This window comes from Meles meles, chromosome 5, assembly GCF_922984935.1.
Source record: "Meles meles chromosome 5, mMelMel3.1 paternal haplotype, whole genome shotgun sequence".
In the NCBI taxonomy this organism is placed as follows: Eukaryota; Metazoa; Chordata; class Mammalia; order Carnivora; family Mustelidae; genus Meles; species Meles meles.
Window position 1 is genome coordinate 153766546 of NC_060070.1, and position 142377 is coordinate 153908922.

At 48.4% G+C, this 142377-nt stretch overlaps 1 long non-coding RNA gene and 21 other non-coding genes across 22 annotated transcripts; 9 read left to right on the top strand and 13 right to left on the bottom strand.

The window, feature by feature from the left end:
• Nucleotides 1-8748: 8748 nt before the first annotated feature.
• On the bottom strand, nucleotides 8749-8820 carry TRNAA-CGC. Its single transcript has one exon. It is a non-coding gene; the product is annotated as a tRNA-Ala (tRNA).
• Nucleotides 8821-28600: 19780 nt separating this feature from the next.
• Nucleotides 28601-28673, bottom strand: TRNAK-UUU. Its single transcript has one exon. It is a non-coding gene; the product is annotated as a tRNA-Lys (tRNA).
• A 4632-nt stretch (nucleotides 28674-33305) lies between these two features.
• TRNAA-CGC lies at nucleotides 33306-33377 on the bottom strand. Its single transcript has one exon. It is a non-coding gene; the product is annotated as a tRNA-Ala (tRNA).
• A 6682-nt stretch (nucleotides 33378-40059) lies between these two features.
• TRNAA-AGC lies at nucleotides 40060-40131 on the top strand. Its single transcript has one exon. It is a non-coding gene; the product is annotated as a tRNA-Ala (tRNA).
• Nucleotides 40132-40551: 420 nt separating this feature from the next.
• On the bottom strand, nucleotides 40552-40623 carry TRNAA-AGC. Its single transcript has one exon. It is a non-coding gene; the product is annotated as a tRNA-Ala (tRNA).
• A 1519-nt stretch (nucleotides 40624-42142) lies between these two features.
• TRNAA-AGC lies at nucleotides 42143-42214 on the top strand. Its single transcript has one exon. It is a non-coding gene; the product is annotated as a tRNA-Ala (tRNA).
• Nucleotides 42215-53582: 11368 nt separating this feature from the next.
• On the top strand, nucleotides 53583-53655 carry TRNAF-GAA. The gene has a single exon. It is a non-coding gene; the product is annotated as a tRNA-Phe (tRNA).
• A 537-nt stretch (nucleotides 53656-54192) lies between these two features.
• On the bottom strand, nucleotides 54193-54265 carry TRNAF-GAA. Its single transcript has one exon. It is a non-coding gene; the product is annotated as a tRNA-Phe (tRNA).
• A 1231-nt stretch (nucleotides 54266-55496) lies between these two features.
• TRNAT-AGU lies at nucleotides 55497-55570 on the top strand. Its single transcript has one exon. It is a non-coding gene; the product is annotated as a tRNA-Thr (tRNA).
• A 1472-nt stretch (nucleotides 55571-57042) lies between these two features.
• On the bottom strand, nucleotides 57043-57115 carry TRNAF-GAA. The gene has a single exon. It is a non-coding gene; the product is annotated as a tRNA-Phe (tRNA).
• A 2174-nt stretch (nucleotides 57116-59289) lies between these two features.
• Nucleotides 59290-59361, top strand: TRNAA-UGC. Its single transcript has one exon. It is a non-coding gene; the product is annotated as a tRNA-Ala (tRNA).
• A 2528-nt stretch (nucleotides 59362-61889) lies between these two features.
• On the top strand, nucleotides 61890-61961 carry TRNAA-CGC. The gene has a single exon. It is a non-coding gene; the product is annotated as a tRNA-Ala (tRNA).
• Nucleotides 61962-65088: 3127 nt separating this feature from the next.
• On the bottom strand, nucleotides 65089-65160 carry TRNAA-AGC. Its single transcript has one exon. It is a non-coding gene; the product is annotated as a tRNA-Ala (tRNA).
• A 19479-nt stretch (nucleotides 65161-84639) lies between these two features.
• TRNAR-CCG lies at nucleotides 84640-84712 on the bottom strand. The gene has a single exon. It is a non-coding gene; the product is annotated as a tRNA-Arg (tRNA).
• A 3478-nt stretch (nucleotides 84713-88190) lies between these two features.
• Nucleotides 88191-88263, top strand: TRNAK-UUU. Its single transcript has one exon. It is a non-coding gene; the product is annotated as a tRNA-Lys (tRNA).
• A 7126-nt stretch (nucleotides 88264-95389) lies between these two features.
• On the bottom strand, nucleotides 95390-95461 carry TRNAA-UGC. Its single transcript has one exon. It is a non-coding gene; the product is annotated as a tRNA-Ala (tRNA).
• A 6554-nt stretch (nucleotides 95462-102015) lies between these two features.
• Nucleotides 102016-107195, top strand: LOC123941504. Its single transcript, XR_006818297.1, has 2 exons — nucleotides 102016-102150; nucleotides 107133-107195. It is a non-coding gene; the product is annotated as an uncharacterized LOC123941504 (long non-coding RNA).
• A 2360-nt stretch (nucleotides 107196-109555) lies between these two features.
• TRNAA-AGC lies at nucleotides 109556-109627 on the bottom strand. Its single transcript has one exon. It is a non-coding gene; the product is annotated as a tRNA-Ala (tRNA).
• A 1180-nt stretch (nucleotides 109628-110807) lies between these two features.
• TRNAA-AGC lies at nucleotides 110808-110879 on the bottom strand. The gene has a single exon. It is a non-coding gene; the product is annotated as a tRNA-Ala (tRNA).
• Nucleotides 110880-115921: 5042 nt separating this feature from the next.
• TRNAA-AGC lies at nucleotides 115922-115993 on the bottom strand. The gene has a single exon. It is a non-coding gene; the product is annotated as a tRNA-Ala (tRNA).
• Nucleotides 115994-124230: 8237 nt separating this feature from the next.
• On the bottom strand, nucleotides 124231-124302 carry TRNAA-AGC. Its single transcript has one exon. It is a non-coding gene; the product is annotated as a tRNA-Ala (tRNA).
• Nucleotides 124303-134522: 10220 nt separating this feature from the next.
• On the top strand, nucleotides 134523-134595 carry TRNAR-CCG. The gene has a single exon. It is a non-coding gene; the product is annotated as a tRNA-Arg (tRNA).
• Nucleotides 134596-142377: the final 7782 nt, after the last annotated feature.

Below are 142377 nucleotides of genomic sequence, written 5' to 3' on the forward strand. Positions count from 1 at the left end.
CAGAGCTCCTAAAGCCTGTAGAATTTCCTACATCAAACAGCAACAAAGGTGACTTTTGTTAATAGTGGCTGCACCTAGAGTTGGAGGCTGGTTGCCAGGAGACCAGCTCTGAGATTAAAGGTTGGAACTCTCAGTCTTACCTCTCTGACCTTCACGGAGAGAAGGGCGGGAGGATCAATCGTCAGTGGGCAATGATTTAATCAATCGTGCCATACCTAGGCATGGAGACTTCTCCGCATAAAAACCTCAGAGAAGAGGACTTGGAGGGCTTCTGGGTTTGCGATCACGTAGAGATCTGATGTGAGCGGTGCACTTGGTGCGCACAGAAGCGCCATGCCCTTTTCCTGAGCATCTCTGCCATCCGGCTGTTTCTGAAATATATCCTTTTAACTGAGTAAGTAGAATGTTTCTCTGAGTAATGTGAGCTGTTCTAGCAAATTTATCAAACCCAAGAAGAGTGGGTCATGGAAACCTCTGATTTCTAGCCAGTCAGTGAGAAGTACAGTGCTGGTGTCTGAAGCAGGGACAGCGAGTGGGAGGGGAAGCTGTTCTTTGCTGGATCGAGCCCTTAATCTATGGGATCTCATTAGGCCTCCAGAAAATAGTGTCAGAATTGAGCCGAATGACTGGACACTCGGCTGATATACAGAGCGTTGCTTACTGGTGTGGGAAAGCTGCCTGCGCACACACAGTGGAATCTGGTGACCAGAACCACCCGTCAATACTCAAAGGAAAGTAAAGCAGATATCAGAGAGACACCCACACTCCCACATTCACTGCAGCATTGATCACAGTAGCAACACATGAAAACAACCTAGGCGTCCATCAAGAGATGAACGGACCAAGGAGATGTGGTCTATATATTCAATGCAATGTTACCACCAGAGCAGGAAGGAGACACTGCCATTTGTGACAACATCCAAGGACCTTCAGGGCATTGTGCTAAGTGAAGTAAGTCAGAGAAAGACAAACCCTGCCCGGTACCACTTCCATGGGGGCGGGGGTGGGGGCGCGCAAAAAGTCAAACTCATAAAAACAGAAAGCAGAAAAGTGGTTACCAGAGGTGGAAAGTGCGGAAATAGAGGGGTGATAAGAGGGCACAAACCTTCACCTCTGAGATGAGCAGGGTCTGAGGACCTCACGTAAAACATGGGGACTGTAGCTGGTTACAATGGACTGTGTAACAGATCTGCTAAGAGAGCAGAACTTACATGTCCACACACACAAGATAAATAAAGAAAATGATGGATGGGGGCGCCTGGTGGCTCAGTCAGTTAAGCGTCCAGCTCTTGATTTTGGCTCAGGTCATGAACTCAGGGTCCTGAGAATGAATTCCTGCTCAGTGGGGAGTCTGCTGGCCATTCTCCCCCTCTCCATCTACCCCTCCCCCTGCTTGTGAGCACTCTCCCTCTTTCTAAAATAAACTTTAAAAGAGGTGATGGCTGTATTAATTAACTAGATGGGGAAATCCTTTCCGTGTGTGTGTGTGTGTGTGTGTGTGTGTGTGCATATCAAATCACCCACAGTGTGCCCTATAAATATTTTAAGTTTTATGTTAATTACATCTTTTGTGATCTATGCCTGACCCACACTACTTGCCCAAAAAACATTTCTGGCAGAAGTTCCTGAGATATGTAGAAATTGCCGAGGAATCCGCCTCAGTAGCCCACAGTTCAAAAGGAAACAAAAGAGTATAAGACACCCCCTATCAGACCAGGAGATTACCCAATCCCATCAGACGGCTAACCCTCCCAACACCGATTCCAAAGTAAAGACTGTCCAAAGCACTTTGCAGGACCCAACCCTCTTTGAGCCTCAGACACACTAGATCAACTCAAGAGAGTTGATGCTGCTGACCCCTGCTGGCCCGGGACTTGGACCTGGACCCTGTCACCTGAAAATTACTTCTGCCCCAGTTCCAAGCTGAATTCCTCATTGCAAAAGCCCCTTCATGAATACGTATGCATTCCTAGGTTAAAACTTCCCAGTTTTGTTGTTGTGGAGACACTGCTTTGGGAAATACCCCTGGTTTTTCTCCTTTGCTTGTTGCAAATAAAACCATCCCTTTTCTATTCCTTGGCTCGGTTGTGTCTTTTGGCTGGACACCCCCCTCCCCAAGAGGCAAACCCAGTTTTAAGCAACAGTATGAGTCTGATGTGTTTTCTTCCCCAACACCACCAAGCAATTCTCCAATTACCGGCAGATACCGACCGGCGTCCTTCGGATCTAATTCCGACCTGACCCTGTGTACGTGGAGACCGTGTCAGATCCCACAGGCTAAGGGCCCAGTCCCACAAGATGTGGCCCTGTCAGATGCCGGGGTGTTGCCTTGCTGCTCCCTGACTGGATATAAACTAGAGGTTCACAAGCCTGCCTCCTCAGATTCAACTGATTTGCGAAACTAGCTCACAGATCTCCCCGCCAGGTTGTGGATACCAGGTTACCCACCTGGCTGAGCTATTATAAAGTATGTAATAAAAGACACAGGTGAGCAGTCAGAGGAAAAGTTCCACGCGCTGAGCTCTTGAAGGATCCTGAGCACAGGCGCTCCTGTCCGTGTGGCCCTGGGGGCGCCACCGTCCTCCCAGCATGAGAATGCATCACACCCTCTTGCCCCTGAGCTTTCAGAGAGCTTTCTCTTTAGACGCTAACTTCCTGGAGGCCATTGACTGAGGCTGAAAGTTGCAACACTGTAACAGCTCAGTCTTTCTGTGATCAGCCCAGGGAAGGCTCTGTAGGGCCCCACTCTAAGTCGCCTCATTAGCATCAAGTCATGGGTGCTCAAACAGAGCTCCTCGTGGGTCACAAAAGACATTCCTATCTTTTAGGAAAGTAAAGTGTTTTGAGAGCTCTATGCTAGGAGCTGGGTCAAAGACAATATATTTATTATGTCACAATGAAAAAAATGATGATTAAGAGAGAGAAGGCAAATCACTAGGGAACAGTATTGGGATTTCCAGGCAGCACTGTCTACCCACTTAACACTTGTCGTTGTGATTTTAAAATGAATCCCATGAGCAGGGTGACTGTTTTTCTTTGGAAAATCTGGGCTTCCCAGGCACTGGCACAGTTAGTTTCAACCTTGATTAAGGACCTTGCCCATAAGTGCAGTGCAAGAAGAGAAGAGAAGTTGACTCATGGGTATTTATGAGTGTAAAGAAGGGCTGGAGACGCATACCAGAGCGGGTAAGTAGGAAAGTGGTGTACGGTTTTGAGAGGCGATGGAGAGTATCACTGGGTGATTGATTAGATTGGGGGGGCAGGGCAGAGGCACCCATGGAACAGCAAGGTGGCGATGTGCCCCAGGCTACAGGGCTCTGACTCCTGGAAGGGACTAAAGATGTGTTTTGTGATGTATCCGCTTCCGGAGCGCATTCAGAGCAGTTTAGCACACAGGAGTGCTTAGGAAGAATGCGGACCGCATGAAGAAAGATCATCTAGGTCCGAACTTTGAAAAACACCAACATTTACCAAAGTATGTTATTAGATTCAGAGACAAAGGACTCCTTGGTGATTCTGATAACCAGTTCACTAAAGCTCTGGGACTCAAGGCCATATTCAGAGAGCTGAGAAGAGAGAGTGAGATGGGGAATGGAGGCACAGGGTAGAAATAGGCATTTCGAGAACTATGGCTGCGATCTGGAAGAGAGGAAGAGAGTGGTGACTGTAAGAGAATGTGCAGCCAGGGAGAAATTGAGCCACTGCAGATAACAATGAGAAGAAGCCAGAAGAGAGGGAGAGGCGGACGTCGGAAGAGTTGGGAGAGCAGGGTCACTGTGAATGCAGGACACGATGGCTTGAGCACTAGAGGACTAGTCCTGGGAGGGGGGTTAAGTTCTTGCCACGAGAAGTGTCCTGTGGAGCCCAGCAGCACTGACATCGCCTGGGAGCTGGTTATAAAACAGAATCTCGGGCCTCGCCCAGACCCACGGAAGGTTCATTTTAGCAAAATTCCCAGGGGATTTTGTATGGACGTTCCAGCCATTGTAGCACTGAGACAAGGACGTTTGTTTCATTTTAGCAGACAGCAATGCACACACACATCGGCACACTGTTTAAGCAGGCACGACACACAGAGAAGGAAGTGATTGCATTTTCATCTGATTGCATCTTATGTCTAAAGTAGGAAGCAAAGTTAGCCAAAGAGACAAAGTAGGATTAGACATTTCAAATAAGCGAAGAGTTCTTTATGTAGTTCCTGTAAACCTTGTTAGGGCAACAGAGGGAGAGTGGTATCAGCAAAGGTTAATGGAGAACTCGGCAGCCTCTCTGCTTCTTCTCTTGCCTGGAAGATGAACTTTGGACTGAAGTTGCCTGAAGTCCTATTCAGACGCACAGGGACAAAAGTCGTAATGACGCCGCTGGTCTTGCTCATTCTCTCATCTCTGAAGCGACACTAACTTGAATCCCAACACAGGAGACAGAGACAGGCCAGGTCTCCTTGCTCTTACTCCAAGTGGGTGAGGGGGGATGCGCAGCCCCGAGCATCCCGGACCTCAGGCTGGGTGGGGACACGGAAGACCAGCGTGAAGGCCGGCTCACTTCTCGGCAGCTGGCAGTGGGGTATTCTCCGACAGGACGCAGCAGTCTTTGTGCGGCCAATTCGAAGGGGCATTTGGAACCACCTACAGCCAGACGTTTGAGGGAGCCTGCTCAGTATGAAGGGAGCCTGCGGACATTGTCAAAATGTGGTCGAAGGGAAGGATCAAGGAATCTGAGCTGGACCTGTGGTGTGGCGTGTACTGGCTGCTCTAACAATGCCACAGACCCGCTGCTTTACAAACAACGGAAATGTATTTCTCATTGTCCTAGAGGCTGGCACGTCCAAGGTCAGCACACAGGCAGATCTGGTGTCTCATGAGAACAGGCTTCCTGAACCACGTGTGTCCTCACAGTGGGGAAGGGACATGAGTGCTCTCTGAGGTCTCCTTTCTTTACTTTTTTGAGATTTATTCAGTTCTGTTTGAGAGAGAGAGCTCATACAAGCGGGTGGGTGGCGGGGGAGAGGGAGACAAGTAGACTCCCTGCTGAGCAGGGAGCCCGCGGTGGGGCTGGCTCTCACTCACAGACCTGAGATCATGACCTGAGCCAAGACCAAGAGTCAGACGCTCAACCGACTGGACCACCCGGGTGCCCCCGAATCCCCCTTTATAAGGGCATTAATCCTATCACGAAGACCCCACCGTCATGACCTACTCACCTCCCAAAGGCCCACCTCCAAACACTATCACACTGAGGATTAGGTTTCCATCTATGAATTTTGGGAGGTCACAAACATTCAGTCTACAGCAATATGGAAAGAAGAATGTGGAGGAACGGAAGAGTCACAGGGAGAAAAATTCAGCAGAAAAACAGAAGTTGTGGAAGTACCTGGATGAAACTGCCGGGAGAGACAGATTAGAATTGGTGTGGTTCATAGGATAATGGCCCCCAAGGACATCCATGTCCTAATTCCCAAGCCTGCAAATGTTACCTTATGCAGTAATTGGGGTTTAGAAGATCAACAAACTTGAAAATCTTGAGATGGAGAGATTACTCTGGATTATTCATGTGAGCCCAGTGTAATCCCAAGGGTCCTTGTAAAGCAAAGAGTGAGCAAAAGAAGCCAATCAGAGAAAGACAAATACCATATGATTTCATTCACACGTGGAATTTAAGAAATAAAACATGAACACAGGGGAAGGGAAGGAAAAATAAAATAATATGAAAACAGAAGGAGACAAACCATAGGAGACTCTTAACGATAAGAAAAAAAAAAGAGTTGCTGGAAGGGAGGTGGGTAGGGCAATGGGTACTGGGTGATGGGCATTAAGGAGGGCACCTGATGTGAGGAGCAATGCGTGTTCTATGAGACTGATGAATCACTCAGTTCTAACCCCGAAACTAATACACTGTAAGTTAACTAAATTAAATTTAAATTTAAAAAATTTAAATCACTGTATATCACATGGACTTAATATTTCAGCATAATACAGATGCATGCTAATATGGAGAAGATGGTCACGGATGTGAGCAGCTAAACCAGCATGGAAGTGAGGGTTTGGGGGAAACAGAGATTGGAGCAGCCAGAGGCTGAGGTCCTGGGTGACCTGTCTACATGCGTGCTGATGCCACCAAACTGGGTTCAGGAAGAGAGACTCCAGTCTCCACTCATCTGGGAAGAAGCCTCTTTCTTTCCTTTTCTTTTATTTCCTTTTCTTTCTTTTTAAGACTTTATTTATTTTTTTTTTTTGGCGAGAGAGAGAGATCACAAGTAGGCAGAGCAGCAGGCAGAGGGAAAGGGAGAATCGGGCTCCCCCCTGAGCAGAGAGCCCTATGCTGGACCTCATCCCAGGACCGTGACCTGACCCAGGACCGTGACCTGACCCAGGATCATGACCTGAGCCAAAGGCAGTTGCTAAACCAGCTGAGCCACCCAGGCGCCCCTCATTTTTTTTTTTAAATGCAGATACAAATTAATGGTTTGGAAATTGGAATGTGGTCTCATGAAGGTGCCAACCCACCTCCTGACTCCAAGACTGAAGACTGTGCTGATTCAACTTGAAACAGGCATGTTACTAGGAAGAGGCAGTTGAAGTTAAAGCAGGAGAGTTGGTCTAGGAGGTCTGTCAAACACAGAACTGTGAATTACAGAGAGTGGAGCTGAAGCACCCGGGGGAGACGGAAAGCACCTCTAAGGCCTGAAAATGGAATGACAGGGGGCGTGTCCATCTTGCAAGGTACCAGACAGGGTAGAGCACTGCAGGGCTCACGTCTGCAGTGGTGAACTGGGATAGTAAGAACGAGAAACAGAGGGCTTAGCTAGCCAAATGGTTTCCCAGTAAATTAACCATCCTCTGTAGCCCAAAAGATCACAATGGAAGTGGAAAAATGGGTGCGAAGGAGTGATTAAGAAATTAAAAGACTGAAATGCTCTCAGAATTTAGCTATATCCCAGAGATGGATCCTCTGTTGGACCTTAATCTCTTCAAAAAAAAAAAAAAAAAGAGCCCTGCCTATTGTGCAGATCCTTGGGAGCACTCAAGCCTCTGACTCCCTTACTTTGGGGTTCGTAAGGAATGGTCTTAGCACAGGTCTTGATGTCCTGACGCTCACTCCTCGGAGAAGGTCCCCACCACAGCTCCTGGGACTCCTGCAGTAACGACCAAATACATCTTGTTTTCGTCTTCTTTTACCACCATTCCTAATCCATTTCTCACACTGTTTGCAGAATAATCTGACTATAGCAATGTGTTGTCTATAATGCTTCAGTGTCTTCTCGCTGCTGACAGGGTTCTCTGGGAAAGCAGCCACAGGGACACTGTATCAGAAATGTGTGTGTGTGTGTGTGTGTGTGTGTGTGTGTGTGTGTGTGTGTGTGTGTTCCTTTATTATGTTTAGGGAATCTGACAGTTTCAGAGCCAGATGCTTACTGTCAAGGCTACTAGCATTGATCTAAACCTGGCCAAGCAGATATTCTTTTCCACTTAAGTTAACCATACTCAGTGTTTGCTTTTTGCAACCAAGAACACTGATAGAGCCCAAAATCCTTGAGAAACCATACAGTCCTACGTCTCCTACATTTCCCTACAGCATCCTGTGATCCAGGCATGTGTAACGATCTAAATTTTCCGATGTTCTGTGTCATGTCTTCATGCCATGTCCATGACTCCTGTGACCAGAATCACACCATGACCCTCACTTCCAGCTGCAAACCTCCCACTTACTCACTGGTATCTTTGTGAAGATCTTCCTGACCTACCTCCTCAAGAACGGATCCTACCCTGCTCTGTCCCAGCGTATCTCCTACAAACCTCTAATATGCTAATTACAACCGAGATGCAAATATGGTTTATAAATTGCCTCTCCTCCTTTCAGTTGTTTTCTCCCGATTTACCACAGTTACACAGTAATCTTGAAAAACCACCCAACAAAGGTTTATTAATTATTGGATTTCCTTTTAATAAGGGCAGACAAATACATGGTGCCATTTTACTGTGTTTTTAAATGTGAACAGAAACAACAGTAAATTATTGTTATTGCACTATCACTATTTCAAAGCACTGAGCTGGATCAAGGCATGAATGTACCTGCAGTCAGACACCATCTGACGAGAGGTGGCCAGAATGCAGCCTCATTAGGATTAGGATCTCCAGTGTTGTCCCACCGTCGCCTGCCGATTTCTAACGGACTGTACTTTCCACTTCCATGAGCTATTTCTAACCTTTTCCCAGACCTCCTGCGCTGGACAGGACCAGCTCTCCTGCGTGGAATCCTAAGTAAAGCCAAAGAGGCAGTGAGAAATGAAATGGGAACTACGTTAAATAACTATGGTCTAGGAAGAAATTTCCCTAATGGTCTTAGGGTGGACCCTTGAATATTGATACGCAACTCCTACCTCAATACCAAAATCCTATCCTACCAGCCCCTAAAAAACTACTAAAAGGTATTTTACTTTCACTGATTATTTTCCAGCGGGAAGTGAGAATGGATGGAACCTCACTTAACGGAGCTAAATCATTCTGTGATACGCAGCTGCACTCCCTCTTCCTGGATGCTTTCACAGGAGGAAACACCCCAGGGAAATTTCCAGAGAGCAGCGAATATGCGATGGTTAGTGAAATGTTACAGAGGGAAACATACCGACGGGCAATAGCTCTATTTAAAGGGGACGATAATGGTTAAAGGTGAGAAAGGGCTAAAGCGTTTCATCTGGAACTTTTAGGGCAGAGGCCCAACCAGCTGGCAAAGGGAATAAAAGAGCGGGCGTGGAGATGCCGGGGATCGAACCCGGGGCCTCATACATGCGAAGCATGCGCTCTACCACTGAGCTACATCCCCTGGCAAGGGGCGCCGGCCGGGCAGCCTTCCTGTCCTGTTAAACGCGCGCGACGCCTCGGCGCTGTTTGCTCTCCGACCCGAGCGTGGCGGTGCGGGAGGGACAACCCCGCGGCCTCGTCGGTCGCGCCCGCGCCGCCCCCGTCCCGAGCCGGCCAGGGCAGGGCACGACGCGCAGGGCAGAGCGCCACGGCCGTCCCGGCGTGGCGACCCGCAGGAAGCGCGCAGGGGCCTTCCAGGACGCTCGGAGGCACGTCCTGCCGCGGGAGGCTCCCGGAAAATGCCCGCCCGGGCCGGCCGCCCAGTCGGCTGAGAGCCGCGCGGATCTCGGGGGCGCCCGGCGCGACCCCGCTCGGGAACAACCTGCGCGGACCCGCGGACCCGCGCAAGTCCTGCGCGCTCGTGGGTCCCCGAGGCACCGGCTCGGACGCACTGACCTCCGCCCGCGGACCCTGGCGCGCCCACCCGGGAACCCGGGCTCCGGGAGGGATCAAGAAGCCCGAGATTCCTTCTGTCCCGCTCTCCTCCAGCCACGTGCCGGCTTCTCTTCGCTCGCGACCGCCCGACCCCCGCGAGGCCGCCCCCCGGGAAGCCCGCACCGCCCACCCGAGCCCCCCGACAGCCGCCATCCACCAAAAGGCCCCTGGGACTCCCCCGCCCCCGGTTTTCTCTCCCTTACGAAGTCATACAGGAGAGAATAGAGACTGTTCAAAAGTAAAAATGAGATTAAAAAAAAAAAAGTCATTGGGAAGTGGAACTTCATTAAAATTAAAAACTTCTGCTCTGAGAAAGACACTCTCAAGACAAGAAGCGGACAAGCCATAGACTGGGAGAAATACTTGAAAGACACAAACATGGTACCAGAGTGGTATCCAAAATATAAAAAGAACTCTTAAACCTCAACAACAAGGAAAAAACTGATTTTGGAAACAGACAGAATACCTTAACAGACTCTCACCAAAGATATACAGATGCCAAACAGGCATATGGAAAGATGGACCACACCAAAAGTCATCAGGGAAATGCAAATTAAAACAATAATGAGGTATGGGGCGCCTGGGTGGCTCAGTGGGTTAAAGCCTCTGCCTTCCGCTCAGGTCATGACCCCAGGGGCCTGCTTCCTTCTCTCTCTGCCTGCCTCTCTGCCTACTTGTGATCTCTGTCAAATAAATAAATAAAATCTTAAAAATTAAAAAAAAAACCAATAATGAGGTACCAGGACACACCTATTGGGACGGCCAAAACCCACCACACCAAGCGCACCAAGTGGTGGGGAGGGTGTGGAACTATGGCAACTGGTTTGTTGCTGGCGATAAGCCACAAGCTGTGATACTGTTAATGGTGGACCCATGCCTTGATACATTTGTCAGAACCCACAGAATGTGCAACACTGAAGCGAACGTAAGGTAGCCCATGACCTCTGTGTGATGAGCTATCCATGCAGCTGTTCATTCTTCCTGTGTACCTGGATCTCTCCCTCTTGTCTTATTACATCAGCTAGCACTTCCAATGATGTGGAGAAAGTAATGGGAAGGGACATCCTTGCTTTACTCCTGGTCTTAGCTAGAAGCTTTCCATTTCTCACCACTAGCTGTCAGCTGGAGGATTTTTGTAGATACGTATTCTTTATCAAGCTGAGGACATTCCCTTCTATTCTGAGTTTGCTGAGAGTTTTTATCAAAAACAAGAGGTAGATTTTGTTAAATGCTTTCTGCATCTACTGATATGGTCATATGATTTCTCGTTAGCCTATTGATATGATGGATCACATCAACTGAGTTTCAGATGTTGAACTACCCTCGCATACCTGCAGTAAATCCTACTTGGGCATAATGTAGAGTGGTTTTTTTTTTAATACATTGTTGGATTTGATTTGCTATGTTTTGAGGATTTTTGCATTTATGTTCATGAGAGATATTGGTCTCTAGTTTCCTTTATTGGGAACGTCTTTGGTTTTGGTGTTAGGATAAAGCTGGCCTCATACAATGATTAAGTAAGTATTCCTGATGTTTCTTTCTACTGGAATAGACCGTTGAGAATTGGTATAGTTTCTTCCTTAAATGTTTGGTAGATTCCCCAGCGAGTGCATCTGGTCTCGGTGCTGTTTCAGAAGGTTATTGCTTATTGATTCAATTTCTTTAACATATGTAGATTTATTCAGATTTTTTATTTTTTTGTGTGAATTAATCAGTGTAATTTTTCCTTTTCTTTTTTTATTACAGAACATCTTAACATACATGAGAACAAAAAAGAATATTGTAATGAATTTCCACATATCCTCAGTTTTATTAATTACCAACTCATAACCAATTTGCCTCATAATCAGAGTAGCTTTGATGTTCGATTCTGTTCCTATGAATGAGTTCCAGCATCTTTTCATATATTTCATATATTTAAGATCCGTTTTTTTAGGACTCATTTCTATTTTCCTTCTGTGAACAATCTTCATATTCTTTGCCAAATTTTCTGATAAATCTTTGATATTTTTCTGATTGATTTGTAGGCTCCTTTTATATGTAGAGGAGCACAGTAATTGGTATTTCCCAAATATATCCCTTCTCCATTTCTGGATACATGTTCTGAACATGCTTTTCTGCTCCCTTGAAGTTAGGTGTGACCATTTTTTTCCACCCCAAAGACTTGTGGCTTCTCACTTAAACTTTAAAAGGCGAATGAGAAACAGATGCAAAAAAGAAGCTTTCCCAGAACTCCAAGTAAAAACAGAAACTTCTGAGAAATGAGGACTGTCACAAATTCCCTCTCCTGGGGAGCTTTTATGGCCATGAAAAAGTGGAAAGTTGGTGCTGAGATGGATTCCCCCCGACAAGTCTCACTCCACTGGCTTCTCCTCTAGATTTGCCTTCCCACAGTTTGCTGCCCTTCAAAGTCCAAAGCCCTTGTCCTTTGTCACTTCTCTACAAATGTATTGTTCTTTGTTAAGATGCTCTATAAGCCCAAGTTTGAGCGACCCCTCTTAGTTACTCATCACGAAGAACTCCCATGTGACACAGGCTGCATGTATCATGAAACCTGTGTTCAGTTTCTGCCTGTTAATCTGGTTTTTGTCAGTTTAATTTGCAGGGCCCCAGGCAATGAATTGAAACTGGATAGTAGAATTAGATTTTTTTTCCTCCTCTACACCACTTTATCATCATAAATCCCAGATTGAGCATACAGGCAGGAAAGCCATCAGCCAACCAATGAGGAAAAAAATATCATATGCTAAGAATAAGCTTTTATTATTAAGTCGCTGAGATCTTGTGGCTAGTTTCCTCTTACACTCTAACAAGCCTACGCTGAGTGACACGGGGAATCCTTTTGGTGATATGAATAGCAATTCTGTTTTCCTAGCTTAAGATTTCTCTTTGAATTTGCTTGTGGATTTTTACTCTGTCATACAGGATGTTTTGTTTTGTTTTATTCCACAATTATTCTAATAATACATATTTATTGCACAAAATTTGGGAAGTAGGAGAAGGGTAAATATATTAAAGAAAAATTCACTATACTCTTACCACTCTTTCAGAAACTCTCTGGAAGTAAAATTTGTCAGTATTTTCCTTCAAATAATCTTGGAGTTTTAAAAAGATTTTATTTATTAGAGAGAGAGAGCGTGCGCAAGCAGGGGGAGGGCCAGTGGGAGAGGGAAAATCCCAAGTAGAGTTTGGAGTCCTATCATGGGGCTCGATCCCAAGACCCTGAGATCATTATGTGAACTAAAATCAAGAGTCAGACTCAAGCACCCCTAGTCTTGAATTTTTGAATTCACAGTTGGAAACACCATCTGGAATTCAACCTGCTTTATATTGTGGAATATGGAACCAATTTTTTCTTCCTAGATAACTACCCAGATTTTGCTACATCAATTAGTAAACAGCCTATCTTTACCCAGAATGGAAGACTGTAACTCACTAGACTTGTAGTTATAAATCTAGCAGACAGAAATAAAGTATGGATATAGAATAGTTGAGCCTAGTTAACTAGTTAACGACAATTAGCTAGTTTGATTAACAGATATATATATAGAACTCCTGAGAACAAAGTTCTCTCAAGATCAAAATAACCTTATACCAATACAGAGTCTAAAGCCCAACTAAAAATTATTTGTTTTACTTCCTTACCTCGTTTTCTTCCCCTGAAAGATACCGTGACTTGCTATTTTTTCAAATATTACCTGAGGTTCCTTTCAGATGTGAATTTTACCTTGTTTAGGACAATTTCCTTTGTTGCAAATATGTGTATCTGAATCTCTTTTCAAATATACATCTTAGCTTTTTACCATTACACATTCTGTTTTTAAAGATATACACACTTGAATAGCTTTACAAGTATATTATCAACATTTTTAAGGTGATTTTTTGTGTGTGAGCACAAGAATTTCTCTCGCCAGTGGATCACAAAGTAATTTCTGGAACATCAAGGGATTCCGAGGGCTGTGGAAAAAGTACCACAGACTTGGAAAATTTAAATATGGCTTTCTGCCTGCAGGAAGTAATGGAGGGAATATCCACGGACAGAGAGTCAGATGGCTCTTTTGTTCCAGATCCATTCATTTTGTGAATCCATTTTGTGAATGAATAATCTGGTTAGAAGACAGTCTTCCGTCATTCACAGAAAAAATATATTAGTCTTTAGGTACCAGAAAGAAGAAAGGTGGTAAAAGAATATGAAATGTGAAGCACTTTATCAGGAAGAATTCAGATAACTTATTTTTTCCCCCAGGATTTTGTCTACTTATTTGTCAGAGAGAGAGCGCGCGCACAAAAGTAGGGGGAACTGCAGAGAGAGGGAGAAGCAGGGTCCCCTTCAAGCAAGGAACCTGATACAGGGCTTGAAACCAGGACTCTGGGACCACAGCCGGAGCAGAAAGCAGACACCAAACCGACTGAGCCACCCAGGTGTCCCAGATAGCTCTGAACAGTGGCAATTTACCCAGTGCCTCAGGATCGCCTCACAAAAATGAATGAGGATTTGCATACAGATTTTGAATGTGAGTTATGGGACGGCTTTCAAGTGTGAGCACTTTGCACGTTCTATATATTTTATTCTGTCTGTTCAAATGTTAGTTCTCAGAACTCTGCTGTCCAATATGATAGCCTGGCACAGGGAATTTTTGGCCCCTTGAAACATGGCTAGTCTGACTTGAGATGTCTTGTCAGCAGAAAATACAGACCAGTTTCAGACTTAGTATGAAAAAAAGAATGTAAAACAAATAGCTAGGCAATATGTTTATATGGATTACTTATTGAAAAGATATTTTGTATATACTGAACTAAATAAAATGTTCATTTCACCTGTTTTTCCTCTTTTCAGTGTGACTACTAGAAAATTTTAAATTCTAGGGGACAGGGTCAAGATGGAGAAGTAGCGACTGAGACGACATGAGGTCGCAGGAGATCAGCTAGACAGTCATCAAACCACTCCCAACACCTACAAACCAATAGGAGATGGAAGAGCAGAAGAGCAGCAATTCTAGAAACAGAAAATCGACCACTTTCTGAAAGGTAGGACCGCGGAGACGTGAATCCAAAGCATGGGAAGATGGACTGCAGGGAGGGGCCGGCTCCCAGCAAGCAGCAGAGCACAAAGTCTGAACTTGTAGAGTCTGCTCCACGGAGGGACGTCACTCCAGAGGCTAAGTGGGGGTGGAGCCCTTGCGGGGACAGTGTGGTCTCAGGTCCCACGGGGTCACAGAACAATGGGGCGTCTGAGTGTCGCAGAGCTCCCAAGTATTAGAGCGGGGAAGCCGGCTACAGAGACGGAGCTGAGGACTGAGCTCTCAGCTGGGGGTTACCGTAAACTGCGATCCCTGGCACAGGCCACTGCTCTTTGAGCCGGGACCCCACAAGGGCAGATCCGGGGAGACCGCCCTGGAAGAGCGGCAGGGATCTGCAGAGTTTGGAGACTCCAGGCAGGGCGTGTGCCAGAGACAGAGACACTGGGTCACAGGCCAGGTGAGCCTGAGTGCAGCCGGAGACAGGGAGACGGGAGGGATTGGGCGCTTTTCTCTGGGGGCGCACTGAGGAGTGGGCCCGAGCTTTCAGCTCCTCCGCCGGAGACTGGCGGCCGTCATGCTCAATCCCGTCCTCTGGACTCTAGGAAAGCGCTCAGGGACAAAAGCTCCCGAGAGCCACCGGAGTGGATGACTTAGCGGGCCCCTGGCAAGGGCAGTGCAGTTCTGCCTCGGGGAGACACTTGAGAATCAGGGCAACAGGCCCCTCCCCCAGAAGATCAGCAAGAAATCCAGCCAAGACCAAACTCACTGATCAAGGAGAACAGCAGAACTCCAGAGGAGGAGAAAGAGAAGCATGGACTACATGGCTTTCTCCCCATGATTCTTTAGTCGGGCAAAGTTGATTTTTTAAATTTTTTTTCTTATTCTAATTTTTTAACTTTTGCTCCTTCTTTTAATGTTTTTTAACTAGTTTATCTTAACAATACCTTTCATAAAAAAATCTTTTTGAACCTTCATTATTATAGTCACATTTTATCCTTCATTGTATCTAATTTTATTTTTTGTATACACATAGGATTTTTTCCTTCTAAAAAGTTTGGGGGAGCACCTGGGTGGCTCAGTGGGTTAAGCCTCTGCCTTTGGCTCAGGTCATGGACTCAGGGTCCTGGGAGCGAGCCGCATCGGGCTCTCTGCTCAAGCAGGGAGCCTGCTTCCCCGCGCCCCCCACCCCCCCGCCTTTCTGCCTACTTGTGATCTCTCTCTCTCTCTGTCAAATAAATAAATAAAATTTTAAAAAAATTTTGGGGGAATTCTTCTAATAGATCAAAACACACCCTAAATCTAGCACAGGGCTTTGTTCTAGTCTCCAGCCTGAGCAAATTCTCTCCACTTTCTTTTTCTTTCTTTTCCCCACCAACTTATCAACTTCTTTTTTAGAATTGTTTTTTATTTTATTTTTTTTTAAAGATTTTATTTATTTCTTAGAGAGAGAGATCACAAGTAGGCAGAGAGGTAGGCAGAGAGGCAGGCAGAGAGAAGAGGAAGCAGGCTCCCTGTGGAGCAGAGAGCCCGATGCGGGGCTCGATCCCAGGACCCTGAGATCATGACCTGTCATGACCTGAGCCGAAGGCAGCAGCTTAATCCACTGAGCCACCCAGGCGCCCCTAGAATTGTTTTTTAAATTATCATCTTTACTGTCATATTCCATCCCTCCATTGTGTTTATCCTTATTTGTGTGTGTGTGTGTGTGTGTGTGTGTGTGTGTGTGTGTGTATATAAGTTTTTCTTTCTTTAAAATTTTGGGAGGTAGTTTCTTCTAAGAGACCAAAATACTCCCAAAATTAAATGGGTGGCTCTGTTCTATTCACCAGTCTAATATATATATTTTCTTTAAAAATTTTTTTTAACTTCTTTTTACCCTTCTTCTTCCCCCCACGATTTGGGGTCTCTTCTGATCTGGTTAATGCACATTTTTCTGGGGTCTTTGCCATGCTTTTAGTATTTTATTCTCTCCTTCATATTCTTATTGGGATAAAATGACAAGGTGGAAAAACTCACCACAAAAAAAAGAACAAGAAGCAGTACTGAAGGCTAGGGACTTAATCAATATGGACATTGGTAATATGTCAGATCTAGAGTTCAGAATGAGGATTCTCAAGGTGCTAGCTGGGCTCGAAAAAGGCATGGATTATACTAGAGAAACCCTATCTGGAGAAATAAAAGCCCTTTCAGGAGAAATGAAAGAACTAAAATCTAACCAAGCTGAAATTTTTAAAAAGCTATTAATGGGGTGCAATAAAAAAATGGAGGCTCTTACTGCTAGGATAAATGAGGCAGAAGAGAGAATTAGGGATATAGAAGAACAAATGACAGAGAATAAAGAAGCTGAGCAAAAGAGAGACAAGCAACTACTGGACCATGGGGGCAGAATTTGAGATAAGGGATACCATAAGACGAAACAACGTTAGAATAATTGGGGTTCCATGGGGCGCCTGGGTGGCTCAGTGGGTTAAAGCCTCTGCTTTCGGCTCAGGTCATGATCTCAGGGTCCTGGGATTGAGCCCCGTATCGGGCTCTCTGCTCAGTGGGGAGCCTGCTTCCTCCTCTCTCTCTCTGCCTGCTTTTCTACCTACATGTGACCTCTGTCTGTCAAATAAATAAATAAATAATCTTAAAAAAAAAAAAAAAGAATAATTGGGATTCCAGAAGAAGAAAGAGAGAGGAGGGCAGAAGGTATATTAGAGCAAATTATTGTAGAGAATTTCCCTAATATGGCAAAGGGTACAAGCATCAAAATCCAGGAGGTGCAGAGAACCCACCTGAATAATAAGAATAGGTCTCGACCCCGTCATCTAATAAAGTCTTAGTGACAAAGAGAAAATCCTGAAGGCAGCCCGGGACAATAAGTCTGTAACATACAATGGTAAAAATAATAGATTGGCAGCAGACTTATCCACAAAGACCTGGAAGGCCAGAAAGAACTGCCATGATATATTCAGAGCACTAAATGAGAAAAACATGCAGCCAAGAATACTATATCCCAATAGGCTATCATTGAAAATAGAAGGAGAGGTTAAAAAGCTTCCAGGACAGGGGTGCCCCAGTGGCTCAGTGGGTTAAAGCCTATACCTTTGGCTCAGGCCATGATACCAGGGCCCTGGGATTGAGCCCCACATCTGGCTCTCTGCTCAGTAGGGAGCCTGCTTCCCCGCACCCTCTCTCCCTGCCTCTCTGCCTACTTGTGATCTCTGTCAAATAAATAAAATCTTAAAAAAAAAAAAGCTTCCAGGACAAACAAAAACTAAAAGAATTTGTAAACACCAAACCAGCTCTAAGCTGGGTCCTCTAAGCAAAGAGAGAGCCTAAAAGTAGTAGACCAGAAAGGAACAGAGACAATATACAGCAACAGTCACCTTACAGGCAATACAATGGCACTAAATTCATCTCTCTCAATAGTTACCCTGAATGTAAGTGAGCTAAATGGCCCCAATTAAAAGACACAGGGTATCAGAATGGATGAAAAAACAAAACCCATCAATATGCTGTCTGCAAGACACTCATTTTAGACCCAAAGACACCTCCAGATTTAAGGTGAGGTGGTGGAAAACAATTTGCCATGCTAATGGACATCAAAAGAAAGCTGGGGTGGCAATCTTTATATCAGATCAATTAGATTTTAAGCCAAAGACTATAATAAGAGATGAGGAAGGACACTATATCATACTCAAAGGGTCTGTCCAACAAGAAGATCTAACAATTTTAAATATCTATGCCCCTAATATGGGAGCAGCCAACTATATAAACCAATGAATAACAAAATCAAAGAAACACATCGACAATAATACAATAATAGTAGGGGACTTTAACACTCCCCTCACCGAAATGGACAGATCATCCAAGCAAAAGATCAACAAGGAAATAAAGGCCTTAAATGACACACTGGACCAGATGGACATCACAGATATATTCAGAACATTTCATCCCAAAGCAACAGAATACACATTCTTCTCTAGTGCACATGAAACATTCTCCAGAATAGATCACATCCTGGGTCACAAATCAGGTCTGAACTGTGATCATTCCCTGCATATTTTCAGACCACAATGCTCTGAAGCTAGAACTCAGTCACAAGAGGAAAGTTGGAAAGAACTCAAATATATGGAGGCTAAAGAGCATCCTACTAAAGAATGAATGGTCAACCAGGAAATTAAAGGAGAATTGAAAAAAATCATGGAAACAAATGAAAATGAAAACACAACTGTTCAAATCTTTGGGAAACAGCAAAGGCAGTCCTGAGAGGAAAGTTTATAGCAGCACAAACCTTTCTCAAGAAACAAGAAAGGTCTCAAGTTCACACCTAACCCTACACCTAAAGGAGCTGGAGAAACAACAAGAAAGAAACCCTAAACCCAGCAGGAGAAGAGAAATTATAAAGTTCAGAGGAGAAATCAATGAAAAAGAAACAAAAACAAAACAAAACAAAAAAAACAACAGTAGAACAAATCAATGAAACTAGGAGCTTGTTCTCTGAAAGAATTGATTAACCCCTAGCCAGACTTATCAAAGAGAAAAGAAAAAGGACCCAAATAAATAAAATCATGAATGAAAGAGGAGAGATCACAACCAACACCAAAGAAATACAAACAATTATAAGAACATTTATGAGCAACTATATGCCAGCAAATTTGACAATCTGGAAGAAGTGGATGCATTCCTAGAGACATATAAACTACCACAACTGAACTAGGAAGAAAGAGAAACCTGAGCAGACCCATAACCAGTGAGGAGATTGAAGCAGTCATCAAAAATCTCCCAACAAACAAGAGCCCAGGGCCAGATTGCTTCCCAGGAGAATTCTATCAAGCCTTTAAAGAAGAATTAATTCTCCTGAAACTGTTCCAAGAAATAGAAATGGGAGGGAAACTTCCAAACTCATTTTATGAGGGCAGCATTACCTTGATCCTAAAGCCAGACAAAGATCCCATCAATAAAGAGAATTACAGACCAATATCCTTGATGAACACAGATGCAAAAATTCTCACCAAAATACTAGCCAATAGGATTCAACAGTACATTAAAAGGATTATTCACCATGACCAAGTGGGATTTATTCCAGGGCTGCAAGTTTGGTTCAACATCCACAAATCAATCAATGTGATAGAACACATTAAAAAAAGAAAGAACAAGAACCATATGATATTCTCAACAGTTGCTGAAAAAGCATTTGGCAAAGTACAACATCCCTTCCTGATCAAAACTCTTCAAAGTGTAGGGATAGAAGGTACATACCTCAAGATCATCAAAGCCAACTATGGGAAACCCACTGCAAATATCATTCTCAATGGAGAAAAACTGAGAGCTTTTCTGCTAGGGTCAGGAACACGGCAGGGATGTCCATTACCACCACTGCTCTTCACCATAGTACTAGAAGTCCTAGCCTCAGCAATCAGACAACAAAAGGAAATTAAAGGCATCCAAATTGGCCAAGTAGAAGTTAAACTATCACTCTTTGCAGATGATATGATACTTCATGGGGAAAACACAAAAGACTCCATTCCAAACCTGCTAGAATCTGTACAGGAATTCAGTAAAGTGTCAGGATATAAAATCAATGCACAGAAATCAGTTGCATTTCTGTATACCAACAACAAGACACAAGAAAGAGAAACTAAGGAGTCAATCCCATTTATAATTGTACCCCAAACCATAAGATACCTAGGAATAAACCTAACCAAAGAGACAATGAATATGTATTCAGAAAACTATAAAGTACTCATGAAAGAAATTGAGGAAGACACAAAGAAATGGAAAAATGTCCCATGCTCATGGATCGGAAGAATAAATATTGTGAAAATGTCTATGCTACCTAAAGCAATCTACGTGTTTAATGCAATCCCTATCAAAATACCATCCATTTTTTTCAAAGAAATGGAACAAATAATCCTAAAATTTATATGGAACCAGAAAAGACCTCGAATAGCCAAAGGAATATTGAAAAAGAAAGCCAAAGTTGGTGGCATCACAATTCCAGACTTAAAGCTCTATTACAAAGTTGTCATCATCAAGAGAGTATGGTATTGGCACAAAAACAGACACATAGATCAATGGAACAGAATAGAAAGCCCAGAAATAGACCCTCAGCTCTATGGTCAACTAATCTTTGACAAAGCAGGAAAGAATGTCCAATGGAATAATGACAGTCCCTTCAATAAATGATGTTGGGAAAATTGGACAGCCACATGTAAAAGAATGAAACTGGACCATTTCCTTATACCATACACAAAAATAGACTCAAAATGGATGAAAGACCTCAATGTGAGACAGGAATCCATCAAAATCCTTGAGGAGAACACAGGCAGGAACCTCTTCGACCTCAGCCACAGCAACTTCTTTCTAGGAACATCACCAAAGGCAAGGGAAGCAAGGGCAAAAATGAACTATTAGCACTTCATCAAGATCACACAGCAAAGGAAACAGTCAACAAAACCAAAAGACAACTGACAGAATGGGAGAGATATCTGCAAACAACATATCAGATAAAGGGCTAGTATCCAAAATCTATAAAGAACTTATCAAATTTAATACCCAAAGAATGAATAATCCAACCAAGAAATGGGCAGAAGGCATGAACAGACACTTTGGCAAAGAAGATATCCAGATGGCGAATAGACACATGAAAAAGTAATTAACATCACTCAGCATCAGGGAAATACAAATCAAACCACAGTGAGATACCACCTCACACCAGTAAGAATGGCTAAAATTAACAAGTCAGGAAATGACAGATGCTGGCAAGGATGCAGAGAAAGGGAGACCCCCCCTACACTGTTGGTGGGAATGCAAGTTGGTGCAGCCATTCTGGAAAACAGCATGGAGGTTCTTCAAAAAGTTGAAAATAGAGCTACCCTACAACTCAACAATCACACTACTGGGTATTTACCCTAAAGATACAAATGTAGGGATCCGAAGGGGTATGTGCACCCGAATGTTTATAGCAGTAATGTCCACAATAGCCAAACTATGGGAAGAATCTAGATGTCCATCAACAGATGAATGGATAAAGACAATGTGGTATATATACACAATGGAATACTACGCAGCCATCAAAAGAAATGAAATCTTGCCTTTTGCGATGACGTGGATGGAACTATAGGGTATCATGCTTAGTGAAATAAGTCAATCGGAGAAAGACAATTATCATATGATCTCCCTGATATAAGGAAGTTGAGAGGCAACATGGGGAGTTGAGGGGTAGGAAAAAAATAAATGAAACAAGATGGGATCAGGAGGGAGACAAACGGTAAGAGACTCTTAATCTCACAAAACAAACTGAGGGTTGCTGGGGGGAGGTGGGGTTGGGAGAGGGGGAGGGGGTTATGGACACTGGGGAGGGTATGTGCTATGTGAGTGCTGTGAAGTGTGTAAACCTGGCGATTCACAGACCTGTACCCCTGGGTCTAACAGTACATTATATGTTAATAAAACAAAATTTTTAATTAAAAAAAACAAAAAAATTTAAATTCTATATGTGGTTGGCATTTGTGGCCCATTGTACTGGGCAGTGCCTCCCAAGAACACTACCATGCTTTTGCTTAATGTATTTCCAAGGTGACAGAGCAAGGTATGTTTTATAATCTTTAACATTCGATTCTGCAAATCAGTGATTAATCACATGATCTCTAGGAGACACCGAATTCTCCAGACTGCCCCCTCTTAGCCCTGCTCTGGGCCTGTCACGCTGTGCTGTGAGACTTAGTTTCCTGTTTCTTTGCTTCCAGAAGACTAACTCCTTGTAGTGACTGGCAAGGGACCAAACAAATTTTGTGAGTTCTAGAAAGATTTAATTTCAGGATAACTTTTACAGTTTTTTTCCCCCCTATTTTAGAAGAATTGCATGTTCTTTGCAAAAAATATGGGAAAATGCAGATAAGCAAGAAGGTTGAAATAAAAATCAGGACAGATTCCACTAGTTCCAATTCAAATCTGTTAGCATTTTATGTGATTCCAGTATTTTCCCGTTCTGTTCTAGTTTTGTTATAAGCTGGAAATATACTGTCATATATATTTTCAAATGTATCTAGGTAGGGCGCCTGGGTGGCTCAGTTGGTTAAGGGACTGCCTTTGGCTCAGGTCAGGATCGAGTCCCAGGTCTGGCTCCCTGCTCAGTGGGAGTCTGCTTTTCCCTCCCACCCTCCCCTCTCTCGTGCTCTCTCTCTCAAATAAATAAAATGTTTTTTAAAAAGTGTATCTAGGTACAGCCCCACAAACCTGTGGGTTCCTTCATGCTGGGAACTGTATCTTTTTCATCTCTGTATCTTCGATGTCTACAGTGTCATTTTTAGTAGTTGTATATTATATTAATGTACTAAAATTTATCTCTCTCATAGTAAACAAATGCAGTAGGAGTACAATTCAGCAAAATAAAAGCAAGAGGTTTAAATGACTGGGGAAAAAAAAACCCCAAAATAGTCATTGTTTATAGACAAAAGCAGCCAAGGGGAATAAACTCAAAAGACCCCCAGTGAACAAGGAAAACAACGTGAATGATCACTATCACTGGAAAATCTTTGAATAGGAATTTTCCTTAAGAAACACAACTGAATGACTGTCTCCACCGTCCCTGTTTCACAGTGCAAGCTGGTGTGCACATCCTTGCCACAAAGGGCCACACTGCCTCCCAAGAATTAAAATTTTCATTTGAAACACTTGGCGCTACAAAACTTGCACAGTGACAACTGCTATCTTTTCATACTGATTGAATGGAATCCTGAAACACAGCGCAGCTGCCGGGACCACCAGTGTGAGGACAGGAGACCTCACAGTGTGGTAGAGAGCTGCCCAGAGTCCAGTAAGAGAGTTTGATGGCGGGTCTTCGAACTTTCACAGTTCCAACTCACGATGAATATAAACCACATCTGTGATTTCTCTTGACTACAAAACCACAGATGCTGCCACAGATGCTGAGGCTTGCTGCCTGTACTCGGTAAAGGAATAATAAATTATTGTTAGAGGTGGGTAAACATAAATTTGTAATTTCTCCCCTTCCAAGTTCTTAAACCCCTGAAATCTATCCATAGACTCCACTGGGGATCATTGGACTCTGGGTTTAGAATCTTTGTATTATTTTATCCTTATATTATCTTATTTAACCTTCATAAAGTTCTTGTGCAGTAGATAACTATTATTATCCTGCCCAGAAAATGAGAGATCAAATATTTCCTCTGAAGTCATATGACTAGTAAACGACAGAGCTGGGATTTCAACCCAAGATAATGGACTTCAGCATGTATGTTGTATTTTTTTATTTTGTTTTTAAAAAAATATTTTATTTATTTGAGAAAGAGCAGAGCGAGAGAGAGCATGAGTTGGTTGGGGGGAGGGAGAGGGACAGGGTGAAGCAGGCTCCCTACTGAGCAGGGAGACCTCACTGGCAATCCTTATTTTTTATTTTAAACCTCTTAAGAGTTTATGTATATTTAGTCCTATTAAATGTAATGGGACTAGGGGCACCTGAGTGGCTCAGTGGGTTAAAGCCTCTGCCTTCGGCTCAGGTCATGATCTTAGGGTCCTGGGATCGAGTCCTGCATCGGGCTCTCTGCTCAGCAGGGAGCCTGCTTCCCTCTATCTCTCTCTCTGCCTGCCTCTCTGCCTACTTGTGGTCTCTCTCTGTCAAATAAATAAATAAAATCTTAAAAAAAAAAAGTAATGGCACTAAATATACATACATATATATACAAAATGGACTCATTTCCATTTTGGTTTAATTACTGTAGATTTATAATATGTTTTATATCTGCTAAGACAAACCTTCTCTTGCCATTCTGAGATTTTTTTTAAAGATTTTTAAATTTATTTATTTGACAGAGATCACAAGTAGGCAGAGAGGCAGGCAGAGAGAGGAAGGGAAGAAGGCTCCTTGCTGAGCAGAGAGCCCGATGGGGGGCTCGATCCCAGACCCTGGGATCATGACCTGAGCCGAAGGCAGAGGCTTTAACCCACTGAGTCACCCAGACGCCCCACCATTCTGAGATTTTTTTCAATATCGAAACTAATTTACATCTGAATTTTAAGGAAGAATTTTTTCATTTATACGCTAATATGGGGAGAATTGATATTTGAAAATACTAAGCATTCTGAACCAGGAACAGGATATTCTCTCCATGCACTAGAATAGATATATAAGCCCCTCATTAAGATAATGTTGCTTTGGGGGGGGGGGGCGCCTGGGTGGCTCAGTCAGTTTAGCGTCTTTTTTTTTTTTAAGATTATTTATTTATTTATTTGACAGAGAGAGAGAGAGAGAGAGCGAGAGCGCGCCACAGAGGGAACACAAGCCAGGGGAGAGGGAGGAGGAGAAGCGGGCTTCCCACCACCCAGCAGGGAGGCTGATGCAGGGCTGGATCCCAGGACCCTGGGATCATGACCTGAGCTGAAGGCAGATGCTTAATGACTGAGCCACCCAGGGGCCCCTAAGCTTCTGACTCTTGATTTCAGCTCAGGTTGTGATCTCAGGGTCCTGGGATGGAGCCCCACTGGGTGTGGAGCCTGCTTAAGATTCTATCTGCCCCTCTCCTTCTTCCTCCACTTAAAAAAAAAAAAAAGATTTTTTTCTTTACATAGTTGATGTACTTTTAGCTTAATTTGTTATGAGTTTACATTTTATTACAATTAAAAATATCTATCTCCCCTATATGTCCTTCTAATTGATTACTGCCTGTCATGGTGTTTTAAGAATGTATATAAAATAGGGGCACCTGGGTTGCTCAGTGGGTTAAAGTCACTGCTTTGGCTCAGGTCATGATCCCATGGTCCTGGGATCAAGCCCTGCTTGGGGGAGGGGGTGTCTCTGCTCAGCAGGGAGCCTGCTTCCCCCTTTCTCTCTGCCTGCCTCTCTGCCTGCTTGTGATCTCTGTCTGATAACTCCTCTCTTCAAGAAGAGGAAACTAATTTCCCTTCCCTTGAATATAGACTGGACCTAATGACTCTTTTCTAATGACTAGAATGAGGCAGAAGAATTGCACAATTTGAGGGACCAATCATAAAAGATGGGGTAATTTCTTATGCAACAACAGGTAACTAATACACTGGTAGATATTTATTTCCTGCTTAGCCTTTGTATGAACTTTCTCTTATATGGGTTTTTAGCTGCTTCTTTTTTTTTTAAGATTTTATTTATTTATTTGACAAAGAGAGAGGTCACAAGTAGGCAGAGAGGCAGGCAGAGAGGGAGGGAAGCAGGCTCCCCACTGAGCAGAGAGCCCGATGCTATGGATGCTATGCGGGGCTCCATCCTGAGGTCAGGAGATCAGGAGATCATGACCTGAGCCTAAGGTAGAGGCTTAACCCACTGAGCCACCCAGGCGCCCCTGCTTCTGTCTTTTGATAGAGCAAACTGTATTATCAGAACATAAGTGTAACATAAATGTAATTGTATTATCAGAACATGATGTTGTAAGTTTTAAAAAAGATTTTATTTTTTTATTTGACAGGGAGAGATTACAAGTAGGCATAGAGAGAGGAGGAAGCAGACTCCCTGCTGAGCAGAGAGCCCAATTCGGGGCTCAATCCCAGGACCCTGAGATCATGACCTGAGCCAAAGGCAGAGGCTTAACCCAGTGAGCCACCCAGGCGCCCAGCAATGGAATATTTTTTGATATGATGCCTCTTTTTCTTCTCATGTCATTCCTGTTGCTCCTGACTTTAGCCAGACAAATGATTCTTTCAAGTAAGAATGACTATGGCTTTTATGTATTTATTTTTTTATGGCTATGGTTTTTAATGCATGTAATTTACCTCACTAAAAATTTTTCCTCCCTTGCTATTTTTCTATGACGGCATGTGTAACAACAGCAATGAAGCTCAATTTCAAGAAGTGAATTTCAGCTTCCAGGATAGCATTATAAAGTACTGGATAACGTAGTCTGTAAAGCAAAACAAAATCTTATTTCAATCGTGAGTTCAGCATTTACTGCGGACCACTGTTAGAATCAGGTACTCCACGGACGGCAGCCTGCGAATGAGCGGTGGGCGAGCACGCGTGCATGTGTGTGTGCAGACCCCCTATAACATGTGATGTGATATACGTCCTTTCCTCTGACTGGGAAGTAAGGAGGAGCAAATTCTTAAGTGTTTTCCTAAATGAGTCCACTGCGAAGTAATCCTTGAGTTAATGCCTACGAGGAAGACAAGTATGACTTCTCATGACACACTGAGTTCCTCCCTCAGGGTTCCCCACTCCCAGCCTCATCTTCACAACCACTGACGTTGGTCACAGCAACCTGAAGAACCGCATCACCTTCTGGCCTCTCCCAGGTTACTTGTATGAACTAGTTTCCAGGTTTCCCCTGTATTTCCTTCTAACTATTAAAGTGTTTTATTTCAGGGCACCTGGACGGCTCAGTAGGTTGGGCCTCTTGCCTTCAGCTCAGGTCATGATCATGATCTCAGGGTCCTGGGAAGGAGGGAGCCCGGAGTCTGCTTCCCCTTCTCTCTCTGCCTGCTGCTCTGCATAGTTGTGATCTCTCTCTATCAAATAAATAAACAAAAATCTTTAAAGTGTTTTAGTTCTTCCTTTAATATTGAAAATGTTTTATATCCTCCCTTTAATATTGCTGTATTATAAGGGATCCCTGAGAAAACTGGATTGGATAGGCAAGTAACAGAGTTCTTCTTCCATTCCCCTGCCATAAAAGGGAAGTAAGAACTTTCTGGCACAGGACGACCACATGTCCTAACTGAAAAGGCCTTGTATTCCTCTAAATCCATCCCTCATGATTACTCTGTTCTGTTCTTTCTGGTACTTCCTTACTCCAAATTGCAGACATGAAAAAAATCACTTGATGTAAGTTCTGACAACTGACCTATGATGTCATTGTGGGGATTTGCCAAAGATCCTAATGGAAAGCGGGAGCATCATTAAACAAACATTTGAATGCCTTCAATGGGCCTGGAGTCCTTCCAAAAAGGCACAGAAGGCTTCTGTTTTCCCTCAGGGCATAGATGGGTTAGACATACACTTCATGTTTGGGGGTTTTCTTTTTGAAGACTTTATTTATTTTAGAGAAAGACGCAAGAACAGGAGGGGCAGAAGGAGACGGAGAGAGACAAGCTCAAGAAGACTCCACGCTGAGCACAGAGCCCAATGTGGGGCTCAATGCCAAGACCGTAGGATCGTGACCAGACCTGAAACCAAGAGTTAGACACTTCATGGGCTGCCCCACCTCAGGGGCCCACATTTGGGCATTTTCTGCAGAGAGTATATTGGTCATGGGTGTGTTCTGTCTACTGATTAAAATGAGTTCCTCAGTTTGTCAAAAAATTCTGTAACTTCAGAGTTAATCCCACAGCCTTCCTTTGAACAGACGTTTCAGTAACATTGGCAAAGAATGACTGGCCACAAAAATTCAGGGCAAATTTTGGAGGTGTAGCTGCAAGTGAATGGAAAAGAACCCCTCCATGTCAGGAATGCACAACAGCCCACTTGGGGACCAGCCTGCTCCTGTTGCGGTGCAGTGATGACTTACAGGAGCGCTGGGCATAAGCCTCGCTGCAGTCTGCGCCAGGACACAGAGCCAAGTTAGAACAGCCCGTTTCCCCAGCTCACACCCCTCTCTTCCTCAGTCTCGCAGCGGAATGACACAACTGAGAGACAGCTCTGCAGACAAAACAAAATCCTGGGAAGTTCACAATCGATGGCAGGGGATTTCTGGGAACAAGAACAAGAGCCTCTTGCAGAAGGCAAAGAGGAGATAGCAATAACCTCGCCTCAATTTCTAAGCACTTCCTGGGATTTCTAAGGAAGTTCCAGAAGCATTATGCTATCTGGAATGAATCCAGAGCCCAAGATCACTCTGGGTCTCTATATGGTTTTCCATGAATACCATCAATGCGTTCCCAATCTTCAAATCAGCATGAACCCTTCTCAATTCTCACTCTATGTACTGTCCTTCTCCTCTGTAGCTACATAATAATAATAATTTTTAAAGAAAATCTTAGAGATTCCTACAGAATAGCAGTTTTCAGGGATTGCTGTGGTTGTCAAATATTTTCACAAGACTGTACCTTAAATATGTAGGTATCTTAAATTAATCAGGTTCAAATCCAAGTTCCTCTCCCCTTCTGGAGGAAACAGAGCGACCTTATCAATAACCAGGACAGGACTTTTCATATAGCTTGATAAAGACTCCTCCCGCTCCCCAAGCAAAGACAGAGTACCCGCTCCCCAAGCCAGGATCCAGTCCCCTCGACCAGGGACGGAGGTACCCCTAACACTTCTTTGGAAGTGAGAATACACGGAAAAAAAAAAAAAAAAAAAAGAGCGACCCTTACCGCCCGAACAGGGACTTGAACCCTGGACCCTCAGATTAAAAGTCTGATGCTCTGCCAACTGAGCTATCCGGGCTCATGCGCCCCACGTCTTCCGCCAGCCTAGTAAAGGTAAGGTGTTGGCCTCCCGGGGACTTTGGTCCACCTGCTCGCACGCTTGAAAGCAACCATGTGCGCACGGAGCTCCCACACCCAGAGCAGCCGGCGCCCCCCGCACTAAGTGCCCCACGCAGCGGGCTCCGGCCCGGAACAGCCGGTCTTCCCTCCAGAAACGCAGGCAGAGGCCGTGCTCCGAAGGGCTCAAGTCTGCAGAGCCCCCGCGACGCTCTCGAGTGCCACCGTTTGGGTAACAGTGAGTGGACCTTCTCGTGGGACAGAGGTCTTCGTGTCACCTCCCTGAAAACTCGGAGACTCCGGCGGTTCCCTGCACGCGGAGGACGCAGAGAGCAGGCGCGAGCGGACGCGTCCTCCCACCCATCCACCCACACCCTCTTCGCGTTTAAAGATCCACATTCAGCCCTCGGCGCCCTACGTCGTTAGTGGAGTCCGAGCAGGCAGTCACTGCGGCAGGCCCGGAGGCCAGCAAGGAGGCGGCCACGGCCGGCCGTGGGGAAGGTCGGGGCCCGTCCGGGCAGCGTCCGCCAGAAGCCGGACCCCACCAGGCAGGCCCGAGATGGCGGCGCCACGACCCGAAACCCCTGGACCGGTGAGGAGACCCTGCTTCAGGGCCCGAGCAGTGACTACTCCCGCCGTGCAGCGAACAACCGTCCGTCAGACAGAAACCGAATCCCCAGGGCGCGTCTCCGCGTCTCTCTCCCCTGCTCTCGGGCGACGAGGTGTCCTGTCCCGCGCGCGTCGCTCCCCCGGCGCTGCCGTCTGTTCCTGAATTCCTTCCGCCGAGACGCAGACCCTTCCCCGACATCTCTGGGTTGGGCTGGGGAGGCCCCAGGGCCAGGGTCTTCCCGGTTCGCCCGGCGGCAGCCCCAGCTGGCCCCCTCGCTCGCCCCATCCACCCACGCCTCATCCCGCCGCCTCCTACAGGAGGCCTTCCCAGCTACGCGGTCCAAACTACCAGGTTCTGCGTTCCCAGCTCTCGAGGTCTGGGCTTCCGGGACCTGCCAGACTTTCAATCCGGGGAGCCTCTCAGCAGTACAAATTTCTGCGCAGCCCCGCGTGAGTGCGACGCAAGGTGGCCGGAGGCGGAGCGCACGGCCGTCGGCGCCCCGGGTCTGGCTGCAGACGCGCTCCGGACGCCCGGCGCACCCGGCGGCCGACGGGGAACGGGGCGCCCGGCGGACGGGGAACGGGGCGGCCGGCGCACCTGAATGCGGACGCGGTACGGGCCCGCCCGGCGTCCTCGCGCGCTCCTCACTCCGGACAGTCCCCTCCGAAAGCCGTTCTGGGTCCGACGCGAGCGCTCTTCTCCACCGTCCCCCTCCGTCCGCCCGAGCAGACGCGCCGCGGGCCGGGGTCCGCGTGGGCACTCACCGTCGCGCCGTCCGTCCCGCCAGGTCCCGCGACGTCCACCGCGCCGCCGCGTCCGCGTAAGGACCGGAGTCCGGGCCTCGGCGCACCGCACAGGCCTCGTCTCCGTATCCTTCCGCAGGACCCCCGCGGCCCTTTCCGAGGCTCGAAGGCAGAGAAGTCCGGGGAGAGGAGGAGTTCGAAGACACAAGGTAAACGTCCCCGTGCTGAGACTTGTCCCGGATGCGATGGAAATGCTTTCCCGAGAATGAGCGGAGGACCGGGACCTTGGAGCAAGCTGAGAGGAGCAGGAAGATCCCTGAAGCACAGAGGACGAAGCCCAGGGTCCAAAATCAGTCTCAAGCCAGCCTTTCCTTTGTTTTCCAGAAATACGAACCGAGGATTCCTAACTCTCCTTTTCCAAAGGGTCTCTCTGGGCCCTCAAAAGGTCACAAGACCATCTTCTCTCTGATGACCACGTAAAATTCCAGGTCCCGGAGGCAAGCTCTCTGCAGAGTTCGCTCGGGGTGACCGAGCTGGCCAGACATTGTCACCGTCCTCAGGAAGATGTTTCATTGACGTTCAAATTCATTCTGTCCGGACAGTGCCCGAACAGTGATCGGAGCGGACTCTTCCCCTTTCCTTGAGTAGCTGAAGATTTTCTGTCTTCCCTTTCCATCTGGCCCTATGATTTCCAGAGACAACTTTCTGAGTGTTGTCTTTTCTTTGTGCCCACTCCTCTGCATTTGCCGACAGGTCTCTGGTACCGAGGAGCAGTGGACCCTGCGGTGATGGTGTGGGAAACCCATGCCACCACGGAGATTGGCCAGACAAGGACAGATCTGCAGGTCCAAGCTCAGGGCCACTTGACCCCTGTGGCCATGTGGGGCCAAAGGTGAGGTTTTGATGCCTTGTGTACAGTAGCTGTTTCCCTTCCCTCGAAAGGGTGCTCAGCATCTAGATTCCCCAGGAGACCACAGCGGCCAGACTCCCAGTGTGCACTCCAGACCTTCTTTCATGGTCCTGCCCCACTGCCGTACTTGAGGCCATGGAGAAGCTTCGTGTTTAATCCAGTGAGAATAAGAAGAGGAAGACAAAAAGGACACTGTTGCTCCTGGAAGGGAAAACTATCAAGCACAACCTTTTGCTCTCTGCCTAGAGTTACCAGAAGGAAAATTCGAGAGAACAGCTAATTCACCCAAAAAGGAATTTAAAAGCAGTGTTTACTTGGCATCTGCCCTGAAATAGCCATGGATTCCTAAAAGCGGTTCTTAGCCTGGAGAGTCCAAAAGCAACACCCCCGGACGCGGGTGCGTTGGGTGGTCACAGCGCAGGCTGTATAAATGGCATCCTGCGTGGAGTCTGGAGTCTTGCCTGTTCCATTTTCCTGCGTGAATGGCCGATCCCACCCTTTCTGGCCCAATTGCCTTTGAGGGAGCTCTTCTGTGTGCACACGACTCAAGCCTTGCTCTGTCTCTTGAAACTCAGCATTTACAGTTTCTGCTGTTTCTTTCTGTTGATACACAAACTGGCATCCAAAAGGAAATGAAAATAGAACTCGTTTTGATACATACACCCAGCCTAGACTCATCCTTAAAAGATTTTTTTTAATTTATTTGACAGAGATCACAAGTAGGCAGAGAGGCAGAGGAAGCAGGCTCCCTGCCAAGCAGAGAGCCCCATGCGGGGCTCGATCCCATGACCCTGAGATCATGACCTGAGCTGCAGGCAGCAGCTTAATCCCATGACCCTGAGATCATGACCTGAGCTGCAGGCAGCAGCTTAATCCACTGAGTCACCCAGGTGCCCCTAGACTGGTCTTTAGAAAAAAGCAGTCCTATAGTGTTCTGGCTCCTTCTGTGTAGGACAGTGTTTGTTTTAGGAAACACAAGAAACTCACACATCTGTCTGCCCTTACTCTTCCCCCTACCCCCACAACCACACACACACACACAGCCTCTGGGTTGCATCTCTCTCTGGGATCTCTGGTGTGGCGATAACTCAGGGATTCCACTTTATGACTTTCCTTAAAGTTCTAAAAACAAGTGTTAAAAATGATTGCAGAAGACAGTTGAGGTGATGCAGACTTTCTTTAACACTTCATGATGTGGACAGTAAGAGAACTGCAAAATGGGGTAGAAGGCAGGAATCTTTTATAGGAGAAAGAATTTTTAAAAAGAAGAAGAAAGGACAAGGAAGTGACAAACAGAAGATTTCTGATTCAGCCTTGTTTAGGGCAGGGAGGCCCGGAGCTAGCCGGGCGTTTGGGGAATGGGCGGGTATTCTGCAGGTCTGGCCAAGCAGGTCATCCACAGGGTCGTGGAAACCTAAGTCTAGGTTTGCTGACGTGGCACCCCTCCCCCCCCCCCCCCCCCGAAGCGGCTCCATCTTGGGCCTGGAAAATATTTCAAACACAAGAAACTAGAATTCAGTGCGCAGAGTAAGACGTGTGGGAGGGAAAGAACTCTGCTCCTCACGACCTTATCTCAGCTGCGTGTGTGCACAGATTTGGATGTTTTCTGCCACGTGGCAGGTGGAAATCTCCGGTGAGACTCAATTGGCCATCTACAAGAACAACCATTCTCCCCAAATCCGGCGTCGAGCAAAATGCCTTTAATACCTTACGCCTAATTTCCCAAATCAAGCTTTTCCTGTGGTCTGAGAGCCTCCAGCCTCGAAGCTTCCAATTGTCTTTTCAACGTTCGCGCTGGCAGCGTCCACGGTCCCGAAGCGCCGCTGTTTGGGGTGGAACAGTCGCTTATGCGCACAATCGCTCAGTGGAAGGCTTGGGATCCCCCGGGTTCCCCGCCCCCGCACCTCAGCTGCGCGCGCGGTGATTGGCGGTGGTTGCGCGCACAGGGCACGCGCGCGGGGCGAGTGGAGAGGGGACCAGACCCCCAGACCTTGGGAGAACAGCTGTCCTCCTCCTGCCAGACACCCAGGTCGGATGAGCACAGCTGACCGCTCAGAGAACCGACACTGAGGGAGGGTGTAGATTTCTGTTTGCCTCCAGTCTGTCCTGTTTCTGTCCTGCCCTTTATGGTTGGACCCAATAAAACGTACTTAGAACCTGCGGGTGGGAATGGCTTCGGAAGGAGGAGCTTCTGGTGGGCTTGGTCCCTTCTTTCGAGCTTCCTCCCATTTGTCTTCTGTGTGCAGCTGCGGGTGCCGGGAGCCGGAGCCGGAGCCGTAAGCCGCAGGGAAGAAACGCGAAAACAAGAAAAGTCGTGGAGAAAACGGGCAGTGGAGGTGCCGGGGATTGAACCCGGGGCCTCGTACATGCGAAGCACGCGCTCTCCCACTGAGCTACACCCCCTCACTTCCCTCTGTCTCTCCTGTTTGGTAAAATATTACTTCCGTTTTCCCATTTTTCAGACTATTAGAATTGGCCTGCAGAGTGTCTACCGGGTTGAATGTTGCTCTTTGTGAAATTACTACACTGGGTAGTAAGTAATCGCCGGGTAACCAGATTGTAAACCGGATCTCAGGCGTCCGCACTCGGGTGACCCGCTCCAGGGCCCGCTCACGAGCAGAGTGCTGGGGGACAGCTACTTGCCTCCACCAGGGAAGCTCCAAGAACATCTCCTGCGCAGACCGCAGCGGTAACGGTTCAGCTCCACGCGCCTCTGGACCCCAGCCAGCCCGGCCTCAGGGGGACCAGTCACTAAACTTGGCACCTGCTGGCTCTGGCGTCCCCCTCTCAGCGCCGGGCCTCAGTCTGTTTCCACTCTCCCTCTCTGTCCCTCTCTGGACAATTATGTCCACAAAGGGTTTTACAAACAACAGCCACTTCAACTCTCTCGAAGTGACTCCCCCCACCCCCACCCCTCGCCCGGGCCCGGGACTGGAGGAATGAACAGGGGCGGGGCGAGAGCGAGGGCAGGTGCAGGGCAGCGAGCAAAGCTGGGCCACCCAGCGAGGCTGGCAAACTCCCTTAGCTCCGAACCCGCTGACACAGCGAGAAAGCCGCGATGGATGCGGATACTCGAAAGAATGAAGTCGAAGAGCCTGGACGCCTCCACCTGGTGTCGGCGTGGGCTGGAAAACTCGGAAGTCCCGACACCTCGAAGCAAGTAGGAATGGCTGGTCTGGGAAAGACAGAGGAAAAGCCATTTGTTCTGGAAAGCTGGCTTTCAGCTCAGCGTGTCATCAAACATCTCACTGACTTCAAGACCTAAGGCTCTTCATCTAAGAGCCTCCTGTAATACTGACGAACATGTTTCCAGCGGGTTTTCATTTAAAGACTTGAAAGCGTTAAGCGTTTGCTAGCGAAGGCGGGGAAGACGGAAGGCGGCCAGTTCTGATTCTCCTCCCCGGGTCCTCTGGCAGATTTACTGGGGACCGTGATAGCAGAGGAGGTTTGCTGTCAGCTGACATGCTATGGGAAGAATTCCTTGACGGCACGTGTGAACCTTCCAAACTGGGGATCTGGGACTGGTGGACCTTTTAGTCCACGGCTTTCCTGGCTTGTTTCCACCACACCTCGGACTTCAGACACTTATCGTTTCCCCAGAGTTCGGTTCAGAAAGCACCGCATTCCTGGAGAAGGGTCTTTCCCCTGCTTCCTCCCTCGGAAGTTGGGATTGACATCCTGACACATTTGGTGATTATTCTGGCTTACTGAAGTGTCTGTCTGTCTGTCTCTCCCTGTGTGTGTGTGTGTGTAAGGAAAATGAGGGCAGAGAAAAATCAATGGTTTTCTGCTCCTCAGCCTTCACACACGTTCAACTGAGGATACAAAAAAGAACATCTAACAGACATTGCACAGTGGCCTGCTTTTCTTTCCTTTACCCTTTCATTTCTTTCTTTTTAAAAAAGATATTATTTTTAAGTAATCTGCCCCCCCCCCCAGCCGCCATGTGGAGCTGGAACACACAACTCCAAGAGCAAGAGCTGCATGGTTCACGGCCGGCCGGAGCCAGCCAGCTGCCCCTCCTCTTTCTTTCCCGGTCCTGTTCCTCAGTGAACTGTGACACGGCAGAAAGCAGCAGGAGCTTATTCATGTGGCCATACACGCTTATTGGTCTCCTTCCAGAGATCCTAAGTGAGCGCGATCTTTCGTTCTCTCTCGCTCCTTCTTGTCTTCCTTGTGCCGATGAAACTCAGATGTGTACAGCTTGGAAGGGGAGAGAGAAAGGCTGTATTGAAGGAACCCATGCCTAAACCTGGTCTCCCTGCACGAGCTGCACACCTGCATAGACCCTAGACTACAGGAAATCCCAACGACGGAGGCTTGCACTGATTTCTGCACCGTTACAGGATCAAACAGTTGGTAGAACAAGGCTTACTGCATTTAACATCCCTATTCCACAAAATCCTAGCCCGAAACTTTTTTATGTCGTAAGAAGGGTATCTGAATGCTAGACCAAAGAGCATTTCTGCCACTAAGAGGCCCCGTCTGCTCACCAGAAGTCTACAAGAGCACCAGCTCTAGTTCTGCACCACAGAGCATCCCAGCTGGGATGTGCACGTCTGACTCCAATTTCCTTTTCTCTCAACTTCTGTTGTGACTACAAGGCAAGGAAGACCCTGTTAAAATTAAGTACAAAACCCAGACCAGACGGGAAAATTGCCTGAGCAGACAAAACAATCTCAGCCACATAAGCCAAACTAAATCTAGCTTATCACATGAACACAAGGGAAACTTAGGTTACTTTATGTAAACGCCTCTGATAATCATAAAAGAAATAAGCCATCTTCCTAAAACCAGTGTAAAATAATCACCCTTAAGCAATCCCTTGCCATCTGGAACCCCCCACTGCAATAACCAATTACCATAAGAACTAAACAGCTTCCTCCTTTTCACATTATAAGCCAAATCCCGTGCTGTCATGCCCTGAGCTTCACATTGGCTTTAAATGTGAAATCTCCCAGTTCATAGCTGTTATTATATACACAATAAACGCTTACTAGCTACTATTTTATTGATTACGTGGTTTTAATTTTGCTATTCTGATTTTTGATAACCCATAAGATCGTGCAAATATATAGAAGGTTAGCAGCGCATCACCTCGGGGAACTTCGGTCCAGGTGGGAGAAAAAGGAAAGAAGTGGAATAAAGTAATAATGTTGGTGAGAAAGAAGACACAGTCAGATGGGTGACATGGTGCTGGTCTCAAATTTTAAGCTAAGGGAGGGGGGATTCAACAGAAGAGGAATGAACTGATTGCAAAACTTGGTCACGAATGAAACACGGGGTGTTTTACCATCACTGCTCTGGTAATCCCTGGTGTAGCCCCAGCTAGCGGATGCTTCCGCTCTGGGCTCCGGAGACCCTTACAAAGAAGAGGGAGAAGAAAAGGAAGGAAAAGCTACAGTTCATTATAGAGCTTTGTTCGGACAGAATCCTCCCTTAAAGAAAGAAAGATCAAAGAGGAAATACGTGAGCTGGGACACTAGGTTTTGTAAAGCCTTCACAAAGATCTAAGACCTTACAAAACCTCTGCAGGCCTAGAGAAGTCCTGAACTGTGTCATGTAAGACGCAAAGAGTAGCTTTGAGTCTGGCCAATGTTTTGTGGGACAGTCAACTCCCACAGGAACCTTGTTATTGTTGTTTTTAAGGTTTTTTTGAGAGGAAAGGGAGTGGTGAAGTGGGGATCAGGGAGGGACGGAGAAAGACTCCAGCAGACTTGCTACTGAGTGCAGAGCCCCACGTTGGGTGCTCAAGACAGGGTTCCCAGCAGGGCTCCAACCCACGACCTTGAGATCATGACCTGAGCCGAAATCCAGAGAAGAATCAGTCAATAATTTCTATGATTTAAAATCTCCCAGGTGGTTCTGTTAATCAACCACTCTGAGAGCCACTAGCCTGGAAAAACCAAGCACCCTAAGACTGGAGTGATTATTGGCAGGATTTCACCCAAAAGGAGATATATCTACTTTTGATACAGATAACTACTGTATCGTTCTCCCCATCTTCTGAACACACACACCACACACACAATGGACAAGGTCCCCCTTCTTGAGAAAGAGAAGGCCCTGAAGACCTTTGTCCCACAGGAAGATCGGACATGCCTAGTCCGCAGCTGCCCTGCTGCTCTCCGTGCTGCTGGCACACGAGGTGAACACGAGCGGGGGGTCTGGGCCCCTGTGAACAGGCAGCTCCCGCACAAACCCGGGAAGCCAAGTCTTCTGAAACCCCGTGTGTAGTTATGTCAGAGCAGCGATGATTCTGGTTTGATCATCTCAGGTACAAGTGGGAGCCAAGTCGGTGTGGAAACCTGGAATAAGGAGAAAGTACGAGGCAAAAGTCCACTCGGTTAGATTTCCACGATGTCTTTGCCTATGGAGCGGCATAGCCCAGTGGGTGAGGGTTTCCTCTCCCAGCGTGAGGTTTCAGAACTCCAGCCGCTGTTATAGCCAGGCTTTCCTTTCCCCCGAGTATTCCTCGTTCTTAGACGGAGGCTAACCAAGCCGGGCTTTCTCTTACAGGTGCGTCTCCTCCCACACAGCTTCCTGTCCCCGAAGCCAAGACTCTGAGGGAGCAAGGCCAGAGCCGCAGGGAGCGAGAGAACTGTGGGTGGAGCACGGGCAACCCAGCGAGTCTTGGATCCAGCCCCCCCACCCCACCCCTCGCAGGCGGGAAGCAATTTCAGAGACCCTTAGGAGGCTGAGGCGGGTGAACACATGAAAATGGAAAGACAGATTTGAGGATACAAGAAAATGTAGATTGACACAAAATTTGGAGCCACGTTTGGATGTGGGAGTGAGGGACAGGGAAGGACAGGATTTCTTCTGGGTTTTTGTTGTTTTTAGGTCAATTTACTTCTGTATTAGAAGCAAGGAACAGAAAATTCCTGCCACCATTGTGTGATTTTAGGCTCTGTGTTAGCATTGAGAACACCTGCACATGAATTAACAATGCAGGTTAATACAATAACAATAAAACATCTCATTCCCAGCCGGAAGATTAAAAGCTCACAATTAAACATCGTAAAACCTCCTTATCTTCTGATATCAATGGGCAATTTTGAGCCCTTCCCACTACCCATTCTCCAAGCCCCTCCTCTTCCTAGCCTCATGAAAATGCAAAACTGAGGATAACGCTTCCTGACTCAGAGTTTGGAGCTTTCTGAAACCTCTCTACATTGTTTCTTAGATGGAATAGACTAAAATGAAAGGAAGCGTCATAGTTCCTGCTGGTAATGCCCACCGAGGTCACAAACTAGCTCGGAACACCAGTCCTGACGGCTGGACTTGGGGTAGAGAAAAAGTCTGCAACGAAGGTCACACAGACTAAAACAGAGAGTAACAGCAAGGACAGAAAGGGACTTCAGAAGTGGGCGGCATATGTCTTTGCATGGGCTTCTTTTTTTTTCTTTTTCTCATTTTCACCTTCCTTTCTCCTCAATAATATTGCAAAGTGGTAGCTTGGGTGAAAAAGCTGATGAATCCAGGGGCTACTTGTGGCTCATTTCTCTCTGACGTGGTCCCAATCACCCTGGGTAGGACGGTCCACTGTTGTCAAGGAGCAGAAAATAGCAAGAAGAAAGGGGGTGAAGGGAGACAATTCCGTATCACCAGAGTCACGGGAAGACCAAGGAACCGAACCGTCTTGCACAGCCTCCAGCACTACAATAACGTCCGTCGCTAGCACGATCGTCATCAAGAATGCCATAGACCACTGCGCCCCTTAACTGAGTAACTATACCCCCCCCCCCCCCCCCCCGCCCCGGCCAGGCAGAAACCTCAGGGTCAGCTTCTGCACCAGAGTCTGCCTTCTCCCCTGGCGCCAGCCTCCTGAATAAAGGTCATATCTCTTTCCAGTCACAACTCATCTGTCGAGTACTGGCCTTTCATGAGACCGGCCGCTGACCTGGGTGGCTCAGTGGGTTAAGCCGCTGCCTTCAGCTCAGGTCATGATATCAGGGTCCTGGGATCGAGTCCCGCATGGGGCTCTCTGCTCAGCAGGGAGCCTGCTTCTCTCTCTCTCTCTCTCTCTCTCTCTCTCTCTCTCTCTCTCTGCCTGCCTCTCTCCCTACTTGTGATCTCCGTCTGTCAGATAAATAAATAAAATCTTTAAAAAAAAAAAAGAGACCGGCCGCTGAACTTGGGTTTCAGCAATGCTCTCTCCGAAGCTTCTCGGTGCTTTAATCTCTGTGTCCCTCCAACACTGGTGCTGACGGGGGGTTTGTTGGGGTTTTGTTCTGCTTTGGTATCATTAAGTTTTGGTGAGGGTCAGCCCTGTTTCGTAAATAATGTTGCAGCTTCCCTGGCACCTCACAAGCCTCTTTAAGTCGTATTTAACTTCCCTGTTACTCAAATTCGGAGACAGACAGAAAACCACGATGAACACATCTCATGCTGTAGGGTAGCTGTGCGGGGTGGATGGCGCCCTCCCTCCAAAGTCATGGGCTTCCCGGAACCTCAGAATATCACTTGATTTGGAAATAGGGTCTTTGCTGGTGTCATCTAGCCCAGATGAGGTCCTGAGGGCAGGTCCTAACGCAGGCCGACTGGTGTCCTTACGGGGAGAGGGAATTTGGGCAGACACACACAGGAGACGGCGCGCGAGCACAGACGCAGGGTCTGGAGTCGTGCAGCTGCAAACCCAGGAAGCCGAGAGAGGCGGGCGCCCAGCTCTCAAGAACCTGAGTCTGCCGGGACCGGCCTTTACAGCGCTCCGCCCGGCCGGCGTTCCACATCCCCGTCCCATCATCAAACCCTGCGGCCGGCAGGTTCTTACCTGGCCGGGGGAGTCAGACCTTCCCTGCCGGGAGTCTGGTCTGCGGAGCGGGTCATGATACTTCTCAATGACTTTCATCGCATACCAGAGATTGTGAAAGGCGTCCCTCCCCCGCCCCGCCCCCCCGGAATCTCCTTGAGTTCCGCATATTCCTTTGTAACCCGGTCGCACAGGAATGCAACGTCTCTTCTCTGGAGGGTTTCCCAACAGTGGGGTTGCACGGGGCGGACCCTGACCCTTTCGCTCCAGTCTCGTGCACCTGGAGATGATCCCCGCAACCAGCAGGGTGGGGCCCGCAGGCACCGCACCGGAGGGGGTGTAGCTCAGTGGTAGAGTGCGTGCTTAGCATGCACGAGGCCCCGGGTTCAATCCCCGGCACCTCCAGTGGGGGGCCCTGGGGACCTCTTCATTTTTACAGGAACTCGGTGGCTTTGACTCCTTTCGCCCTGGCAGGACCTGGCTGTCTGGGCACAAGCAAGTCGGGAGGAGATCTGAGTGCCTCGGGTACTGTCGCTGCGGCGTTCGGAATTGCAATGAATGAGCGTTAAGTTTGCAGGAACAGGAAAGACAAAGGGCAATGGAAAGACAAAAAGACTGAAACGTCCTCGGACAAAATCCGCTGGACCTCTTCCTTTTTCTCGCGCTATTTTGTCAATAGAGAAGAAAACTTGCACTTTCTTTCCCTACTCTCTGCTCTTCCCTATCCGCCCACACATGCCTGGCAAGAAAAGAGAACACCGTCTTGAAGCAGCCACGTCGGGAAGGGCCCAGCCCACGGAGCTCGCAAGGAAACCCGGGCAATCGTGGAGGTGCCGGGGATCGAACCCGGGGCCTCGTGCATGCTAAGCACGCGCTCTACCACTGAGCTACACCCCCGCCCGCGCACCGCCTGCGGGCCCCACCCCGCTGGCTGCGGCGAGCGTCCGCAGGTGCGGGACTCTGCGGAAGGGCCAGGGTCCGCTCGGCGCGACGCTCCTGCTTCGGGAACGCTCCCGGGAAGAGACGGGTGTTCCGAGCTGCAGCCGCTGCGCTCCCTGCTCGCCGCCCACCGCCTGCCCCTCCGCCCCAGGGCGGTCTCAGGACCGAGTGTTCTCCTGGTCCTCCGCGTCCTTCTCCGATCTGCGGCGCCCTTAGAAATCTGTGAGAGGCGGCGCAGGCCGTGCAAAGACCCGCACCTGCACAGGATCAGAGGAAGGGGTGGGGGACTGAGGGAGGAGGGCGGGAGGGAGGGAGGCGGGCGCCAGCAGCGGTGCCCAGGAAATCCCGGGCCTGGTGCGGAGGTGAGGCTGCGGTGAACCTACTCCACAGGACCGGTGTGAGATGAGGGGCAAGGAGTGCGTCAGTCCCTCCTCTCCGAAACCGCTGCGCCCCGCGTCTTTGGAGAGGGGCGTCCTCACGGCCCCGCGCGCGCTTCTCGGGTCCTGAGCGCCCCAGGGCCGGAGGCGGGGAGGGGATTAGGAAACAAGCGCCTGTGGACAGTGCACCTCTTCCAGAAGTCATTTCCGAGGGGAACTTGAAGGAAGGGAAAGAAACGCATCTGTTCTTTGTAAGCCCATTCCTCGCGCAACACACTAAAAATCAGTCCCTCCCAACCGCAACGAGGTAGGCGTAGGTGCATCTTTGTTTTGAACTCAGGTTCCCTCCACCGAAGACGAGACTCGGTGGTCCAACACTTACTAACGCGCAGACCGTTGCAAAGAAAACTTCTCCCTCCTCAGAGGACTCAGACGTTCAGTTCGTGCGTTTATTTCTGTTCGAGGGAGCCCCCCCTCCACCCAGCGCGGGGCTCGGGCTCGCGGCCGGGATCCAGCGCCGTATGCTGAACCGACTGAGCCACCCAGGCGCCCCTGTCTCTTGGTTAATGTTAACGCTCAGTGCTTCCAAGATTCGTGTAGTGGCTCGTGCGTCCTTAAGCGAACCTTCACCTGCCGAGCACTTGGTTACCTTCGGGCAGGGAGAGACAGTCCAGGCTCCTCTTGTGATTTCCCTGCTCCAACCCGGGAGACTGCAAGTTCTTTGCGCAGCCTTGGTTCCTTGTGGGGATCCGTATTAGGAAATTAAGGAGGGGACTAGCTGTCTCACACTGTTTCCACACTCCTCCAACAGAGCTGGGACCCGGCTCTTCTCTTAAAGCTTTGCGTGGCCCCCGTTTCAGGGTGGGCTGACCAGCATGAATGGGTCTCGGGCAGGTGCCTTTCTGTCCAGCGTCATTGCCTTCCTCTTCATGCAGCTGGAAAGAGAATGCAATCTAGGGGCTTCCGAAATAAGGGAGCTGTATATAAAGAGTCTTTTTGTTAGCAGCTTCAGGTCCTCGGGACTCCAGGGGAGGTAGATGACTGTGATTAAAACGCTTTTGAAAAAAAGGAAAAAACAGAAAAAGGGAGAAAGCGTGTGGGGGGGTGTAGCTCAGTGGTAGAGCGCGTGCTTAGCATGCACGAGGCCCTGGGTTCGATCCCCAGCACCTCCATTTCCTGGTTTCCCCAGCATCTCCTAGGGCAGACACCTTTTGATCTTTGAGTGAAAAAACTCCAGGTTTCTGTCTACAGTTTCCTGTTGTTGCGAGGGAGATGCTCTCTCGGCGAACTCCCTAGATAGGCATTTTGGAATACAAAGTAGTAGTTGAAGCTCATTTGCTCAAAGTCGGTGTTTTTGTTTTCCATCCACCCGGAGCAAGCGCTGCTGTGTCTGTAAAGTCTCACACTCCACAAAAACCGCGCTGTGGGGAAAATGTGCGTTCCGAGAGCCAGAACCCCTCTGACCTGGGAGGGCAGCTCCTGACACAGTCCACCCACACCCACCTCGCCTTCCGGGCACCCCAAACTAGCATCCGGAACCAGGTCAAGAGGGTCTCTCCTGGAGGTGAGGGAAAGTTTAAAATTAAAGGCCTAGGAAATCTGGAAACGTCAGCCTGCTCGAGCGCTTCCTGGGAGGACGGTTTCTCCTCTGGAACGGAGAACACACGATTGCCCAGCAATGAGCAGCGGCACTAATAATTTGCTGGTCCTGAGCCCTGTGAATGGCGCAGGTGACCGCCCCCTCGTGACAGGTCTGGTGACAGGTCTGTCAGGTCGGGGACAATCCGTCCCAGCCAAAGAAGCAGGCCGCCCTCTGTCCCTTCACCGTCTCTGGGAGGACTGAGAGGTGCTCAAGGTGGGTGCGAGCTGAGAAGGCGGACCTGCTCCCTGCCACGCGGCCCTGTTTTGGACTCCAAAATCAAAGAAGTGACTAGAGTGCAGGAAAAGTTCCCCATCCCACTGGCCCTGAGCTCAGACTCTGGTGGTGTTGTCAGAGCACCGCCTCTTGGAAAGGCCACAAAAGATGCAGAGCAGGTGTTCTAGGAACTTAGGGGAGAGTCAAAGAACGCAGAGGCACCTTGTCCCCGACGTGGGCAATCGCTTTGTGCTTGTGGGACAATCCTACCTTCTTCCCCAGGGAGTTTTAAATCCACAGTCCCCATAACAATGATAACTTTGATGAGTCCTCCTGAATTTGATCATGGCACCCAGTTCGTCAGGTAAAATAGTTGTGACGGCTGACCTAAGCCAGAAGGAAATATTGCACAGGGAGACCTCAGGGCAAAGCAAGAGATCTGAGTGAAGGAGAATGGCTATTCTCCATCACAAAAGAGGTGACTGGTTTGGTTTGTGTTAATTCAGTGTTTGTGGCAAATAACGCACCCCTTTCAGGAAACCAGACTGCCGTGTTAATCAAGAGGCACTGTGAAAGTTTTACTTCAGGAGTTTCGGAACCGTGCATCTCTCCCATCCCGTAAATGTGGGCAACATTGGAAGTCCTGCCCAATCACCAGTTGTCCCGGGAATTGCCTTACAAACTCTAGGGGGTGCGCTCCACCCCAAGTAAATGTTCCTTTCCAAGCAATTCCCCGCCTCTGGGTTTCACACAGCGACAGGCCCAGGAAGACACACCTTCCACTCTCCCCTATCCCCTGGTGATTCTGCCAAACATGTTCCAAGAAGATCACACTCTTTCATTTTTCCTCCAAATATCTTCACTCCTTAATTTGAATTCTATACATATTGTAAATACGTAGTTATTCATAAGAGAGAAATGTTTTCATGTCACACTACAACCTGTAAACAGTGTGGGTTTTTCAATTTGTTAGGAGTGTTAGGAGGAATCCTAAAGAAAATTCTACGTGACTCACAGCTTCATATCTATTGCAGAGTCCTGAGAAGATAATTTCCTGAGGGCAGTGATTCCTCAACTTTGGTAAGATCATGTTCTTGAAATCCACACTACACCCGGATTGTAGGAAAGACGGTTTTCTCTTCTAAGGAAGATGTCGGTTGATCAGTTACCACTTGTAGGTTCTTTCTGGAGCATTGTTCCTCAGACACTCCCATCTTCCCAATATCCCATCCCTGGCTCGCTCCCCCATCCTGTCCTCTCTTGTGGCGTTTTGTCTGCCTTCGTGGCCAAAGTCAGCCTCTGGCTCAGGCTTCTCCACGCCAGACGCTTGAGCGTGTACTGCACACGTAACCATAATCACGGGAGTACCTCAAAACCAACTGGTCTTTCTGATTTGTAATCTATCCCCCTTTCTGATAAAGAGCTTGGTACCAAAACTGCACAATCCAAACGGGACTATCATACATCCATCAACTGCGCTAGCCAATCTATTCTGGTCGTGAGTCCATTTAAAATTTAAAAAATAAAATCTAAAGGTTTTTAAAAAGATTTTATTTATTTCTTGTTTATTTGTCTATTTATTTGAGAGAGCACGCGCAAGCACACGAGTGCGCATATGCACGAGGTGGAGGGGGGAGCCCAGGGAGAGGGAGAGAGAATCTCAAGCAGACTCTGAGCTGTGTGCAGAGCCCAAGCTGGGGCTCGATCTTATGACCCTGAGCTCATGACCTGAGCCAAAACCAGGAATCAGACACCCAACTGAATGAACCACCCAGGTTCCCCTAAAAATCTAAAGTTTAATTGGAAAAATGTAAAAAAGTTGGAGAGCAAGAATTCCAATATGCTACTCAGCAACACACTTTTTTTTTTTTAAGATTACTTTATCTGTCAGAGAAAGAGAAAGAGCACAAGCAGGGAGCAGCAGGCAGAGGGAGAAGCAGGGTCCGCGCTGAGCAAGGACCCTGATGCGGGACAGGACTCTGGGATCATGACCCGAGCCAAAAGTAGACACTTAACTGACTGAGCCACCCAGGCATTCCTGCAACTCACTTTTTAATTCATTTCTACCTTGAGGTTTTGTCTGTGTGTGCATGCAGGGTGAGGGTCAGTCAAAAGACACCGTGAAATGGCCCATAAAAGAGTCTCTATTGTGTCTGTGTGTGTGAATGTGCTGTGCATGTTCTTACAGTGACACTAGGCCGTCTTGATTTCTCTGGCGACGTGCGAAAATTATCGAACATCTCTGGTCATTTTAACTGAGCCTTTTAATTTTTCTTACTGCCAAACAGACTTGCGGGTAACATACCATCACTGGTAGAGTTTTGCCCTTGTCTGGAATGTCTACATTTTAAGGGTTCCAGGAAAGAACAACATTTAAAATTCTTAAATGAAGGGTAAGTCCACTACTGAGATTAGAACACTAAAAACTGAAAGCAGACAAAAACTAAGGTCATAAAAATTCAGATATGAAAACCCAATTTCATCAGTAACTTCTTTCTTGGTATTCTTTGGTATGGATACTAAATCACTTTATTTTATTTTATTTTGCCATATGTTCATTCACCACTTCTAGGACATCTTTGATGAAACCTTTCGCTAATGTCATGGCAATCACAGTTTTTAATAAAGTATGATTTTGTAACAGCCTGCACCACTAAGTGTTATTATGTAACATATTGTAAAACAATGTTATTACGTAAAATATGTAAAATGTAAAAAATATTATGTAAAATGCTTAAAACCATGTAAAATAAAATATTATGCAAATATTAAACATCTGCTTTTGGATTCAATCTTCCTTTCAAAAAATTCCATTAGTTTTTTTTTGTAATTTATTTATTTATTTTCAGCGTAACAGTGTTCATTGTTTTCGCACCACACCCAGGGCTCCATGCAGTACGTGCCCTCCCTATTACCCACCACCTGGTTCCTCAACCTCCCACCCCCCCGCCCCTTCAAAACCCTCTGGTTGTTTTTCAGAGTCCATAGTCTCTCAGGTTCGTCTCCCCTTCCAATTTCCTTCAACTCCCTTCTCCTGTCCATCTCCCCATGTCCTCCATGTTATTTGTTATACTTCACAAATAAGTGAGACCATATGATACTTGACTCTCTCTGCTTGACTCATTTCGCTCAGCATAATCTCTTCCAGTCCCATCCATGTTGCTACAAAAGTTGGGTATTCATCCTTTCTGATGGAGGCATAACACTCCATTGTGTATATGGACCACATCTTCCTTATCCATTCATCCGTTGAAGGGCATCTTCGTTCTTTCTGCAGTTTGGTGACCGTGGCCATTGCTGCAATAAACATTGAGGTACAGATGGCCCTTCTTTTCACTACATCTGTATCTTTGGGGTAAATACCCAGTAGTGCAATTGCAGGGTCATAGGGAAGCTCTATTTTTAAAAAATTCCATTAGTTTTGACTATATTTCATGTTTTGGTGTTAACATAACTTATTTTAATGACATTGTTGCTTGATTAGCCAACGCTTCTCTGCAAATACCCCCGAGTGCGTTTCACTATCAATGAAGACTGCAAAGCCAAATTTAACCTATGAAAGACCACATTTCCACCTAAAACCAGCAGGACCAATTTTGGTCTTCATTTTTTGCAATAATTTCTTTCCTCATCATATTGAGATACTACTGCTTTTTGTCAAAAAAAAAAAAAGTCAAGGGGCGCCTGGGTGGCTCAGTGGGTTAAAGCCTCTGCCTTCAGCTCAGGTCCTGGTCTCAGGGTCCTGGGATCAAGCCCCGCATCGGGCTCTCTGCTCGGCGGGGAGCCTGCTTCCTCCTCTCTCCCTGCCTGCCTCTCTGACTATTTGTAATCTCTGTCTATCAAATACATAAATAAAATCTTTAAAAAAAACAAAACAAACAAACAAGTAAAAAAGAATCTAGTTTAGTTTTCAATAAACTAAGTTTAAAAATAAATTACGTAGGGGTGCCTGGATGTCTCAGTCAGTTAAGCATCTGATTTCCACTCAGGTCATGATCCTGGGGTCCTGGGATCCAGCCCTGAGTTGGGCTCCCTGCTGAGTGGGGAGCCCGCTTCTCCCTTTCCCTCTGGGGCTCCTCCCGCTTGTGCGCTCTCTCTCTCTCTCAAGTAAAATAAATAAAACCCTTAATAAATACATTCTTTAATAAGTCAATGATATAATTTTTTGAATTTTCTTTTTAAACATGTAAATTCAATTAATTTACATATAATGTATTATCAGTTTCAGAAGTAGAGTTCAATGATTGATAAGTTGTGTGTAACATCCAGTGCTCATTACATGAATTGTCCTCCTTAATGTCCATCACCCGGTTACCCCATCCCACCACCTACCTCCCCTCCAGCAACCCTCAGTTTGTTTCCTGAAATTAAGAGTCTCTTATGGTTTGTCTCTCTCTCTGGTTTTGTCTTATTTTTTCCTCCCTTCCCCTATGATCCTCTGTTTTGTTTCTTAAATTCCACATATGAGTGAAACCATACGATAATTGTCTTTCTCTGATTGACTTGTTTCGCTAAGCATAACACCCTCTAGTTCCATCCACATTGTTGCAAATGGCAAGGTTTCATTTTTTGATGGCTTAGTAGCATTCTATTGCATATATACCATACCTTTCTTATCCATTCATCTGTCCATGGGCATTTGAACTCTTTCCATAGTTTGGCTATTGTGGACATTGCTGCTATAAACATTCGGATACACATGCCCCTTCGGATCCCTACATTTGTATCTTTAGGGTAAATACCCAGTAATGCGATTGCTGGGTCGTAGGGTAGCTCTATTTTCAACTTTTTGAGGAACCTCCATGCTGTTTTCCACAGTGGTTGCACCGGCTTGCATTCCCACCAACAGTGTAGGAGGGTTCCCCTTTCTCCGCATCCTCGCCAGCATCTGTCATTTCCTGACTTGTTAAGTTTAGCCTTTCTGACTGGTGTGAGGTGATATCTCATTGTGGTTATGATTTGTATTTCCCTGATGCCGAGTGATGTGGAGCACTTTTTCATGTGTCTGTTGGCCATCTGGATGTCTTCTTTGGAGAAATGTCTGTTCATGTCCTCTGCCCATTTCTTGATTGGATTCTTTGTTCTTGGGTGCTGAGTTTGATAAGTTCTTCATAGATTTTGGGTACCAGCCCTTTCTCTGATATGTCGTTTGCAAATATCTTCTCCCAATCTGTAGGTTCTCTTTTGGTTTTGTTGACTGTTTCCTTTGCTGTGCAAAGATTTTTATCTTGATGAAGACCCAAAAGTTCATTTTCGCTTTTGTTTCCCTTGGCTTTAGAGACATGTCTTACAAGAAGTTGCTATGGTTGATATGGAAGATGTTACTGCCTGTGTTCTCCTCTAGGATTTGGATGGATTCCCATCTCATGTTGAGGTCTTTCATCCAGTTTGAGTTTATCCTTGTGTGTGGACTCAGAGAATGCTCCAGTTTCATTCTTCTGCAAGTGGCTGTCCAATTTTCCCAGCGCCATTTACTGAAGAGACTATATTTTTTCCATTGGTTAGTCTTTCCTGCTTTGATAAATGACATAATTCTAAAATTCTAATTTAGCTACCAATGTTAAACTGTAAATTTTTTAAATGGACGTAATTAAAAGCATTTAAATATAACAAAATACAAAAAGACATGGGACACTGGGTGGCTCAGTCATTAAGTGACTGCCTTCGGCTCAGGTCATGATCCCAGAACCCCACATCGGACTCCTTGCTTGGCGGGGAGCCTGGTCCTCCCCCTCCCACTCCACCTGCTGTGTTCCCTCTCTCGCTGTGTCTCTCTGTCAAATAAACAAATAAAGTCTTTTTTAAAAAAGATACAAAAAGCAAAGTTGTAACTTTTGGGTTAGTTGACAAATTAACCCTAAAATATCACCTGCCATAACATGGTCCCATTAGCTATGACAAGGGAAGGGAAGGAAACCAAAATTTGCACCCGAAATATACCACTCTGACATAAAAATTACTTTGAATGGGGGTGGGGGGGTGGCGCCTGGGTGGCTCAGTGGGTTAAGCCTCTGCCTTTGGCTCAGGTCATGATCTCAGGGTCCTGGGATCGAGCCGCACGTAGGGCTCTCTGCTCAGCAGGGAACCTGCTTCCCCCTGCCTCTCTGCCTACTTGTGATCTCTATCTGTCAAATAAATAAATAAAATCTTTAAAAAAATTACTTTGAACAGAACGCAGTTAAGAATCAGCAAACACAAGAAAATCTGTCTATCCCCCATTTCTGACTCAAGTCAGGACATAAATTCTCCTTTTACAGGAGACGGAGACTTGTTAGCCCAGAGAGGCACCTTCCTCCGTTACTTTCCTCCTGTGGATCTACCTTCCCAGTTCTCTGCCCTCAGAGCCTCAAACTGCTTCCCTCTGGCCTGTCATTTCTCTGCAAATTTACTGTTCTTTGCAGGAGATGCTGAGAAGTTCTAAGCCGCCGCTTTCGTTAGTGTTCATCGAGGTTAATCCAGGGTGATACTCACTGCACATAATAATAAACTCTGTTTTTCTCTTGCCAGTCTGCCTTTCTGTTAGAGAGTTACAGCACTGTAAACCGGTCCCTGGTTCAGAGTATTTCCCACCTCTCCGATGTCTTACCCTCGCTCCAGGAGGCTCTCTGTTCGCTGGTACCACACCCCATGTTTGAAAAGTTGTTCCCGCGTCCTGTCTGGCCAGTTGTTCGCTTCAGAGTGACGGCAATGTGACAAGACCAGCAAACTCCAGAATATTAGCCCACTGCCACACTTCCTTTGCTGTAAAATGGTTTATTATCTCAGAAGCAATGCCGTGGAATGCCGTGGAACATAAGACGTTCGGTAAACTCGTGGATGGTGCTTTTGAGGGAGCATCGCGAGAGGTAAAGGCAAATCGATTCCCCGGGGTAAGTATCGATTTGGGTGAAAATATACACTGATCCTCTCATATGGTTGTGGCCAAACGTCGTGGACCTGATGCGGGGGGTGTAGCGGCTCCCTGTGGAAAGACAGCATACGGAGGCTCGGGGAATGCTGGACAGAATGCTGTCGTGCGCTCCTAGAAATCTGCCGTCTCGCATCTCACAACAGCACGCACAAGCTTTTAGAGAACATGTACGCATGTTCGGAACGTTGTTTCCCCCACAGCTCTGGTGCTCTCAGACTTGGGACTCAGTCTCCCAGCCTGAGAATCCGGCGAGGCGGCCAGTTCCGATTCTGGACCGTCCTCAAGGGTGCCGTGTCGCGTTGTTGACTGGAGATCTTCCATCTTCAGACACCAGTTAACTGGAGGGGGTCGCAGGTCTGACATGCTGGTGTGGAACGTGAGAGGCCTCTGTACGGAGCCCAAACACAAGCCTTCTAGACTCACCCTCTCCCGTGCACCTTCCTCGTGACCACTGTCATCCCAGGACACGCTGGGATGCGGAGCCCTGCCGTAGAGACTGCCGGCGGACTCTCAGAGAGAACCCTAGAGGTTAGCTTCAAGTCCGGGATTGCCGCAGGCTTCCTGAACACCCGAAAGCAGTGCTGTGCGACCGAGAATACGGTGAGGGTTGACGGAGGGATGAGGGAGGAGATGGGCTGCCTGGGGGATGGGCACTAAGGAGGCACCTGCTGCACGGGGCACCGGCCTTGCATGTGAGACATGGGTCCCTGCACTCTGCTCCGGAAACCAGCGTCGCACTGTGTGTACACGAACTAGAATTTAAATAAAATGTGAAGGAAACCCCCAGAGAAACACCCTACGAGGCTGCAGATGTCGGCTGAAGAAACGTACCACGTGTAAGGGCACGACAATATACACGGTTTCTCCCACAAATCCTTCCACGGGGATAGCTGCTCCGATTTCCTATTTCTGCCCAGTGACGAGCGATGCTCTGCATGGCTGGCCTTACTGCACATATGAGGGAAGACGGTGCCACGCCTGGAAGCCCGGCGCTCACGGTAACTTGGCGACTCGTGCTCAGGCACTCGCACTCTCCTGCAGTCAGCAGCAAGCCGGAAACTAGATAATTTGCAGAGGATGCCATAGTTTGCCTCCAATCCCAAGGGTCTGCTCTGTGATTCCCTTACAGAAGAATGCTAGAATTCCAAATGCGTCCTGGCCCTGCCGACCAAAGACAAGCCCTGCGTGACGCCTGTGTGGCTCCGCTACTATGGCTGCCGGAGCAAAACACCGAGATTCGACGGCTTACCCAACGGAAGTCATTTCCTCACAGTTCTGCAGGCTCCAAGTCCAAGACCAGGATGTCAGCAGGTCTGGTTTCTCCAGGCACCTCTCCTGGAGGCAACCTTGCTGTGCCGTCTCAGGTCTCTCCTCGGTCTGCATGCTGTCTGTGTCCTTGCCTCCCTTCCTACAGGGACACAGTCCTTGCAGGGGTCACCCTGGATTAGGGCCCACCCATATGACCTCATTTTTACCTTCATCATCTCTTTCAAGGTCCTGTCTCTAAGTACAGTCCCAGGCTGAGGTCCTGTGGGGTGGGACCTCAATATACAATTTTGGAGAGACAGGATTCAGCCCCAAACAGTGGCCAGTTTCTAGCTGCGTAAAGAGCGAACTGTGTTTTACAGCAAAAGCTTGCCTGAAGGGGTGCCTGGGTGGCTCAGGGGGTTAAAGCCTCTGCCTTCAGCTCAGGTCATGACCCCAGGATCCTGGGATCGAGCCCCGCATCCATCGGGCTCTCTGCTTGACAGGGAGCCTGCTTCTTCCTCTCTCTCTGTCTGCCTCTCTGCCTGCTTGTGATCTCTGTCTGTCAAATAAATAAATAAAATTAAAAAAAAAAAAAAAGCTTGCCTGAAGCAGCAGCGACCCGCCGATTTGCCCCAGTGACGGAACTGTCGCTGGGACGGCAGCCGGAACCGAAATCACCGCTTCCTTAAATTCACAACTGCTCGCTGCCACGGGCCACGATGATCTGTCTTCTGCACAGACCAGCAGGCAAGCTGAGTGGACATGTGGTAAGAACACCTCCCTGTACGGCTTTCATGTCCTTGCTAATGGCACTTGTCTTGAGAATTCTTCCAGAACGCAGTGTCCTTTGTGACTATTATTTTGGTGCGTAGAGACAACTCATGGCTTCCAGCTGGCCTTTGCCCACATGCAGGAATCCAGTCCAGGCCTCCTTGAATGAAGAGGAGCCTGGCTCCATGTGAGAAGGGAACTTGGTACACAATGAAAAATGTATGTGGCGAATATTTCTGTTCCAGCCTTCCCCAAAGAAAGTGCACTCACCAAGGCAACTGCTGGAGACAGTGTGTGGCGACTACTGAACCCGACTCTGAGCCGACATTAAATACTGGAACACGGGATGCCACTGTGGTCCCCCGGTCGGAGAGGTGGCTTATACATGTCGTGCGATGGATAGAACCAGGCCTACTTCACTGCGCATCTATTTGAACCCCTGAATCTGCCCCATAGGTACTTGCCAGGACCCAGGACGCTCAGCTGGAATAGATACACCCACCGCTCCCGCATCCCATCACCACAGCGGGATTCAGGGAGTCATTTTCACCATAGCACCTACGACGGCCACTCCTGCACAGCAGAGCACGGCCACCGCAGGGACTTTTCAGGAAGAGGCTGTTCTCCCCTCACCAACACAAGGACTCGGTGAAGATAGTCCACTGGAGCAGGAGTCTTGGCAAACTTTTTCCGTAAATGGCCAAAAAGTAAATATTTTAGAATTTGCAGGTCACATGGCAAAATCAAGGATATAGGTACTTATATAAAACAGAGAAAAAATTTCCACTTTTAAAAATGAAATTAAAATATAAATAGTTGAGGGACGCCTAGGTGGCTCAGTTGGTTAAGCAGCTGCTTTGGGCTCAGGTCATGATCCCAGTATCCTGGGATCAGTCCCACATCAGGCTCTTTGCTCGGCAGGGAGCCTGCTTCTCCCTCTGCCTCTGTCTGCCTGTGCGCGCGCTCTCTCTCTCTCTCTCTCCCCAACAAATAAATAAATAAAATCATTTTTTTTTTTAAAGTATAGGGGTGCCTGGGTGGCTCAGTGGGTTAAAGCCTCTGCCTTTGGCTCAGGTCATGATCTCAGGGTCCTGGGATCCAGCCCCATATGGGGCTTTCTGCTCAGCAGGGAGCCTGCTTCCGCCTCTCAGCCTACTTGTGATCTCTGCCTGTCAAATAAATAAATAAAATCTTAAAAAAAAAGTAGAAATAGTTGAGTCCAGTTATTATTACTACTAATAATTAGAAGAATGGAAATATCTTTGGGGATAACATTTGCTTAATTGGGGTTCAAAGTTACTGTTCCCCATCATCAAAATTTCTTAGCATTTTTGGAGATAATGAAAAACAAAGGAACAAAAAGAAGAGAAAAATTGACGAACCTCAAGAAGTATTTCCTTTGGTTTCCTTTATTCTCCGAGCGGTGCGCGGGTCCGCTCACAGGGTGCAGAGGAGGGAAAGGGTGCGGGGCTGGACCTCACCGCCGCCCCTCCCCCGCCCCCTCCTCCACCTGCCCCTGACCTCGACGCAGGCACCGCCGCCCTCCCCCGCCCCCTCCTCCACCTACCACTCCCCACCCCCAGGCTCCGGGAACCGGACCAACCTGCGCCCACGGGGCCTCCGAGCCCGTCCCGGTCGGCACAGAGTTGCACAGCCGGACAGTCACACTTAAGGCATCCAGAACCGGAACGAAGGCCGAACCCGGTCCGCGGAGTGCAGGGGTGGGGGAGCGGCAGGGAGAGGGCGCGCGTGGGCGGCCGGAATAGCTCAGTTGGGAGAGCGTCAGACTGAAGATCTGAAGGTCCCTGGTTCGATCCCGGGTGCCGGCAGGCGAGCGTTTTGGCCCCGGCCGGGCGGTTGCGGCTCCCGGGCGCCCGGGACTGTAAACGAAGGACACGCCTGTGGCCGATAAGACTTAGGAGATGCACAGTGAAGTCCGGATTTCATAAATTCCGCCTCTCACAATATGCTCAGTTTTTACAGATTTTTGGAGTAGTCGCTGTCGCCGGCTCGGGCCGCACTCACACCCCGCGCGCTTTGCCCGGCTGGTTGCGGGCTGCAGCCCCGCGCTGCGTGGACACGGCCTGAGGCGCTCCCTCCGCACCGCCTCGCGCGCGCCACTTGCCGCGGCGACAGCGACGGGTCCCCAACTTCGTCAGGGCCCGGTGCGTGTCCGCCCGGAGCGTCGGCTGCCTGCCTTCCCCCCGGGGCTTACACGACACGGGGGAGGAACAAAAGTGGGCCACCACCGCCAGCCCCTCGGTCCGGGGCCGTGCAGTTCCCGCTGTGGGGTGGCTAACTGTGTCCAGGGACACTGTCACCGGCCCGGGAGCCGCAACCGCCCGGCCGGGGCCAAAACGCTCGCCTGCCGGCACCCGGGATCGAACCAGGGACCTTCAGATCTTCAGTCTGACGCTCTCCCAACTGAGCTATTCCGGCCGCCCACGCGCGCCCTCTCCCTGCCGCTCCCCCACCCCTGCACTCCGCGGACCGGGTTCGGCCTTCGTTCCGGTTCTGGATGCCTTAAGTGTGACTGTCCGGGTGTGCAGCTCTGTGCCGACCGGGACGGGCTCGGAGGCCCCGTGGGCGCAGGTTGGTCCGGTTCCCGGAGGCTGGGGGTGGGGAGTGGTAGGTGGAGAGGGGGCGGGGGAGGGCGGCGGTGCCTGCGTCGAGGTCAGGGGCAGGTGGAGGAGGGGGCGGGGGAGGGGCGGCGGTGAGGTCCAGCCCCGCAGCCTTTCCCTCCTCCGCACCCTGTGAGCGGACCCGCGCACCGCTCGGAGAATAAAGGAAACCAAAGGAAATACTTCTTGAGGTTCGTCCTTTCCTCTTCTTTTCGTCTCTCATTCTCTCCCAAAATGCCGAGAAACGGAATCCAAGGACGGCACACATTTGCTGAAGGAAAACAATCTCCATGAACACGGCCAGGCTGACACTCGCCACAGCATTCCCAACCCGCAGGAGAGCAGCTGCCCCAGACCGAGAAAACACAAGTCGGCGGCGCCCACCGCAGCCGAACCTCACAGAAGGAGAGGAGGCGGGAGGAGGAGGAGGGGGCGCGCGCGCCACTTCCCTCCTGCGGTCTTCATCAGGTAGGCGACCCCCCACAACGGCCGAGGGTGACGGGGAGGTCTCCTCTGGGTTTTTCAACACTAGGGGGTAGACGCCCGCGCCGGGCGCCCGACCACCCTGCCGGGCCGAAAGAAGACCGTGGCGCACTGCCCGCTCGCCCGTCTCCCTTTGGCTCCCGGTGGTCTCGGGTCCTGGGTCCGGGGGCAGCTCTGCAGACTCGCGTCCTTGCAGCCCCGCCGAGCGCTGGTGGCAGCGGCTCGGACCCCGGGAACAGAGGAGGAGCCCCGCGCCACGACGCAGGACGCCGGGAGGCGCAGGACCTGGTCGGCCGGGACGCCGTGGGGCCTGGGGACTCGCCGCCCACCTCTGGCCTCCGTCTGCGCGCGCTTCCCGGAGGCCGCATCGAGAATCCGAGCCAACTGCCACGAGGTTGTGCAGCGCAAGGCAGCGAGAAGACCACTGGGCCGGTGGCGGGCCACGGTTGCTCCCGTCTGGGTTGCTCTGGGCGGAAGAAAGGCCCAAAAGGGGCGGGTCTGCTCAGAAACATAGCCGCGCGGCAAAATCCTCCTCGGATTCGGGAATTCCCGCACCTCTCCGACGTGGCTCCGTGGCTTAGCTGGTTAAAGCGCCTGTCTAGTAAACAGGAGATCCTGGGTTCGAATCCCAGTGGGGCCTGGGCAGCTACGGGTGTGTGCTTCTTGCTAACGAAAGAGGCGTTTTGCCGGTTTTCTTACACTTGCTCTTTCTATTTCGACCATCGGCCTTCCTCACCCCTCACCCCTCACCCCTCCACCGCCGACTGTGGACGTAACAGGTAGTATCCCAAGGCCTCGCACACAAAATGGCACCGATTCTGGTATTGCGCACAAAGCAGGACTGCCGCGAAAGCAGGGAGCAGTAAAGGGACACTGGCGTGCTACCCTGTTTTCTTGGTGCGTCTTTTCGTAAACACAAACCATGAGTTCCCTCGGGATTTTACGGGCAACGTTTTCTGGGGTATTCCAACCCCGACTGCAGAGTTCACGAACGGACTCACTGAAGTTCAGAGACGGAACTGTGGACATGACTTTAACAGGATGCTTGCCAGTGCTCAGGAGATCGTAACTCAGCGGCGAGTGTGTGGGGAGCCTGGGGTGGCCATGGGGTAGATGTACTGGATCCGAGGGATGTGAATGTTGATGGATGGTGATCTGCACGGGTTACATCGGGGGCGCGCGGTGCCAGATGAAAATGTAAGGTCCCTCATCCTAAACAGCACAGAAGTCTGCGGCCCACTGTCCGCTTGGCCCTGCGCGGGTCTTCGCCACCCGCTGCACCCCACATCAGACTTGCCCCTCCCTCCGCAGCTGTAAGATCGGGGCTGACCCCGGCCGAGCGCTAACGGAGATCCAGAATCTCTGCCGCGGTGCGCCAAGGCCTCGCTTGCATTCTTGTGCAGTAAGAATCTGAGGTGTAATGCGGTCGCTCTTGGGCGCACGTGTAAGCAGGTTTGTGGCTTTCATCCCGACATCGATTCTCCCTCTTGGCTGTCCCTGTGACCCAGCAAACACACGAATGAAGGAATGAAAGGATGAATTTATTTTTTTAAAAAGATTTTATTTATTTATTTGACAGAGAGAGAGATCACAAGTAGGCAGAGAGGCAGGCAGAGAGAGGAGGAAGCAGGCTCCCCGCGGAGCAGAGAGCCCGACGCGGGGCTCGATCCCAGGACCCCGAGATCATGACCCGAGCCGAAGGCAGCGGCTCAAAGTGCCGTTAAAAGTAGTAATAAAATATAAAGTTTTTTCCCCTTTCTTTCTTGGTCTCTCTCGACCTGTTAATATATTTTTCATTTGCTTATTTAATGTCACTCTAATTAAGTGGACTCCACTTGTAAATTATCAGCAGGAATGTTCTGTTCACCTTCATTTCACACATCAAGATTCACGGGGCGGGGCGATCGCTGTTCGCAGAAGGAAAAGCAACGAAAGCCAGACGCGCATACTGCCCTCCTTTCCTTTGTTCAGATGCCTCGTTCGGCTGTCCCCTTGAACATAAATTACAAAACACAAATTCACGGTGTAATTATTGTCGAGTTTCAAGATGGCAAATATACGTCTTGGAGTGGCAGGCCGGTTGTTTCGGAGGTGGACAAAAGCTACTCCTCCTGCCGAAACCCGGGATCGAACCAGGGACCTTTAGATCTTCAGTCTAACGCTCTCCCAACTGAGCTATTTCGGCGGCCTGGAAGCAACCCTTCCCGATATTTATTTTTTAATACTTGGATTGTTTACAACTTCCATTTTAAGAGATTCTAGATTCTTCAAATGCTGCTGTTGAAATGTCCAGTACATTATCCACCCAGAAACTGGGGGGCATCTATTATCTTATCTTCCACCGATAGCGCTTGGACCCAGTTCCTGGCAGCAGGGAACGGTAGGTGGAGGAGTAAGACACAGGAGAGGTAATAGGATTCCAAAAGATAAAGCCTTTCCTCTCTTCCTCACCCTGCCAGTAAACCCAGATACATCTCAGAAAAATAAGGAAACTAAAAAAATTCGCGGGGTCCCATGCACAGGAGAAACTTTTTGTGACCTTGGGTCAGACAAATATTTTGTAGATATGACAATGAAAGCATAAAATTTGATAAATTTAACCTCATCAAAAATGTTAAATCCTGCTCTGTGCAAAGAATGTTTAAAAGAACAGAAAGGCAAGTCACAGACTGGGAGACAATCTTCGCAAACGTTATATCTGATAGAGGATTTACATCTAGAATATATAAAGGGCTCTTAATAGTCAACAATCAGAAAACCTGATTTAAAATACCAGAATGGGGATGCCTGGGTGGCTCAGTCAGTTAGGCTGCTGCCTTTGGCCCAGGTCATGATCCCAGTGGTCCTGGGATCAAGTCCTACATTGGGCTTCCTGCTCCACAGGGAGCCTGCTTCTTTCTCTGCCCCTGCCTGTTTGTGTGCTTGCGCGCTCTCTCTCTCTCTCTGACAAATACACGAACAAAATTTTTTATAATAAAATAAAATACCAGAATATTTAAGCAGAGGCTGTTAATGAAGATATAAGGATGGCAAAGAAACAGAAGATGCACACCAGTCATTAAGAAAATACAAATTAAGTCCATAATGATAGACCATTGCAGTTATAAGAGTTGTTAAAATTTAAAAACGCTAGCCATATCAAATGTTGGTAAGAATGCAGAGGAAATGAAACTCTCATACACCATCAGCAGTAATGAAAAAGAAGACTACTTTGAAACAGTTTGACAGTTTCTGAAAAAGCTGTAGGTGTACCAACCCCATGATCCAGCCATGCACATTCTAAATATGTATCCAATGGAAAAGAAGTAAAACTGTTATGCGCATACAAATTCTTGTATACAAATATTCACATCAGCTTTATTTGTAATCACCAATAACTGGAAACAACCCAAATGCTTACCATAAATGGGTGAATGGATAAACCAGTGGTGGTCTGTCCATGCCACGGAGTACTAGTCAGCATAAAATGGAATAAACTACTGATACATTAAACATGGGTGATCTCAAGACAATTATGATGAGTGAAAGAAGTAAAACCAAAAAAGTAAATATGATATGATCCCATTTGTATAAAATGTCAGAAAATGCAAACTAAACTACAGTGACAGGGAATTAGGTCAGTGGTTGCTTGGGAATGGAGAGGCAGGGAGAAGGAAGGAAACTGAACTTAAACATTTTCTTCCTCTCTACTTCTCTCCTCCCCCCCTTCATTCCTTCCCCTTCCTTTTTCTTTTCTAGACTTGCCAGCCGTCTGCAGGGTGAAGACTATTTCTCAAGATACGGAATGAGGGACACAGCACAGTTGGAAATAAGCAATAATCATTTTCATTCCGTACATAGGCTGTCAAAGTGCTTCCTTGGTTTTCTGGAGAAGATATCCTGGTGTTGAAGATGGCTGTGAGCAAGGCAAGGTTCAGTGTAGAAAGTGAGGGAAGAGAGTAATTACAGACCCTTGAAGAGGTGGGTACAGACAAGACGGCCAGTGCAGACTAGATAGGGTGATCTATGGAGGAGAAAGACACCACAGAGAAAAAGAATGAAGGCAAATGAAACTCCCAACCTGAGACTCTCCAGAGAAGAGTAGTCAAAAACAAAACAAAACAAGACAAAATACAGGCATTATTAGAAGACTGACCCCAGCTGGGAAGAACCTGGGAGCTGGAATGGTATCAATTTGGACTTAGAATTTACTATACTTGAGTCTAGCAAAAAAAAAAAAAAAATCCAATTTAGAAATTGTAGAACTAGTACCATTAAGAGAATAAATTTTCTCTCTCTCTCTCACACACACAGCCTTGCGAAAGAATACAGAAGATAGTCATATTTTCTAATATATCACAGAAGAAGCAGCCCTTGCCTGGGGGTGTAGCTCAGTGGTAGAGCGCATGCTTTGCATGCATGAGGCCCTGGGTTCGATGCCCAGCACCTCCAAAGGCACTTGCTTTTTTTTCCCTATCACCAATGTGCTCCACATCCGCACACTCCTTCTGGGATAATCTTCTTTTCTGTTTTTCTTTTTTGCTAATTCTTTGTTTAAAAGTGATTGGTGTGACATCAGAAGGCAGAAGGAGAAGGAAAGGCTGATTCCACATCTGCGAATGCAACCAGTTTTGCCACCTGGACCACCATCTTACAACAGGACTTTAAGAAGGAAGATCCACAGTACGAGGAAGAGAGAGGGAGAGAGGAGAGCTGAGTGGAGGAGAGAAGGGGAGGGAAGAGGAGGAGGAGGGGAGAGAGAGGGAGACCAGTGTGATTTCTTTAAGCTAATCCTAAAGACAAGGGCATGAGAAAAATCAGGTGACGTGAGAGTCCAGCTGTGTCTGGAAAACACTTTGGATGGCAAGCGGAATGCCTCGGACAAACAACTATCCGGATCCTTTATTACATACCAGAAACAGATCACATGAATTCAAACACGGACTTCTGCTTTTCCTGTAAGAACCTGAGAAATGACAAAGTAAGGAAAATCCCATCATCAGTCTGCTTTAATTTTGGAGACAAATTGATGTTCGTCCCCCACAGTATAGAACGCTTCCCTTGCAGATAAATCCACATAATGGAGAGATCTTGGCTTCTAAGAAGTCAGCCTTCTCCTGTTTCCTTCCCTTCACTGTCCCTGAAAACGTTGAGAACAGCTGTTCTGCACTCCGAGTGTGTTGGAGGCAGGAGACCCTCCCTGTGGACAGTATTTCCGCTCAAAGTGGTCCTCTGGGGACGAGAGGAACCGATGCTGGTTCCTTGCACAGATGCTGTAAACGGAGTTTCTGCTTTGGTTTCTCTTGAAACAGCCCCTCTCCGAAGGCGCTCCGTGGGGAGTGTGACTGCCATGGGATTGCCAGGCTAGGAGAAAGCCCGAGCTAGAACTGGGGACGGCAAAGTGACCGGGAAGCCACACAGGGTAGTGCCGATACCCTGCAGCGGAGGCTGTTCTGACCTTCGAGTCCAGCCCTGTGACCAGCTCCGCGAAGGGCAATGAACAGCCCCAACTCCAAAGAGCAGGGGAGGCCTGGCCCAAGTTCCTGCCCCCCCGGGAATTATCAGCAAATGTAATTAACGTTTGTTTAAAGTCACTCGGTTTTGAGAGGTTTGATACGCAGCATTATATAGCTAAAACAATCACAGATTGGCAAAGAGGGGCAAAGCGGAGATGATCACGTTATCTGGAAGCTGATGGTGGGAAAGGGGACTGACTGGTGTTCAAAGGAAAAGTTAAGACCACAACAAGGAGTATAAATCTTTTTAAAAATGAGATCAGTCTAGAAGCACTCTCATTTTTATTAATTTTTTGAAGATTTTATTTATTTGTCAGAAAGAGAAAGAGCACAGGCAGGCAGAGGCAGAAGCAGACTCCCTGCCGAGCAAGGAGTCCCACGTGGGACTCGATCCCACCATGCTGGGATCATGACCTGAGCCGAAAGCCCCCACTTAACCAACTGAGCCACCAAGGCACTCTCATTTTTTTTTTTTTAAATAAAGAACCACTTTTAAAGGCACTCTTATTTTTAAAAAAGTAATAAGTTCCCTATTTACCAGTTTTGGTGGATAACTTTAAGCCCTTGCTCCACGCACTTGTAACATGCCCTCTCCTCCCAGGCACGTGCGTGTAGGAAATTCAGGTTCAGAGATATCTGCAGGGCTCCAGACTCCGACTGTAATGGTCTCAGGCAGACATCCTCAGGCGGCTATCGTGCAGACACGTAAATTATGTCATGTCCAAACCCAAACTATACATTTCCCCCTTATTGCTTCACCTATGCTCCCAAAGCAAAACCAAATCAAGCAACCAGTAACGACATCAGCCGAGCAGAATTCTCACCCTTCCTCCTGTATCTACTAGTCTTTGCAGAAGTCATCACCATCCCTGCCATCCAACCTGCAGGTCGTCCTCAGCACTAAGTGTCAGACTTCAGTGAGAGAGCCCAAGGCCCGTGTCAGTCTACCTTGTTCCTCAAACTTCTCCCGTGCCTTTCACTGTTAAATTCATCATCTTATTGATCTAGTAGATCCTGAAAGAGCCTCCGAAGTCGGCTGCTTAGACTAGGCAGAGCGAGACAATCAGGGCACTGTGCACAGGTAAGGCTCTCCCCTGCGGCAGCCTGGGCTCGCCTCCCCCGGTCCTGCTTCCCAGGCGCCGCCGAGCCCACAGCAGGCGGCGAGGTGTGCGGGAGCACACACTGACGCGCGCTCTGGGGGAGCTCCCCGCGGCTGCCGTGTAATTGTTGGAAATAAGGGACAGGAAAAAGAAAACAATGAGTCAACAGACCTTGAACTGATGAAACTCTTAAATCTCACATGAAGAGGCTCAGACTCCACGACCGACCTGTCCCATCTGATAACACAAGGGCTTCCCGAAACCTAGTCGCGCTGACACATTTGGTTTCTCCAACAGAAACAGGACGCGAGCCACACGCACGACTTCAAATTTATTGGAGGATCCCCGGAGCCCGCGAGCAGGAGGGGGTGTAGCTCAGTGGTAGAGCGCGTGCTTCGCATGTACGAGGCCCCGGGTTCGACCCCCGGCTCCTCCATCCGAGCTTTTTCTCGCGCTTTACCATGTTCCTTTCAATATTGTGTCACTTCTAGTTCATGGGACCGCCCCCCCCCCCCCCCAAGACGCGGACATTCACGGAAGAGATGAGAAAAGAAAGACGGCGGCACTCCTCAGCCTCAAGACTGCCCGAAACACCAGGCCGCGGCCACACCCACAGACCGTGCCCGGTGCGTCTCGTGTGGCGGAATCCCCCAACAGAAAAGAGGAAAATAAAAGATCCGGGAAGTCTCCCAGGTTTTGCGGGGACTGCGCGGTCCAAAGCGCAGGGACCGGTCTCCCCCGCTCCTCCTCACCCCCCGCCTGGTGAGCGCGCCGGGAGCCCGGCTTCTGTGCGGCGGGGAGCGGGGCGCGGCCCTGGAGCCTGCGGCGACCCTGACCCCAGCCTCGCGCACGTCCAGAGCATCCTCTGGGAGCCGGAGACCGCTGGCTCCCTCGGACGAGCTAGCGCCCACCGACCGCAAAGGAAAGATCCTGGAATCTGGAGCACGGTTACTCGCACTCCTTATTAAGCTGATGTTCACAAAAGTTTACACAACACATTCACGGGAGCACCTCGCTGAAGCTAAGTCTCAGAAAACGGCAAACAGCGGATTTAGATTCCTTACGTTCCACATGTCCTCGTGATCTCTTTTGTTCCCAGAGCTGTAAATGAATTCACACCCCCGGCAGCACCATAGCGAATGCCCTGGAGGAAGATGTGGCCAAAGCTGTTTGGGTGGGAATAAGGACAAATACATAAGTTGCTTGTATTAAAACAAACAAGTAGACATCACTTGTTAGAGAGTCTGCACCAACTCCAGAATATGGAATAGCAGCGACCTGGGAATATGGAATAGCAGCGATCTTGGCAGGTCGTATGTTGGGTGAATGCACCAGAATCGGTCCATTTTCCTTTGCAAAGCCTTTACATGCTACCTTCTGCATTAGAAAGGGATGCTTTAAAATGTGAAGTCGAAATTTAAAAGATGACGTCTAAATTCCCTCCTTTGGAAAAGCTAAAAGCACGTTCCTCCTAGTTCCTCTGAGATCAGATCAGGAGAGGGAGCAGGGATCCACCACAAGCTCCATTTCCTTGAGTACTCAAGCCCCAGACAGCCCCTTACCCAGCTGGCCATCTGGGGCTACCCCCATCCAGGTGTGTTGTAGTCACGCTGCCGCCTAAATTATTTCAGCGCTAAAGCTAAGGGAATGAGTTTTCCTTCTCTCTGATTCTCACTCTCTTGCCTCCTGACTGGGATGCAGAGTCATCAGCAGGGGGAAACAGCTTGGACTCCCCTCTTCCATTTTGGCAAGCACCCATTCTGGGGCGTGATCTTCCCCTTGCTCTTTGCAAGTGGACACTTTCACTGTACCTCGCATGGAGCCCTGAAGAATCTCTTAGGGACTCTCCCAAGCAGCTGTTAAAAGCGATGAGAGATGAGAAGTCGCCATAAAGCAATGGAACTCTGGTCACATAACCGGCGAGGGCACCTGTATGTGGAATATGTTTCTCCAGGGGAAGGGAGTACCTGAGCCCTAGCCCCTCAGAGCATGGCCCACCGTGACTCAGTGGCTGCAGGCTGGGGCTCCGAATGTGTCGCTCCTTCTAGAGCTAGTGGTGCGGTATGAGGGGTTTTCTACATCATTACACAGGAGGCTCTGCCCCTCCAGCCCTTCTGGCTGTCCCCTCCAGCAGGAAATGCTAGAGGAAGGGCCTGAAAAAACAGAACCGGAAAGGTTGCCTCTGGAAAGTTAGATCCAGATGGGAAAAGGAAACATCCCAAATAAAAAGCAGTGATTGTGTGTCGTCGGTGGTTGCTATAGCAAAGTCTGGAGCCCAGCAGCATGGTCGGAAACCCGGCAGTGGTTTCGTCTGGAGGACTCTGCCTTCTGTCTCCGGGACCCCCAGAGAAGTACACGGAGGCCTTCTGGAGGCAGAGCAAGAAGCGGTTCCCAGAAGCACTTTCCATTCATAGCAACCTCCGCACCCCAACTCCGGCTGGCCGGCGCGCCTCCAAGCTCAGCCATCACCAGGGCGCAAAGAACAGAGCTTCCCTCCTGTTGGCAAAATTGGTAGTGACCAAATATGAGTGTGTGTGGGGGGGGGGGGAGGTAATCATAAACGATTGTCTTCTCTTTCAGTTTCCATTCGGATACTTTTCTCCGGGTGCGAAACCTGTACCTTCCCGAATATCCCAGTAAGTTCTCGATCACCTCTCCGGTTCCCCAGATGCCTTCCCTCTCTCCCTCAAATCACAGGGCGAGGCTCAGTTGGCGCCGGGGTGGGGGGGGGGGGAGTGGAGAAGGCGACACAGGACCGTGGTGAAGAAGGGGGCAGAGGAGGATGACCCGGCAGGAGCCGCGAGGAAAGCGCGCGGGGCGCCCGCGGGTCGTCACCCGCGCGGACACTTCCCGCAATTCGGGCGGGCGTTGCCTCTGCCTCCGGTTCCACCGGGGGGGTTAGGAGACCAGAAGGTTCTCCTCCTCCTACGGAAAGGGGGCTTCAAAGCGTTCGTCCGGCGGGAAGGCGCAGCGCCTCCGCGCTCCTGGGGACTGCTGAAACCTGCAGGGCTGGGCTCTGACGGCCGCCCGCTGCTCCGGCTCCTGTGGAAATCCGAGTTTGGACAAGGGGCCTTGGAAGCCTCCGAGCGGCACGGCGAACACTTAGGCCGGACACTGAACACCTACCTCGTCCCAGGAAGAAGCCGGGCCGCAGCGCTCCGGCCGAGTGACTGCGCCGGCCTGCCGCGGCGCGAGCGCGGGCACGGGGAGGGCGTGCAGGGCCGAGTGCGGGCGGGACGAGGTCTCCGGAGCAGCAGGCGGGGCACCGACCCGGGCGCAGCCGAGGGACAGGGGTGGGGGATCTAAAGGAATTTCCCCGAGGGACCCCCCCCCGCCCCCTTCGCCTGGTTCTTCCCCACTTCTCGGTAGAAGCCGCCGCGAAGGAGGACCGGCCGCCCCGGACGGTGCTTCGGGGGAGCGCGCTCTTTCTGGCTTCGCTGTGCGGAGATCCGAGGCGCGGCAGGGCTCCGGTGTACGTGGTTCAGCGCCAGACCGCCAGCAACTTAAAGGAAAAGCGCAGGGCCGGACTGCCCCTTTTCACCTGCTCTTGGGCCGCACGGCGGTGGAGGTGCTGGGGATCGAACCCAGGGCCTCGTGCATGCTAAGCACGCGCTCTCCCGCTGAGCTACACCCCCGCGGCTCCGGGCGCCTGGGACACGCCTCCCGGAATTTATCCCGAGCCGCGTCCGGGGCGGTCATGCTCGCCTCCATCCCCGAAGTCTGCGCCGCACCGGGGCTCCCAGGGGCGCCGGGAGAGGCGGGAGTGCGCCTCGCGCTCGACTCTTCCCGTCCCGGGCTGCCCTCCGCCCGCTGCGGGTCCCGCCAGCTCCCGGCGCCACGAGCGGGGAATCCGTGTCGGTCCTCTGGTCCTCGCGTCTCAGAAACTTCCCGCTCCGCCCACGCAGCTGCCCGCACCGCCCAAGGTAGTGCGGGGCGCGGGGGGCGCCAAGACGCGCCCGCTGAGCGCCGCGGAGCCGCGCGACAGGACGTACTTAACTGGCGGTCCGGGGCCCGAAACCAGCCACACGCGCGTGTCCCGGCGGCCGCTCTCGCGCCCGGCGTGGGGGACGCGACCGCGGCCAGTTCGGGCGGCCGCTCGGCTTGGGCAGACAGTACCCGCGAGGCGGACGACGGGACGCCCCGCCCGGGTGGCTACAGCGCCTGTCTCAGACCGAGCTGCTCGCGTCCGGGGGAAGTGCAGCGCCGCAGGGAGCAGTGTCCCCCGCACCGGCCCGCAGGTGTCATCAGGCCCCGAGGCGCAAAGTCGCCACTTCCCACCTCCAGGCAAGACTGGGTGTGGCTGTGAACCTACAGAGGAATTTTGGAGAAAATCTAAGCCTTCCCGCAAGAGAGGAGCCCGGGAGGAGAGGGCGGGGGTCCTGCGTCGGGAAAGGCAAGTCCCTGGAAAAAGAGGGAGCGAGGAGGGGCCAGTGGGGAGGACTGGAGAAGGGACAGGGGCCAGGCGCCCGGCGGGACACACGTGCAGCTGACGGAGAAGGGACAGCGAGGGGCAAGGACGGGAGAGGAGGGATTTGGGGTCGGGTCTCAATGCACAGGTAGGGTGGAGACAGGTCTGAAGGCAGAAAGTGGCCGCACCGGAGTTCCTGCCGCACGGTCTCCAGGCCCTCGGAAGACAGGGTAAGGGCTTTGAAGGGTGCGTCCCACAGATGCCTCTGGTTCGGTGAGGATGGTGTGACTCTGAGTGACTCCTGTCCCAGCCCGCGGAGGCTGAGCGTTTTCGGGGGGCAGCTGCGGTCCAGCATCCGGAGCAGTGGCCGCCGTGGTGGCAGTTTGGGATGGGCGGGGCTGTGTGTACCCCAGGTGGGGGCATCGCGGGGTTGGGAACCACCGGAACCTCGTTTCTGTTTGGGCGTTTCACTGACGGGGCTGTTCGCCGGTTAGGGTTCAAAATGCAAGGGAAAGAATGAGGGGGAAAGGTGAAGCGTGACGAAGGTCTTTGGTGTGAATTCCCACCGAAACCCTGGTGCTCCGAGGTGGTTCTGCCCACCTGCAGCCGCCCAGGTCTGAGGATTCACCACCCCCGCTAGTGGCAATTCTTCCATCTCCCCCTGATGCAACTGCTCCTCAGAACAATGTATCACTTAAACTGTAACTCCTGGAGGATTTTACTAGTTACCAAGCACATTTAGATACGGCTTTAAGAAAAGCACAGACTGGCAGCCCGCCTTTGGGGGAGAGGACGGTATATGACCTTGAAGCTGAGCCGCTGGGAACCCCGACTGCTTATCTCTCCTTTCTCTTCCCGGAAGCGCCTGTTCTTAGATAAGTCCTTTGAATGTGCTTGGTTAACTGTAAACTTTACCCTCCTTCCTGTTGGTCCACAAGACACGTGACTAATGTTTGCCCTTCTTGGGCTCTTCTGTGGGCTATTGTTTCTGTCTAATAAAAGCGAGACTGAGGAGTTGCTCCCGGCAGCAGTTTTTTTGACTGTAGTCTCCTGCTCCCTTTCTCTTGCAGCTGACTTGTTTGTGCCAAATTTCTCCCGTCCAACTGGAAGCGGCAAGTGGCGCCCAAACACGGACTTGAAACAGAAGAAGCCGCCCCAACGTGAGGTTTTGCCCAGCTGTGCCTCCCCCCCCACCCCGTGAGTTGTGGGCCATTATCGCAGGGTATGGGTAATCTAGGGGGCACAAACGATTTTCGCCCTCATGTTTGCTTCCTGAGACGGCTCCTAAAGGCGGGAGGAGCGAAAGTCAGCGAGGGCCAACGCACGGAGCTTTTAAAGGTAATTAAAGAACATTGCTCCTGGTTCCCTATGTTAGGGACTTTAGATTTGCAAACATGGGAAAAAGTAGGTCGTGAGTTAAAACTTTTGTATACCAAAGGAAAACCAATTCCAATTACTATATGGCCTACTTGGACCCTTATTCGCTCCGTTTTGGAGTCTTTACAAACCCCCAATTCGGAGAGAGATAATGAAGGTTCAGGAGAAACTAAAAAAGAGGAACCTGAACATGCCATTCAAAAGGAGAAAGAAAGTAATATATAAAGGAGGAATCTCCTTCTCCTCCTCCAATAACAGAACAAAAGGTGACCATGGCCCTGTCGCCGTCGGCTCCACTGTCCTATAAGACACCATTTAGTGAAAAAGAGGGAAAATACATGCTATCAGCTATTCAGAAAGGCCTCCTTGAAGCACAGCAAGCGGGAGACCTGGATGCCTTACATTTTAATTTCCCGGTTATTAGTACAGAACATGTCCTCCGAGGACATGATCCTAACAGCCCTAATGGTGTCTATGAGGCCAAGCATGAGCCATTTCCCTTCAAACTATTGAAGGAACTAAAACAAGCAGTCCAAAACTATGGAGTTAATTCTCCATTTACAACGGGAATCATTCAAGGCATCGCAGAAGGCAATCAACTTATTCCAATTGATTGGTCATTGTTAGCATCCAAGTGAGTTCTTACAATTTAAAACATGGTGGCTAGATCATGCAGAAACAGCCACTGCCGGGCACCTGGGTGGCTCAGTGGGTTAAGCCTCTGCCCTTGACTCAGGTCCTGATTTCAGGGTCCTGGGATGAGCACCACATGGGACTCCCTGCTCAGCGGGGAGCCTGCTTCCCCCCTCCCCTCTCTCTGCCCTCCTCTTTGTCAAATAAATTAAATCTTAAAAAGAAAAGAAAGAAACAGCAGCTGCCCATAACAGAGTTCGTAATGTTCCTATTCCATGGAGCCGCTCATGGGTGTTGGGCCATGGGCCCAGGTGCAAGACCAGGTACTAATGAATGATCAAGCTATTGAGCAGCTCCCGCCGTTGCTGTTTGAGAGCCTGGGAGAGAATAGAATCCCAAGGAGAGAAGTGCTCTTTTCAAAAGGTGATACAAGGTCCAAAAGAAACCTACACTGATTTACTGCAAGATTACAAGAGGCTGTCAAAAGACAGATAAATAATGTTGAGGCTGCGGATACCATTCTTAAGCTGTTGGCTTAGAGAATGCTAATGCTGATTGTAAGAAATTGATAGCACCCTTTAAAGGCAAGGGAACAGTGACAGATTATATTAAGCTATGCCAAGGAATAGGATCAGAGACCTATAAAGCTGATTTGTTAGCTCAAGCAATGGCTGCTCTGACCACAGGAAAATTTCAAGGGCAGTGTTTTCAATGGTGGGCAAGCAGGGCATACTAAAACGCAATGTAGGCAAAGAGGAAAATTCCCTCTGCAAAATGTAAAAAATAAAACACCTGGTTTCTGTCCCAAATGTAAAAAGGGAAATCATTGGACAAGTCGATGTCGTTCCAAAGTTAGCAAGGATGGATCCCCCTTGAGGAAAACTTATTTGGGGGCAAGCCTTCAGCCCCAAAAAACAAGGGGGCCAATTCTCCCATAACACCCAGCCTGCAGACAAATGTCCCATTTTAAGTTTAGTCCACACCCGGTAGTGCTGGATTAGATCCCCATTCCCAGAGACTGTCTTCTAGTGCCTACCCAGCTTCCCATTAAAAGTCCAATGAATATTTATGGCCCTTTACCAAAGGGAACCACTGGGTTACTTTTGGGGAGATCTAGCCTCACTTCAAAGGGAGTACTAGTCCATCCTGGCGTTACTGACTCAGATGATGCTGGTGAGATTCCAGTGGTGTTGACTACTGCGGCTCCATACCGTTTTCAAGAAGAAGACTGCATTGCCCAGTTGTTACTTTTACCCTATCTCCAGGGTCAGTCTAAAAACAAAGAAACTCCAGTGGGTCTGGAAGTACTAGAAAAACTGGAGCATATTTAACTGAGAAAAAATTTTTTTAAGGATTTTATATATTTATTTGACAGAGATCACAAGTAGGCAGAGAAGCAGGCAGAGAGAGAGGAGGAAGCAGGGTCCCTGCTGAGCAGAGAGCCCAATGCGGGACTCGATCCCAGGACCCCTGGACCCCGGGACCCCTGGACCCCGATGATCATGACCTGAGCCGAAGGCAGAGGCTTAACCCACTGAGCCACCCAGGCGTCCCTTAACTGAGAAAATTCATCAAGATAGACCAATTTGTCATCTTAGAATACAAGGAGAGGAATTTTCAGGTCTAATTGATACTGGAGCTGATGTCTCTGTCATAAGCTCATTACATTGGCCTAAAAAATGGCCATATAATTCCTCTTCTGTTACTATTACAGGATTACGCCAGGCTGGCAGTGTGCGTCAGAGTTCCAATATTCTCTTCTGTGAAGGACCTGAGGGTCAAAAGGGTTATCTACAGCCATATATTGTAGACTTGCCCATTAACCTTTGGGGGCGAGATTTACTAAGTCAGTGGGAAGCCTCCCTGGTTATACCTTCCCCTAAGAAAGATTCCCAGATTTCTCACTGAGGGCCACTGCTCCTGAACCCATTAAGTTAAATTGGAAGAATGACAAACCCATTTGGGTGGAGCAGTGGCCCTTAACACAAGAGAAATTACTTACTTTGCAAACCTTAGTGGAGGAACAGATAAAAAAGGGACATACTGAAGAATCTCACAGTCCTTGGAATTCGCCAGTTTTTGTTATTAAGAAAAAAATCAGGAAGATGGAGACTTCTAACAGACTTGCATGGGGTTAATTTCTGCTATCCAACCCATGGGGTCTCTCCCACCTGGATTGCCTTCGCCTAATCTAGTCCCACGCGAATGGCCAATAATTATCATAGAGTTATAGGCTTGCTTTTATACTATACCACTTGCTAAGGAAGACTGTCCTCATTCTGCTTTTACTGTTCCCAGTGTAAATTTAAAAGAACCAGCCAAACGATATCAATGGAAGGTTCTTCCACAAGGAATGTTTTTGCATTGTTTCAAGACATTTCTTATGCATTTAATCTGTTATCTGATTCTTTGTATACAGTGTATGTTTTACAGCATATTGAAACTGCTACTCTTTCTACTACTGATGTCTCCCTCCACTCATTATCTCATCATTGACAATCCCTCATTCATCAGCGTTCTGCCCCTTTCTATGCTACTCATATCCGAAGTCACACCAGCCTTCCTGGGCCATTAACCAAAGGTAATGAAATAGCTGATTCTCTTGTTTTCTCAGCTTTTCAGGAAGCCTCTGATTTTCACTCTTACACAATGTAAACCAAAAAGGACTTCAACACAAATTCCCTATCATTAAGGAAAAAGCAAATTCTATTGTCCACTCCTGCCCTTCTTGTGCTGCAGTCAATCTGCCTACACAGCCAGCGGGCATCAACCCACGAGGCATAACAGCCAGTGAAATATGGCATATGGATGCTACTCACAACCCTTCATTTGGGAAACCATCTTTTTTAAAAATTTTTAAAAAAGATTTTATTTATTTATTTGACAGAGAGAGATCACAAGTAGGTAGAGGCAGGCACAGAGAGAGGAGGAAGCAGGCTCCCTGCTAAGCAGAGAGCCCGATGTGGGGCTAGATCCTGGGACCCTGGGATCATGACCTAAGCCGAAGGCAGAGGCTTTAACCCACTGAGCCACCCAGGCGCCCCTGGGAAACCATCTTTTGTTCATGTCACTAGAGACACACATTCTCACTTCATTTGGGCTACAGCACAAACAGGAGAAACTGCTGCGCATGTTATCAGACATCTCCACTCTGTAGTCGTGGGAATGCCTAAAGCCATAAAAACTGATAATGCGGGAGGAGTCAAGATGGCGGAGAAGTAGCAGCCTGAGACTACATCAGGTAGCAGGAGATCAGCTCGATAGCTTATCTAAACATTGCAAACACCTACAAATCTAACGGGAGAGCGAAGAGAAGAAGAACAGCAACTCTAGAAACAGAAAATCAACCACTTTCTGAAAGGTAGGACTGGCGGAGAAGTGAATCTAAAACGACGGGAAGATAGACCGCGGGGGGAGGGGCCGGCTCCCGGCAAGCGGCGGAGGAACGGAGCACAAAATCAGGACTTTTAAAAGTCTGTTCCACTGAGGGACATTGCTCCAGGGGCTAAACCGGGGTGAAGCCCACACGGGGCCAGCGTGGCCCCAGGCCCCGCAGGGTCACAGAAGGATCAGGGGTGTCGGAGTGTCGGAGAGCTCGCAGGTATTAGAACGGAGAAGCCGGCTGCAGAGACAGAGCCGAGGACTGAACTCTCAGCTCGGGGTTACCTTGAACTGGTCGCGGGCTGGGTGAGCTCGGAGCGCGGCTAGAGGCTGGGGATACGGGAGTGATTGGGTGCTGTCCTCTGGGGGCGCACTGAGGAGTGGGGCCCCAGGCTCTCGGCTCCTCCGGGCCGGAGACTGGGAGGCCCCATTTTCATTCCCGTCCTCCGGAACTCTACGGAAAGCGTTCAGGGAACAGAAGCTCCCAAAAGCGAACCCGAGCCGATTACTTAGTCCGGCCGCCGGTAAGGGCGGTGCAATCCCGCCTCGGGCAAAGACACTTGAGAGTCACTACAACAGGCCCCTCCCCCAGAAGATCAACAAAATATCCAGCCAGGACGAAGTTCATCTATCAAGGAGAAAGCAGATTCAATTCCTAAGACAGCAGAGCAATTCCAGAGGAGGAGAAAGCAAAGCACGGAACTCATGGCTTTCTCCCCATGATTCTTTAGTCTTGCGGCTACTTCAATTTTTTTTTCTTTTTTCAATTTTTTTTCTTTTTTCTTTTTTCTTCTTCTGCTAAATTTTTTAAAAACTTTTACCCTTTTCTGTTTTAACATTTTTTGACTAGTTCATCTAAATATATATATTTTTTCTTTCTTTTTTATATTTTTTTATTTGTTTTATTTTAAAAATTTTTTTCTTTTTTCTTTTTTTTTCTTTTTTCTTTCAGAACCTGTTTTTATCCCCTTTCTCCCCCCTACAATTTGGGGTCTCTTCTGATTTGGTTACAGCGCATTTTTCCGGGGTCTTTGCCACCCTTTTAGTAGTTTGTTTGCTCCTTCATATCCTCTTATCTGGACAAAATGACAAGGCGGAAAAAATCACCACAAACAAAAGAACAAGAGACAGTACCGAAGGCTAGGGACCTAATCAACACAGACATGGGTAATATGTCAGATCAAGAGTTCAGAATGACGATTCTGAACATTCTAGCCGGGCTCGAAAAAGGCATGGAAGATATTAGAGAAACCCTCTCTGGAGATATTAAAGCCCTTTCTGGAGAAATTAAAGAACTAAAATCTAACCAAGTTGAAATCAAAAAAGCTATTAATGAGGTGCAATCAAAAATGGAGGCTCTCACTGCTAGGATAAATGAGGCAGAAGAAAGAATTAGTGATATAGAAGACCAAATGACAGAGAATAAGGAAGCCGAGCAAAAGAGGGACAAACAGCTACTGGACCATGAGGGGAGAATTCGAGAGATAAGTGACACCATAAGACGAAACAACATTAGAATAATTGGGATTCCAGAAGAAGAAGAAACAGAGAGGGGAGCAGAAGGTCTATTGGAGAGAATCATTGGAGAGAATTTCCCTAATATGGCAAAGGGAACAAGCATCAAAATCCAGGAGATGCAGAGAACCCCCCTCAAAGTCAACAAGAATAGGTCCACACCCCGTCACCTAATAGTAAAATTTACAAGTCTTAGTGACAAAGAGAAAATCCTGAAAGCAGCCCGAGAAAAGAAGTCTGTAACATACAATGGTAAAAATATTAGATTGGCGGCAGACTTATCCACAGAGACCTGGCAGGCCAGAAAGAGCTGGCATGATATATTCAGAGCACTCAACGAGAAAAACATGCAGCCAAGAATACTCTATCCAGCTAGGCTATCATTGAAAATAGAAGGAGAGATCAAAAGCTTCCAGGACAAACAAAAACTGAAAGAATTTGCAAACACCAAACCAGCTCTACAGGAAATATTGAAAGGGGTCCTCTAAGCAAAGAGAGAGCCTAAAAGTAATAGATCAGAAAGGTACAGAGACAATATACAGTAACAGTCACCTTACAGGCTAATAATGGCACTAAATTCATATCTCTCAATAGTTACCCTGAATGTTAATGGGCTAAATGCCCCAATCAAAAGACACAGGGTATCAGAATGGATAAAAAAACAAAACCCATCAGTATGTTGCCTACAAGAAACTCATTTTAGACGCGAAGACACCTCCAGATTGAAAGTGAGGGGGTGGAAAACAATTTACCATGCTAATGGGCATCAGAAGAAAGCTGGGGTGGCAATCCTTATATCAGATCAATTAGATTTGAAGCCAAATACTATAATAAGAGATGAGGAAGGACACTATATCCTACTCAAAGGGTCTGTCCAACAAGAAGATCTAACAATTTTAAATATCTATGCCCCTAACGTGGGAGCAGCCAACTATATCAACCAATTAATAACAAAATCAAAGAAACACATCAATAATAATACAATAATAGTAGGGGACTTGAACACTCCCCTCACTGAAATGGACAGATCATCCAAGCCAAAGATCAACAAGGAAATAAAGGCCTTAAATGACACACTGGACCAGATGGACATCACAGATATATTCAGAACATTTCATCCCAAAGCAACAGAATACACATTCTTCTCTAGTGCACATGGAACCTTCTCCAGAATAGATCACATCCTGGGTCACAAATCAGGTCTCAACCGGTATCAAAAGATTAGGATTATTCCCTGCATATTTTCAGACCACAATGCTCTGAAGCTAGAACTCAATCACAAGAGGAAAGCTGGAAAGAACCCAAATACATGGAGACTAAACAGCATCCTTCTAAAGAATGAATGGGTTAACCAGGAAATTAAAGAAGAATTGAAAAAATTCATGGAAACAAATGATAATGAAAACACAACAGTTCAAAATCTGTGGGACACAGCAAAGGCAGTCCTGAGAGGAAAATATATAGCGGTACAAGCCTTTCTCAAGAAACAAGAAAGGTCTCAAGTACACAACCTAACCCTACACGTAAAGGAGCTGGAGAAAGAACAAGAAGGAAACCCTAAACCCAGCAGGAGAAGAGAAATCATAAAGATCAGAGCAGAAATCAATGAAATAGAAACCAAAAAAACAATAGGAAAAATCAATGAAACTAGGAGCTGGTTCTTTGAAAGAATCAATAAGATTGATAAACCCCTGGCCAGACTCGTCAAAAAGAAAAGAGAAAGGACCCAAATCAATAAAATCATGAATGAAAGAGGAGAGATCACAACTAACACCAAAGAAATACAGACAATTATAAGAACATACTATGAGCAACTCTACGCCAACAAATTGGACAATCTGGAAGAAATGGATGCATTCCTAGAGACATATAAACTACCACAACTGAACCAGGAAGAAATAGAAAACCTGAACAGGCCCATAACCAGTAAGGAGATTGAAACAGTCATCAAAAACCTCCAAACAAACAAAAGCCCAGGGCCAGACGGCTTCCCAGGGGAATTCTACCAAACATTTCAAGAAGAACTCATTCCTATTCTCCTGAAACTGTTCCAAAAAATAGAAATGGAAGGAAAACTTCCAAACTCATTTTATGAGGCCAGCATCACCTTGATCCCAAAACCAGACAAGGATCCCACCAAAAAAGAGAACTACAGACCAATATCCTTGATGAACACAGACGCAAAAATTCTCGCCAAAATACTAGCCAATAGGATTCAACAGTACATTAAAAGGATTATTCACCACGATCAAGTGGGATTTATTCCAGGGCTGCAGGGTTGGTTCAACATCCGCAAATCAATCAATGTGATAGAACACATTAATAAAAGAAAGAACAAGAACCATAGGATACTCTCAATAGATGCTGAAAAAGCATTTGACAAAGTACAGCATCCCTTCCTGATCAAAACTCTTCAAAGTGTGGGGATAGAGGGCACATACCTCAATATTATCAAAGCCATCTATGAAAAACCCACCGCAAATATCATTCTCAATGGAGAAAAACTGAAAGCTTTTCCGCTAAGGTCAGGAACACGGCAGGGATGTCCATTATCACCACTGCTATTCAACATAGTACTAGAAGTCCTAGCCTCAGCAATCAGACAACAAAAGGAAATTAAAGGCATCCAAATTGGTAAAGAAGAAGTCAAACTATCACTCTTCGCAGATGATATGATACTATATGTGGAAAACCCAAAAGACTCCACTCCAAAACTGCTAGAACTTGTACAGGAATTCAGTAAAGTGTCAGGATATAAAACCAATGCACAGAAATCAGTTGCATTTCTGTACACCAACAACAAGACTGAAGAAAGAGAAATTAAGGAGTCAATCCCATTTACAATTGTACCCAAAACTATAAGATACCTAGGAATAAACCTAACCAAAGAGACTAAGAATCTATACACAGAAAATTATAAAGTACTCATGAAAGAAATGGAGGAAGACACAAAAAAATGGAAAAATGTTCCATGCTCCTGGATTGGAAGAATAAATATTGTGAAAATGTCTATGCTACCTAAAGCAATCTACACATTTAATGCAATCCCTATCAAAATACCATCCATTTTTTTCAAAGAAATGGAACAAATAATCCTAAAATTTATATGGATCCAGAAAAGACCTCGAATAGCCAAAGGAATATTGAAGAACAAAGCCAAAGTTGGTGGCATCACAATTCCGGACTTCCGGCTCTATTACAAAGCTGTCATCATCAAGACAGCATGGTACTGGCACAAAAACAGACACATAGATCAGTGGAACAGAATAGAGAGCCCAGAAATCGACCCTCAACTCTATGGTCAACTCATCTTCGACAAAGCAGGAAAGAATGTCCAATGGAAAAAAGACAGCCTCTTCAATAAATGGTGCTGGGAAAATTGGACAGCCACATGCAGAAAAATGAAATTGGACCACTTCCTTACACCACACATGAAAATAGACTCCAAATGGATGAAGGACCTCAATGTGAGAAAGGAATCCATCAAAATCCTTGAGGAGAATGCAGGCAGCAACCTCTTCGACCTCAGCCGCAGCAACATCTTCCTAGGAACAACGGCAAAGGCAAGGGAAGCAAGGGCAAAAATGAACTATTGGGATTTCATCAAGATCCAAAGCTTTTGCACAGCAAAGGAAACAGTTAACAAAACCAAAAGACAGCTGACAGAATGGGAGAAGATATTTGCAAACGACATATCAGATAAAGGGCTAGTATCCAAAATCTATAAGGAACTTAGCAAACTCAACACCCAAAGAACAAAGAATCCAATCAAGAAATGGGCAGAGGACATGAACAGACATTTCTGCAAAGAAGACATCCAGATGGCCAACAGACACATGAAAAAGTGCTCCACGTCACTCGGCATCAGGGAAATACAAATCAAAACCACAATGAGATATCACCTCACACCAGTCAGAATGGTTAAAATTAACAAGTCAGGAAATGACAGATGCTGGCGAGGATGTGGAGAAAGGGGAACCCTCCTCCACTGTTGGTGGGAATGCAAGGTGGTGCAACCACTCTGGAAAACAGCATGGAGGTTCCTCAAAATGTTGAAAATAGAACTACCCTATGACCCAGCAATTGCACTACTGGGTATTTACCCTAAAGATACAAACATAGTGATCCGAAGGGGCACGTGTACCCGAATGTTTATAGCAGCAATGTCTACAATAGCCAAACTATGGAAAGAACCTAGATGTCCATCAACAGATGAATGGATAAAGAAGATGTGGTATATATACACAATGGAATACTATGCAGCCATCAAAAGAAATGAAATCTTGCCATTTGCGACGACGTGGATGGAACTAGAGCGTATCATGCTTAGTGAAATAAGTCAATCGGAGAAAGACAACTATCATATGATCTCCCTGATATGAGGACATGGAGAAGCAACATGGGGGGTTAGGGGCATAGGAGAAGAATAAATGAAACAAGATGGGATTGGGAGGGAGACAAACCATAAATGACTCTTAATCTCACAAAACAAACTGGGGGTTGCTGGAGGGAGGTGGGTTTGGGAGAGGGGGAGCGGGCTATGGACATTGGGGAGGGGAGGGAACCATAAGAGACTATGGACTCTGAAAAACAACCTGAGGGTTTTGAAGGGTCAGGGGTGGGAGGTTGGGGCAACCTGAGGGTTTTGAAGGGTCAGGGGTGGGAGGTTGGGGGAACAGGTGGTGGATAATGGGGAGGGCACGTTTTGCATGGAGCACTGGGTGTTGTGCAAAAAGAATGAATACCGTTACGCTGAAAAAATAAATAAAATGGAAAAAAAAAAACAAACTGATAATGCACCTGCTTATGTTTCCAACAAGTTACAATCCTTCTTTAATCTATGGAATATTAAACATTCCACTGGCATCACGTATAATCCTCAAGGTCAAGGAATTGGAGAATGGGCTAATCATAAACAAAAAGAGAAAATACAAGGTCCTCCTCAAGAAGTATTAGCACAACTTTTATTTACTCTTAATTTTTTGAATCGTGATGATAAAAACACTTCAGCGATAGAAAGACACTTTAGTAAACAAAAACAAGACAAAATTTACCCTCCAATCTGGTAGAAAAATAGTACTTCTAATCAATGGCTCCCTGGTAACTTAGTTACCTGGGGAAAGGGATATGCATGTGTACTACCCAACGAGGCTGTCGAGCCCATATGGGTGCCCTCTTGTTTCATAAAGGTTCGTCACGAGCGAGAGGAAAAGATTGGAATTCGAACCAGACCCACCACTGATGATCAGCTTCGAGGGTCTCACCTTAAAGAACACTCGAGTCATGATACCTGGGACAGACAGAGCAAAGATTCCAACTTGGGGCCAGATAAAGCAGCTGACCAAGAAAGTGGAGGAAGTTCTGAAGAATGAGCAACGTCCTCTGACCCCTAACAACCTGGCGGTCACTATGATGGCTCTCATCACTGTAGCCGTAAGTCTTCCTGGATGTCACGCACAAATACATAACTTTACTTACTGGGCTTATGTACCCAATCCTCCCCTGCTCCATCCAGCAGAGTGGGGAGAAGATGTAATACCGATTTATATATATATATTTTTTAATGCCGATTTATATTTAAATGCCTGAAAATGGGTCCCTGGAATTTTGGATCCCAGATTGCTGCTACTGCCCTTAGAGGAGGGCACAAATACTAATCTTACCTTAGGATACCAACATAGACCAATACGTATCGGCAATCACTCCAGTTATCTTACCCCTGATGATCAAAGATGGTGGTGGACTTTCCTACGGATAATTATCTCACTACAGTTCAGTTACATTTACTCTCCACTAAGGGATTCCTAGCCCGTGAATACCGGGGTCCTAGCCATAACACAGCAGCATCTCCTATTCGCAAATGCAAACCAGCACAAATGTGCTCTGATGAGGGAATTCGCCCTTTACTGGAGGATTGCTGAGCTGCTCAGCCCAGTATTGTTGTTAATGATTCCTATGGACTTGTATGGGTCTGGTCCCCTAAGGGGATGGCAGTCACCAGTTATACTGGGAGACCCTGCTCTTCTCATCGAAATTTAAAATGGCAAGTTTTTGATGATCCCGTTTTACCACAAACCTTAACCTCAGGAGATGCACCTCTGGTCTGGCTTGGGCAAGGACTCTCTATGCCCTCTCCTTTTATTAATTATCATAAAAGACAAGAATTTATGGAAGGTCACTGCTGCTTTAAATCACATAAGAGTTTGGAATGGCTCTTACATTCTTCAGTCTAATGACTGTGCATTTTCTTTTTTCCTAGTGGATGAAGAATGGGTAAAAGCTTGTGTTAGAGATCCCTATGTTTTTGTTACTGGAAAAATGACTTTTGATCATAATAGAGACATAAGCTGTCTCAAATGTAAAATGTCCACCTGTGTAAATAAGAATGTTTATACAGACAATTCTATCATTCTCATAGCTAGAAGAACAGGCATCTGGTTACCGGTGAAACACCACCTTGTTTGGGAAAGCTCTCCAGATGTACATACACTTTTAACAGTATTGAAGGACTGGGTCCACAGAACAAGAAGATTTCTTGGGTTGCTTCTAACCGCTATTTTAGGAATTAGAGCCATTACTGCTATGGCCACCACTGCAGGAATGGCCTTGCATCAAACTGTACAAACCACACAATGTGTACAGAAGTGGCACGAGAATGCTAGCAAAGCCTGGAATCAACAAACGATCATAGATCAGAAATTAAAGTATCTGTAATTTAGAAGCAGCCATGATATATATAGGAGACAATATACAAAATATAAAGCTTAGACTTCGTATTTTGTGTGACTGGAATGTTTCTTCTTTCTGTGTTACTCCCCATGCCTATAATGAATCAGAAATATCTGGGAGTAAAATTCGCCGGCATACTACTAACCATTATGGTGATAATCTAACTTTAGATATTAACAACTTCAAGTATTACTCACGTATCATTACGATCAGTTCCAGGAGTGAGTTTTACTCAAAGAATTAATGATACTCTATCTAACTTAAACCCTTTTACTTGGATCAAACAAACTGGTCTTGGCGTTATAGGTGGAATGATTATTCTTCTTACTGCTATAATCTCTTTATGCTTAGTCCTCAGATGCACACGAAAATCCCTCCGAGGACTGAAGAATCAAGAAGCTGCAAAATCAACTTTTCAAAACAAAAAGGGGGAAATGCAACTGCCCCTCAGAACAATGTATCACTTAAACTGTAACCCCTGGAGGATTCTACTAGTTACCAAGCACATTTAGATACGCTTTAAGAAAAACGCAGACTGGCAGCAGGCCTTTGGGGGAGAGGATGATATACGACCTTGAAGCCCAGCAGCTGGGAACGCCAGGCCTGCTCCGGGCAGAATGCCGCCTGCTTCCCTTTTTCGTTATCTCTCCTCTCTCCTCCCAAAAGCACCTGTTAGATGAGTCCTTTGAATGTGCTTGGTTAACTGTAAACTTTACCCTCCTCCTCGTTCCACAAGACACGTGACTAATGTTTGCCCTTCATCGGCTCTTCGTGGGTTAATATAAGCGAGACTGAGGAGTTGCTTGGGGCAGCAGTCTTTTTGACTATCATCCCCTGCTCCCTTTCTCTTGCAGCTGACTTGTTTGTGCCTAATTACTCTCCTGTTCTCGACTGGAAGTGGCACCCTGACCTCTTTTAAACTCATATGCAAAGGGTTGAATCGAGCTCCCTTTTGGAGCAGCCCCGGGAACATTTGAAGTGTACTTCACCGTTCATGTGGTTATGATTTTGTTTTATCCCGTGTTGAATGTGACAAGGACATCTCCATAGACATGGGCGGCAGAGTCCCTCGAAGTCACCCTCATGTCCAATGTGGGCACTGAAGGGTCCAGGAGCTGTGTAAGAAATGCACTCACTCAGCAGCATCTTGGCTCTGAAAACACTTTCTTCTCTTGTTTAAAAGAGAGATCATTTTTGTTTTATAAATACAGCTTAACTTTGGAACAGTAATAAACTCGCAGGGAAAAAACTGGGAGAATATTACAGAGATTCTTACATACCCTGCGTGTGGTTTTTCCTGTTAGTATCTAATATTGAGAGGATACCTTTAGGGACATCTGGGTGGCTCAGTCGGTCATGACCCGGGGGTCCTGGGATCCAGCCCTGCCTCAGACCCCCTGCTCAGTGGAGAGTCTGCTCCCTCTGACCCCACCCCCATCAACCCCCATGTTTTTTAGGGGCCGCCTGGGTGGCTCAGTGGGTGGGATCGAGCCCCACACCGGGGGCCCTGCTCAGCAGGGATCGTACTTCCCTTCCTCCCTCTCTCTGCCTACTTGTGATCTCTGTTAAAAATATTTTTAAAAATTTTTTAAATAATAAACCAACATTGATACATTTTTATTTTTTTTAAAGATTTTATTTTTGAGAAGTAATCTCTATACCCAGCGTGGGGCGCAAACAATCCTGGAGAACATGAGTCACAGCCCCACCAACTGAGCCCACCAGGTGCCCCATACATTTTTATCAACTAAATTCCATAGTCTGTTCGGATTTCCTGGGTTTTTAAGCCTGGCAGCCTTTGCCTGTTCCCCAATACCACGGTAATTTAGTTGTCACGTGGCTTTAGGCTTGTTGTTGTTGTGGCAACAAAAGAAAACAGAAGAAACTGATGGTTTCTTAGATTTTTCTTGTTTTGATGACTGTATTAGTCAAGGTTCTCCAGAAAGACAAAACCAATAGGCTATAAAGAGATTGTCAAAAATTCAAAAGCAGTAAAAATTAAAGCCAGGTCAGTGAAATAGTATTGACAGGTTTTACTGTGCAAAAAAGGACAGTTTCTGAACCGAGAGTAATCAGTTAACAAAACTGGTGTGAAGCGTGGGGGCAGGACATCACAAGACGGCTTGTAAAATGAAAAGGAGGAAACTTTTAACTGTTACAGTGATTGGTTATTACAGTGGAGGTTTCCAGACAGCAGGGATGGTTGAGAGTGATTATCTTACACCACTTTAGGAAAATGACTTAAGTTTCTTTTATGATTATTAAAGACATTTGCAAGCAATAACTTCAGTTAAGTTTTCACCTGTATTCATAAAAAAAGCTAGATTTGCTTATGTGGCTTTGTCTGGTTAGGGAATTTTCAAGCAAATTCTCCATTTTATTTTATTTTTTTAAAGATTGTATTTATTTATTTGACAGAGATCACAAGTAGACAGAGCGGTAAGCAGAGAGAGGGAAGCAGGCTCCCTGCCGAGCAGAGAGCCTGATAGGGACTGGATCCCAGGACCCTGAGATCATGACCTGAGCCGAAGGCAGCCGCTTAACCCACTGAGCCACCCAGGCACCCTCCATTTTATTTTTTTGTAACAGGGTATGTTGAATCAAATGCTAACCTCTTCAAACACTCTCACAGACAGACCCAGAAATGACGTTTTACCAGTTATCTGGGCTCCCCTTAGTCCAGTCAAGCTGACACAAAATTAGCAATCACAAGGACTATGATAGTTGAGAGGAGTTCTGGTTGGGTATGTTGTAGGATGCCCCTCTCCTGGAACTCAGCTGTTCTTTTTGTCATGATTAGGCTGGGGCTATGAGTTTTTGGGAAGAAGACTGGACATAAATATATAGATACATTTTATATACTTACATTATATATATAAATCTATGTACAGATCATATATATTTTTTCATCACATATTAAGGGTACATATGATCAGCATGACTTATCATTGTTGATTTTAACTTTTCAAAAAATTGTCTTTGGAGGTCTTCCAGGTAACTGTTGGACTACACCAAATATTTTCCCACCTCTTTGTAGAAAAAGAGACCAAAAGTAATGAGTTGTATTTGCTGTGTTCCACATCTTTAATTAGCTCAAAAAAAGTTGTGATGGGTGCACTTGGGTGGCTCAGTCGGTTAAAACCTTTGCGTTTGGCTCAGGTCATGATCTCAGGGTCCTGGGACGGAGCCCCACCTCGGGCTCTTTGCTCAGCGGGGAGCCTGCTTCCTCCCCTCTTTCTCCGTCTGCCTCTCTGCCTACTTGTGATCTCTGTCTGTCAAATAAATAAATGAAAAATCTTTTTAAAAATTGTGATGCTTTCTGTTAAAATTTTCACATTCAGAAAAAGAGAAAACGTACCTATGTTGATTAATTACACAGTTATAAAAATGACTAATTATTGCATGTAATGGGTAAATAGTTTAAATTCATAGACTTCCTTTTCAAGCAGGCTCCACACCCAGTGCGTGGCTCGAACTCACGACCCCTGAGATCCAGAGCTGCAGGCTCTGCCCATTCGGCCAGGCCCCCCTTGGTGCGTTCAGCTGAAGTATGCTTCAGCGACTGTGTACCAATTTCAGATTGGAGTGGGACGTTTCTTGAATCAGAAATGCCAAGAGAGGCTCTAGCTCAATGATTTCAAAATTAGTGGACTTTCCCTTTAAACTAGGTTTTCCAAAACCATCCAAAAATGACCCTGATATTTTATGAAGAATGTGTAGCACAAGCTGACTTTTCTGTCCGTCAGGACTGACGTGCAAGGTCTTGAGCACAAGCCCCTGTATCTCTGCGTGTGCTCTTTCCTGTGTAACCAAACTGCTCCTGTACTTTTCAGTCATTCTCTCTTGCCTTCCCTGCCTACATGACAAGAAATGCAATGATCCAGTGCATTGTCTTTGCTGCTGCCTGGTCCTACCCCACGGTTCTTCGGTGCCATGCAGGACCGCTGCTTTGGCAAAAGGAAGACAAGATGGGGCAGGAGAACCCATTTTGCCCTAAATTTTCATCAAACATGCTAACCACAATAGTTAAAAGTTCACCTTGAGTTCTATTTTTCAGTAACTTCGAAGAGCAGAACAGGAAAAAAAAAAAATGGAAGAGGAGGAAAAATAAAGAACCTGACAGCCGTCTTTGCTGAGTCTTTTCATTCTGAGTTGGGAAACAGGAAGCAGAGTCGTTTCCACGGAACTTCCCCACCCTTTTCTTCTGGCTTCCCCCCACAGCATCCATTCAGCACCCCGAAAACTGAAAATTGGATCCCAAATCTTTCCTGGTGAGTGTAAGTGGGTGGGTGGATGGTAGAAAATGGCGATGCTTAAGGAACATGAGATCTTCCAAAAGTGAAAGTTAAAAACCTTATGAACAACTGAAGAAGCGGTTGAAATATTAATCCGTCCGCGTGGCCTGGAATAGTTCAGATGGGACAGCCTGGGGCTGACTTGATCCCTGCTTCAGAACCAAGGTTGGGTAAGTTGATCGGATGTTTTGGTCAACGTTCAGTCATCCTTCAGAGAGTTTTTCCATAAATCATGGGATGGAAAATGCCAACGGCCTGTGCTCACAGTAAAGCCAAACAGTGGAAAGACTGGAGAATAACGGACTTACTGGCTTTCAGAATATTCTCAGGAGAACCTGGATCCCTGAGCCCAGATAGTTCAGTTTGATAAGCCACAGACACTATGGAGGGGAGGGGTTCACATTTCATGCCTGTTCTGGGCTCAGTATTCCCCACCCCCTCCAAACTCCTATTTCTAACTTTTAAATAGAAGCCTTTGGAACCCTGCTTTCCAGAGAAATGATTATAATTGGCTTTCTACCCTTCCCCTCCTCTTCTTGGCCAGGATCTTCAGCGGGTCTTCTAGCCAGAAATCCAGACTTGACACACTGCCAACAACCACTCGTCACTGCTTTTCCAGTCTTATTCAGTGACTAGAGGCCAGCGACGAAATGTGAGTTATTAGTATCTCAGCAGCACCCAGGCTTTCGACTAATTTCAAGTTTCCAAAGACTACTCCAGAGTCCACAGGTGGACGTCAAATGAAAGTTTCTGTTTCTTGTTTGACAAGAAAGGAGCGACCACGAAGGGACTCGAACCCTCAATCTTCTGATCCGGAATCAGACGCCTTATCCATTAGGCCACGCGGCCAGCTGCTGAAGCCATTTTTCCAAACCTGGAAGCTGAGATGAAATAGGTTTCTGCTTTCAAAGTTTTACCTTTGCAGCTGGAGGAGGATTTAATTATCAGCATTAAAAAAGGCGGGGGGTGTAGAATAGGACTCCATCCGGAGTCCCTAACAATCACTTAGAACTAGTGCACGGTGAGATCGTGAAAGTATTTTACTATGATTCATTCATGCCGGAGGCTGCAACAACTTGACTCTCCACCAGGCGATGAGAAGAATCACCGCACGCGGGTCGGGGCAGTGGGCTCGCCACCTCCCGGGGAGAGTGGAGCACTCTGTCCCCACGTCTGAGGTGCAGTGTGGTGACTTCCAAACTAGGCCCAGGGGGGGAAGCGGGGGAGGGCGACAGTGGCTTCGGGGACCGGCTGCCTCACCCGCTCCTTAACGCCCCAAGCAGTTTGCCTAAAGGTGCTCCGCTCCCTGTGGCCGCCCGGATCCATCCCCGGACAGCCCCCGGCCCGTATGCACGAGTCCAGCGGACCCTCAGACTCACTCCCATGCTGAGGCTGTCCTCAGCTGTGGTGGGTTTTGTGCTGGAGGAATAACAGACTAAAACCTCAACATGCCACCACATTTTTTTTAAACCGGTATTTTTTTGTTCGGTCCGAGAGAGGAAAACATTCAGGGGCAGGCCTAGCCGCAGAGTAAGTTGGTGCGCAGGGCAAAAGCAGCGACATTTCTTCTTTCCAGAGACAGCGGTGGCCCGACGGCAAAGACTGGCACCGAGATTTAAAAACTGATACTAAACAGCTAATAAATAGCTTCTGAAAACTGCATAAACCTTTCCTTACACGGATGACCCCATTCCCTCCGGAGCCATCCACGGCTTCTTTCTCTGAGATTTTTATCCGACGCGCTCCAGGGAGCATTTCTTTACAATTTTAAATGTTTTGAACAAAGTATTTTGTGAGGAAGCCAAGGAAGATTGGAAAGCGCGTTATTCCTGTTCTTGCTGCCTCCGTCTGAGATATCTTCCTTGAGGAAATGGGTGGCGGAGGGTGTCCATAGTCAGAAGAGACTCCTGTCCTGGAGTTTGAAAAAAAGTCCCCCTTCCCGCCCATTTCCTTAGACGACTTGCCAAACCATGGATCAAATCTCACGTTCACACCTTTAGTGCAAGAATCTCCCAAGGGGTTATGCCAGCCACCTCATCTAGGACCCTAGGAATTACCTTAATTCTTGAATGTGGGAAGTGCAGCACGTCCCGTGTCCTGCGTGTCTCACTGATGCAGACACAGCACAGGGAGAGGAAGTGGTCTGCGGTCAGCTTTTCATTCATTCATTCATTCATTCATTCATTTATTTATTTATTTATTTAATTTCAGCGTAACAGTGTTCATTGTTTTTCCACCACACCCAGTGCTCCATGCAGTACGTGCCCTCCCTATTACCCACCACCTGGTTCCTCAACCTCCCACCCACCCCCCACCCCTTCAAAACCCTCTGGTGGTTTTTCAAAGTCCATAGTCTCTCATGGTTCATCTCCCCTTCCAGTTTCCCTCAACTCCCTTCTCCTCTCCATCTCCCCGTGTCCTCCATGTTATTTGTTATGCTCCACAAATAAGTGAGACCATATGATACTTGACTCGCTCTGCTTGACTTATTTCGCTCAGCATAATCTCTTCCAGTCCCGTCCATGTTGCTACAAAAGTTGGGTATTCATCCTTTCTGATGGAGGCATAATACTCCATTGTGTATATGGACCACATCTTCCTTATCCATTCATCCGTTGAAGGGCATCTTGGTTCTTTCCACAGTTTGGCGACCGTGGCCATTGCTGCAATAAACATTGGGGTACAGATGGCTCTTCTTTTCACTCCATCTGTATCTTTGGGGTAAATACCCAGCAGGGCAATTGCAGGGTCATAGGGAAGCTCTATTTTTAATTTCTTCAGGAATCTCCACACTGTTCTCCAGAGTGGCTGCACTAACTTGCATTCCCACCAACAGTGTAAGAGGGTTCCCCTTTCTCCACATCCTCTCCAACACACGTTGTTTCCTGTCTTGCTAATTTTGGCCATTCTAACTGGTGTCAGGTGGTATCTCAATGTTGTTTTAATTTGAATCTCCCTGATGGCTAGTGATGAGGAACATTTTTTCACGTGTCTGATAGCCATTTGTATGTCTTCGTTGGAGAAGTGTCTGTTCATTTCTTCTGCGGTCAGCTTTTCTGATGACTTTTCTTTCTGTTCTTTCTCGCTCTTTAATGACGCCGGGATTGGAACCGGAGGGGTGTCGGCTCGTGCGCAATGACCGCCTTCCGCCACGCCTCCGTTGTCTCCGGAACGTAGGGACCCGAGCGGGCTCAGTCGCAGCCCAGTGGTGCCGCGGCCCGCGGAAACCCTGTCACTTGCGATGTGAGCAGCAAACAGTGAGACAGAGCTGAAGAAGGAAGAGGTCGAGAATCTGGTGGGGGAAGGCGGGGAATGAGAAGGAACGTTAAAGGGAAGGAGCGTAGTGGACAGTTTCAGCTTGAAGGAAAGTGTGGACACTGACCCCAGGCCCTGTCTGCTGACACTCCCTCTTCCCTCGTACAAGGCTGTGGACACTTGGCTGTTTAAAAAGTCCCTGATTCATTTCCGCCATTGTCTGTGTTTGGAGAAGGAATAGTTGGCAGAACAAGGCTGTGTTTAGCACTGCTATTTCTTTCTTTTTTTAAGATTTGTTTATTTATTTGAGAGAGAGAGAGAGAGGGAGCGCACACATGCAAGCAGGGGGAGAGGGGGCGGAGGAGGCAGACTCCCACTGAGCAGGGAGCCCAATGCGGTTGAAGCCCAGGACCCTGAGCCAAAGGCAGACGTTTAACCAACCGAGCCCACCAGGCGCCCCCGCACGACTATGTCTAAAATCTTTAGGGCAAGATCACCCCAGGAAGAGCCTGCATACCAGGGTGACCCTGCCACACGCACCGCCCTGCCCTGCGTGGCTGTCCCCGTCATCGCTCAGCCCCTGGCTCTGCTGGCCGAGGGAGCGCTGGGGAGGCAGTCCCACCCGCCAACGGAGAGGGGCCCAGATCTTCAGGATCTTCCTCCTTCACTGGCTCCCCCCTCCCCGCCCCCCCCACTACAAACGCTGCAAGACAACGCAGAAGGATATGAACAGAACAGAAGTGGGGAGCAGCCTGAGTGCTAACTTGGGAAACTTAAGTGCAGCTGCTTGACAAGAAGTGGGATCCTCTGTGTCTAGCAGTGTGGCCTGAAACCTGACGGCTTTAGCTGGGAGATGTTGCATGGGGTGGCGGGTGGGGCGGGGGGGCAGACAAGGAAGAGAGAAAGAAGAGACGGGCTCTGCAGAGACTGTAACATCGCTCTCAAAGAGCACTTCTTCAATGTGAGTAGAATTCAAGGTATATTGTTTGAGAACTAGGACATGAAGCTTAGTCAGGACTGGCCAAATAAGCAAGCCTAGATTAGATACCCATGGAAAGAACATGTTGTGAGAGCCTGAGTAGCTCAGTCGGTAGAGCATCAGACTTTTAATCTGAGGGTCCAGGGTTCAAGTCCCTGTTCAGGCGCATCTCCTCCCATTTTACCCTAGGTAATTTCCAATGAGTACACCAAGGGTCTGGCAGTGAATGGGTCCATGTGTACCTTGACTGGAACCTTGTTTACACAGACATGATCTCTATAAAGATTGCCAACCTGGAGAATTGTATTTTTATGTGGTTTTCAGAGAAGAGTCATCAGTTGGCCAGAAAATGAAGAGTAATCAAAACTTCTGAACTCTTAAAAACAAGAAAATTGAAACCAGAAAAACAATTTGAATCATGAACCACAGAGGTCAGGAAGAGTGGCACATTTTCAAGCACTGAGCAAAAAGAATTGTCGATCCAGAATACCGTATCCAGAGAAAATATCCTTCAGGAATGAAGGGGAAACAAGATGTTCCAGACCCAGGAAAACTAAGATAATTGCTGTCAGCAGAACTACCCTAAAACAATGGCTCCAGTAAGTTTTCCAAACAGACAGAAAATGATAAAAGAAGGAATGTTGGTGCCTCAGTGGGTTAAGCCTCTGCCTTCAGCTCAGGTCCTGATCTCAGGGTCTTGGGATCAAGCGCCACATCCAGCTCTCTGCTCAGCAGGGAGCCTGCTCCCCCCTCCCACACCCTCTGCCTACTTGTGATCTCTGTCAAATAAATAAATAAAATCTTAAAAAAAAAAAGGAATGTTGGAGATCAGGAAGAACCAAAAAATATATATTTTAAGCAAGAAACATGCTAAATACAGTAAATTTTCCTTATCTAGAGCTTTCTACGTTATGTTTAACACTTCACAGCAAAAGGCATAGCACTGAAGTGGTTCCGATGATTGTGAGAGAAACTGCCAAGACAGTTAAATGTTGCAAAGGAGGAAGGTAGAGTGGCAAGAAGGGAGGAAGGGTCAGTACAGCACATGAACTGGCAAAATGCTCATGAGAACACTGTGTAGGGTAAATCCCTATGATGGAATCCTGGAGCAGCCGCTAGAAACCTCTGCAAAGAGAGACAGTCCAAAAGGCTGCAGATAAGTGAACATGGGATACAAAAAGATGTGCAAGTGGTCCATAAAAAGGCAAAAAGAAAAAAAAAAGAAAGAAACAAAAAGTGAAAACCACAGAAACAGCCAGAAAGGAAAAAACATAAAATGCCAGACTGAAGCCCTCATGTACCAATAATTACGTTAAACGTAATCTAAGCACACCCATTAAAGGACGGATATTAATAGGGTGGGTTAGAATATATGCCCCACCTCTACGCTGCTACAAGAAACTCACTTCAGACAGAACGACAGGGGCCCCTGGGTGGCTCAGTCAGCTCAATGTCCAGCTCTTGATTTCGGCTCAGGTCATGATCTCACGGTCATGGGATCAGCCTTGCACTGGGCTCCATGCCCAGCCTGGAGTCTGCAGGGGATTCTCTTCCCCTCTGCCCCTCCCCCCTCTAAAAATAAATCTTTAAAAAAAAAAATAACTGAACAGGGAGGTTGAAACATTGAGGGTGAACAAAGATATGTTATGCAAACAATTGAAAGGCAGCTGGAGTTCCTATACTAACATCAGAAAAGTAAACCTCAGAACAAAGATCACTAACGGAGACAGAAGGACCATCATAAAATGGTAAGTGTCCCCCACGAAGCTCAGAGCAACTGTGACACGTGTGCACCACATGACAGAGCTGCAAATTATGGGGAGGAAAAACTGAGAACTGACAGAGCTGGAAACAGACCCACACACAATTACAGTGGAAAACTTCGAGACCTCTCTCAGGATAATTGATAGAACAACGAAACAGAAAATGATCAAGCATGGAAGAACTCAAAAATACCGTCAGCCAACGGAACCCCATCAACATAAAGCAGTTCGCCCAACAAAAGCAGCACACACATTTGCTTCCAGGCTTCCAGAACGTGGGACAACATAGAACACATCCTGCGTAGGGGCGCCTGGGTGGCTCAGTGGGTTGAAGCCTCTGCCTTCGGCTCAGGTCACGATCCCAGGGTCATGGGATGGAGCCCCACATCGGGCTCCCTGCTCAAGGGGGGAGCCTGCTTCCCTCTGCCTACTTGTGACCTCTGTCTGTCAAATAAATAAATAAGATCTTAAAAGAAAGAAAGAAAGAACACATCCTGTACCATAAATCAAACCTACACACACACAAAAAATTACTTTCTTTTACAGTTTTACTGAGATAACTGACAGACAGCACTGTAAGTTTAACATGTACGGCATAATAACTGACTTGCATATATCGCAAAATGGTTATTGCAATGAGTTCACATCCATCATCTCATACAGATCCGAAACAGAAAGAAAGAAAAGAAAAAATGTTTTTCTCCTTGTGATGAGAACTCAGGATTTACACTCAACAACTTTCTGAGTTAACTGCAGACAACGCGTTGAACATTACATCCCCAGTGCTTATCTGTCTGGAACTGGTAGTTTTTTCCTTTTGACCACATTCATCAAATTCCCTCACCCCCTGCCTCTGGAACCATAGTCTGATCCTTTTCCCCTGCTAATGTCTTGGGTGCTTTTTAAGGCTTTTTTTTTGTTTTGTTTTGTCTTGTTTTGTTTTTTAAACAGGAGGCACTTTTTTTGTAAGTGTCCAGCTTATTTTTTCATTTATAGGATGCAGGTAACTCCTGATTTGCCTGATTCACAAAGTTATTGTCAAAGTCAAATGAGATTTTTTAAATGCATTAAATTCATGCTGCATGCATGTAAAAGTTGCTTTTGTTATTTTATCTTATGCATGTGTCAGACTTTAGGATGAGTCATTTGCTGAACGATTAACTGTAGTTTTTCAAAATGGATCTTTTTATCCCCATTTAGCCACATCTTTCTTTAAATAATTCAATTACTTAACATGTAAAGTACTCTTGGTTTCAGAGGTAGAGGTCAGTGATCATCAGTTGAATATACCAGACAGTGCTCATCACCACACGTGCCCTCCTTAATGCCCATCCCCCCCGGTTACCCTGCCCCTCACCCAGCAACCCTCCATTTGTTTCCTAGAGTTAAGAGTCTTTTATGGTTTTTCTACCTCTCTGGTTTCTTCTTGTTTTATTTTTCCCTCCCTTCCTTTATGATCCTCTGTTTAGTTTCTTAAATTCCAAAAATCAGTGGAATATGATATGTCATATGATAACTGTCTTTCTCTGATTGACTTATTTCACTTAGCATAAAACCCTCCAGTTCCAACCATGTCCTTGCAAATGGCAAGATTGCATTTTTTGATGGCTGAGTAGTGTATACACACACACACACAAGATGGGGTGATTTTCTTTTTATTCCACATATAATTAATGTCATGTAGTATTTGTCCTTCTCTGCCTGACTTATTTAACACAAAGCCTTTGAGGTCCATCCATGTTGTCGAAAATGGCAGGATGTCCTTATTTGTTACGGCTGAATAGTGTTCCTCTGTGTGTGTGTGTGTGTGTGCACCACACGTTCTTTATCCACTCTTCCCAACGGACACTTGGGCTGTTGCCAGGTCTTGGTTACGGTCAACAGCGCCGCAGTGAACAGAGGGCCGCAGATACCTCTTGGACAACATGCTTTCTCGCCTTCAGATACATTCCCAGAAGTGAGGTTGCTGGATCATGTGGTAGTTTTATTTCCAGTTTTTTGAGGAGGCCCACACTTCGGTCCACAGTGGCTGCAGCAGTTCGCATTCCCGCCAACAGCAGGAAGCAGGGTCCCTTTTCTCCACACCCTCCCCAGCACTTGTTATTTCTGGTCTTTTGATACCAGCCCCTCCGACTGGTGTGAGACAAGACCTCACCGCGGTTTTGACTTCACGTTCCTGGTGGTTAGTGATACGGAGCATCTTTTCATGCGCCTCTTAGCCGTTCCTGTGACTCCTTTGGGAAAATGTCCACTCGCGTTCTTTGCTTATGTTTAATCGGATTAGCTGGGCCTTTTTGCCATCCCGTTTTGTGAGCTGCTTATATACTTCGGACGTTAACCCTTATCAGATATATCGTATACAAATATACTTCCCCGCGAGGAAGCGGGAAAGTCCCGCTCCTTGAAGACCCGTGGGGTGGGGTGGGGGGGCAGTCACCGGCGGTCCCCACCGTGGCCGTCGCGGGGCCCAGCGCGGCGGGGGCGGATCCGGCCCGGGTTTCGGGTCAGAGACGCGCAGGGGCGGGAGGCGGGGAAGGCGCGGAGCAGAGGGCGGGCCGGGAGCGCGCCGCTGGCCGTGCGCTCTTGGAGCCCGTGGTCCCCAGCAGACGCTTCCGGCCCTCGGAAGGGGCTCTGCCAGCCGCGACCCCCGGCTCCAGCCCCGGCCTTCCCGCCCGCAGCTCCCGCGCGCCCCCGGGATCTCGCCCACCTACCCCCACCCCCGCCTCCGCGCCGTCGGAGCTCACGAGACCCCGCGCACCGGCGCGCGCCCGCCCTCTGGCACCTGCTCGCCCCCCGCGCCTCCGCTCTGCTCCCCGCCGCACGCGCCGCGCTCCTGGTCTCCGCCGCTCGACCCACCTACCGCGGGGTCGATAGGCCTCCCGCGGCCAAACCCCCGGGTTTCCAGAATCCCCTCGCGCGGCTCTTAAACGCGGGCGCTTCCTGGCTCACCCGGTCCCGGGAGATTTCGGATTTCCTCGCACACTCGGCAGGACGGAGTTCAGGGGAAAGTAGGCAGCGGCCGGGCAGAGGCGGGGAGAGAAGGGTGCGTAGGGGCAGGATGGAGGACTGGGAGGAGCGGCATGGGAGCCGCCAAGTCTCCGTCCCTAGCAGGAGCCTGACTTGACCCAAGATGTTTTCATCACGATTCACTCGATTATAGTTTTAGCGCTTTGATCCTAGACGACAGAACTGGCCAAACGACTAGGGCTGGACAGGTGGCCAGTCAGACTCCCAACCGCGACCCTTGCACTTTGGGGGGGGGGGTTGGAGTCATTCCAGTTTGGGTTTCTAATTGAGAGACCCAAATAGCCTTTTTTTTTTTTTTAAGATTTTATTCATTTATTTGACAGAGAGAGACACAGCGGGAACAGGAACACAAGCAGGGGGAGTGGGAGAGGGAGAAGCAGGCTTCCCGTGGAGCAGAGAACCCGATGGGGGGTTGATCCCAAGACCCTGGGATCATGACCTGAGCCTGGGATCGCGACTGAGCCACCCAGGCGCCCAAGAGAGACCCAAATAGCTTGATCCGACCCCGGGCATTTTGGTAAAGTCTTCTGGTGCCCGTTTGAATTCATCCAGAGAAACCTCAGGGGGTCTTTGGTGTGACCACAAAGTCACCTAAACTATCGCTCTGGGGTTGGACCTGGATTTTGGAAGTCGACAGCACTCTAACGCCACACGACACCCCACTTTAGTGTCCTAACACCTCACACACTATTTTCTTAAATGCCTACAGAAAACAAACATAATAGAAAATACGTGAAATGACTACATTATCTCCCTCCAAAAGATGCGTCCTATAACAAATAATCGGCCACAGGGCACAGGGCCAGTCCGAAGCCAAGCAGATTTCTGAAGGCGGCTGGCCCGCTGGGGAGAGCCTGCTGTAGGCCTTTTCACTGGAGGACGCGGGATCTGGAAATGAGAACACCCCAGCCGGGTGGAGGGTCACAGTCACCAAATGAAAACAAATTTCATTTCCTCCTGAACACACTTTGAGCCAACAGGAAACACCTCCCCAGATAGCAGCAGTTTTGAGACCACAGAGCTTTAGAATTTCTGAAAAGGTGCTGTTATAGCCATGCCGGGTGGCTCAGTGGGTTAAGTGTCTGACTCTTGATTTCAACTTACGTCATGATCTCAGGGGCATGAGATCGAGCCCCTCATCAAGCTCCACTCCTCCCCCTGCTCTCTCTCTCTCTCAAAAAAACAAAAAAACAAAAAAACCCCGTGCTACTATGGACTGAATTATATTTGGACTAATTATATTTGTCCCCCACAAATACATCTGTCAATGTCCCAGCCCCTATTGTGACTGTATTTGAAGTCAGGCCTTTAGGGGGTAGTAAAGGTTAAATGAAGCCCTACGGTGGGGCCCTCCTCATAAGAAGAGGAAGAGACACAGAGTATGCACATGAAGGAAAGGCCCTGTGAGGCTACAGCACGCAGGGAGAAGGCAGCTGCCTGCAAGCCAGGTAGAAAGGCTTCATCAGAAACTCACCCTGCCCACAGCTTGACCCCAGACTTCAGCCTCCAGAACCCTGAGGAGGTAAATCCTGCTGTGTGACCCACCCGGTCTGCACTATTCTGTGACGGCAGCCCGAACGGACAAACGCAGCTGGAGCAGAAATTCCTGGGAGTCCCCTGGTCATACAAAGCTCATGCGACAGGATGGGCCACAACAGGACAGAGGCAGTGGCTGTCCGTCTCCTGCAGAGCCATCCGACACACCTGTGCTCTGCCACCCAGGCTTTGCATCTCTTTTCCACTGTGACAGAAAAACTTTTCCTACCTCTTCATATGAGGGCTTTCATTTGACATTAACTGAAGTCTGCAGGCCATGTTTGATTTAAAGATTTAAAACAATGGTGCAAACGCGGTGAGTGAAGAAATACAGGAAAATTAATATTATGGACTATCGGTTGAGAATGCATTGATCCGCATTTATTTCTTTCGCGTTCGGAAGGCCCCTAATTAATTCCCTGACAATCTTTCCTCCCGCGTCCAGCATCCTGTGGCTCCCTCACCCGTAAGGACTCGGGGTCCCCCCACCCATTGTGGGACTGAGCTGTTGGTGGCGCTCTCCACGCAGGCCCCGGGGGTCCTGATGGAGCAGTCAGTGGGGCCATGCTACCTCCCTTTCCTCTTCGGCCGGGAAAACAAACAGAACTAAAGAAAACGGAGGCGGGGCCATGCTGTTCTTCACTGTCTCTCCCTTTAGTAATAGTCTGCCACGGGAACCAAGGTGAGTTACTCATTCTTGGGCACGGCTTTCCTCGGGTGTAAGAGATGCTGCTCTAGGGCTGGTTCTCCTCCTCCCTCTTCCTTTTGTCTTCTGTCCCCGTCGCTGTAGGCAATATGGAGGTTTACAGCAAGAGATGAAGAATTCAAGGCATTCTGTTAGGTTATGTTTTTTCATTCCCCATGTGCAGGAATGGAGCAAGAAAAAAGGAGGGCTAAATCAGTGTTTTTTGAGGAATAGCTTTGAATGATGTTAGGAAAAAGCAAGGGAAAAAAAGCAACTAAAGTTGGAGATGCCGGGGATCAAACCCGGGGCCTCATACATGCAAAGCATGTGCTCTACCACTGAGCTACATCCCCCTCTGAAACAGCCCTTTGCTAAGGCTTATCTGGAGATAAGGTTGTTTTCTGAGGTCCCTGATCTCCCTGAGCATCATGGTCTCAGAGCTAAGAGACATCAGCAGCTGCCCTGGGCAGGAGACCTGCAGGAACTAGCAAAAGGGACTGATTCTTCAGAGTGTAGAGCTTGAGGTGGAAGGTTGGAAACGTGCCTGATAATAACCCAAAAGTTTCCACTGTGGCTTTAAAATGTGGTTAGTTTCCTTCCTTCTCCCCTTCCTAGCAAGGAATCAATCAAGTCCCAGTTTTCAACTGTTTTGATCACATGAGATACAAGACCATTGAAATTCAGCTTCTTCTTGCCTAGAATGTGTCATAGTAGTTGTTGTTTGCCCCATCAGAATGTTAGAGACCGGATTTGATGGAAAGAAGCTATGACCCTAGAAGGAAACCCTAGAGCGGTGCATTCAGCATTTTGCTTAAAGGGTCGTTTCATTCTGAATCTTGGCACGCAGGCAATGTAGGAGACCCTGACAACAGACACAAGAATTACCTATTCTTCCTAACAAATAATTTTTTAATTTTACTAAGATTTTATTTATTTATTTATTCAATTGACAAAGAGAGACAGCAAGAGAGGGAACAGAAATGGGGGAGTGGGTGCGGAATAAGCAGGCTTCCCACCGAACAGGGAGCCTGATGGGGGCAGGGTAACCCCAGAACCTGGGGTTCTGAGCCATCCAGGCGCCCCCTAACAAATAATTTCAAAAAAGAAGTTGAAGAAAAATATGGGGCATTTGTCCCTGAGTTTTGATGACTTTACCGCCCGTTCACTTTGATTTTTCTGGGTTCTAAGCTCCCTTGTGAATGTTGAACAGAATAATTCTTACTGCAATGCTTATTTTCATTCTTTCCTGAATACCAAAACAGGAATAACGTAACATGTGCAAATTCTAGCGGGGGGGTGTTTGCGAGGCTGAAAGGAGAGTTTTCAGAACCTTTTCAAAGCTCAGTGATGCTCAAGAGTGTCCCTGATTGCAGCAGCTTCATAACAGTGGACTCAGGATAGAAGCCCGGATCTTCCGACCGCAGAACTGTCCTCGCGCGTACCACAGCCCCATGCATCCGCACACCGCATACCTCCGACGACGCACACTGCCGGGGCTCCTTTTCCGGTTTCAGCACCGCCCCCCCCCGTTGTGATTAAAAACCACACACACACACACACACACACACACGCGCGCGCGCGCCATCAAAACAGAAATGAATCATAGGTGGAACCGCGTGTAGCATATTGGAATTTCTTAGGTTTTAAAACTTCAAATGAAGTTTCTCATTGTGTCAGTTAAGATCTCACGGAAAAGTTCGGTGACCAGAGACCAAGCGAGAGGGGCGACACGGCGGATGGGATCGCACAGAGCGGTGGCAGCCGTCGGTACAGGCCCGCAGTTGGAACTGGGGCGCAACTGTGTAGGGGGACCCCGACGCCAAAGCAAAACCGGGTGCCGAGACCCGGGACCGAACCCGGCACCCGCGGACCTTCAGTCTAGCGCGCTCCCCGCCGCGCTCCCTCGGAAGCGGCCGACGCGTCCTCCGGTCGCTCTCCCGCGCGGTCAGCCCCGCACCTGCAGGCCCGGCCCCGCCGCCCGACCCTGTTCGGTCCCCGTCCGCCGCCGTCTCGGCTGAAGCCACGCGCGGGAAGAGGCCGCGGACGAGCAGCGCAGGCGGCGGGCGGGGGGACGCGGCCGGTCCGGAAGGTGCTTTCCGCGGGGCCGCCCTGGGCCGCCGCACCCGCCAGCCCGCTCCGGCGCGGACTCGGCACGGAATGACCCGCGGGTCTCCCGTGGCTCTGCGGGATGGCGCCACCGGGAGCGGAGGACACGCGGACCCCGGAGCGCGACGACGGGCTCCTTGCCCGGGGCTAAGGACGTCAGCCGGGCCGCCTGCCTGCCTCCCTCCCTGCGCTCCCCGGGTCTGGTCCGCGAGGGTCCCCGGGCGCAGGGGCGGGGGCGTCGGGGACACCCCCGGACGGCGCGGTGCAGAGCGTGCGCGGACGCGAGGAGCGTGCGGGGACTCGGGGTATGGGGACCCCACCAAGGAAAGGACGCACTGGCGCGAGCCGCACGGTCCCCACGGACGGGCCCCCGGAGGCGCGAGCCGGGTCTCTCCCACGGCGGGCGGGCTCGGTCCGCGGCCCCCGCCCCGCTCCCTCCCGCCGCAGCCGCACCCCGCGGAGCCGCGCCGGGAGCGCCGGAGGACGGTCCGCCCGGGCACTCGGGCGCAGCCCCACACACCGCTCGGCGTCTTCTCCTGCAGAAGCGCCAGGAAGGGCGCCTGGTGGCTCGGCGGGCGGTTAAGCGCTTGCCTTCGGCTCAGGTCACGATCGCAGGGTCCTCGGTCGGAGCCCCGCGTGGGCTCTCTCCCAGCGGCGAGTTTCTCCTCCCCGCGCGCACGCTGCTCGCTCCCACACTCGCTTTAAAACGAGTCAGTGAATCTTAGTAGCTCACCGGGAAGGTCACCGGATGGAACTTTGTCCTGCGTCTTCAACATCTCCTTTTCTGTTTCCTCTTCTTGGAAAGTTTTTCAAGCCTGCTCCTCCTTCAGAAAGTGAGATGAAAATCAATAAGTCAATAAATCTTTATTTTTAAAAAAGATTTTAATTAATTAATTAATCGACAGAGAAAGATCACAAGTAGGCAGAGAGAGAAGGGGTAAGCAGGTTCCCCGCCGAGCAGAGAGCCCGATGCAGGGCTGGATCCCAGGACTCTGGGATCATGACCTCAGTCCCAGGCAGACGCTTAACCCACTGAGCCACCCAGGCGCCCCGATAAATAAATCTTTAAAAGCGGGGGGGGGGGGGGGGGGACGCCTGGGTGGCTCAGTGGGTTAAGCGTCTGCCTTTGGCTGGGGTCATGATCTCAGGGTCCTGGTTCCAGGCTCCCTGCTCAGTGGGGAGCCTGCTTGTCTCTCTCTCCTCCCTACTTGTGCTCTCTCTTGCTGTCTCTCTTTCTCGAATAAATAAATCTTTTAAAAAAGAAAGGCCAATGAGCCACACTCTGAGAAGATATTTCAACACTCTAAATTACAGCAGACTCTTGTTTGGATATGTGAAGAACTACAAAACTCCAAGAAAAGATTAAAATCTCAAACAGAGCAAATGAACACACGTACCAGGAAAGCGCACACCCCAGATAACCACTAAGCGGTGTAGAAGGTGCTCAATATCCTTTGCTAAGAGGGAAATTCAGATTTAACATCACTGCCTTGTACTTCTCACCAGCATCACCGGCAACTGAGGACAGACAGGGTGGCGTTCTGCTGGGGGTGTGGCGACGGGGACTTGGGGATTCTCACGCATTGCTGACAGACTGCGAACGCACCCACCCTGGGAGATCATTTGGAAACATTTGTTTAAGATTTTATTTCTGAGTGATCTCTCCACCCAACATGGGGCTCAAACTCGCAACCAGAAGACCGGGAGCTGCAGGCTCCATTGTGTGAGCCTGCCAGCTGCCGCCAAAAATACTGACCAGAACTAAACAGACCTATAACCTCCGGCCCTGAGCCTCCACACTTAGGCCTAAGAGACATGCAGGAGTGTTTCCCTTGTGAAAGAGAGTAGGGCGCACCACCCCCAAGTGATGAGGGAACAGAAGGCTCGCTGAGGACAAAGCAGAAGCTGGCACCTTACACCCTCTCCCTCTTCCAACCTCGGTGACCTGTGTGACATTCCACAAGGAAACTCTCAACTGTCTTCATGTTAGTGCCTCATTAGAGGAAAAAACAGCCTTGGCTTGACAACAACCAGGTCTCCAGTGTCCTGACAGTCTTCTTTACCGTGACAGCCCTTCTGAACACCCCTTTGTCCTCACCTACCCAACTCCTGTGTATATAATCAGCCACTCCTTGGGATATCAGGGCAGCAGCTCTCCCTGCCCACGGGTCCTGTCCCCGTGCTTTAATAAACCACCATTTGCACCAAAGATGTCTCAAGAATTCTTTCTTGGTCATCGGCTCCAGACCTCACCCCACCGAACCTCACCTATGTTCTAGAACTTTATCAAAAGTATGCCACTTTGGGGTACTGATCATTTTGTATTAAAGGTATCTGAGCAACAGCTAGTGCAAGGACACTCTGATTCGCTTTGGTGTCCCGGAAAGCAGGAGCTAAGTCTCTGACATGAAGGGTACCCTCCCCAGACAGAGAGGGTGGGAGGCATCCTTAGCACAGAGCCAGGGGACAGGATGGAGAAAGCATATAAATGAGCCTTGTTGCTTCTTCCCCATTTACTGCCCCAAGCCCAAACCCCTTTGTCTTGTAAATTCTTCACAAAGGTATGGTTTCATTGTCTAAAACTCAAGCGAGTACATGTTGCCTGAGTCTGTATTATTTCAAAGCACAAGAAGAACTACTCTATGATAGTAGATGTCGGAAAGTGATACAGGTTGGGACCGGGCCCAAGGAAGCTCCTGGGAGCTGAATCTTGGATCTTCGCCTGGGGTGTTGGTTACCTAGTGCAGGAACCTGTCCCAACCACCCAGCTCTTTAGTTAAGTCTTACTCATTTTACTTTAAGCCTCAGTTTAAATAACAAGAAAAGCAGCCCGGAAAGAAGGAAGTCCTTGAAAACCTCCCTGCCCCCACAGAACACTGCCTCTTCATTACTGCTTTTCAAACTGTGGTCTCCACAATGGTGCCTGAAAACCGGTTTTGTCCATCTGTGAGCCTTGGAAACTCTTAACAACCCGACAGTGCAGGGACTCTGGACTCCTCTGGTTAAATAAGGTAGAAACAACTTCAGGGGTTTTCAGAATTTCACGAAAGGTTTTCTCTGGAGGCAGGAAATGGCAACTAGGAGTGACCCCCACCCCCTTCGGGTGAATTTTAAGGAAACCCTGAGTTTCTCTGGACAGGTTATCAAATCCCTGTGTCTAGTCAAGGCTTTTTGGCCTTTAGTCCAAATTTGGTAGCAGTGTGAATTTGGATGTGAGGTTTTGAATGATCTTCTCCAAAACTATTTTCATTCTTTTCCAGATTCTTCCTCCCCAGCACAGGAAACAACGTTCATCTACTGAGGGCCCGTCCCCAGCCAGGCCAAGCCTCTGCCTGTGCAGGGCAGAGCTGAACTGGGAGCCTAGGGAAGGAGGAAAACTAGAAAGCAATGTGGACAATGTCAGTGCAGAGATGGAGGTGTGCGATGAGTCCTAGGGGTCCTAAGGGTGCACTGGGCTGCAGTGAGGTCTTTGGGGGCACACAGTGGGGCGCCTGGTGCAGGGAGGAAGGAAGGGGAGGAGGGCAAAGAAAAGCATCTTCAGAAGGAACAGAATATGCAGGCAGGCAAGGCTGGCAAAGGTGTGCACCACCTCTCCCTGGCTTCCTGCAGGGGTGAGGCCAGAGGGGCGCTCCTCTTCTCTCCAGGGAGGCAGACTGCTCCCACCAGAGGGTCTGGCCCATTTTGTCCTGGTCTGTGGGGGCTTCAGAGCCTCACAATTCTCGGCCATCAGAGGGTGGGGACAGGTGGTGCAGCTCCCGGGGCACAGGGAGGGATGGGGGGGTGCAGCGTGGAAGGCCCCCAGTTTCCTTAGCTTCTCTGCGTGGAGAGGAGGCTGCTTTTTTGCTGTCTGGATGCTGAGTACCTTGACTGCTTCTTTGGTGACTGAAATAAGACTCGACTGGTGAAAGCAAGGTGGCGTTAAGATGCTTGCCCTGTGCCCCATGGACTTCTGTTGACGCGCAGTGACACCAGCCCCCGAAACTCTGCCAAGAACTCTGATCGGGAGGTAGGAGGGAAGGTGTTCCTGGAGAATCAGTGCGTTGAGGTTGACAAGACCGATGGTGTGGGTGGGGGGTGGGGGGTGGGAAGAGCTCCTTCTTCACAGGGAAATAGAGATGGGCCACCCCCAGACTAATCGTGGACACTGGCGGTCGGAATGGTCGGAAGGGTCGGAATGGTCACCATTTCAGCCCACAAGCACCCTACAACACCCAGAAAGGACGTTTCTCTCCACCAGATTTCAGCGGAGGTGACGGCTGTCTTATGCTCACATGTCATATCTGGCAGCACGGCACCAGAGCTGAGGGTCTCTGATGGGAAAGGCTGGCAGGTCATCCGCCAGCCACAGTGCGGTCTGCTGAAGCAGTTCCGGGAAAGCTTCGGAGCCGCTGCAGGCTGGGTTAGAAAGAGACAGAAGAAGAAGTGAAAGACCCCCTTCCTCCTTGCTGAGGGCTTTTTCCAGAGTGCTGAAACAAGGCCGCCACGCCAGAACAAACAGCTATGTCTTTGTCTTGAACCCAACGCCTGACTGTGCTTAATTTAAATAGACCAATCAGGTTCTTGTAACTAAGCATCTGCTTCTGTAAGTCCGCTTCCCGCTCCCCCGCTCTACCCCCCCTTCCCGCCTTCGTCTTCGCGCGCGGGGGTCCTCCAAAGCCAATCCGCTAAAGCCAAGTATGCCTTTTTCAAATGTTCAAACTGTCAGCCAATCCGCTCCGCCTCACCCAAAACTTGTTTGTACCCAGCCTGGGGTGCTCAGCTGGCAGGAGCTGCTGACCACCCGCAGGCGCCCGCCTTACAATAAAGATCCTCTTGCTGTTTGCATCCTGTGGCAGTGTTGAATTCTTGGGTACGGGGATCCGCGGGTCTTTCATTTGGAGGTCCCACCGAGATCATCGGACTCCTGCCCAAGGATCCAACCGACTCCCACCGGGAGGTAAGCTGGCCAGCATTTAAGCCTTAATAACTGTGTTCTCATTTTCTGTCTCGTGCTTGTGTTCTCGTCTTCCGTTTGTTCTGCCTATACGCCTGTATAGGACTGTACTACTACGCGTAGTAGATCTGTATTCTGGGCAGCTTGAGAAGGAGTTGACGAACTCGGACTTCTCCCCTGCCACCCTGGGGGACGCCCCAGGGATCAGAGGGGCCCGTTTTTTCGGGGCCCCACACGTATCTGAGGGATACGTCCGTCTGTGGGCCACAGAGGATTCCTCACGGCCGTCTGAATCTGTACTTTCGGTTTTGCACCGAAATCGCGCAGCGTTTCTTTTTGCCGGCTCGTTAAGTGTCTTGTGTGTTTTGTGTGTCTTTCTCGTTGCCCTTTGGGTTTCCCTTGATTCCAAAATGGGACAGACTCTTACCACCCCTTTGAGTCTCACTTTAGGCCACTGGAGAGACGTCCAAATCCGAGCCAATAACCTGTCGGTGGAAGTCAGAAGAAGGAAATGGCAGACCCTTTGTACTTCAGAATGGCCTACCTTTAACGTTGGGTGGCCCAAAGATGGAACCTTTAACATCCATGTTATTTTGCAGGTCAAAGAACGAGTCTTCGACCAGGGACCCCTTGCCATCCCCAATGGTGGGAAGACTTAGGGGTCGCAGGGAGCCAACACAAGAAGGAACTTCCAAGCTCTTTCCCCTGCGCCAAGGAGGAGGGCCAGGCAATCAACTCCAATATTGGCCCTTTTCGGCCTCCGACCTATATAATTGGAAGTCCCATAACCCTTCCTTTTCGCAGGACCCCGTAGCCCTAACTGCCTTAATTGAATCCATTCTAATCACACACCAACCCACCTGGGATGATTGTCAACAACTCTTGCAGGCTCTCCTCACCACTGAGGAGAGACAAAAGGTTTTCCTGGAGGCCAGAAAAAAAACGTTTTAGGGGAAGACGGAAGGCCCACACAATTCCCTAATGTGATAGATGCCGCCTTCCCTTTGACTCGTCCCGTCTGGGATTTCAACACGGCTGAAGGTAGGACCCACCTAAATCTTTACCGCCAGTTACTTATAGCAGGTCTCCATAATGCGGGGCGCCGCCCCACCAATTTGGCTCAGGTAAGACAGGTCACTCAGGGGTCAGAGGAATCTCCAACCGCTTTCCTAGAAAGGCTTAAGGAGGCTTATCGCAGGTATGCGCCCTTTGACCCAGATAGCAATGAGCAGAGAGGAAACGTTTCAATGACATTTATTTGGCAGTCAGCACCAGATATAAGGAATAAACTACAGCGTTTAGAGAATCTACAAGATTTCTCTTTACAAGATTTATTAAAGGAGGCAGAAAAGATTTTTAATAAAAGAGAGACTCAGGAAGAAAAGGAGGAACGACTTAGGAAGTTGCAGGAAGAAAAGGAGGAACGACTTAGAAAGTTGCAGGAAGAAAAAGAGGAGAAACTAAAGAAGGAAGCTGAGGAAAGGGAAGAGAAACGAGAACGTAAATGAAGTAAGGAACTTAGCAAAATCTTGGCCGCCGTAGTGCAAGGCAGCCAAGGACCAGAGGCAGGAAAGTCAGACAGGGAGGGAGACATAAGGAGGCCCCGAGTAGACCGAAACCAATGTGCCTACTGTAAAGAAAGGGGACATTGGGCCAACGAATGCCCGAAGAAATTCCGACACCTTAAGGAAAATCCTAAGCAAGTCACAAGACTTATGGCTTTAGGCGAAGACTAGGGCCGTCAGGGTCAGGAGCCCCCCCCTGAACCCCGGGTAACCCTAACCGTTGGGGGGCAACCAGTCACCTTCTTAGTAGATACAGGGGCTCAACACTCCGTTTTAACCAAGAGCCTCGGACCATTAAGTGACCGGATGGCATGGGTTCAAGGAGCAACAGGAGGAAAACAATATAAATGGACTACGGAGAGAAAAGTACATCTGGCTTCAGGTAAAGTTTCTCACTCATTCCTTCATGTGCCTGACTGCCCCTACCCACTCCTGGGGAGAGATTTATTAACCAAGCTCAAGGCTCAAATCCATTTTGAGCCACAGGGGGCCACTGTGACCGGCCCCAACGGGACTCCTTTACACATCCTTACCCTACAGTTAGAAGAAGAATATAGACTACATGAGGAGCCCTCCCCACCTCAGAGAAACATAGAGTCCTGGCTTGCGTCTTACCCGGATGCCTGGGCGGAAACAGGAGGAATGGGACTAGCTATCCAGCAGCCCCCCATTCACATACAATTAAAGGCAACGGCCGTTCCTGTCAATGTTAAGCAATATCCTATGTCCAATGAGGCCTACCAGGGCATCAAACCGCACATAAGGCGGTTACTAGACCAGGGCATTTTGGCCCCATGCCGGTCCTTCTGGAACACTCCTCTGTTACCCGTCAAGAAACCTGGCACCAATGATTACCGGCCGGTCCAAGACCTAAGAGAGGTCAATAAGAGGGTAGAAGACATCCACCCTACGGTGCCCAACCCTTACAACTTACTTAGTACCCTGCCTCCAACCCACTTCTGGTATACGGTCCTAGATCTCAAAGATGCTTTCTTCTGTTTGAGACTAAGTCCTCAGAGTCAGCCCCTCTTCGCCTTTGAATGGAAGGATCCAGACTTGGGAGTATCAGGTCAGTTAACCTGGACACGGCTATCACAAGGGTTTAAGAATAGCCCAACGCTGTTCGACGAAGCCCTTCACCAGGACCTGGCCGACTTCCGGGTAAGACATCCCTCTCTGATCCTGCTCCAATATGTCGATGACATTCTATTAGCGGCTACCAATGAAGAGGACTGCCGAACAGGTACTGGGAACCTCCTATTAACCCTAGGCCAACTGGGATATAAGGCATCCACAAAGAAGGCCCAGATGTGCCAGACTAAAGTCACTTACCTGGGTTATGAGCTATATAATGGCCAACAATGGCTAACAGCCGCGAGAAAAGAGACTATCTCTGGCATTCCCGCACCTCAAAACCACAGGCAATTGCGGGAATTCTTAGGGACCGCAGGCTTCTGTAGACTATGGATTCCGGGGTTTGCGGAGATAGCGGCTCCTCTGTACCCCTTAACAAAACAAGATACTCCTTTTGTTTGGACTGAGCAACAACAGCAGGCATTTGACCATATCAAACAAGCACTCCTTACATCTCCGGCGTTAGGCCTGCCAGACATAACAAAACCCTTCGACCTCTTTGTTGATGAAAAACAAGGATTTGCTAAGGGGGTCCTAACTCAAAGGCTCGGGCCTTGGAGACGCCCTATTGCCTACCTGTCCAAAAAGTTAGACCCCGTGGCGGCAGGCTGGCCACCATGTCTAAAAATGATAGCAGCAATCGCGGTCCTCATCAAGGACGCAACCAAACTAACTTTGGGACAGCCCCTAACCATCCTGGCTCCACATACAGTGGAGTCTTTAATCCGCCAACCACCAGACCGCTGGCTGTCTAATGCCCGCCTGACTCATTATCAGTCCCTCCTCCTGGACTCAGACAGGATCCAGTTCGGACCTATAGTGACTCTTAACCCCGCAACCTTATTGCCCACTCCTGGGGAGGCACCGCTGCATGACTGTCACCAGATCCTTGCTGAAACACATGGGACACGGCCCGACCTAACTGACCAGCCCATGAAGGATGCAGACCTGACCTGGTATACTGATGGCAGTAGCTACCTGCAGGATGGAAAACGACGGGCAGGAGCGGCCATCACGACCGACTCTCAAATTGTATGGGCAAGCGCGCTACCAGAAGGCACCTCGGCGCAGCGGGCAGAATTGATCGCCTTAACCCAGGCCCTCCAATTGGCAGAAGGTAAGAATCTTAATGTCTATACAGACAGCAGATATGCTTTTGCCACTGCCCATATTCACGGAGAAATTTATCGGCGGAGGGGACTACTAACCTCTGACGGTAAGGAGATTAAAAATAAGACCGAAATATTGGCCCTATTAAAAGCCTTATTCCTCCCCAAGAAGCTGAGCATAATGCACTGCCCTGGCCATCAAAAAGGGGATACCCCCGAGGCGAGAGGAAACCGCCTAGCTGATGCGACAGCCAAACAGGCAGCTTTGGGGCCCCAACTATTAACTGTTACTATACTCACTGAGATAGGAGAGCCAGATGAGACCCCCATTTGGAATTATGAGCAGGCTGAATTGGACTTCATACAGAAGATAGGGGCCAATTACAACTCAGCCCTAAACCGATGGGAATACCGAGGAAAGGCCATAGTACCTATAAAGATGGCGAAGGAACTAATAAATCACCTCCATCAGCTGACTCATCTGAGCGCGAACAAGATGAGATCTCTTATGGATAGGGCCAATTTAAAAAACTACTTCCCCAAACAAAACTTCCTTCTTCGTCAAGTGGCCGCTAATTGTAAAGCCTGCGCCCAAGTCAATCCTGGGAAGACTATTATTGGACCAGGTGTCCGGGTACGTGGTCATCGACCTGGCACACATTGGGAAATTGACTTTACCGAAATTAAACCTGGCATGTATGGATATAAATACCTCTTATTTTTTCTAGACACCTTTTCAGGATGGGCAGAAGCCTTTCCTACCAAAAAGGAAACCGCCAACATAGTCGCCAAGAAGCTACTGGAAGAGATTTTTCCAAGGTATGGAATGCCCGAGGTACTAGGGTCCGACAACGGGCCCGCCTTTGTCTCCCAGGTAAGTCAGTCGGTGGCCAAGCTGCTGGGGATTAATTGGAGACTACATTGTGCTTACAGACCCCAGAGTTCAGGACAGGTAGAAAGGATGAATAGAACCATTAAGGAGACTCTAACTAAATTACTGCTTGAAACTGGCTCTAAAGATTGGGTATTGCTCCTACCTCTAGCACTCTATCGGGCCAGAAATACTCCAGGCCCCCATGGATTAACCCCCTTCGAAATTCTCTATGGTGCTCCGCCCCCCGCTGTCACGTTCTTTGCGCCAGATATCTCTGCTCATTCCCCCTCCCCCTCCATACAGGCCCATCTGCAAGCCTTGCAGCTGGTGCAACAAGAGGTCTGGAAACCCCTGGCAGCCGCCTACGAGAAAAAAAACTTAACACCTCATTGCGGCCTCATCCCTACAAAATCGGAGACATCGTTTGGGTCCGCAGACATCGAGCCACAAACCTTGAACCCCGTTGGAAAGGACCCCACACGGTACTCCTGACAACGCCCACGGCACTAAAAGTTGACGGGATTGCAGCCTGGATCCACGCCTCCCATGTGAAAGCGGCACACCCGGAAGAACAAACAGGACACCCTCAGAACTCGGAACGGACCGTCCAACGCTCCCCAAACCCACTAAAGATAAGACTCATTTGCCGTTGATCTTACTCTTTTGCTTATTCTCTTTCCTTTCCCCTATAAATGGCACCAGCCCACATCTCCCCAAGCAATTAACCTGGCAGGTTCTCTCTCAAACGGGGGAAGCTATCTGGTCCAGTACGGCCCAACACGCCCCTAATACATGGTGGCCTACCCTGTATCCGGATCTCTGTAAACTGGCTATGGGATCTTGGGACATAGGTCAACACGATGATCCCAATAAGCCACCAACATCCCCTACTTCAAAACACCCAGCTTATGCAATTACAAGTTGCCATGGCCGCCGATTTAGAGGCTATAGAAAAATCAATCACTGCCTTAGAAAAATCCTTAACCTCCCTTTCCGAGGTCGTTCTACAAAACAGAAGGGGGTTAGACTTGTTATTCTTAAAAGAAGGAGGGTTATGTGCAACCCTCAAAGAGGAATGCTGTTTTTATGCTGATCAAACAGGGGTAGTTAGGGAGACAATGGATAAACTCAGAGAAAGATTGGCCCAGAGAAGAAGAGATTTTGAATCCCAGCAAGGCTGGTTTGAAGGCTGGTACAATCTGTCACCTTGGTTCGCCACTTTATTATCCACCCTTTTGGGACCCGTTGTTATTCTATTACTGATTTTATCAATTGGCCCTTACATCCTAAATAAGCTTGTTCAGTTCATCAAAGACCGCTTGTCAGTAATCCAGACAATGGTACTGACACAGCAATATCAACTCCTCAAACAAGCCGAACCCCAAACTGACATAGTATAAGTACAGGACAAATGGATATAAGATTCTATCCATGATAAAGAAAAAGGGGGGAATGAAAGACCCCCTTCCTCCTTGCTGAGGGCTTTTTCCAGAGTGCTGAAACAAGGCCGCCACGCCAGAACAAACAGCTATGTCTTTGTCTTGAACCCAACGCCTGACTGTGCTTAATTTAAATAGACCAATCAGGTTCCTGTTCTACCCCCCTTCCCGCCTTCGTCTTCGCGTGCGCGGGTCCTCCAAAGCCAATCCGCTAACGCCAAGTATGCCTTTTTCAAATGTTCAAACTGTCAGCCAATCTGCTCCGCCCCACCCAAAACTTGTTTGTACCTGTCTATAAAAACCCTGCACCACCCCAGCCTGGGGTGCTCAGCTGGCAGGAGCTGCTGACCACCCGCAGGCGCCCGCGTTACAATAAAGATCCTCTTGCTGTTTGCATCCTGTGGCAGTGTTGAATTCTTGGGTACGGGGATCCGCGGGTCTTTCAGAAGAATGCCACGAGCAAATGTGAGAGCGTACCCGGATGCAGAATCCGAAGGCTTGTCCATGCGGCCACACAGGCCCACATTCCCAGATGCTTTCAGATTCGGCACAACAGGAAACTGTGCGGAAATGGAACTGCTTGCTACTGTTGGAGGCAGTGAGGCTCTCATGGGAGGCCCGGAGGCCAGCAAGGAGGAGGCCACAGCCAGTTGAGGGGAAGGTCAGAGGCCCGTCCTGGCAGCGTCCGTTGAGAAGGAGGATCCCACCAGGCAGGCCCAAGATGGCAGCGCCACGACCCGAAACCCCTGACCTTGTTAGGAGGAAAACGCTTGCAAGAAATGCCCAACCCACATAATGAGTTGCCCCCACCCCACTGCAAACAGCTGTCGATGAAAGGCAGAACCCACGCCCCAGGGCACACAGCCTTGTCTCCATCAGCTCCTGCTCTCTCATCGTGAGACGGTCCTCCACTTCCACCTTCCGGCTCGTGCTTATGACCCCGCTGTGTCTGTCCTTGAATTCTCAGCCGTGCGACCGAGAACCTTTGGCAACATCTTTTCAACGGGCAGGGTCAGGGCCTCAGGGCCTGAGGTGTCCCCGCACACGCGAGATCACTGCGGTGTCTGCGGCCTGCTGACGGCGGCCCACAGCTCGTGACAAGAGCGCTCACACGGACCGGGCGAAGAGCAGAATGAACAACGAACTTCGGGGAACGAGCAAAACCACCTCTTGTGCCCCGGAGAGGTCAAGAAAAAACAGCAGTGGCCAGGACAAGTCAAGTTGGACAAGAGCCATCTGGGGCAGCAAGAGAGGTGAGAAGTGCAGGTGGAGAAGGGAAACCAAAACTGGAGGTGCTGGGGATCGAACCCAGGGCCTCATGCATGCTAAGCATGCGCTCTACCACTGAGCTACACCCCCTGCTTCTGCTAGGCCCTGGAGGACCTTGGACTACCTCTCCTGACTACCGTTGTCTTGGTCTCAGGAATAAGTCATCAAAGCAGAACCACTAGAAGTTCGGTTCCGTTATTTCTAAACTCCCTACACTTCATCCTTTCTGCGGCTCGGCTACTGCAGGAGAAAGGACCTCAGTGGCAGAAAAAGGCGGGTTCCTGGTTCCCGGTCAGCTCACCACCAGCTCGCCTTGGAGTCGGCTTCCCAACCCCTGTCCCATACACTGCCGGGAGCGCACGTCAGCCCACGGCCGCGTGCACCTCGGGACAACATCCTCTCGCAGCTTTCCTGAGTATTACATTTAACATTGTTTTAACTCTTGGATACATTAATGTTTTACATGATAAAAAAAATTAAACTCACCCAAGTGTGTGTGTACAAATACTCGAAAACTGAACACAAACAGAAACAAACCGAACGGAACATAATCACATTGACAGAAAGGACAGATCCAAGTAAAACGTTTCACACAATGCTTGTCTTCATGGTGAAGACGGGGGAAAGGCAAACACCTTGACCCTACATGGTGGGGTTTGTTTTGTTTTGTTTTAGTGTTTAAGGGTGTGGCAGTTCTGCTGTTTTGTGTGACTGCTTTCATTTGTGTGTACCTGAGTGAATTTATTTTTGTGTGATTGGAAAAATGAATACATATTTGGTGTTGGAAATCAAGGCCCTCCCTGTGAGAGAAGGAAGGAAGGAAGGAATAGGCTGGTTGGCTCAGGGTGGGAATTAGAGGCGTCAGTGTGGAACATACATATATAAACCTGCCACCTTCCCCCAGATTTGTCTGCTAACGGGGCCTAGAAGAAATCATACCAATGCTACCCAGTATCCTGACTTTTAAATACCATCCTCCACTAAAAGGAACCAGAGATGCTTTTAGAATCACTGACTCTAGGACTGGAACTGACGTCACTGTGGTGTCTGCGGCCTGCTGACGGCGGCCCACAGCTCGTGATGAGAGCACTCACACGGACCGGGCGAAGAGCAGAATGAACAACGAACTTCGGGGAACGAGCAAAACCACCTCTTGTGCCCCAGAGAGGTCAAGAAAAAACAGCAGCAGCCTGGACAAGTCAAGTTGGACAAGAGCCATCTGGGGCAGCAGGAGAGGTGAGAAGTGCAGGTGGAGAAGGGAAACCAAAACTGGAGGTGCTGGGGATCGAACCCAGGGCCTCATGCATGCTAAGCATGCGCTCTACCACTGAGCTACACCCCCTGCTTCCACTGGGCCCTGGAGGACTTTGGACCACCCTCTCCCGACTACAGTTGTCTGGCATTTCCATGAACAAGATGGATCAGAGGCATCTTTCTGTACTAGAATGTCGGTGCTTAAAAATAATGCGGACAGTTCGGAAGGACCCAGAAGCCAACCTCAAAGGCCTCTCACTGGTCAAACTGGACATGCTTTGAGCATGAATAATGACAAGTGATTATAACCCCTGGTTACTTAAATAAATATGGAGGAAGGGAAAACTTTCCTTGTGGTGGGATGTGAAGTAGTAATAGAAGTAAAAATAAGTTAGAAAACCACCCCTTGGCCGCCATCAGAACAATGATAGATTCAGGCAAAATTCATAAATCAGTGCTAAAAACATAGGTAAAATTTTGATGAGGATCAGGATTTTATACAGTCTCAGAGTATTTCCTTATAGGTTACTTACTAATTACAAGGAGGAATGATCATTTTAAGGGAGGAAACCTGGTGAACACAACCTTAACCAAGTGATCAAAGCAAACATTACTAATAATGGGGAAAACTGACATCACATGCCTTCGGGTGTAATGGAGGGAAACACCATTTCCGTGATATTCCTCCCAAATATTCACAACCTCAGTCTAATCACAACGTAAATTGAAGAACATTCTACAAAATCATAGACATGTGCTGTTCAGAAACATGTCGATCTCATGAAAAAACGAGGAGCTTGAGGAGCGCCTGGGGGGCTCAGTGGGTTGAGCCTCTGCCCTCAGCTCAGGTCATGATCTCAGAGTCTGGGGTCCTGGGATCAAGCTCTGCATCGAGCTCTCTGCTCAGTGGGGAGCCTGCTTCCCCCTCTCTCTGCCTGCCTCTCTGCCTACTTGTGATCTCTCTCTGTCAAATAAATAAATAAAATCTAAAACAAACAAACAAACTAGAAGCTTGAGAAACCATTCTAGATTAAAGAAGACTAAAGAGTAACTAAATTCAAACGTGGTGCTGGAATGGACCCTAGTTTGGGACAGAAATTTCTATAACGGATTTTGTTAGTAAAGTTCAAGTTAATGTAGACTGTATACTAGATAATATTATTTTACCAGTGTTAAATTTTCTGAATTTGAAGTCTGTGCTGTGGTAAGAAAATGTCCTTGCTCTTAAGAAATATGCTGCCATGTATAATAAAAAGATTATGGTGGAAGTTTGCAATAAAGATTGTGGACAAAAAGACATAATGTCCAGAAATGGTTCTCAAATAGTATAGAAAAATAATGATGTCTCCAGGTAGGTAGGTATATAGGTAGATACATCAATTTGTTGGTTGAGGGAGAGGGGTGACCTTTTTCCTGACCTGGGGACAGTATGTGCTTCTCAGGTGGTTCCCACCCTATTTAAAATATTGCTAAGCAGAGACAAAGAGCAGTCTTGCCGATTTATAATAGAACTTAGCAGGTGTGTTACTCTGTTTCCCTTTCACACGAAGGACATCAGAAAGAGACCAGATTTCTTTCTGAGACCTGGGCAGTGGAGAGGGGCTCCCGTGGTTGGGGAGGAAACAGCGATGATGGGAGCTGGTGCACTGTTCCTCTCTATGCTCGAGGACGATGATGGGGGCAGGTAGCTTTGGACTGAAGCCATAACAGCCCTTGAGTGAGGTCTTCCGTGCACTAGGAATTTGGAGGAGCGCCTGGAAAATGCAGAGCAGAAGTGCGGACAAGGAGCGGTAGAGGGAGTGACCGCTCTTTCCCTGCAGTGGGATGTCTCAGACTTCCATGAACTCCTTGTCTTCTTGTCTGGACAGCTAACAATTGCCATTGTGACACATACCAAAAGTTTTTTTTTTCTTTTTTGCCATTTCTTCACAGTAGCATGTTTGATGTTAACGGACATTTCTGGGTATACTTTTCAGAAAAGGTGTGATAGAAGAAGAAAGGAAACTGTAGAGCAATGGAAGGAAAGGAAACTATAGAGCGATGGAAGGAAAGGAAACTGTAGAGCACGAATTAGCCCTTCGCACATGCGGCCTATCTGGGCCATTTAAGGCAGTTTTGTGTCTGTTTTAATGTTTGGCAGAATCAGGACTCAACAGCCGTCATTTTGTAGCAGCCCCCACGCCCCGCCCTGTCACCTAGTGTCCTCCCAACGTTTTGGTGATGGAGAAGGAGATTTGTAGAAAAGTCAGACGGAAGACTTGATTCTTCCTCCCAAAAACTTCACGAGAAAGAAAGGAAACTAAACTTTTCCTCAGACCTCTTCTTTTTCTTCTTCCCTTCTCCGTTGTTCCTTCTCTCAATTGTAGTGGAAAATAGAGGCCGACATGACAGGTTTTTGGTATGGTGCCCACTCGCTGTTTCGAGTTTAGGGGATCCTAGGCTGAATAAAGGCTCTCAAGGTCGCAGGTGTCAGGCCCTGGCCCCTGTGCCCCTTACACGGAAGGAATGTCCTTGCAGGTGTGATTACAGTTGGGGTCTCGAAGTGGGGCCCTCGCTTTGGATAGTGTGGCGGGTCCACCGTTAGCACAGGCGTCCGCACAAGAGAGATGCAGAGGGAGGTCTCCCACGCGCAGGGGAGGGGACAGTGTGACCCTGAGGCCCAGGCCGGGGGGGGGGGGGGGGGGCACCCGGCCGCCGGGGTCAACGCGCTGCACCTGCCGCAGGAAACCAAGAGACCGCGTGAATTCTAGTCTGCCGCCGCCTTGAGTGGCTCTGACGCTGGTGGGGTCTAACCAGGGTAGAGTCAAAACGATCCTCTTGGGTCAAAGCGGGTGGTTTTCCCGGTGAGCAGGAAACGAGTAAGGGAAGCAAGAAAGGAGGGTGGCGCCCTGGGCATCCTGTAAGGACGAGCGCCCGCAGCTGCAGGTGCCTGGGTGGGGCCCAGGGCCTCGTACCTGCGAAGCACGCGCTCTCCCACTGAGACACAGCCGGTGGCTGCGGGAGGGGATGGCCTCCCTGCATCCCACCCCCCACCTCACGTCCCAGGGCTGTGCTCATCCCTGCAGCAGGTGGGTGGAGTGACTCCTTCCGGACCGAGAGCCGGGGCGGGCTGTGGCAGGAGACTGATCCTTCAGCAAACGAAGCCTGAAAGGGGGCACACAATATTGAAAACATTCGTGGGAAAACTGGCCGGCCTTCCCGGGACGGCTCTTGCTGCTTTTGCTGCTGGCTCCACAGGAACGTTAAGGGCAAGATTTTGATGGGAAAGCCCCAGGGGAGCAGTTGGGTCAGCGACTCCGGACCGGAGGCTCCTCCAAGCTCTCACAGCCTGGGGCAGCTGAGGACCGTGGAGGGATCTTCCAGGACGATCGCGCCTGCGGCGAGACCCAGCGGCAGATTCGGGGACGGAAGGAAGCGTGCAATTCTGAAAGTAAGTTAGTGGGTAGCTAGACACGGGATGCGGAGAGCTGCCTCCCCACCGGCCTCCAGGGCCAGAAAGAGAGGGTGACTGGAGAAAGAGACCCTGCGGTTCTCCCAAGCAGGAGAGAGGTTTGTTCTCATCGGCGTTGCGGGGGGGATGGGGAGGGGACGGAGAGGAGGAGATGGGTGTGGTTTGGGGCCTGTCGCTTCAACACATCCATCTATAGGGTCCGTCCCGGATGCGGCACAGCGAACCCCACCCAACGCCCAGACCCGAGTGCTTGGGCGTGGGTGTGACCGTGAGGCACAGGTGTCGTCGTGCGTGAGAACTGCAAGTATCCAGGAACTCATTTACTGATGGCTGTGGAAACCCAAGCAAAAGAACTCTTCTTCCCAGACTGGTCTCGACCCCCTAAGAACCACACTGGTTTGCACCATGGCCTAGAAACTTCCATGGAACACCCAAAAGACTCATTTCCTGGTACCGTTCTCCTAGTAGGTGTTCTCTCGTCTTCATTCATCTTATGTCTTTGCTATATTAGTAAGTACATCATCGAGTCTCTTAAAATTCAGAGGACCTTTTGCACTTGGCAGAGTTTCTCTCTTGGTCGGCTCATGGTCTGGTGGCATAGATAGGAGGAAAGACACGTGCCAGTTCTCTCTGGAATTCAGTGCTAGAGCCACGGTGTCCACAGAGCTCTGCGAGCTCTTGCATGTGCTTGTGTGTCTGTGTGAGTGTGTGAGTGTAAGTGTTGGGAGGATGGTGGAATATTATCTAGGCTGTTGGATGTGTGAAAACACAACTGTGAAAGTTGCCAGGGTCATCGAATAATTAACCCCTAAATTGCTCCTGCAGAAACCTAGATACTAGTTAGATTACTAGAAGCTCCTCACAAAAAGGTTCATATGGGAAGTTAGCACAGTTTTGATTGCAAAACTTGCACATTTTTATTAAAAATAAAAAGGAACTTCACATCAAATTCAATTATGTGTGTTGATTCGAAAGTATTAATAAATACTATATTACCATGGGAGAGAACAAGGTCACACAGAACTGGCCCAACAATAGAAGGACATTTTTGCAATTATTTTTTCTACGTTGGAATCGGAAATGGGGAAAAGTGAAAATACAGACACATGAGATACAGCGTCCTGAGCCGTCCCAGCACCCAGCACCCAGCACCCAGCACCCAACCCAGTGCTTCTCCAAGGCTCAGGGCGAAGGAACCGCTCAGGCCCCAGGTTCTCGCTCGGAGGGTCTGGGTGGGGCCGGCGCCCGCGTCCGCAGCGCCTCTCAGGGCCGCCCTCCCGGTCCCCCGGCCACGGCGACAGCGCGCCTCTGCCGGGGACACCGCCTCCGCGCCCGCTAAGCCCGCAGCGAAGCGCGTTCTCGGGGCGAGCGGGGACGAGCCGGGCCGGACGCAGTGCCGGAGCCCGAGCAGACGCCCTGGCGGGCGCGGGCGAAACCATCGCGGCCGGAAAGCCCGGGCCTGGGAACAGGGTCCGGGAGCGCGTCGTTCGCTCCTCCCGCCGCCCGTCCTCGCCTTTCCTCGCAGCTCCACTAACGATCTCGCAAAATGCAGCCGACGCGACAGCCCCCGCGCCTCCTGTCCCCGCGCGCCCGCGCAGCCTCTCGGCGTGGCCCGGCCCGAGGCTCGCAGACGCCGCAGCTCCGAGACCCGCCGCCGCGCGGGGGAGAGGGAGCAAAAGTGGAGGTGCCGGGGATTGAACCCGGGGCCTCGTGCATGCTAAGCACGCGCTCTACCACTGAGCTACACCCCCGCGAGGGAACCGCTGCGCCCAGCGTCTAGTCGAGGGGAGCGCGGGCCCTTCGGGCGGGTCGCCCCGGGGCTGCGCCGGGCCCCAGCCCCCACGATCTCCCGCGCCGACGTCTCCGGAGCAGCAGCGGCGTCCCTGTCGCCGACAGAAGAGAAACCTCGTCCCAGAGCGGAGGCCCGGGGGTATCCGGATCTGTCCGCTCCGGGCCGCCTCCCCGCAGCGCCCCGCCCCCAGCCGGGCACCAGGTTTCCCTCGGGGCTCCCTGCTCTCCTTTCCCCGCTTTCCGGGCTGCCGGAAGGCCACAGGGCACCGTGCGGGGACACGGACAGAATGCGCGCGCTCCGCCGAGCCCCGGAGCAGAGGCGGCGAGGACAGGCGCGGACCCCGCCCGGGGCCAGCTTCCCACACCTGTCACCCACACCTGTCACCCGCACCTGTCACCCACACCTGTCACCCGCACCTGTCACCCGCACCTGTCACCCGCACCTGTCACCCACACCTGCGTGGTACTGCGGGGCACTCGCGCGCCGCGCCCTCCCCGCAGCCCCAGCCCGCTACAGCCTGCACCGGACAAGCCGCCCACTTAGGCAAAAGACAGAATAACTTGACGTGGTTCCCCAGGGCTTGGCCAGTGAGAGCCAGTGAGGAAATACATGAACCCAATGCCCAGCTAAGACCTTAGAAAATGAACAACAAAATGAACCAGAGGAACCAAAATAAACTAAAAGAAGGAAGGACTGCTGGAGACAAACGCAGAAAACAATGAGTTTTAAGAAGTGGAACTAGTAAAAAAGAAAACAAAAAAACACAAAACTAGACATTTGAAAAGGCAAGAGAATAGACAAACCTCTAGCTAACCTAATTAGGGGGAAAATAGTGCAAATACATAAAATTGAACTGACTGGAGAAAGTAACCATCAAAACAAAAGAGCTTTTAAAAAATCGTAAGAAACATCACAGCACAACTCAAATGATTTGAAAACTTAGAGGAAGTGGATTTTGTAAATACAGTTTATCCAAATTAATCCTTGTACAGACAGGAGTAACAGACCATTACTTTAGAAAAAAACAGAAAATAGTTGAATAGGCATGCCCCCCACACCAGGCAAAAATAGTTTCACAAGCAAATTCTACCAAACTTAAATATCAGAAAGTCATGATGCTACTTAGATTATTCAAGGCAGAGAAAAAGAAGAAAAACTTCCTATCATTGATCACAAACTTTTTCAGTTTGCACAAAAAATGAAAACTACAGGCCTATTTCATATAATCCGGGACGTCCAACTGGGGTTTATTCCAGAAATTCAGAGATTGCTTGTTATTAAGAAAGACATCGACAAAGATTCTCTTCTCCACCAAGCTACTCAGGGTCCCCTGCACTCCTTTCCAAGAGGGCCCCGACTTCTGGACTTCCATTTCATCTCTGCAGGGCTCAGTTTTAGCAAAAATCCTTAGTTGGGTGGATTAGTTGGGTTTGACTCCCCCACCCTCCATATGTGATCATCTGTGATATCTAACTGGGCTCCTCATCCTCTGTGCCCCCAGATGAGGTAGGATTACCTCGGCCGGCTTCCAGCAAGAATCCTCTGAGGTCCACGCAGCCAGAACCCACCCTTCTGCCTGATGCTCCTTCTTAATAATTTTCTATCCACCAAGGGACCCCCACCCCACTCTTGGCTATAAATTCCCACTTGTCATATACTATATTTGGAATTGGTCCCAGTGATATACTGAAGTCCCTTTCCCCTATTACAATATTCCTGAATGAAATCTGTTTTTCCTGCTTTAGCTCCTATCCAGCTCTGGCTTATCTTTAACGACATGAATATAGACCATCAACCATGTTGATAGAGAAAAGGAGAAAAAACATACACGACCATCTCTATAGATTCTAAAAACCATTTAACAAAAAACAACATATATTTGCTACTGTAGTGGGTTGAATGGTGTCCTCCAAAAATTCACATCCACTTGGCTTCATTTATGTGACCTTATTTAGAAGTCCTTATTTAGAAATACACGACCTTATTTAGAAATAGGGTCTTTGTAACCTTGTTTAGAAATAGGGTGACCTTATTTGTGATCTTATTTAGAAATAGAGTCTTTGTAAATGCGGTTAGTTAGGAGGAGATCATACTGAAATGTGGTGAGCCCTAAATCCACTGACTGATGTGCTTATAAGATGAGGAAAACATGCAGACACAGACACGCAGCGGGAAGGAGGCCACACCAGGATGGACAGAGATGGGAATTGGGGTGGGGGTGCCAGAAGTCTCCGGAAACTAAGATGAGGCAAAGAAGGAGTCTTCCCTAGAGACTCAGAGCACGCAGAACCCTGCTGACACCGTGATTTTGGACTCTGGCCTAGAGAAGTCTGAGAATAAATTCATATTGTTTTAAGCCACCCGTTTGTGATAATTTGTGACAGTAGCCCTAACAAACTAACCCAAATGTGCTAAAAGTACTCAAAAAAGAATTGACGGACACTTCTCAACATGATGTTTCTGTCCAATTCTTTTTGGTGTCATAATCCTCACGTCCTAACATGCGCCTAACACACCACTTCGCATCGAATCTGTGGGGTTATGAGAAACAAAATAATGATACAGATAAGAGAATTTGATAATATGGAGGGCAGAACTCCAAGGGTCTGGTTCTCTGGGCCTTTACTGGACATCGGGAATGAGCTGGAAATAATTTGACTGAGGAAGAGCAAATCATTGATGCATATACTGTACTTGGCTCTGTACAGCTGCTTCAACCGAAAAATGAAAAAAGTTCACGGATGACCGAAGTGTTGTTGCCTTTCTGTTTGCTGGTAAACCACTATACAGAGATTCTTTTTTAAAATAATTTTTAAAAGGTTTCATTTATTTATTAGAGATAGAGCACAAGTGGAGGGGGAGCAGAGGGACGGGGAGGGGCAGACCCCATGCTGAGCAGGAAGCCCAGTGCACGACTCCACGCAGGACTGGATCCGAGCACCCTGGGAGCATGACCTGAGCCACAGGCAGACACTCAAAGGCCGGAGCCACCCAGGCGCCCTGAAATCTTGCTCTGATTTAAAACCCCATCCGGTCCTCTGTAGGCCAGTGGCCTGAAGCGTGGTTTAAAGTAGATAACCGCTTTAGTAAACTAGGTTTGCTCAGCAGAACAGGTGACTCTCAGTCTCGGGGTCATGAGCTCCACCCCCATGCTGGCACAGAGACTACTTAAAAAAGAACACAAACACAGTGATCCGAAGGGACACAAGCACCCCAGTGTTTACAACAGCAATGTCCGCAAGAGCCAAAACATGAGAAGAGCTCAGCTGTTCGTCGATGGATGAATGGTGAGAGAAGAGGTGGTGTGTGTGTAAGACAGCGGGATATTCCTCAGCCACGGAAAAGAATGAACTCCTGCCATTGGAAGGATGCGACGGAACTCAGGATATTATGCTAAGTGCAGTAAGTTAATCAGAGAAAGACAACTACCACTGACTTCAGTCATATGTGGGATTTCAGAAACAAAACAGAGAAGAAGGGATTAGGAGAAGGGAAGGAAAAATAAAATAAGATGAAAACAGAGAGGGAGACAAACCATAAGAGACACTGACCTAGGGACGCCTGGGTGGCTCAGTTGGTTAAGCGGCTGCCTTCAGCTCAGGTCAGGATACCAGCGTGCTTGGACTGAGTCCCACATCGGGCTCTCCCTCTGCCTCTGCCTGCCACTCTGTGTGCCTGTGCTCACTCTCTCTGACAAAGAAATAAATAAAATCTTTAAAAAAAAAAAAAAGAGACACTGACGTCTAGGAAACAAACTGAGGGTTGCTGGAGGGGTGGGATGTGAGAGGATGGGGTAACAGGGTGCCAGGCATCGAGGAGGGCATGGGATGTAAGGAGCGCTGGGTGGCCTATGCAACTGATGAATCACGAAATTCTGCCCCTGAAACTAGTTAATACAGTGTATGTTAACTAAACTGAATTTTAAAAATAAAGAATTTTAAAAATGAAAAAATTAAAAATCTTATACCAACCAACCACCCCAGAACACTAGGTTCCTCTCCCTTCACTGTCCCAGAGACCAAAGCAGTCACCCTCCCTTGGAGCTGGCTGCTTGCCTTAGGCAGGTGCACTCGCTCCCCTCAGCAGCTGTCCCCCGGGCGTAGCACCTGGCAGAGCATGGGATGTATGTAGACGGCGTACATGGTGGGTCTCCCAAGGAAAGCCTCACACCCGTTGGACACAGTTCAGAGGGGAGGAGGGGGAAAACAGTGAGACAGAGAAAAATCTTCTGATTCACCGGTTTTTGTGAGCTATGAAAAGACATGCATCGTATGAGCAGGAATATACAGAAATAGAAGTTCTAGAACACAATCCTGTTAGGGCCCATGCCGGGGGGCTGCTGCCTGTGGTCCCTGCCAAGCTTGTCAGAGGCAAAAGGTCTAGTGAGGTCAGGCATGAGTGTATTTTTGAGCCGGTGCAGGAGACGGAGGTGACCAGAATTCTCTGCTAATATGAGTCTACCAATGAGCCTCACTGTGTGTCAGAGAAAGGGGGGATATGTGCCACCTGCTGACTGAGTCCCCGGGAACAACCGTGATGCATCGATGCTTCATAGCTTTAAAAATTCAAGGTATACTTTTGTGTTGGAACTTCTTTAAATTCGGTAAAGGAAGCTACCTACCCCTTTGCCAACATCTACTCAGATGGTGGGACTGAAGAGTTCTACGGAGAGCAGGAGAACCTGCTGAAAGCGGAAGGGTTAACATCTACATCCAGAGTACGTGTGACTTCGGACTGATTCTGATTCGGACTGATTCTGAAATGCCTCGGTATGGGGACCAGGAGATTTTTTTTAAATTGACATATAGCTGACACATGAGTTTCAGGTGACAAGAGATTCTCTATACATTACGCTTCTGCTCACCACAGTGGAAACACAGAGATTTTTAACTGTCTTGGGAACCGCAATTAAAAAATTAGAGAGGGGTACCTGGGGGGTTCTGTTGTTGAGAGTCTGACTCTTAGCTCAGTTCAGGTCTTGATTCAGGGTCATGAGTTCAAGCCTTGTGTTGGGGTTCATGCTGGGCGCGGAGCCTACTTTAAAAAAATTGGAAAATGTTAATAATTTATTAAAGGGAAATCAACATCTGAAAAAAGGTCAATTAGGGATATTGAAGCCTATTCTAAAATTAGACCTGCCGCTTCCAGTCCATGACCACGGGAGAAGAATTAGGCACAAACAAGTCAGCTTCAAGAGATTGGGAGCAGGGGGCAACAGTTGAAAAGACTGCGGCCAGGAACAACTCCACAGTCTCACTTTTATTAGATTGAAACAATAGCCAACAGAAGAATCGATGAAGGTCAAACGCTAGTCACACGTCTTGTGGACAACAAGCAAGGAGGAGGATAAAGTTTATAGTTAACCAAGTACACTCAAAGAACCCATCTAAAAGACAACGGGCACTTCTGGGAAGACAAAGGAGTGATAATGGAAAAGGGAAGCAGGCGGTATATCGTTCCACCCTGAGCTGACCAGGCTTTCCCGCGTGCTCCGCTTCCCTGAAGCAGGCGGGCGTTCCGCCCTGGGGGGGGCCGGGCATCCCCAGCTGCCCAGCTTCACGGTCGTATATCGTCCTTCTCCCCAAAGACCTGCTGCCAGTATATGTTTTTCTTAAGGCCATATCTAAATGTGCTTGGCAACTAGTAAAAGCCTCTAGGAGCTATAGTTTAAGCAACAAATTGTTCTGAGGGGCAGTAGCATCGACCTTTTGAAGCTAAAGAAAATACCCTAGACACCTGTTCTCGGTGTCATAAAAACAGTGTCTCCATGTGACTCTGAGAATCCAGAAGGACATAATCACAAACAACAGTCTACTAGGACAGAGTTACTGGCCCCCTCAAAACCATCATGCACAGCAAATGACCTTTGTGTTCCCAACATGGCCATTTGGTGGCGCGCACAACATTCTCCAGACCACTCCTAAGGGCAAGGACACATTCTTCCAAACCTGACAGTTACTGTGAGGAAACGTTTACCCAGGAAGTTCTTTGGGTGGCTGAGTCTTTTCTATCTCAGTTTAACATAATCCCTCCCCACCGCAACAAAACTAAAGCTCTGATAAAATTCTTAAGATTCTCCCATTGAAACATACAACTAAGAAACGTACAAAAACTGAGAAAGCAGCCAAATTAAATTGATGGTTTTTTAAACCAACATTTTCACCTTTTCAGAAGAGCTTTTTTTATCCTAAAACTCTACCTTTAGACCCAGTGAAAGAGAAGCTGAAGCATGTTGAGAGTTTATTTGAGCAAAACCTGGTTCAGATCAGCTAGTGTCATGCTGCTCCCACCCCCAAGGCTGGGGGACAGGCTGGAAGCAAAACCCGTAGAAGCAAAGAAAGGCAGTTATCTGAGTGTCTACAATGTTGGCTGTGACCGGTTGTCCTTGTTTCTGTTTCCCAACCTCGAACACACACAGGCTTCCTTTCAATCTGCTTACACTGGCTTTAGAGCCCCCTCTGTCCCCTGGCCTCCGTGTTTAATTGATTTGCGAGTTCTAACATAATATGAGCTATGCCCCCAAATCCTCACAAACCCTTGCCATGGAACATCGTTAGAGGACTCTGTGAAGTTCAGACTGATTTCCTCCTCTGACAGATGACCCTGTTACCGAGGGAATTCAGGACATGCTACCCCAAAAGATGGCACTGGGCATATTCAATATTTTAAGCCGAAGGAATCTGAGGAAACAGCAAAAGCAGAAAGGTCACTCTGATCTCCCCTACTGCCCTACTTCCCTGAAACAGGTGGTAAAAGGTGACCCATGAGATGCCCTCCCGCTGATGGAAAGGGGCAGCCTCACTTTCAAAGACAAAGGGATGTCAAGAAGATTCCTAACAAAGCAACCTTGCTGAGTTCCCCCAATTTACTATAATCGCTTCATACTCGCTAACCAATTTATTTTTTGCAGTTACCTCATACTGCTTAACCTCTCATATTCCTCAATTTATCATTTTTTACAGTTTATTTATTTGTATTTATAATAATTTCTTATAACTTATTTTATTTTTACAATTTATTTATTTACAATTTATTGCAATTGACCTCATGCTCCTTAACCTATCTCCCCCCCACCCCCCCAACCCCCCAACCCCCCCCACCCGCGACGGCCCACACTGCATCCAACCAGGCCAAAAACACCCAGGCCTGTTTCTCTGGGGCTTCATTTCCTGGGGAAGACTCTCATGTCCTGGTGTCATGTAGAACTTCTGTTAAATAAATGACTATTGTTTTGTCCTGTTAATCTGTCTTTGTTGTTTTAATGTTAGACCCAGCCAGGGACCCTGGGAGGGTGGAGGGAATCTTTTTCCTCCCCTACAAAACCTTCTGATTTTGCGAATATTGTATATGGCAAGTATACAGTCCTGTGTCCAGCGAGTACAGGGTCTCTGTCCAAAAGAAATACTACCAGACACACACACATTGGGAGTGTGTCTTGGGATGTTCACACACGCAGGTGGGAAGCCCTACAAAGCGTGGGATGGAGTCAGGAGTGGTAAGGAAAGGGAACGGGGCTCTGTCTTTATTTTCTGATTCGTCTCCCTAATTTATGTTTCAAAATGAGCCAAGCAGGTGCTTCTTCAAGTCGGGTAAGAAGGATCTAATTTATTTAACACGATAAGGAACTTTCATCTCCATCCGGAGCTTACTGTATGCTTTAAAAGTTCCTGTAATTACAGTCAAGAACAGCGGGTTAAAGAACCGTCCCAGACGCACGACAGCAGAGGGAGGGGTGGAGAAGGACGGGGAGAGGGGGAAGGGGCGCAGCCCGGGGAGGCGGCGGGGAGGGAGGGCTCCGGAGCGGAAAGAGAGGCCCGCTGAGGGGAATGTCCCGTGCGCCGCTCCCCTGCTTCCGCTTTTACCTTTTCCCCTTTCTGAGCGTCTTGTTCTTCCGTAATACTGCGAGACGGAACCTCTGGACGCGCTGCTTAACTGGGTGCGGCGCGTGTTCTCGGGGCGGGGGCTCCGGAGCGAGCAGGTGCCCGCAGGCCTGGCACGGGGCGAGCAGGTGCCCGCAGGCCTGGCAGCCGGGGGGCTGCCCGGGCCTGGAGCAGAGCCGCGTGCGTTCTCGTTTTCCGTGTGCGTTCAAAGAACTGCAAGGGAACGAAAGGCGAGAATAAGCGAGCGGCAGACACAACTTAAATGATGAGGCGACCAGGGGGGCAAAAATTGCAGCAAAATCAGCGATCTCAAAAGTGGAGGTGCCGGGGATTGAACCCGGGGCCTCGTGCATGCTAAGCACGCGCTCTACCACTGAGCTACACCCCCTCGCGCTCGAGATGGGATCGGGAGCACCACTATGGCTCCTCTCCGCGGATGGCAGCCGCGCTGGGGTCAGTCCTGGGCCTCCCGTCCTACACTCCGGCGTGCGGCCGGCCGGTGTCCACGACGGTCCCCGTCCGGTCCGCAGACCTCACTCCGGTCGCCACCTGCCGGGGACGTGAGGCCCCGGAGGCGGCCTCGGTGCGGGAAAGGGCGGCCGGAAGGCGGAGGAGCGGAAGTGCGGCGGGGCCGGGGCGGCCGCGCGTGGAGCACCCGCGGGGGCCGCACCTGCCGCGGCGAGCGGCGGACGGCGGGAGCCGGGTGCCCCGGGCGCGCAGAGCCCCCAGGCGAGGCGGCCCCTGCAGCGCCCTCTCGCGGCCGGAGCCCGCACCGACGGCCGAGAGCGCGGAAGGGGGCGCCCCCGGCGGAGGCTGCGTCTGCAAAACCCGCCGGCGCGAGCCGCCCGCAGACCCCGGCAGCACCCACCACAGGGCGCCGCGGGGCAGCTGCACGAGTCCCCGGGGACGACAAGTCAGCCCGGACAGGCTCGAAAAGGCTCTTGACCTCCCGCGTGGCTCACTGCTCCGGAGCGCAGAGCAGGAGCCTACACCGCCAGGAGCTGTCCCACGACCACGTTCTGTTTCGTGCGGCTCAGACGCAGGAAAGGCTTCTCTGCACACCAAGGCACACTTTATCAAGCATGCACTCTTGCACGCACCCTGCACACCAGGGCACACTTTATCAAGCATGCACTCTGCCATCTGCTTGCGAATGCCTTCCCCTCCCTTCGCAGTCCCTAGACCTCAACTTCGGAAGACCTGCTCCCTTCCCTCCCCTGCCCTGGAAGCCTGTCACTACTCGAGGCTGTCCTAAGCAGGGAAGCCAGCCTGCGGCCGTCCCGCAGCGGTGCCGGGTGTGCAAGGGGGCTCCGGACGGCCAGGCCTGCACCGCGGGGACAGTGAGCGCAAACATCAGCTGGGTGCTCGCTTGCCCTTTGGGTGCTTAGTTGGGAATCTTGCGCAGAGACAGAAAGACAGTGTAGACAAATGTGTATGCTTTACAAGATTCTCCGAAAAAAACACAAAACAAAACAAAACAAAAGACAAACAAAAACGAAGCTTCTGAATGTAGACATCTACTCATGTTTTACCTACAGGATCCTAGGTTCAGGTTCTATTCATGGGCGTGCAAACTGTCTTTCTCCTCCGAGGGTAAAGCTGTCACCGCCGGCCGGCCCTGGAGGGTCTCGTCGAGTTCGCCGGGGCCTCCCGCACTCACACTCAGCCGGCGGAAAACGATCTGAAGAGCAGGATGGGGAAGACAGGGAGGCCAGGACTGACTGTCACACGGTGGCACCGCCAATTGCTCAAGGCTTTGTTAATCAGGGCCTGGGTCTGTCCTGCTCCAGGGAAGGCTGCTCGGTGGGTGGTACCTGCGGGTGGTCCCATGGAACCAGGCTCCAGGCCTAAACCCGCAGAGGCTGCGGAGATGGAAGGGTGGGACCTTTTGAACCGGACCAGGAACGTGAGTAAACAGGATTTAGAGCCCACTTGACTCAGTGGATGTCCTTGTCTTTCACCAAGCTTGTAAGCTGGGAGCAGTCCAGCTGCTGCTTAATCATTTGGTTTATTTGTGGTCAGTGGGATGGGACCCAGAAGAGGAGCATGAGTTTGATTCTGGACAAGAATTTTTAGACAAGTCTGGGACAGCTTCTGGAAACGTCTGATAACGATGGCTCTGGAAGTCCGCAGAGACCTTGGATGTAGGGATTTTTATTTTTGTCTGCCCGTGGAACAGAGTACCCGCGAAAATAGCTGTGACTTGTTGCTCTTGCAGGGCTGAATCATAAAGACTTTTCTTTTCAAGATTCTGCGTATTTGAGAGGGAGGGAGAGCAAGCATGAGAGGAGGGAGGAGTCGAGTGGGAGGGAGAAGCAGACTTCTGAGTAGGAGCCTGAGGAGGCTGGGATCGTGAGCTGAGCCTAAGTCGAGAGTTGGTGGCTTAACCAGCTGAGGCACCCAGAGGCCCCATAAGAACACTTTTTTCTTTTTTTTTTTTTCACTTTTTAAAAAATTTCTTTTCAGTGTAACAGTATTCATTGTTTTTGCACCACACCCAGGGCTCCATGCAATACGTGCCCTCCCTATTACCCACCACCTGGTTCCCCAACCTCCCACCCCCCCCCAAAACCCTCAGGTTGTTTTTCAGAGTCCATAGTCTCTCAGGTTCCTCTCCCCTTCCCATTTCCCTCAACTCCCTCTCCTCTCCATCTCCCCTTGTCCTCCATGTTCTTTGTTATGCTCCACAAATAAGTGAAACCATATGATAATTGACTCTCTCTGCTTGACTTATTTCGCTCAGCATAATCTCTTCCAGTCCCGTCCATGTTGCTACAAAAGTTGGGTATTCATTCTTTCTGATGGAGGCATAATACTCCACCGTTTATATGGACCACATCTTCCTTACCCATTAAGGCATCTTGGTTCTTTCCACAGTTTGGCGACCGTGGCCATTGCTGCTATAAACATTGGGGTACAGATGACCCTTCTTTTCACTACATCTGTATCTTTAGGGTAAATACCCAGTAGTGCAATTGCAGGGTCATAGGGAAGCTCTATTTTTAATTTCTTGAGGAATCTCCACACTGTTCTCCAAAGTGGCTGCACCAACTTGCATTCCCACCAATAGTGTAAGAGGGTTCCCCTTTCTCCACATCCTCTCCAACACGTTGTTTCCTGTCTTGCTAATTTTGGCCATTCTAACTGGTGTCAGGTGGTATCTCAATGTGGTTTTAATTTGAATCTCCCTGATGGCTAGTGATGATGAATATTTTTTCATGTGTCTGATAGCCATTTGTATGTCTTCATTGGAAAAGTGTCTGTTCATATCCTCTGCCCATTTTTGGATATGATTATCTGTTTTGTGTGTGTTGAGTTTGAGGAGTTCTTTATAGATCCTGGATATCAGCCTTTTGTCTGTACTGTCATTTGCAAATATCTTCTCCCATTCCGTGGGTTGCCTCTTTGTTTTGTGACTGTTTCCTCTGCTGTGCAGAAGCTTTTGATCTTGATGAAGTCCCAAAAGTTCATTTTCACTTTTGTTTCCTTTGCCTTTGGAGACATATCTTGAAAGAAGTTGCTGTGGCTGATATCGAAGAGGTTACTGCCTATGTTCTCCTCTAAGATTTTGATGGATTCCTGTCTCACATTGAGGTCTTTTATCCATTTCGAGTTTATCTTTGTGTACGGTGTAAGAGAATGGTCGAGTTTCATTCTTCTACATATCACTGTCCAGTTTTCCCAGCACCATTGATTGAAGAGACTGTCTTTTTTCCATTGAATATTTTTTCCTGTTTTGTCGAAGATTATTTGACCATAGAGTTGAGGGTCCATATCTGGGCTCTCCACTCTGTTCCACTGGTCTAAGTGTCTGTTTTTATGCCAGTACCATGCTGTCTTGGTGATCACAGCTTTGTAGTAAAGCTTGAAATCAGGTAACGTGATGTCTCCAGTTTTGTTTTTGTTTTTCAACATTTCCTTAGCACCATAAGAACATTTCTAAACTAGTCCTCCGAGTTCTTTTTCCATCTATCCTAATGAGTAGGCTGACTTGGAAACCATGTGTTGAAGATGGTGAGCCACACACTGAAAGGAGCTGGGTCCTTGACCTGTTGACTAAAGGAACACCCCCCATTGATCAGGACCCCGATTCTCTACTGTGTGTGTACAAGAAATACATTTCCTTTCTGCTTAAGTCATTACATATGGGGGGGGTTGTTAGGTTTTATGCAGTTAGAAGGATCTTAACTAATTCACCTTTAATCTGTAAATCATAGCCCTTGATTCAAGGAACATATTCTAAAATATTTCTTTGATAATTTTTTGCTGTTCTTCTTGTCCTTTCTTCTTCTTTTCTTCTGTCTTCTCATTCTCCTCCCTCTCTTGTTTAGAATTCCTATTGCTTGTTGAACTACCTGGAGTTATCTCTGATTTCTTCACTTCCCACTTTTGTGTCTTTCTGTTGTACTGTACAAGAGATTTCCTCAGCTTCAGAGAGCCAGCCCCACGTGGAACTTGCTCATGGAAAGCTTTCTGCAAAGGCCCAAGGAGGGAAACAGGAGCTCATGATTCCACCCTCCCTGCCCTTCCTCCACTCCGGCTCCAGTTGGGGGAAGAGAAAGGGGAATCTTTAGAAATCCCATCCAGAGTGGTAGACATTCTTATTTCTGACTTGATTTATTTTGACTCTTTCTGCATTTGTGAAAGTATTTAGCAAGTAAAAGGTACTGAGGGAATTTGGATCATTCTGGAACTCTTCCAGATAACTTCTCTATTGTTTCCTTCTTCTTACATAATAAAACTTGTGTAAATCACGTTCCCAGCCCAGGTTGGAGCCACTCCTGCCAGGGGTGCCACATCTGCAGGCCTAGACTTAGGTGAGTTCCAAGTCCCTGTGGATGACCCGCTTGGCCAGACCTGCAGAATGTCCAGTCATTCCCCAAATGCCCGGCCAGCTCTGGGCCTTCGCATTCCAAACAAGGTTGATGTGGCCCAGCGGATCAGCAAATTTTTTTCTCTTCCTTGCTCTTTATTCTTTATACGATAAAGCTTCCTGCCTTTTACCCCCATTTTGCAGTTCTCTGAAAGGAGAATGTCAGTTTCATGAAGTGTAAAAGTTTGTTTGGATCACCTAAATGGTTTTCTTTTACCATTCTTTAACACCGAAGAGCAAGGATTAGCCACCATCCTGGATTCTGCAAGAGGACTTGGAGCTGCTGGGCTGCAGGCTCCTGTGAGCTTCCCGGCACACTTCCTTCCCCAGCCATGGTTCTTTCTCACTCCCTCTTCCCGGGATGCTGTGGAAGCGTGGAAATGCAGTTCCTACTAGAAAAAGCTTCAGGGGTGCCTGCGTAGCTCTGTGGGGGTAAGCATCTAACCCTTGGTTTCATCTCAGGTCATGACCTCAGGGTCATGAGATTGAGCCCCACGAGCCCCAGGTCCAGGGCTCCCCACTCAGGGAAGTTTCTTTGGGATTCTCTCTCCCTCTCCCTTAATCTCTCTCAAATAAATAAATCTTAAAAACAAAACAAAACAAAACAACCTTCAAGTGTTTCCCAAATGTAACAACAGTTCAAAAAACATAATTGGCATTACAATCAGTTGTGAAGCAAAAAAACCCCCAAAACCAAAAAACAAAAACAAAAAACACCTTTTCTAAACTATATTAAAAAATAATTTAGGGGCGCCTGGGTGGCTCAGTGGGTTAAGCCTCTGCCTTCAGCTCAGGTCATGATCTCAGGGTCCTGGGATCGAGTCCGGCATCGGGTTGTCTGCACAGCAGGAGCCTGCTTCCTCCTCTCTCTGCCTGCCTCTCTGCCTACTTGTGAGCTCTCTCTGTATTAAAAAAAAAAATCTTAAAAAAATAATTTAACCATGTTAGAAGACTGAATTATCTATTTTCTCTATAGAAAATAGTGCTACAAAACTGTTATTATATGAAAGGTAATAGAAAATAAAGCAGCTAAATAATGGAGAAGAAATATAGAGGTATATTAATAAGTTAACTTTTTCTAATGTTTGCAGAATTCATGAACTTTTAAAAAATTTATAATTTGTCATTTTTTTCTTATTCTAAATAAATATTTACTTTCATAGCTAATTTTGTATTCACAGTTTTGTGTTTTTTTCTTAAAGATGGCACCCCAATATTATATAAGTTTTGGGTTCCATTAGACATGAATCTCCCCTGCCACTGGATTTTTAAAATCACCCATGTTTACCCCAATCATTGTGATGTTGCAGCAAAACGTTATGGTTGATATGGACATACAAAGAAGGGGGAGGCCCAGTGCTGCGATAGCCAAATGCTGAGGTGCTGGGCTTGAACTCTCCTGGGGCTCCCCTGTGCAAGCTTGAGTCTTGCTCACAACAGCTTTCCTTTCTAGTCCAGCCTGCTGCTAAGAGTTATTTGTGGCCAGGATACCACTAATTGTGTTGGAAAAGACAATATTAGTACCATGAGTAGCATGCGCCTTCCTTGTGCCCAGTACTGCTTAGCAAGATACGGACATGCGGCCAATTTGAATCTCAGCCTTCTGACCTCAGTCTTGACTTTCTTTTCTTGCTAGAGAAGAACATTCTCAAAGTTGAGGTACTCCAACTTGAAATAACTTCTTATTGGACAATTCTGTAATCAAAAAAAAAAAAAAAAAAGAAAGAAAGAAAAGAAAAGAACTCTGAAATTACTGGTTTTCAGGGAACTTGAGCTGCTCCTAATTATCCCTAACTCATTCCACCAATAACTCTCCAGTGCCTTATCAGAACTGCTTCAAATTTTACATAGAACCGAAAACATATTCAGGATATAGTAACAATTTTCAGAAATCCTCGAGCAGCTGGTTAAAGAAAAGCAATGTGGTCACCTAAAATGATGATAGGCTTTGAAACCTGAAGGAGAAAAAAATGAAATGATCTCAGTAGGAGTCAAAAGGAATTTGGAAAAATTCAAACTCCAAATTGGTGCAGCTACTATGGAAAACAGTATGGAGAATCCTCAAAAAATTAAAAACAGAGCTACCACACGGTCCAGCAATGCCACTTCTGGGTGTTTATCCAAAGAAAGCAAAACCACGAATTTGTAAAGCTATCTGCACCCCTGTGTTTACTTCAGCTTCCGATAGCCAGGATATGAGAAGAAAGCCGATGTGCCTATTGACGGATGAATGGATAAAGAAAATGTAATCCAGCCAAAAAGAGAAGGAAGTCCTGCCATTTGTGAGGACATGGATGGACCCGGAGGCCTTTATGTGAAGTGGAATAAATCAGACAGTGAAACACAAATACTATTATGATCTCATTTATATGTAGAACCTAAAACAAAACAACACAACCCAAACTCTCTTCCATACAGAGAACAGATCGGTGGTTGCCAGAGTGGGGGCAAAATGGGTGAAGGGAATAAAAAGGTACAAACTTCCAGTTATCAGGCAAATAAGTCCCGGGGATGTCACGTACAGCATGGGGTCTAAAAAGGAAAAGAACTAAAAAATCAGACACTTTCCCAGGCAGACCGGGGAAGCTTGTTTCTATGCTGCCACCATGTCCTAAAACTAAAAAGCGAGTGTTTTCTTAAGAGAATCGGATCGTCCCTATGAATCCAAAGCCAGCACCATATTTAAGGAATAGTGTGGTCAGTCTAGTGTCACCACGAACAAGAACAATGAAGGGAAGAAAGAAAAAGTACAAAACTGGGTTAGGGGAGATGTAATGATGTCAAGAAAGAAACCCAAGAGAATCCACTACAGAGTCTGGACTCCAGAAGTTCAACGCGGTAGGACAAGCTCTGGGTGACACACTCAACTAATGAATCACCGAGCACTGTATCAAAACCTGATGATGTACTAAACCTTGGCTAATCGAGTGTAAATTAAAAAATAAATGTTGTGGTTTTTTTTTTTTTTAAGTTCAATGCTATCTCCTCTAGAATGTGGCCACCTGTTTCTGAAGAGTGCTACTTAACTGTTGTGCAAAACTTATTCCCAGCTTGGATCTGCAACCCACCTTCACATTTCTAAATTTGTTTGCTGGGGAGCATGAAGATTCTTTCCATCTGTATTTTCACTTTTTGACCAAAAGATTATTAATAAAATCATGAACTCTAGCATGTTCTTTGTCTTAGAATTATGTGTCATATGGTTTTGTTTCTGCCTTTTGGGCCATTCCAGAGCTGGCAGGTCTACATAGTTTGCTGAGCTGTTTGTCCGTCCCTCCTCCTGCCCCCACCCTCTCTACTCCTCCCATCATCCCTTCAGAGAAAAGCCCCCAGATTTGGAACCACAGGTTTCTGTTTCAGCGGAAAACAGAATTCCCCTGCATCCCTAAGGACAGAGGGGCGTGTCATGGTCAACAAAAATCCAGAAACTGGGCCTGCAGATGAGAAGGAAGACAGCTATAGGTGTAAATGTTACGATGTCAGAATGTTTTCCCTTCTTCCCCCCCTTCCTTTACATCTCCTTGTTCCCTCTCTGAAGGAAAACGCTAAGATTTCAGCCCTAAAGTTACTTTTAAGACAGTGCAAATATGTTGATTTCTCATTGTGAGTGGAGGAAGGGAAATTTGTTAATCAGGCCAAGGAGGGGAAGGGGAGAGAGACAGAGAGAAGGTAGTTAGGGTCCAAGAGATTTCGAGAGACAATGTGAAGCTTTTTTTCAGTGAGGTTTGTGGCAAGTGGACCCAACCATTACTTGGGTAGCTGAAAACTGAGTGGGGATTCATGCTCTCTGTCCACCCAGCCCTCCCCAGGACTCGGCCACCTTTCCCTGATCAATGCTGGAAAGATCACCTCATGCAAAGAATCCACAAAATGTTCTCAACGACTGAAATAGTTCCGTGGCCCTGCATTAGAACCAAGATTTGAAGTTCCGCGGCAAGAGCTTACATTTCACTGAAGTCATTTTCTCCTGGCCCTATTCCAAACGCAATTGACTGAGGAACCCCACTCCTTGCAGAAATAATATGTTAGCGTGACCATGCTTGGTGAACAGGAATAGTAAATCTTTCACCTTTCACCCAACGGATACTCTGCGGTTCAGGGTGCTGCCCCCCAAAATAGCAGACTTGGGAGGGTCACTCTGACCCTCCTCCCACCCCTGAATTAGGTCATAAAACCATCAAGTGAGAGGCCCCTTCCCTATACTGAGAGGAAAGGGGCGTCCTTACCTGCAGAAAACAAAGGGAAATCAGGAAGAATCCTACAAACAGGCCTTGCTAAGCACAGTCCGTTCCCTACACTTACCTCGTGCTTTTTGACCTCTGCCACGTGTCTCCTCACTCTTCATGGAACCCAGCATAGAAATACTCAGACTGAACCGTTTCCTAGGGTCTTCATTTCCTCTGAAGCTTCCCACCTCACCCAAAACTTACACTAATAAAGCTGGATGCTTTCTTCCTGATAATCTCTTCTGGACACAGCCAGAGATCCAAAGAGGGTCACTCTTTCCTCCCCGACACGACCTTCCTAAGATGAACTGGGGTATTTTTGTCCCCGTTCCTGCTGGGCAGCGGCTTCTATAACCCACGCGTCACCGCGCCAGGCCCTGCGCTCCTCGGGGACACCCTCCGCGCCGCCGCGCGTCTCTCTCTGGTCGCCCTGCCCGGACCCCGGGCCTCCACAGCCCACATCCAAAGACGCTGGCTTTGCCTTAACCCCCAGGGAACACACTGCTGGGGAAAACTGGGAGACGCGGAAGACGGCGGCGGGAGAGACCCTCTCCGTAGGAGAGTGGGAGAGGGGAGGGGAGAACTTTGCTTTGACTTGGGTTTGCTTCAAAAACTCGTCATTTCCAAGGGACCCAAACCATCGAGTCCACGGACAGACGGGAGCTACTGCTTGACTCGCAGGGTTGGGCGATTCACAGCCACTACCGTCCCCCTCCCCCGCTCCAAACCCCTGCTGCTCTGTGCACTAACCCGAGACGAGGCTGGGCACACCGCCGCGTCGACGGCAGGGACGCTCCTGGTCCCCGGAGCTCACAGCGCCCTCCAGGCCCCGGGACAGGCGGCAATGTTAGCCCCGCGTACCTGCGCCACTTCTCCGATTATCAGTCAACGCCTCGGAGGGGCTCCCCTCTGGCAGCCGGCCTTCCCTTCCTGACGCGGAGCGGTGCGTCCTCGCGGGCTCCGCGGCGTCTGTGGCGCGTCTGTGGCTCAACTGTGCGTCCTTGCGGGCTCCAGACTCGACTGTGCGTCCTCGCGGGCTCCAGACTCGACTGTGCGTCCTCGCGGGCTCCAGACTCGACTGTGCGTCCTCGCGGGCTCCCCGGGGTCTGTGGCTCGACTGTGCGTCCTCGCGGGCTCCGAGGCTCCGCTTGCGTCCTCGCGGGCTCCAGACGCAACTGTGCGTCCTCGCGAGCTCCGCGCGCTTCGAGGCTCAGTTGTGCGTCCTCTCGGGCTCAGGGCTCGACTGTGCGTCCTCGCGGGCTCCAGACTCGACTGTGCGTCCTCGCGGGCTCCGTGGGGTCTGTGGCTCCGCTGTGCGTCCTCGCGGGCTGCGGGCTCGACTGTGCGTCCTGGAGGGCTCCGCGGGCTCCGCGGCTGGGTTGTCGGTGGAGCTAACCTCGAACGAGGAGCTGTGGAGGAGCAGCATCCCCCGCGCCGGCCGCGGAGGGACGCTTTCCCACCGGGCCACGTACTCTTGGTGCCCAGCGGAGAGCTCTCGACCCGCCGGCTGGCCGCGTGGCCTAATGGATAAGGCGTCTGATTCCGGATCAGAAGATTGAGGGTTCGAGTCCCTTCGTGGTCGCTGTTTTCCTCCGGCGCGAGTAGGGCGGGCACGATCCCTCCAGTCCTCTGGGCAACCTTTTCCTTCCCATTTAACAGGCGCACTCGGGCTGTTCACTCTGCGACACTTGCTTCACCAACGCACAGGGCACAAGTAGCAGGTGTGCCCTCAAGGCTCTTGCTTTCTAGTAGAGCCGACAGAGGACATCAAGGAAACCAACAGAGCGACTAAAACGCGTCGCAAGTCCTAGGAAGGAGATAAGCAATGGGGAGATCAAGAACAAGGAGGGGTCTTAGGGCAGCGTGTTCCTGGCAGAAGGGAAAACTACTAACTCGTGGACAACCTGGAGACACCTGCTCTTCCCAAAGCTCGTATCACTGAACTTTTCTGAGCGGGGAGGAAAGGGGAAGGGTTCACTTAAAAAAAAAAAAAAAATCAGTGAAAAGGGGATAAGGATGGGTTGAATTTCTAGGAACAAGATCCCTGACTAGGATTCCCTATGCCTTTGCACATGGTTTGAAATCGGTGTTCTCCAGGCTTTCATTAGGTACCACAAATATAACACCAACTCCTGAGTAGTGATCTCAGAGAGAAGCCTAAATACAGAAGCCACCAAAGGTTCTTTCCCTACACTTAACTGTCCTCCCCAGCAACTTCTGTTAGTTTAGTCATCACGGGTTCGGTCTTACCAAGAATGCAAATGCCATAAATGGATCTGAACAACAGGGAGGTTCCTCAAAAAATTAAAAATAGTACCATTTAAAAATGACCCAGTAATTCCACTTCTGGGTATATATCCAGAAGAAATGAAAGCAGTGTCTCAAAGGTATATTTGCACACCCATGTTCACAGCAGCAGTATTCACAATAGTCAAGAGGGGAAAGAAACCCAGATGTCGTTGGAAGGATAAATGGATAAACCAAATGTGGTACACACATACAATGGAATATTACTTTGTCTTAAAGAGGAAGGAAATCCTGTCACATGCTACACATGGATAAACCCTCAGCTTGCTATGTTAAATGAAATAAGCCAGTCACAGAAACACAAGTACTGTGTGATTCTTCTTATACAAAGTTTCTAAAATAGTCCAATTCAAAACAAAATAGAATGGTGGTTACCATTCTGTGGGGAAAGGGAGAATGGTGAATCTTTTAATGGGTATCTGGTTTCAATTTTGCAAGTAAAGAGTTCTGGCGATCTGTTCCACAATATGAATATACCTAACACTACTTACCACACTTAAAAATGATTAAGATGGAAAATTTTATGGGGTTTTAAATCACAACTACAAATACACATTAATATACATTTTAAAAAAATCATTTGGTCACAAACATATGGATTTGTTTCTGAACTCTCAATTTTTAATGAAGTTTTTAAATTTTAATTCCAGTATAGTTAACATGCAGTGTTGTATGAGTTTCCGCTGTACAGTGTAATGATCCAATGATTCCATACATTACCCAGTGCTCACCATGACAAGGGTACTCTTAATCCCCATTACCTGTTTCCTCCATCCCTCCCCTCTGGTAACCACTAGTTTGTTCTCTATAGTTAAGAGTCTGTTTCTTGGTTTCTCTTCATCTCCCCTTTGTCCATTTGTTTTGTTTCTTAAATTCCATGTAAGTGAAATCATAATTCTCTTTCTCTGACTGACATATTTTGCTTAGCATTATACTCTCTAGAGCCATTCTTGTTGCAAATGGCAAGATTTCATCATTTCTGATGACTGAGTGATATTCCGTTGTATATATGTACACATCTTCTCCATTCATTCATTCGTCGATGGACATCTGGGCTCTTTCCATAATTTGGCTGTTGTAGATAAAGCGGCAACAAACACGGGGTGCATGTATTCCTTTGAATTAGTGTTTTTGTATTTGGGGGGCAAATACCCAGTAGTGTGATTGTTGGGTCTAGGGCAGTTCTGTTTTTAACGTCTTGAGGAACCTCCATGCTGTGTTCCAGAGTGGCTGCACCAGCTTGTGTTCCCACCAAGAGTGCACAAGCGTTCCTTTTCCTGCACGTCCTCGCCAATATTTGTGCTTTCTTGAGCTGTTGATTTGAGCCATACTGACAGGTGTGAGGTGACATCTCATTGCAGCTTTGATTTGCATTTCCCTGATGATGAGTGATGCTGAGCACCTTGTCATGCGTCTCTAAGCCATCTACATGTCTTCTCTGGAGGATGTTCAGGTCTTCTGCCCTTTTTAAATTGGATTATTTGTTTTCTGGTGGACTCCCAGTTCTGTCCCACTGATCTGTCCGTCATTCTGTCAGTACCACACAGCTTTGGTTACAGTAGCTTTCACGAAGCTCTGAAATCAGGAAGTGTGACTCTCCACCTTTGTTCTTCTCTTTCAAGATTGCTTCAGCGATTCATATTGAAATTAAATATGAACTGGAGGAATGGCTTTTTCTTCTCTGCAAAAAAAAAAAAATGGTTGTTGGACTCTTGATGGGGATTGTACTGATCTGTAGACCACTTTGGGTAGTACCAATACCTTAACAGATCTGTTTTCCTATTTAGGAACATGGGATGTCCTTTCTGGGTCCTCTTTAATTTCTTTCAGGCACGTTTGATAGATTTCAGTGGACAAGTCCTTTACCTCCTTAGCTGAATTCGTTCCCAGGTACTTTATGCTATTGTAATTGGGATTGCTTTCTTGATTTTCTTTGTGGATTGCTGTTCTCTGCTGGTAGATAGAAACAGAACTGATTTTTGTGATTGTCTTGTACGTGCAACTTTGCTGGGTTCATTTGTTAGCTCTTGTGTGTTCTTTGGGATCATGTCTTCTGTGAACTGAGACAGTATCTTAGACTGATTTTTTCTTGTCTTATTGCTCTGGTTGGACTGATTTTTTCTTGTCTTATTGCTCTGGTTGGAACATTCAGTGCAATGTGAATAGCATAGTGGTGAGAAAGGCATCCTGTCTCATTCCCGATCTTAGGGAGAACGTTTTTCTATTCCTTCAACATTGAGGACGATGTTTACCGTAGGTTTTTCATAAATGCCCTTTATCATGCTGAGGAAGGCCAGGCTGTTTTAAATGGTGAATCACAGTCTCTTTTTATCTCATGTTCTACGAAAGGGGAATATCCATAACAAAATGGAATGAAATGGAGTCAAAATAGGAATACTGTGTCATTTCAACCAAGTCTACACCAAATTTATTAAAAAACTGAAGGATCCCAGAGGACTCACTGAATTCTCTATTGAAGAGTCCTGGCCTGATCATTCAGAGAGAAAACAAGTTCGGGTACTTGTCCGGGACTGTCCTAGGAGCCTTCTGTTGCTGGAGCACACTTACCTCATGTATGCTCTCTTGTTGGGGGAGGTTTCAGGTACTTGGGTCACCTGACCTCTGCACCCACTTTCTGTGCTGAATGTTCTGCCCCTTTTAAAAATGTGTCTTCATTTTCAGTGAAGCAGGAGCTAGCCACAATTCAGCTGAATTTTAACTTGACTTTTAAAATCCTAGACATGCTTTACCCTGGGGAATATTGGCTTCACAATGATATGAACTCAATTGTTAGGATGACATTTACCATTCCACGGAGAGCTTAGTCAAACCCGCATTTCCTGCTTGATTTAATTTTTAGTTTTTAAAAAATATGGAATGCTTCATGACTTTGCATGACATCCTTTTTGCGGGGCTCAAGCTAACCTCTGTTCACTTTAACTCTGGTGTATGTGTGCTCAAGCCAGCACTATTCTGTATTATCTTACTCACATGTTAAAAGCCAAAGGAGTCAGGTGCTGACCTTGTATTACCCTCCAAACTGTTTCATTCGTAGCCTTGCCCGCGCCGGTCGGATTCACTTGCAAGCAAGCTGCTCTGTGTAAGACCCAAATGAAGCAGAACGGATCTGGGAATTAAACGCTGGGGACAGAGAAGTGATGACCCCTAGAGAGACCTGCTACTGTTTCTTTCACAATCCATGGATTGTCCTAAAGTGCTGTCCACCTAAATTCTTACTCTGCTAAGAAGTCTGTGCTTCTAAAGGATGAAGAATAGAGGCACCTGGCTGGTCGGTTGGAAGAGTGTATTACTCTTGATCTTGGGGTCATGGGTTCAAGCCTCACATTGGGTGTAGAAATTACTAAAAAAAAAAGAAAGAAAGAAACATTAAAAAAGAGAGTGAGGAAGTGAGATTGAGGGAAGACTGGGAGGCTGTCAGCAGGGGACACTGGTTCTTAACTGCAAACACCAAAACACATGATAATGTATTCACAAACCTGTAGGGAAAGGAGAAAAAGACAAACTGTGCAATGAGTTCTCACAAAATTACATTTACTTAGTTTAAGGATTTTTATTCTTTGCACATGTACTTTTCAGTTTTGATGTTTAAAATGCTTTTCCTTTTGTTTTGACACTTAAAAAAAAGATTTTATTTATTTGACTGAGAGAGAAAGAGAGAGAGAGAGAGATCACAAGTAGACAGAAAGGGGAAGCAGGCTCCCTGCTGGGCAGAAAGGCCAATGTGGGACTCGATTCCAGGACCCTGAGATCATGACCCGAGCTGAAGTCAGAAGCTTAACCCACTGAGCCACCAAGGCCACTCCTTGTTTTGACACTTTAGAAATTAATGATTAATAATAATAAAAGTTGTAGTTTCAAACCAGATGGCTTTATATTTATCTAAACGTATCAAATCCAAATTTGAAATAACTGGTTGCAAGAGTCTCAGAGTATGATGAACAAAAGGCATTCAAAACCAAGGTCATTTGGGAGAGAAAGGAAGGGCCCAGTCTTCTGCCTTTTGGAGCTTTTCACCATATAAGCTGATTTCAAGGACTGTCCAATATTTGGCTTTCCAATAGCCACACACAGTAAACAAAATAAAATATTATATGTAACTGCATTTCACTACTTACACAGCCCTGAGTCTGCAAGTAGACTAAGATTTCCTGTGGGAAGGTAAATTTTATTTGTAGTTTGTACTGAATGAAATTGTAATGAAGCTCGAAGCGTCAGATTTCAAATAAGCAGGTTAGAATAAACTTCCAGTGACCAGAGTAAGTGTCTAAGGGGACAACATACTCCCAGGGTGCTGGCTTGGTGCAGACAAGCAGAGGGCAAGGAGGACAGGAGCTGAGAGGAATCCCCACCGACCATCAGAGCTAAACAGGGCTGTTCTGCATCCGTGCAATTCCAGAAGGCAGAAGATGCAATGCATAGAAGAGACAGAATGCGAGATAGCGAGCGAGAAATAAACCTCAGGACCCCAGAGTCAGATTTGCTCATTTGAAGGTGAATGAAAGACACAATTTCTTCCTCCAGGAGATGAACCTAGACAGGAAGTGAGCCAAAGAGACAAGTAAACTTAGACAGTAACATCCGCAGGGTGGTTTGGGGGCCACCCAGAGGAGGGTGTGGAAGAGGTTTGAGGACCAGGGGAGTGTGCGCTTGTGAGACAGACAGACAGAGACTTAAAGCCTCCTTGGCTCTTTGCAACCATTGAATATAATTCCATAACCTTGAAGCACCGATAGGCCTAGACTTTGGCCTCCTTACGTTAGCCGCCACCGCATCAGACCCTTTAATTCTCTTATCACACTGCACGCATTAACATAAAGGAAATGCAACACGTTGTATAAGAAGAGAGCACAGTTCAGTCTTACTTGCAACTTGAACCTAACTGAATTAACAAACCTTTAACTCCCTGGGTTGAAAATACTCCCTACGCTTTACTTCAGTGTTTTCCAAAATGAATATTACTAGCATTTTGGATGGAAAAATTCTTTCTTTATACTCCACTGCAATATACTCTCCTGTATACAACTGTCTGTAGGACATGTGAGAATATGTGCTATTTACTATGCCATGTTTAGAATCTCTGGACCCCACCCACAAAATATAAGTAGCACATCCCAACCCTTGCAACAACCAAAAAATATCCCCAAATGTTTCCAAGTGTAGATCACAAGGTAGCGATGCTCTGGCCTGAGGACCAGGGAATATTGGTACAGAGTTTCTTTACTGCTGGAATACACAAAGTGTTTTGTTGTGATTTGCTCTATAGTTTCCTTTTAATTCAAAGTTGATTCCTTTTTGGAAGGGAGAGTCATATTCCTTAGCTGCCTTTTTTTTTTTTTTTTAAAAAGATTGTATTTATTTATTTGACACAGAGAGAGAGCGAACAGAAGCAGGGGGAGTGGGAGAGGGAGAAGCGAGCTTCCCGCCCAGCAGGGAGCCTGATGTGGGGCTGGATCCCAGGATCTCCACCCCAGGATCCTGGGATCATGACCTGATCCGAAGGCAGATGCTTATCGCCGGAGCCTCCCAGGCGCCCCTCCTTAGCTTCTTTTAAAAAGAAGCGGCGTGTCTGTGCTTCCACAGTAGCAAGTAAAGAAAGGCCATTTCCCAAGTCAGTGGAGAGCACAGACAGCCTCTCCTAGACAGGGCAAACCTCGAGAAACAGAACACCGCTTCAGAGTTTTAGGTTGAATGGAACACTTGTATCAACAAGTACATGGTACTTAATAAATGTGTTGCTTTTTATTTTTTTTTTAAGAGCGTAACTTAAAACACGGTCCCCCGTGGCCGGGGTTTCGGTCCTCCCAGTTCAGTTCTGCAGCTTCTGACACTGGATGCAGTAATGTTCTTCTAGACGTGGGCTCCCCTGGTTAGGTCAGGTGGGAAGAGGCTCGGGGCCGGGGGCAGGGGCGGCGCTCGGAGAGCACCCACGCCCCGCAGGGTCGTGCTCCTTCCCGGGCCGCAGGTCCCCCACCGCGCTCCATCCCCACCCCGGGGCGACCGTCCCTGCTCTCGGAGCGGGAGCCCGTGGGAGTTCAGGCCGGGTCCGCCCGGCGCAGACTGGTTTGTCCGGCGCTCGCCAGACCCCACCCCCCATCCCTGCGGGACGCGCGGCTCCAGGGGCGCAGCCTTCTGGTTGGCTCCGGCGGGGACAGCCCCCGAGCGCGGGGTTCCGTGGCCGGGGTGGGGGACCCGAGGCGGTCCCCGCGCTCCCGCCAACGTCCTGACGTCACAACCAATAAGGATACGCGCGCGAACCAGCAGTGCTCGGGCATTCCCGGTGACTGCAGGCTCCGACCACGGAGACAGGGAGGTCTCGAGCTCGAGCCTCTTCCCGTGAACGTCCCCGAGCCCGCACCGCGCGCAGCCCCGCGGGAGCTCCGGCGGCCAGCCTGGAGGAGGGGGCGTGCGCCCGGCCGCGGGGAGGCCGCGTTCCGAGCCGAGGGGCCCAACCAGGCAGGTTCGCCACCCCACTCCCCGCGGGCTCGGCCCCCCCCCGCCCCCGGCCGCAGCCGGAGGACTGAGCAGGGATCCCGCAGAGGCCCGGGCCGCGCGCGCCGCAGGAGCGGAAGCAAACTTCGCCTCCGACGGACCTTAAAGAGGCGCGTCCTAGAGCAGCCGGCGGGGGAACCAAAGTCGCTCCGGAGGGCTCTCTAGGACGCGGACGGTCTCGCGCTCTCAGTGGTGTCCTGGTCTCCGTTCACTGTGCTCAGAGGCCTTCCAGGCCATCCAGCTGCGACCACTGTACGGTCCCTCCAGAGTTAAGTTTGCTTCTCCCACCAGCACCGCCCACAGCCCTGCAGACCTCTTTCTCTGGGCTGGGAAGAGGTGTGCACGGTGCACACATTATCTCATTGATCATGGAAATGAGGCATGAGGTTAAAGGGTCTGATAGTCAAAGAACTTTCAACTGGGAGGTGACCTCTTGCCACAGACCTTCACAATTTTACTCAGTAGCAGTGCTTCCCCCCACGCCTATGATAGCAGAAGTCTGCAGTTTGACACCTTTGAAAACCCATCACTTGATTGTCTAACTCAT